The sequence below is a fragment of the Strix aluco genome, chromosome 1 (assembly GCF_031877795.1).
Source record: "Strix aluco isolate bStrAlu1 chromosome 1, bStrAlu1.hap1, whole genome shotgun sequence".
Taxonomy (NCBI): domain Eukaryota; kingdom Metazoa; phylum Chordata; class Aves; order Strigiformes; family Strigidae; genus Strix; species Strix aluco.
Window position 1 is genome coordinate 25,881,229 of NC_133931.1, and position 109,071 is coordinate 25,990,299.

The 109,071-nt window shown below is 43.0% G+C and overlaps 3 protein-coding genes across 8 annotated transcripts; 1 reads left to right on the plus strand and 2 right to left on the minus strand.

The window, feature by feature from the left end:
• Positions 1 to 5,083: 5,083 nt before the first annotated feature.
• On the plus strand, positions 5,084 to 18,478 carry CCNE2 (cyclin E2). 2 transcript variants are annotated; one of them, XM_074815678.1, is made up of 11 exons: positions 5,084 to 5,201; positions 5,295 to 5,403; positions 5,580 to 5,639; positions 7,587 to 7,738; positions 9,830 to 9,965; positions 12,402 to 12,548; positions 13,798 to 13,893; positions 14,642 to 14,776; positions 15,593 to 15,704; positions 16,510 to 16,664; positions 17,081 to 18,478. In XM_074815678.1, the coding sequence occupies exons 1-11, from the start codon at positions 5,188 to 5,190 to the stop codon at positions 17,180 to 17,182; spliced, it is 1,218 nt and encodes a 405-aa protein (XP_074671779.1). In that variant the 5' UTR covers positions 5,084 to 5,187; the 3' UTR covers positions 17,183 to 18,478. The 2 variants fall into 2 exon arrangements, with proteins under 2 accessions (XP_074671779.1, XP_074671788.1); XM_074815687.1 differs by having other exon boundaries at positions 5,583 to 5,639.
• On the minus strand, positions 18,425 to 45,374 carry INTS8 (integrator complex subunit 8). 5 transcript variants are annotated; one of them, XM_074815641.1, is made up of 27 exons: positions 45,148 to 45,374; positions 43,443 to 43,617; positions 40,962 to 41,102; positions 40,464 to 40,535; positions 39,276 to 39,327; positions 38,188 to 38,370; positions 37,555 to 37,662; positions 36,695 to 36,850; positions 36,102 to 36,202; positions 34,550 to 34,691; positions 33,279 to 33,349; positions 32,969 to 33,144; positions 31,989 to 32,122; positions 30,762 to 30,872; positions 29,884 to 30,085; positions 29,207 to 29,328; positions 27,972 to 28,156; positions 26,477 to 26,510; positions 25,728 to 25,784; positions 24,681 to 24,742; positions 23,391 to 23,509; positions 21,516 to 21,619; positions 19,857 to 19,907; positions 19,201 to 19,274; positions 19,062 to 19,126; positions 18,915 to 18,958; positions 18,425 to 18,628 (listed from the first exon to the last, which is right to left on the minus strand). In XM_074815641.1, the coding sequence occupies exons 1-27, from the start codon at positions 45,275 to 45,277 to the stop codon at positions 18,512 to 18,514; spliced, it is 2,988 nt and encodes a 995-aa protein (XP_074671742.1). In that variant the 5' UTR covers positions 45,278 to 45,374; the 3' UTR covers positions 18,425 to 18,511. The 5 variants fall into 5 exon arrangements, 4 of the variants coding, with proteins under 4 accessions (XP_074671742.1, XP_074671747.1, XP_074671764.1 ...); XM_074815646.1 differs by lacking the exon at positions 40,464 to 40,535; XR_012622057.1 differs by lacking the exons at positions 18,425 to 18,628; positions 18,915 to 18,958; positions 19,062 to 19,126 and adding an exon at positions 19,486 to 19,589.
• Positions 45,375 to 46,275: 901 nt separating this feature from the next.
• On the minus strand, positions 46,276 to 105,975 carry LOC141919671 (neural-cadherin-like). Its single transcript, XM_074815701.1, has 33 exons — positions 105,758 to 105,975; positions 90,057 to 90,251; positions 89,369 to 89,594; positions 87,842 to 88,046; positions 87,342 to 87,453; positions 83,371 to 83,620; positions 82,329 to 82,471; positions 81,814 to 81,986; positions 81,302 to 81,470; positions 79,984 to 80,154; positions 76,515 to 76,687; positions 76,222 to 76,389; positions 75,034 to 75,283; positions 72,260 to 72,387; positions 70,900 to 71,086; positions 70,597 to 70,740; positions 68,641 to 68,924; positions 66,040 to 67,657; positions 64,039 to 64,132; positions 63,076 to 63,260; positions 62,228 to 62,460; positions 60,962 to 61,239; positions 59,098 to 59,312; positions 58,678 to 58,805; positions 57,773 to 57,900; positions 57,503 to 57,635; positions 57,240 to 57,420; positions 54,228 to 54,394; positions 53,271 to 53,535; positions 52,318 to 52,498; positions 50,693 to 50,946; positions 49,623 to 49,777; positions 46,276 to 49,194 (listed from the first exon to the last, which is right to left on the minus strand). Exons 2-33 carry the CDS (start codon positions 90,184 to 90,186, stop codon positions 48,793 to 48,795), a joined length of 7,530 nt encoding a protein of 2,509 aa, XP_074671802.1. The 5' UTR covers positions 90,187 to 90,251; positions 105,758 to 105,975; the 3' UTR covers positions 46,276 to 48,792.
• Between the last annotated feature and the right edge of the window lie 3,096 nt (positions 105,976 to 109,071).

Consider the following 109,071-nt stretch of genomic DNA (forward strand, 5'->3'; position numbering starts at 1 on the left):
GCAGCACAAATGAATGACTATATTTGCTGCAACAAGGTAGGAATACAGGGGACAATATTCCATGTTATTTTGTGCCTGGATCACAGTGTAGCTGTGTGCAAATGTTTATAATTAAATACTGCTCCCTTCCTTGGGACCAACCAGGTGGATTCAGAAGCTCTGGGAGAAGAGCAGTACTAAGCACACTCAATAACTGGATTGATCCTCACAGCTTTTGATGTGTGTTTTATAGATCCCTGGTAGACTCTGGGCTCCTTCAAAGAGATCCATAAAAGGATAACCAAGAAAAGCAACCTCAGCTGTGTAAACTTGTAAGGAAGGCCCTGTAATTCCCACCTTTCCAATGGGGTTCACACCTTCTCTGGAACATATCTAGAAGTGGTAATTAGAGGAAAAAAAAAAAAAAAAAAGAAAACTGCTAGACTAATCGAAAAGGACTTCTTAGATCCCAGCACAAATACCACTTAGCAATTGTAGTGTATTTCTAGAGGCTTAAAAAAATCTTCTCTCTTTTACACTCATCCCCCCTAAGGAGGCATCCACATAATGAAGGAGGATGTACTGTGTGTTAACTCACTTGGAAATGTCCCAGTGTGGACTCAGTCAGTTTAGTTTTATTGCCACATCAAAAGGTCAGCACATTAGCTTACATTAAAATCATAATTTCATTGTCTGCAGCAGGATTTTATTACACACTAGCTTCTGGGGTTTTTTTCTGTACTGCTGAAAATTTATGGGAGAAGTTGCTGGCAGAGTGGAGAACGCTTATGGGACCTGATGCATTTTCCACTACTGAGGCAAAACCACAAATATAGTGGCACACAACCTGCAGTAACTCACATCAAAAGGTGTGAAAAAATAAGCTGTGTAGTCATTAAGGTCTTTCTGCTGAGACCTATTCATGGCAGACCTGATATATTCAATTTTTAGCTACTACTCACTTTCTAGCGTTCTCCTTTCACAATCTGCCGTAGGATTTATTCCTGATGCACCAAAACTGCTTTGCTGCTTGGGGGCTGGCTGCCACCAAGCCTTTATTTGACATCTGTGAGGAGTAGAGGTTTTTTAGGGAAAAAGATACTTTGTGTCCTCTCTCTTGCTAGCCCCTTCATGAAATGCCAGTTCTTTTTAACAAGTTAGCTATGGTAGGGTTTCAAATTCATCCAGTCAGTTAAAGGCCTGAGGTTAGAGTTAGGTCAAGTTTGCCCAGATTCAGAGACCATCTTCCTTCTGTAGTCGGAGGAGTAGGAGATGCATTTCCGGACAGCAGGATGTGTCTTGCTGGTTGTCTTCAGTGGAGATCAACTAACAAAGCTAACTGCACGTCTACTTTAGGCATCCCAAACTACAACATGAGTTAGATTTCTTGAAATGAGATGGTGCAGTATAGGCAGTTGACAAAGATTGTTTCTAAGTGCCAAAGGGATTGAGCAGATGACAATGGTTTGTGGGTTTTTTTGCATCCCTTTTGAACCACGACTAGCAGATTTTTGATGACTGGAATGGGCATTCTGAAGAGCTGAGGAAGCTGGGTGGCTGCAATGGCCATCTCATGCATGCTGCTTTACTTGAAGTTTACAGGAATCATTGTCCCCACTCCATCAGGTGCTGTAAGGACCCACAGTTGAGAGATGGCCCTTGCTACCCAAAACTTGTGACCTGTTAAACTGCTGTTAGCAACCCTACTGTACCATCCCCGCTTTTGGTGGGCTGTGCTGCCTTTCCTCTTGCCCTTTAAAATGGCAAATCTATGAGAAGGTAAGCACCAAAATCTGGCTATCGTGCTTAATTACTGTAATATGTATTTGGAGGTGAAAACTATGTTTACTCTTTAATAGCATTACACTTGGGAAAAGAAAAAGCAGAAGTGGAGAAAAAAGAGATGAGGTGGATTTATTTGAAGGCAGCTGCGGCTTCTCTTCGTGTTGTTCTGCAGCATGTGTGCTCTGCACTGCAAGAGAGGAGAGGGAAAGTACCCCCTGTTTTTCATCAGCAAAATGGCTGCAGGTGCCTTGTGTCAAGGTGAGGGCCTGCCTCCACGCACAGCCCCTGCCGTGGGTGTTTTAAAGAAAAGCGTGCACTCAAACCATCGACAAGTACATGGTACTGTGGAGTTTGGTTGCTTTTGGGGTAGTGTGGATTTTTTTTTTTTTTTTAGGATATTTATCAAGAAAACTCCATGCAACCCTTGAGTGATGTTACCAGTGACAGGGAGGCGTGCTTGGCAGTGAGGGTAAGCTTCAGCATCACCTCCTGACAGGGAGGGGGATTGCAGGGTGGGCACTGCTGCCCTGGGACTCAGCCGGACCCTGAGGGGCGGTGGCGGGCCTGGATGACGCGTGTGGGAAGCTACTGGGCAGGGGACAGGGCCGTCCGTGGGACACCATGGAGGCTGTGCTTGGGGGAGGCCTGTTTTCTACTGGGACGAATTTCTCTGTGGTTAAGCTTGCTGCAGAAATGGAGGGAGAGAGAAGGGCCCTCAGGGAAGGTTTCGGATACGAAGGCCCGGGCGGGCCCCTTGTGGCAGAGCCCAGGCCCCTCGCAGCAGAGCCGGGTGCCTTCATGGAGCACAGCTGGGTGAAGGCCGTTCTTGTCTGGTGAGATGTGTGACAGCCACCGGGCAGCGGGCTGACACCCTCCGCCCCGTGACGCGGGGTGTCGGGGGCCGGTCCCACAGCAGTGGGGTGTGGGTGGGTCAGGAGGCTGGTGCACAGGGAGCAACGGGGTGTCGCCGAGGGCTCCCCAGCCGCACGGGGGGCCGGTGGGACGCATCCCCGCTAACAGGGGCTGCCGGCGGCGACACCGGGCGGGCGGGCGGGCGGCTGCCCTCGGGGGGGCGGGAGGAGCCGCCCCGCCCTCAGGCCGCGGCGGGAGCGGGGCGGGGCGGTGCAGGGCGCGCGCGGCGGTGCCGTGTTTACATTCCGCCTCGCGCTGCACGTTGCCGCGGAGCGGCGGGCTCCCATTGGCGGGAGCGGGCGGCGGCTCCGCCCCGGGGCGGGCGGGCGGGCTGCGCTCTGCCGGGCGCGCGGCGTGCGCGGCGCGTGGGGGCCGCCGGCGGAGCCGCCGCGGCGGGGCGCGGACCCGGGGCTCAATGCAGCGGACGGGGGTGACGGTGCCCGGGGTGCCCCGCCAGCGGGGCCGGGGCAGCGGGCGGCTCTCCCCGCGGGGCGGCGGCGGCAGCAGCAGCGGCCGCCCTCCTCCCGGCACTGCCCGCCGCTCTCCCGGGACGCCTCCGCCAAGGGAGCCGTGGCGGGCAGGCGGGCGGGACTGTCCCGGCAGCGGCGGCGGGCGGGGGCGCCGCTGGGCCCGGGGCGGCCCCGCGGCGAAGGGGCGGTGCTGGGGCGAGCGGGGCGCGGGCGCCGGCGGAGGGAGGGCGGCGGGCGGGGGAGCTGTCTGCCGCCCTCGCACATGCGCAGCGCGGGCCCGGGCCGCGCTATATAGCGACTTGGCGCCGGCGCCAGCTGAGCAGCGCGGCCCGGGCGGCGGCGGCAGAGGTGAGCGGGGGGCGGCGGGAGGGGGTCCCGCCGGGGGGGATGGGGGGCGGCCGCCGTCGCGGCGGCGGCGGTGGCGGTGGTGGTAGCAGCGATGATGATGATGGTGATGATGATGGTAGTGGCGGGGGCGGCGGTTGCGATGGTGGTAGCGGCGGTGGCTGCGATGGTGATGGTGGCAGTGGTGGTGGCGGTGCGGACAGACCCGGTGCCGCTGTGAGGGGATGTGAGGGGCGCAGTGGCGGCGGGCGGCGGGGTGGCGCGGGGCGGCGGGCGGGAGCGGTGAGGCGGGCTGCCCGCCCGGGCACCGTTTTGGAGGGAGAGCGGCTGAGGAGAGCCGGGGGGGGGGGGGTGTCCGCGCGCGGCCCCATCCGCCCGGCCGTGCCCGCCCGCCCGGGCCAGGGAGCACTGCGGGGCGCCGCTGCGAGGGGCGATGGCCCGGGCGGGCACGGCCGGCGGGAGGCAGCGCGGCGGGCCGGGGTGTCGGCGGGAGCCCGCCATCGCCTCCCCCCACCTTCCCCCGCCACCTCGGGGCCGCCCGGCGGCGGAGAGCCCCGGGAGGGGGGCTGGGGGGCGGGCTGCCAGGTTTTGGAGGGAGACGGGCGCGGTGGGGGCGGGGAAGCCGGCCGAGCCGCTTGGCGGGCTGACCCCGATTGCCGGCCCGCGCCGCCCGCCCTCACCCCACCCCGGCGGGTCCCGGCTCCCCCCGCCCTGGCCCTCAGGACAGGGGCCTGGCGAGGACACCCACCCTCACAGCCCCCGATCCCTGCGGTGCCCCAGCCCGCGCTGGGGAGGGGGGATCCCCCGTCGTGGGGGTGTCACCCACTGAGGGAGGGTGTCTCCGTGTGCCAGGGTGCCGTCCCGGCAGCCCTTCCCCCCTTCCCCCTCAGGTTTTGGAGGGAGCCTCGCTCGCAGCAAGGCGGGAGCGCGGGGGAGGGGGGCCGCGGTCCTGCCCCGCTCCCTACCCCCTCAGCACCCCTCGGCCGTGACGGGGAGGGGGGCAGGCGGCGGCTCGGCCCCTTTCGGAGGGAGACCGAGCGCGGGCAGCGGCGGTGGCCCCCCGCCCCAGCCTGACCCCGCTGCGCCCCGGGGCTGGCCGAGGCGCCCCCCCGGCCCGGCGCGGCTCGGCGCGGCGCAGCGCAGGCCGCCGCCTCCCCGCTCTCTGCAAATTGGCGCGGAACCGGCGCGGCGGGAGCGCGGGCGGCCCGGCCCGGCCCATCCCGGCAGGTGTGGGGGGCCGGCGGCGAAATCGCTCCGGAGGGAGCCGCTGCACCGTCAAAACGCGTGTCGGTGTGGGTGCAGGGTGTAGAGGGAGATGGTGTGTGTGGGGGGGGGGGGGGGGGGGTGTTGGAACTCCCCACATCCTCTTGCATGGAATAGGTCCCTTTATAGCTTCCCCCCACCGCGGACTAGACGAGCCCAGCTAGCCTGAGCCAAACTGACCGCTGGCGTATGTGGGCATCCCTGTGTATCCTGCTTCAGCAGCAACCCCCAGCAGGAGCTGCGTGTGATATATACCTCAGGTGTTCCTCACACTGGTGAAATGCTTCTGCCCTTCAGCTGTGTAAACCATGCTGCTCTTTGTGATGTGCCTTATGATGAGAAGTGCGGAACTTGGTCCTAACTTCTTGAAGATATGGTAACTGATCTTATGTTATTCCTTTGATCCAGGTAGAGATCTTACAACCCAAAGAAGATGTCAAGACGCAGGTAAGCTGTTAGCATCGTAATACACCAAGCTTATCTGCATTCATCTAACAACTGCCGCTCTCCTAATATCTAATGTCTTTTTGCTCTTTGCAGTAGCCGTTTGCAAGCTAAGCAGCAGCAGCCGCTGTCATGTCAAGAAGAGTCTCCACAAGAACTGCAAGCACCGGAACATCTCCAGACCAGAAAAAGGAGAACAGCAGAGGTGACCAATTTGGGCAACTTGAAAAGTTTAATAATATTGAAAGTTCTCCAGTGCATTTGGAAGGGAGAATCTTTGTTGAGTTAGAAAGTGGGGCAGGAGTAGTAACAGTTTGCTTTAGCTTTAGAGGTGGGTGTGCTGGTCATTGTCAGTGTTTTGATGTGTGTCTCTTTTCCGAGCAGGAGATTAAGAAAAGAGAAGATGGGAAAATTGCTAAAAAACATCAATATGAGATTAAGGTAATTCAATCCTGAATACTGGTTCAAACTAGGTGAGGGAGTCCATCTGGTTTGTGTTGGTGGGTGTGAAGTTGTGCATTCCACACTAGAAAGTATTGAATAGGGAAAGTTTCTAACTTCAGATATTAAAAACTATGGAAGATCAGCACTTCAGCATCTTTTTATATGTTTTTGCTTTTTTACTCATGGCTTTGTTGCAGATAAAGGGTCCTTCAGTGTCGAAACCACTGCAGAGTAAGGTTAGGTGTAAAAATGAGAATAAAACCAGATATTTCAGAATAATTCCATATGCAGAGCAGGTAAAGCCTAGAGGCAAGTCTAAACAAGATCATTGCACTTGTTTTATCTTAAGGTGTGGTTTAGTTAAGAAGACTTATAACTATGCAGGCCCTCTTTACTTTCATTTAACAGTTCTTTTGATTATTTAAATCGATTTAGGAATCTGTTTTAACTAACATAGGCAGCCCCTAAACCAAGTTGTTTATTTTGAAGTGGATTAGTAAAATAATGTAACTTTCTCTTGCAAACAATCTTGTTTGCAGCTATTCTGTTTGTAAGGCAAAGGAGACTAACAGCTATGGTGAAGCAAAAACCTTTTGATTGTGAAGCTGTCTTTGCAAACTTTGTGTAGGGAAAAATGCTGTGTAACTACATCAGCTGTACTTGGAGTGAAACTGCGTGTCACAACTTACCTTTTCTGAAAGGGGGAAATCCTGCTCCCCTGTCTTTTCTTCCTTAATGCACTCTGTCCCCTGCCTTGCTCCATTTTGGGTTCTTTTTAAATGAAGCAGTACGCAGGTTCAACTTGCTAACTTGGCACTACAAAATAATGTTCTTCCAGGTTAGTGAGTTGAACCAACCCAACAGAGGGTCTGACAAGCATCAAAGCTGACAAAATGAGGAAGGGGTGAGACTTGGGCAGTGATGATCACAGGAGAGAAGGAGGAGCAGAATCTCTGTTTTCTTGTAGCTGTGTGCTGTTAAGATCAATACTGCTGGAATATGTAACTTCACTCTTAGGGTACTTCAGCCTGGCCACAAATAGGTTTAGATATACTAACGAAATCATATGTAGTTTGCCTTGCAAAATGTCTGTATAGGAAAAGTTTCTCTGTTCAGGGGCAGGTGTTGCTGCTATTTGTGAATGGGATCCCCCTCTAACTCCACAGAGCCATAATTAAAGTTTTGTGTCACCATTTTGAAGGCTGTCAGCCATTACAGCATTGCATGTGCTTCATGCATTTGATACCTCCTTACTTGTACTGGTTATGTACAACTAAGTATTAGTGAAACAAGTTACAGAGTTCACTAAAGTAGTCTAGAATTCCTTCTCTGAAGCTTTTTGCATGAATAAATTTGTGCTCTTCACCTTTTGAGTCGTTGCACCCCATATTTGGCATTGGCAAGCTGAGAGATAGTTCACAGCTGCTGCTTGCTCAGTGAGTATCTAGCTCTGGAGCCGAGATGGGTGGCTCCTCTCTGAAGTGCTTAATTGGAAGATAACAAGTTGCTGAATTTCCACTGAGAGACAGTAGAACCTCCACCCTCTCCTTTCTTTTCCCTCTGAGTAGATAAGTAGATAGGACCAGCAACCTAATGTCCTGTGTTTTAAAGCAATGAGTACCTTTGCCTTATGTACTGTAACCGAGTAGCTCGAGCAATGGATAGGTTACTTGTGGGTTCATAAACTAACGACAGTTGTCTTCCTCAAAGCTGAGTTTCCAAAATTTCTCGAATTTGTTTATACATGTTCTGTCTTGACTATGAAAGGCTTTGTTGACATTTAATCTCTTCCTTTGTCTTTCTTGGTGTCAGTACTTGAATTGACGCTGAGGTCCAAAAAGACTAACATACATTACATATATTGTTGTTACTGTAATCTACTTCTTGCCTTCCTTGCTCTCACAGTAAAATCGGCATTTAAAAGATACCTTGTTTATGTTGCAGAGTTGTTGGCCGCCCACAATAACAGGAGGCATCTCACCTTGCATAATTATTGAAACGCCTCACAAGGAATCAGTAACCACTGACTTCTCCAGATTCAAAAAGTACAGGTTCAGAAACGTCTTCATAAATCCATCACCTTTGCCAGAACTCAAGTAAGTTTACCAGATGCAGCAGTTTTTGATATTTTATCAAATATGCTGAACTGCTGCAGTTAAATCTGTTTCTGTATTATGTTTGTATAATAGTGGGCAGTACTCAACCCATACCTCTACTTGTCTCCTCATCCACAAACAATTCGATGTCCAAAAAAATAGACAGAAATTCTGGTGGTTTTTTTTTTTCCCCCGATCTTATGAACGCACCGGACAGATAATTTTTGCCTTTCAGAGCTGTCCTTTTATAACTTAACACTGGAGACTATAAGTGGTTAAGAGGCACATAATAGTTAAACTAAACTTCTTCCAGTGCTATTGGAACTGAGTGACCAAGAAATGCTAAGCAAAGTTTTCTTTAAGAACTCAAAAATGTACAAATATGCAAATAAACCTGTGGCAGTATTGCTGCACAGGTGGCTTGCTAATGCAATGCAGTACGCTTGGTGCAGTCACAGTTCTAGAAAGTTGTCCTTCTGCAGAGGGATAGATTAGCTGATTAAACTGGATTTTTCAATTTCTGAATTTTTTTGCCTGGTGTGTTAGATGAGTACCCTGATTGGTGTTTGTATCAGCCTGATGTTTAATGACAGTTCTTAAATTTACTGCAATGCATTAGGTGAATGAGAAGAGAAGCAGAACATGAAGCATTACTTTAAGAGAACCTTTCTAAATACACCATGTTTGTATTTGTTCTGGCCAAAATTTGATCAGAACATGCTGCATGGTGATGTTTTGCCTCAGTGCAAAACAACAGGTCTGTTACAGTCTCTTTCACTGAGTTTCAAACTCAGCTGCTCTTCTCCCTCAGTATTACTCCCAAGCCTGTAGAACTGTGCTTTAAAGAACAGTATGCTCTTCTCTATACCTAGCAAATCACATTTTTGTATGTGTTGAAAGTTTAGTGCAAAGTAGTTTTTTTTAAATAACAATAATAAAAAAAAGGATGGTGAATTTCATGCACTCCTTTAGCAAGGTGTTGGAAACTGCTGGATCCCAAAGATATGTTCAGATACAGAATTCCATGCAAGGAGTTTAATCCTTGATGTTCACCTGTCAGTAGGTTCACCTCTTTTCAATCTGGTAAAGCTGAGCTCCATCCTTTCTGATTAGCTGAATATGAGGATCATTTACTCTCTCCTGCCTTCTTCATGCTTTTCTAACTGCTGTAGGAAGGTCATAATAGATTTTTCAATGCCTGCCCACTTAAATGGGGAGACTTGTGCATTAAGCAAGCAAGTATCTCTCCAGCTTTTAACTTACAATGTCAGCAGAATGGAACTGATCTGGGGTAGAATTTGTAGGTGATAGCAGTGATCAGGTCTGTTTAATCTCTCTCTCTGCTTCTGCTTGAGGAAAGGTAAATATATAACTCCAAAAATTTCAGTAGGAAATCAGTATTGCATTGATTAACATGCTGTCCCTCTTAGTAACTGTAGGATGAGAAGCACATCTAAAAAAAAATAAAATCAATTCATAATAACTAACTACAAATGAAAAGCAAACCATATTAATGATATAGGCATCTTCTTCCCAAGTAGGCTTGAGTGCTAATAAATTGTAAGTTAGCAATAAACAAGAACTCAGTTTTTCTCACAGTAGCCTGTTTCTGAGTCTTACAGTAGGCTAGAAAGGGAAGGGATGGATGAGTGACTTTTAAGCACCATCTGTAAATGTTTTTCTCAAACTAAACCGGACAACTTTGTGTATGTTTTCTGTTTCTTGGGGAGTGGGGTGGGTGTGTTTTCTTTCTTATGGGAAGGGTTTGGTTTTTATCTTGCTCTCTGGGCAGCCACCTAACTAGGCAAAATAGGAAGCTCTGGCTGTATGTGCCACTTCGGGATACACACGTTCAGTTTTATCTGCTGTTCTATAAAACTGGACTTGCTGATGATTTTGGCAAGCTGTTGTTGTGGTGATGTAAAAAGTTCAAAGTATACCTGCAGTCTTCTAATTACCATAAGGATCTTTTAGCACGTGGAGTTTTTCTTTTTGTTCCTGAATATCTGTAAACAATAAATAATGTTTTTATAATCCTTTCGTAAAGGTGTATATATACTTAACAATGCTTTGTGTAATTTTATTTCGTAGCTGGGGAAATTCCAAAGACGTCTGGCTCAACATCCTGAAGAAGGAGAACAGATACGCTCATTGCAAACATTTCACATCACTACATTCTAGTTTGCAACCTCACATGAGATCGATACTGTTAGACTGGCTCTTAGAGGTGTGTTCTTTTAGTTACTTTGCCATGTGTTATGCCTGTGAAGTAGACAGATAAAAGCACAGCTTTTACATAAAGATCTAATAGCAAAATGTATGGCAATGATAAATGCCAAACTAGTTTGCAACAAAAGGGTTACAATGTACTGCTTTTGATCTTCTTGGTGAGCTGTGTTCAGCAGGAGATGCTGAACCTTGCACACAGGGCAGTGAGCAATAGTACTTAAATTTTGCTCTTTCCACACTACTTCCTGGAAAGGGGAGAAATCTAGTTTTGAGACACTTCTGAAATTGCTATAGACAGATTAATTATGAAGCTTTAATGTTACATCTTAGACTGCATCTAAGCCATGAGACAACTGCATCTGCACTGAGGACTCAAGTTATCATCCTGGCCTTGTCTACATCAAGCACTCTCAGATGTTAGCCCCTGACACTATTTTCTGATGTATTAGTGAATTTTTAATTCTATCCTATGAAGACAGCAGAAGAAAGTAGGGCATTAGTGGCTGACATCTTAAGGTTCTTGATATAGACAGGTTCTTATTTGAAAAGGATTACAGATAAATCATATCCATATTCCAGTCTAATTGCTTTACTTCAGACTATTCCAGTTGTCAAACAAAATGGAAGCTCTCAATCTTGGCAGCCTGTGTGAAGGAGTATTAGTGCTGTAAATAAAGAGCTATGTTATGGAGGCGTTTCCAAGAAATCTTATATAGAGCATACTCAATCACCACTGCCAAAAGCAACATTTGACTCATACAGTCCTTGCCCATCAGCAGAAGGGATCTTGCAGTTTTACCAATTCCGTAACAAGTACTCCAAGGAGCAGATGTTACAGTGGCACTCTTGCTGTCTTGTGGAACAGTGCAAATAGCAGGGGAATTTCAAGGGAAAGGAAAGGTTTGGTTTGTTTTTTTAAGAAACACAGTCTGAATATAAAAACTATTCCAGTTGTGTACTTTACTACTTCCTCTAATGTGTAATTTACATACCACCATTAAATTGTTTTGTTGCCTTTTTTTGAAAAATCTTGAACTCTTAGGAAATCATCCAATTTCCAAACAAAAATGTCAACAAGGGCCTTGTTGTCCAGCTCAGTGCTTCTATATGCCACGATGGATTAAAATCCCAGCAATGTAGAGAGTTCTCCAGTAGCTCCTAACATTGTCTTCTGAAACATCATAACTGAGATGCTATTTAACATGGCCAAGCATTATTATGTTCGGGCAATACACTTCTGTAGAAACTGTGCTGGTTTTGTCTGTACATGTTTAGTTCTGGATCGTGTTTGGAGCAGTAGTTAATCATATCAGAGTAGCACATGAATTGGCAAATATTAGATCAGGTCTAAAAGAATGAGATCTGGTGTTACTGCCAACCAGTTGCATTTTTGATGGTCAGGAACGGTTTTTAATTCGCAAGTGGGCTTTCAATCTTATTTTAGGAAATAGCTAGTAGTAGTGAGATTTTATTCTGACTTTGTATCCAGTGAAGCAGGGCAGGAAGCTTGGACTTGGGATTTATTTCTTGGGTATTCTTTCCTGTTGACAGTATGTAGATTATAAGTAATTTATAGATATCTAACTAGTTTCTGGTTGTGGAAGGGATACAGAGTTGCAGATAAACTGGAGTTGTGGTAGACCCACCCAAATTCATTTAGAAATTAGAGGAAAAAGTAGGCCCCTGCATAAGATCTGCAGTCCTGGGCAGTCTCCTTTCCTTTTTTTTGTTGAACTGGCATTTGAACCACTTTGATACAATGCAAGTATTAAAAGTTCTCCCTGCCAGGGAAACCCGCAACTGTATGGAGCAGATGGCCGTTCTTGTGGTTTTGTTCCTGCTTATCCAGGCTGTCGGTGTGCCTGAGGGGCTGCAGGCAGCGCTCCTGGCTTGCCAGCAGAGCCCCCTCGAGCAGGAGCTTCCAGGCTTATTTGCTGTAGAGGCAAAGACTTCAAGTTTTTTAGTGGTTCTGCCCTGGGACAGACCTAGTAGGAATACAGGGAGGATCTGCTCAGTGACTTCAACTTCAGGTTTGAGCCCAGAGTATTCTTAATTGAGTAAACTAGCAGGGTTTTTTGGCTGGTTTGTTGTGTGGGGTTTTTTTTTTTTTTTTCTCCCCTCAACGAGGCTGCCTTCTTTCAGTGGAAATTTGTTTGTACTCATTTTTAGGAAAACTGGATGCTATTTAGATTGGAAAAAGTGTGCTTTGGAAGTATGTTAGTGCATCATAGGTAATCCATGCTTAGGTGGGAGCATGGGAAATACTTTTTCCAGTCCCATACTAACAACTACATCCTAATACATCTAGGTATGTGATTGTGTGTGCAAAAGATAAAATTGTGCCTACTGTGGTTTAATGTTAAAGCATGAATACGCCAGTGAGTGTATGTAGTTTTATAACAAAAATCTGAATTTTTTTTTTTTCCTGCTGTAGGTATGTGAGGTGTATGCACTCCACAGGGAAACCTTTTACTTAGCTCAAGACTTTTTTGATAGATTCATGTTGACACAGAAGAACATTAACAAGAGCATGCTTCAGCTCATAGGAATTACCTCATTATTCATTGCCTCCAAACTTGAGGTAAGAAGCTCTGTTACAGGGAGGAGGATATTAAGTTTGGAATAACTAAAAAGACAGCAATAATATATTTATTACTTCTGTCTGAATCTTTTGAATTTGGTGGTGTACATACAACACTGAAGGTCAGAAGGGAAATTTTTTTTCTCTTCCTTCAGTTGTGCATGTGTCAATCTCTTGGAGTGTAGTCTTTGTCCTCTTTCCTTAGCAGCAGGGAAGGAGACCACGTAAACTTGAAAGGTATGCAGATGTGCTAGGAGCAGTTTTGTTTTGTTTTGTCTTTCTCCAAATATACAGGGGTTGGCAGACAGTCTCAGGAATGGATGTGGGACTTGAACAAAACCCAGCTGAAGTCTCACACTGCCTGCACATCATGCTGATATCCCTATAAATCTGTTTAGTGGAGTTTTTCTTTGAAAGTGCAGTGATGGTGATACATTACATTGTGCACTACATCTGTGAGCCAAGAGCGTATTTTTGTATAGTGCATAGCAGGCTAGGCTGAGAGGAAAATTTGGGATATTAAGTTTTTATACTTGGAAACCTCCCGATCTAGTTGTTCCTAAAGCTGAGGGAGTGCGCTGCGCGCAGTTGTCTATCCAAAGGAAGTGCATGGGGTATCAGACTGTGGAGCCAGCTGGCAGAAAAGCAGTTCTGCTGGCAAGTTCTCTGTTCCCAACACACCTAGCTATATGTGGGCCCAACTGGCATGACTGGGTTGGCAGATTTCTTTGACCATCTCTGCACCATGGATTTTGCCAGCTACAGTGGCTGTGGGATTTTCTCTCACCTTTTTCTAGTTTGTTTTTTTTTTTCTTTTTTCAATCTATGTGACTACATCAGCACTGACATTGCATGCAACTTGTATCAGCAAGCCATTTCTAACGCAGCAGTGTCCTGTATAAGAAGTAGAATGGCTTATGTTTTTACATCAAATGGAAGGGCTGAGTAGAAAGTGGTATAAATGAAAGGGTGTTTTGATTGCTTGGTCAGCATTTATTTCCCCAAAAGCTACAAGAGTTGCAATAAATCTACTGTGTTTTACAACAGATAACACATAACCTACTTGTTTTTAGTTTCTCCTCATCCTGTAAGTTTCAAGTCACTTTGTATAATGAGAAAAACACTGTTCTGGTCTAAGGAATGTTAATATTTCAATATGGACTGAAAAGTATTTGCCAGTATCCTCTCAAGCTTTCTTAGAACTGCAAGGAACTCTAATCTTCATTTTTCTCCCCCCCTCCCTTTAAAGGAAATCTACGCTCCTAAAATACAGGAATTTGCTTATGTCACTGATGGTGCTTGCAGCGAAGATGATATTGTAAGAATGGAACTTATTATGTTAAAGGTAATAACTTTGCTGTGTTTGTAAGTGCTGGCTGAAAGACTGTCCAGCTGAGCCTTGTATTTTAATGTCACTTACTTGCTTAGAGGAGAAACATGTTTAGTATGTCTCTGTTTCTGCAAAACAATGAACTTTCACTGTACGTGCAGTGCACCTCTGAAGGCCCTGGCTGGGGTGAAATTCCGGTCTGTTAGAAAAGGACAGGTTTCTCATGCTCGTAGGAAAGTAAAGGCTCTTAACAGGTACAGCCAGGCACGGGGCAGACAAGCAGTCTGTTGCTGTAACGTACTGGCTTGCTGGGGTCCTCTGCTGCCCAGGAACAGGGGCCTCTAGGAGAGCCAGGGGAAGAACTGACACTACTCAGTGCTCCTTGTGTTGGAGAGGATCCATCTTTACCATCACAGAGCTCCTTATACATTTATTCTTCCTTAATAGAGCTGAGCTGCAGGTCCCTGAAGGCCTGGGGAAATACTCTGATTTCCCAGCTTCTGAATGGGGAAGATACATAAGGTCCAGCTGCACAGGAACAGGGGTACATGTTTGTGCTGGTGGTAATACAGCCTGTTCAGGAAGTAGCGAGAAAGCAATCTAAAATGAATCTTTGTACTTGAAATTGTACGTATTCTTTAGTGTCTTCTGAGGATCTGTGCAGTAAGCTGAGCAAACTGGGAAGGGGAGGTATGGGAAGAGGGATCAGAGCATGAAACTATCCTTGCGAGGTTTAAGGCGCTTGACTGTTTAATATTTGCAGGCTTTAAAATGGGAACTCTGTCCAGTGACGATCGTCTCTTGGCTGAACCTCTATCTTCAAGTGGATGCTCTGAAGGATGTTCCCAAAGTGCTGCTACCTCAGTATTCTCAGGAAAAATTCATTCAGATAGCACAGGTAGGCAGTAAACTGTATCAGAAAATGTTCTTTTTGGAGTGATTGCAAACACAACTGAACATTGCACCCAAAAAGCCATTACAGAATGCTTGTTTCACCTCACCTGTTGCTTTGTTAAGGAGTGTGCAAGTTTGACTCCGCTTAGAGAACTTCATACTCAGTTTTGAGGACAAGCACCCATGTGTTTCTTGTCTTCTGCTCTCACATATTTTAAGACTTTTCTGCACACTGGAAGAATTAAAATCCATCTTGTTTTTTTAATCACTGTGCACTACAGCATTCTGTAAACAGTGGCAACAGCTCTGAGAGAAGGGTGGGTAATTTAAGATGCTCTGAACTGTTTTTACCTGTATTGTCTGTAACAGCATTTCTGTGTAGTTGCCTAGAAGGCAGTCTGAGGAGTGCTTTGATTATTTTGAAACTGCCGTGGTTCAACTTTTATGGGTATCTGTTGTGTCCTGCCTCAGACAGGCTTACTGAAGAGTAGACTGGTCTAAGTCACTGAGCTGCTAGGTTTTTATTTAAGAAAATACTTTCCTGGAGCTCTGCGAAGAGTTTAAAGGCGTACTTAAATCTGTGCAAGCTAAGTGTCTTGCATGTAAAAGTGCAAATTGGTTTGCATCATAACTCTGAGACACCCATTTCACCTGCAATTGGTGGCAAAAATAAATTAAGACACATGCAATTGATGCTACAAAGCTCAGCCGTGTTACCATGTTACAGAGGCTGTAGGAGGACTGCTGTACGCGTAGCAGTTTGAGGCAAGATTATACTAAAGTATCATCTTGTTAAAATTTGTAACTCTTACTTCCTCAGCTCTTAGACCTGTGTATCCTAGATGTGAATTCTTTGGACTTCCAGTATAGAACACTAGCTGCTGCAGCGCTCTGCCACTATACCTCAATCGAAGTAGTTAAGAAAGCTTCAGGTAAGAAGCCTTTGTACACCTTGATCTTGTTAGGCAGGGAATCCTGGAAGCTTTTGCATGCCTGAGGCTGCTAAGAGTGTACTGGTTTAATGGCTGCCAAAGAGCAAAAGCTATGTGGACACTAATAATTTGTTCTGTGCATTTGGTATTTTTCCCCTAATTTCACTTCCTTCCTACACTATTTCATGTTACAAAGACTCAGAAAAGGAGGAAACACTTTCAAAAGCATAGTCTTTGCTAAGGAAATGAAGCAGATTTATCTTTTTTGCTTTTGGGCTAATACTGCTCTATGACTTCCAGTTGTTTTGGGGATTGTTAGCTGCACATTATTTGGCTACTTTTTCTCCGAAAATGTAGTTATCACAGTCATCCTTGTCTGTCAGCAGCATTCAGTTAACCTTTGTGCTAATTCCTCCCAGCCTGTCCCTTAAAGTGGGGAAAAAAAAATATCACCTAAGCTCAGCACTTCTGTGTTGCCTGAGGTACCATAAAGAGAATAGCCTATGTTTTTATAATGTGACCCAAAATCTTGTGTTCAAGCTGAAAGAGTCACTTCAGCCTCCCCTGGTAAGCAACAGGAACGCTGGTGGCCAGAGCGCTCCTCTGCTCAGGAGGCCTGTGCTCCCCCCTCAGCCACAGCGCCTTTAAGTAACAACCACAAGGAAACGCTGGGAGTTTCTGGGAGGATGTTTCTGAATTGTTATCTGCAGTATTATTTATTGTTGCCTTTAAATTTATGACCATACTGGAACACTGTACAACTCCTCCATGATTTCTAAATACATTACTGTGTTCCACCCTCTAGGCTTAGACTGGGACAGCATTTCAGAGTGTGTAGAATGGATGGTTCCCTTTGTGAGCGTGGCAAAAAAAGTCCCTGTGAAGCTGAAGAACTTTAAGAAGGTTGCAGCAGAAGATCGACACAATATCCAAACACACACGAATTACTTGGACATGCTGGTAGGTGGTTTGTGGATTTGCAGTTCAGGCATTACACACCCCTTCTCCCGAGGCAGCCAAGGGTGGCCAGACACCACCTGATCACACCTGGCCTGGCTCACCACAACCACCGCGGGCGCTGGTGCTAACCTTTTGTTTCTGGCTCCTGCCTGATGATGTGATAAACAAAACATGTTTTACCATAACACTCATGCAGGCCCTAAGCAAAGACTTGGATTAGAAGTACTGGTGAAGTGTTTAAAAGATAATAATCTTTGCTTTGCCATGTAATGTCACCTTGGTTTTTTAGTCAGTATCCTAAATCTGGAGTACTTGGATTGTACTAGCCCTGTGAGGAAGTGCTGTTGAATAGCAGTGAAACAGAAAAGTAGAGCTTGTCCAAGGTATTAACTGTCTCCTTCCCCCCCAATATACAGGAAGAAGTTAACAATGGAGTAGCATCTACTGCCCCAGGTCAGTTATCACCTGTGTCAACAGGAGGAATAATAACCCCTCCCAAAAGTACGGAGAAGAAATGAAATCTGGACAACATCCATCATGGACAATTTCAGACACAGAACTTGGTGCTTCAGAACCAGACCCTACTAAAGGTGGCTCATGCTCTTTACTGCTATTCAAGACCTGGGCAGTAAAGGACACAGCAAACAGCAGCAGCTGGAAAGGGAGACCAGTGTCCTCCTACAGCCTTGATAAGAGTTAGACCGAGCACCCCTCCATGCTCCCACAGGAGCCAGGACTACTTTGGTCCATTCTCAGACACAACTTAGTTCAACTCTGACTGTTCTTAACTTATGAATTTCAAGAACTTTTTAAAAATGGCTGAGTGGCAAAGTTTGTCCACTCAACCTTGCTTTAACTTGGGCTTAGCCATACAGAACTTAATGACAGCTTGTACATATTACCTCTTCTTGACTTGTTTTTTTTCTTGTCTTGGTAAGGTCAGAGCTTAAGGCCTGTCAGTTAGTCACCCATGAGCTCAGGTGCAGTATTACAGAGGTCAGTGGGTACACAGTTTACTTTTCTGAAACCACTCTACCTTTGCAGTCCAGGGAAGCCAGCCCCCTATCCAATTCTAGCTCCACAGGAGGTGGCAGAATTCAGGGCGGCCCTTTAGGGCTGCCATAACCTTCAGTTCTGGTGTGTCGCTGACCTCAGGTAAGAGCAGATGCGCAGACCTGGCTGCTGAGGGTAGCCCTTGCTGGAAGAGGCGCAGGCCTGGAGGAAGGAGGGTGATGTTGTAAGACCCAGCCACCAGCTTCCAACAAGAACAAACATAATGAGAACTGGAGAGGGTTATGAAAAAAAGTGGGCTGCTGGGTACTCTACAACCACTCATGTCATAGGAACAGCATTTTAAACTAACTGTGGAGCTGTATTTTATCAGTGTTTATAAACAGCATTAACTACTGTGTTTTCCTTGGAATATTCACTACCTCTGAATCACTTCTGTGATGAAGGGACAGTACTGGGACAGGTGGGTATTGGTCCTCCTCCCTCTTTCAAGATGCTCCTACCTGTGCCCCACATCCAGGGACAGGTTTTACGTGACACTGAGCAGCCCCTGGAGCTGCACTAGAACACAAGTGCCTCCCCCATCCACATCAAACTCCCGCTAACTTAGCAGACTTGAATCCATGTCTTCAAACAAGCCATTGTGGAACTAGCTGAAGTTGCTGCCAGCCTTCTGTACAGTTTGTAAAAATAAGGGGTTTATTGTAAGATTTCATCTATTTCTAAAAAGAAAAATACCAGACTGTAAATGTTGTATAAAAATTTAAATGAATTTTAAAAATAAAAGTCTTAAGTTTTTCACTTCCACCCATTTTATGATATCTTCCACCATTAGCTTAGAAGTACAGTTTTGCCATTGCTTGAAGAAACTTCTTTTTTCTTCTCTGCGCAGCAAGCTGTAGGACCTCCTCGGGATTACTGGCATTCAGCTCCGTCTGCCCAATGGCTTTTATCTTGAAGCAAAAGCAGAGACAACCCTAGCGACAGTCCTTCGTGTAACGCTGCTTCACTGCAAGGCGCTTTCAGCACCACTGCAGGGGGTGGTTTATTTCTGTAACAGGCTCTGCCACCCCACCCCTAAACCAGCAACTTCCCATCAGCACCCAGACTAAGAACTAAGACATCGAGAACTACACAACAAAATTAGAACGGGAAGGGGCAATTCTTCTCAAAGATGGCTTCAGGGAGGCAAAGACACACTAAGGAAACCCCATAACCCCCAAGCACCCCCTAACTTACTGCTATCTGCCGCTTGTCGGTCTCGCCTCTTTTGTGATGGAGATCTGAGGGTGAGTCAAGAAAAGACACTTGGGTGGGAAAGGGACTTTTTCCAGCCATGACCATCCAGTATGAGCTTTCCATAGTGGTATTCTACTGAAAGGATACATGTCAGATACTCCAAGATGGTGACATCCCAGATGTACTCGTAGTAAGAATCCATGGCATCATGGCTGGAAGAGTACAGGTTAGGTTATCTAACACACTCACATACTGGGTATGCGTATTTATAAACTTTAACATTTACCTGTTTTGTTCCTGCAGTGCCTTAAATGCAGTTTTGTAGTCTACTTCTCTGAGGAACTGGCATAAAATCGCTACCTGTAAGGAAAGACTCACAGGTGGCTGACAGCCCTCACAAACTGAAATCTTCCACAGCACACCTCAGTAATCACACCCTAATCAAGTGCTCATTTCCATAGCAACCAAATCCTGAGCACCTCTGTTTAAGAGCATACACAACTCATTCCGAAATATCAACCGCAGCAGTCACTGAAAGGAAGAAAAAGGGACCTAACAGAAGCCTTATTACTTGGAGAATGAACAATCCCACTGAAGAACACTGGCCGCATGCAGTTTCAAAGGACAAGGCCAGGTTCCCAACACACCCCACAGATTCTGTACTCTTTCTCAATGCTAAAAAAAAAAAGAAAAAAAGTCTTAAGAGAAAAATGGGACAAAAAAACCCCAGTCTATTTCTACTTTTTACAACATTTCCAAGTGTATGTTTCAGTCCTTGTAGTGTCCTAAAGCAACAGTAACAACAAGATCTACTTTACTGCAGACTGCATTTACAACAGAAGTTGGATTCAGTTTTAGTTTCTAGAAGGTTCCCCACTCCCCTTTTAACATAAAAATATTTATAAAGGAATGTTTTACTTAATGCCATGCTTTACCTCTTACCTGGGTGTGGCAGTTGAGTAAAGAACAACACTTGATCATTCTTTTTATCACCTGCAGAATGGTTAAAACACAAATAACGAGTTTTGAAATGTTAGTACTGGGACACAAACAGCAGTTATTTTTTATTTTTTAAATACAAGGGACCAGCTAAGTAGCTATTGATATACACTGACAACCCCCAACAATTCCTGGGTTTTAGCACATCCACCGATCAGCTGAGCTTTCACTCAGGAGACTTCCCAAGGGCACGACACATGCTACAGAACAGAGCACAGTGTTCCTGTAAGAGCCAGGCCAGGGCCTGTTACAAAGCTTCACCGTTGTCTCCTGCTGCTCACAGAAAGGGCCGGACTCGGGTGAGAACAGCACCGCAAGTGGGCTCCCGCCCAAGAGCTCCCCAACCCAGGTGGACGCGTGCTGGCGAGTGACAGAGCTGCCGTGTGAGAACACAGGGGCCCAGTGGCACTCCCGCACCACTGGAGCCCAGCCCCAGGCACAGCTCAGAGTGGCCAGGAGTGTTCAGGATCCCAGTGTCCAAACCTCTTGCCTGGCCTATGAACGGGAACATGGAAGCAGCAGCAACCAGACACTGGACGTAAATAACCTCCTTTCCTGGGCCTAGACAGTTCCTTCCTATCGCCTGCTGAAATGCAGTCTACAAGTAACACAGCAGTCTCCTAATGAACAGGACAAATGCCCGGATAAAGGTTACAGTGACTGCAAGATGTCAGTGGAACATGCTGTGGCTGGGACCAAAGATTCCACCCCACACACACAGTTATTAAGAGGTTCTCACTCACGGCCCACTAACAAGTGACAAGCTACCTGTTACACCAACTTGTAAAGTATGGGGGTACAGCACCGTGCCTCCAGCAGGCTCGGGCAGCGCAGGTTACCACCCCACCCATCTCCACACAACCTCACACAGCACTGTGATGGAGCTCTGCTCACTGTCAGAGTCTGGGGAAAAAATGAGTGTGAGTGCGAGTTTTTGTTTGTTTAAAGGAATTAATCCTAACACAATCCATGCTCCCAACCTCAACCTGTGTTAGCTACAGAAGACAATATTTTAGAAGTGTTTAGACAACACACTTATGTTGGTCTGCACTATGGGTGGAAGCAAGCAGGCTCCACTCATGAGATACCAGCGCCAGAAGCACAGTGGGAGCCAGATGTTTCCACTGGCCAGAGGCTCAGACCCACGCTCCAGCACAGCCGGCAGGGCAGAGCAAGCGCGGCCGCACTGCCCTGAGCTGCCCTGCCCTGCGCAACACCGCGCGGCCCCACAGGGCCCAGCTGGGGATCGCCACGCCACACGGTGATGCCTGTGCTCTTGGCTCTTCCCTTTGCTCACTACCGTGCAGGAGCCCAGTACCAGTGCCGTCCCAGCTGGCAGCTCCACACCTTCACACTACAAACTAGTGGAAAAGCTGCCTGTGCTTCATCAAAGGAGAACCTTCAGATTTTCTACAGCCTTCAAGCAACAAGCAAAGAAAAATGGATCTACGAGGATTCATATCCCTAAATCCATCAAGATATAAAATCTCACAGGCTACAGGAATGTGTGCGTGTTGAACAGTTTTGTCTCTACATAGGATTAGGGAGCTGACTGAATCCAAAGAGATATTTTTGTTCGTCTTAATCCCATTTTAAACTCACCTGGTCTGTGTACACATCTGGTGGTACCATCTTATTAAAGAAGTCTGAGCATACAGCTCCTGCCTGTAGGTAATAGTGAAGGGCTGCTGAATACTGATTTGTTGCTGCAGTGGAAAAAAGCAAAATAAGGTCTTAAAAGTAAACACAGAAGCTATTTCTAAGACTCCTATCAATTGTTTATAGAATTATTCAGATACATGTATCTCACAGCTGAATTCTACTGGGAAAGTGACTTGCGTATCATTGCTTAAAAAGCACAGACACACAGAAGGTGGTAAAATAGTGATAGAAAACTACAGTCAGGAAGACTAGCAACACAGGCAAAGTTCTGCCTTTTGAGAATTACTGCTTACTTTTCAGATATTTGATCTTAAATCCATCAACCTTAGAGTGGAAAAGAAGTTTGCCTTCATTGAATTTAGCACGTGGGTGGTAGTGAAGGAGTGTAAGTTGGTGTGAGTTAGAGAGGGCCAGCTGATGGCCACCACACACACCTCAGGGTTCAGCACTAGTTCTACGCCCAGTAAGTTCTAATCGAAGCGATGTGAAGACAGCCTTCAGTGGCTCTGCAGTGACAGCAGTCTGCTTGTCCACACCGCTGCTGAAATACAGACCTGACGCAAGCCAGGAGTGCTCCAACCACTGCTCTTCCAGGTACCGGCTTCTGAGGATCCCTACATAAACGTCCTCCTGGGATGGTGTTCCACTTTGTACAAGCAGTAAATACTGCCAGTTTATAACCCTGAATCACTCTCCCATCTGTAAGGTGACAGTGCTAAATTAAGACTCCTCCCCTCACCCCAACGGTTATAAAGCGTCTTCTAGACAAATTTGTCTCCTTTGGAAGCAACAGGCTAGGATTTCTGCACTACATCTTACTGCACACCACAGACATCCTTCCAGTCCAAAGAAGAGATCTGGAAATGTGCACCTTGCCCTCCTGCCAAAGCACCAACAAGTAGATGGCAAGAGGCACAGCACATACCCTGTCTTATTGTCAGAAAAGAACCACCTGCCTCAAGTGCTAAATTTCACTAGAGTGGTCTCAACAGATAATTTGAGTGGAAGAAAAGCCCATCTACCTTTGGGGGTGGCTGTGGCCATGTCCTTCTCTAGCACACACATGAAGCAGTACCATACTTGTCCAGCTATCTTCCGAAAGTTCATTCTTCAGCACCTGCCTCTCCGCACTCTCTTTATTAACACTATAAAGCCTCAGGAACTGATTCTAGACTGGGGAGCTTAACAAAGCACAGTATCACATAGGCTGGGCAGGATTTCCCCATGCAAACACTGCCCTGGTACAGTCTGGGCGCATGTTATGGTACCCGCCCAGAATCAGGAACGCTTCATGTCCCAGTTCTGCTGCTTGCTCCCAGCTGCGGAGCAAGGACAAGTACTGGGGAACTGGGAGGTCAGGACAGAACGACAGGAAAGAGCTTCCCATCGCAACCAATACCAGATCAGGAGTTCATGCCTTCTCATTTACAAATCCTAGATACTTCCCTATATAAAATAGAGATCCTCTCCACTCTGCTCGTCTTCTGCTCCAGTGAAGCTGATCTCCACATTTAAAAGCAAGCACTATTCACACAACTTTCCATTCAACTTAAGAGACTCGAATGTTAGGGGTTTGGATAATTATAGCACTCACAGACCAACTGCACTAGAAGAGTGAAGTTAATGATGACTCTTAAGGTGAGGTTCCCCTTACCCTAAAAGCAAGTCTGCATGACCCATTGAAAGCTCAGTCTGTGGGCTTAGACAACTTCCCAGACAAATCAGAGGCAATACAAGGAGGGTTATGTCAAGCAAATCTCAGAGAAGCAAGGTACCCCTACACACATGCTAAAAACAGACATTGGTTTGACTTACCGAAATAAATATCTGCCTGAATAATTAACCAGAAGTGGTTGTTTGCGTTGATAGTCAATGCATAGCTGACTAGTTCTTTTACTGTAACAGCCACAGCTTCAAAGTCCACTGATTGAAGACTACAGGAAAAAAGAAAGAAAAATCATTCCTAAATGACTGGTTTTTGGTTGGGGTTTGGGTTTTTTTGTTGTGGGTTTTTTTTTGTTTTGGGTTTTTTTGTTTGTTTTTTATTTTTACACACTGATCTGATTTCCCATCTAGTTTAAGGCCAAAGCACCTTGCATTAAGTGTCAAGCAAAAATAACTCCAGGAAAGATTTAGTGCTGACTAAGACTACTGTTGAATTTTTCCAAAATACAGTACATCTGACAGAACAAATACACCCTTCACAGACTGGGACAAAGAAGTCAGAACTTTATCTGTGGCTGACTCCATAAAAGGGCTCTGTGCAAAAATATATGTTCTCAATTTCAAGAATTTTGAAGACAACACCTGAAACCACTACAAATTTATCACAGCATCTGCATGAATGGCCACAGACAGCAATCTCTGGAAACTTGTGGAACTAGCTTGGAAAGAAAGGCTGGGAATGGTTTGGCACATTGCTTGAGCAGCCTTTCCCAAAGTTCATGTGGAATCTCCATTTTTAAAACCATGTTTTTTCTCACCCTACTGCTAAATTCTGGTAACACTGAAAACTACTTTCTTCTGCTTGACCTTATAATATATGCTGAAGTCTACATCAGTAACAATGAGACTATTCTGCCAGACCAATTAGAGACAGATTAACCACACTAAGCATTACACACTCTCTCACGAGTCATCTCTCCCGGTGCATAAAAGGAATCTGAAACAGTGAGGTTCTAGCCTGACAGAGCCTCTAAACTTCATTGGACAAATACAGTTCAATCCAGCCAGAACAAATCAATACATACCATATGCCACTTAGTATTTTGGCAATTATTCAAACAGAACTCAAAAAATATTAGTTATTTCATATTAAAGTATTATGTAGTTCACATAGTTACATATAGCTCAGTAAAGTGCTTTACTAAAAACAGCTAAAAACCCCCTCAGTTTCTTGTAGCTGGATCTCCATCAGGACCATCAAATTAGGAACAAAAATCCCCATGCAATCCGACCAATCTGCCCACAAACACAACAGGGGTCAGTGATGCCCTTACGTGGCAGAAATCACACTAACACATGTTAACTAATACACAGTAACTGGAACCAAACCAATTACGTAAACGTGCATTTTGAAAATTCTATTTTTATTTATCATCTTACTTGGGGATGGATGAGGGCCAGATGGAAATGTGCTCCGCTGCAATATCATTCACAATATCTTCCTAAGAGAAGAAAGATGGTAAGAGAAATTACAAAGAGAAACATTTCAAGAAAATCACGTAAGATGCTTATCATAGACTGGTCTGGGTTGGAAGGGACCTTAAAGATCATCTAGTTCCAACCCCCCTGCCAGGGACACCTTCCACCAGACCAGGTTGCTCAAAGCCCCGTCCAACCTGGCCTTGAACACTGCCAGGGAGGGGGCAGCCACAGCTTCTCTGGGCAACCTGTTCCAGTGTCTCACCACCCTCACAGTAAAGAATTTCTTCCTTATGTCTAATCTAAATCCACCTTCTTTCAGTTTAAAACCATTACACCTCATCCTATCCCTACACGCCCTGATAAAGAGTCCCTCCCCATCTTTCCTGTAGCCCCCTTTAAGTACTGGAAGGCCACTAGAAGGTCTCCTTGGAGCCTTCTCTTCTCCAGGCTGAACAACCCCAGCTCTCTCAGCCTGTCCTCACATGGGAGCTGCTCCAGCCCCCTGATCATCTTTGTGGCCTCCTCTGGACTTGCTCCAACAGGTCCATGTCCTTATGTTGGGGGCCCCAGAGCTGGACACAGGACTGCAGGTGGGGTCTCATAAGAGCAGAGTAGAGGGGGAAAATGACCTCCCATGACTGCTGGCCACACTTCTCTTGATGCAGCTCAGGATATGGTTGGCTCTCTGGGCTGCTAGTGCACATTGCTGGCTCATAGTCAGTTTTTCATCCACCAACATTGCCAGGTCCTTCTCTGCAGGGCTGATCTCCATCCACTCATCACCCAGCCCGTTTGTGCATGGGATTCCCCTGACCCATGCGCAGGACCTTGCACTTGGCCTTGTTGAACTCCATGAGTTTTGCACAGGCCCACCTCTCCAGCCTGTCCAGGTACCTCCGGATGCCATCCCTTCCCTCCAGCACGTCAACTGCACCACACAGCTTGGTGTTGTCAGCAAACTTGCTGACGGTGCACTCAATCCCATGTATTATGATATATACTAACCCGAACATTATGAAGCTTGACAAACAGGGACAATATTGTTGTTAAAACCAATGGTTCCTGTAAGGAAAAAAAAGTATTCCCATGAACTAACAAAACTCCACTTTCTTCCCTAAGCTTTAAAGCTATGTAAGAAGTTCTGACATCATTATTTCCTATTGAAATAGGGCAATATTTTGTTAAGAATCCTGCAACACAAGGATACTGCGAGAAAGCTTCTGTAGGAAGTCTTTAACTACTTCAGATTTTTCTGAACAACTCCTTGGATGTAAGCTTTACCTAGGTTTTACACATCTTTATGGTGTTTCTGTGGCTACTGCCTAACTTTAAACTTAAGCTAGGTATACTACAACTTTCTATGCATTTACAAACCCATAAGCTATAAACAATTTCCCTTCCTCTTACTTCTGCTGCTTAGTTATGATGCAAGTAGCAGCTTCTATCTCTCTCCAAAAGGAATGCTTTGTTTCATGACAGCTGCAATAAAATACACTCCTAATGTTAACAGATCTCCACTGTCAGAATTCAGGATAGTTTTGTGTTTTGGTTTGGTTTTTTTTCTTTTTTTTCCACAAGCTATTCTACACTACTGTATGGCAGATATAGCAAATTCAGAAGTTCTTCAGCTATACAAAACACCTATATAGCTGTCAGATTTTCTGGAATTTAACAGTAAAAGTCCAGGAAAAAAAAAAATTACATCAAAAGGAAGTTGTGTTTGCAAACACATTCTCAAGACCACTATAACTTACCCGAAGCTTTTTGATGAAGGACAGCAACTCACTCCTAAATTAGGGACACAAGTACCCGTATGTAAGTAATCGTCCGCAACAAAGAATATATGCAAACTTAATACACTAGAAATGAGATTCAGTAAAGCAAATTCTTCACCTGCCAGAATAGCCCTTTCACCTCCAAGTTTACAAATGCAGGGTATGTAACTGAAAACGCTCAAGCAGGCTATTCACTTTTAATACAGTCACTAGCAAGTTTTACATTTAAAACAGTATAAATAAGAAGCATATTATTCTATCAAGCTGTAAAAGGCATGAAAAGCACTCTGTAGTAAGTCAAACATTGACTCTAAAAGGGAAAGCAACTGAACTGTACTGTAATTCTCCAAGCTAGGATTGCAACAATGACCTACAGGCTTACAGAAGAGGGTACACAGTGATCATTTATAATGTACATTGATTTCCTTGTCATGCCACATCAGAAATTGTCACCATAAAACAATCCAGACAAGGACAGCCTGTTTGGAAAAGATTTCACTGTTGCTTTTCCATAACAACAGGGTCACTGCCCTTTACTGTTTGAATCAGAGAGGTCAGAAAAGGTTCAGTATCCTAGAGTACACCTGTACCCATTCCTTTTCCTTGCCAGAGTATACAACTGAAACCTACAGCAAGCACGTACCCTCTTACACCCATCCCACAGCAGCATAAGCAAAAGCAGCTGGCTTTTAGGCACACATTAACCTGGTTAGTGCAAGGAAGGCAAAGAAAGAGTCAGCAGTCTGACTGGGGCACCTTTTCCATGTTTTTAGCTCCAAAAACTGTTCAATATAATCATACACTCCAGAAGTCACCATAACAGGCAACTTATAATCAGTCTTGGACTTAAGAACAGGCCGAAAACACTTACTAAGTGGACAAATCAGAGAGTCCTGAATCAGTCAGTCAGTCATGGCTAAGACTGGCAAGAGGTTAGGTAACTGACAACGAAATTACTCCGGTCAAGAGTAGTTTCTTCCTTTCCCCAGGAGCTCAACCGAACTAGAATTTCATTTCAAGACTGAGTAACATTTAGCCTTAGAGTCAGAAAGCTAAAGCTAAGTATAGACACCTATGCTGTGAGCGAGGTACTTAATACAGTTATAGAAGTACTGATACAGTCAACAGAGTCTGCAGAGCAATTCTATTTGATCTAAAGCAGACACCTCCAGCCGGTCAGCTAAACTGCCCTCTAGATGCCACTGACTTTACTGGAAGATCTACACTGATTGTAACGGGAGCACAAGCACATATGCTTCAGTGTCTGTATGTTGACCTGAAACACACATACTCCTTTTCTCTCTCTGAAAAGGAGAGTCAACAATACCCAACACCACCAGTGGGCAGATTGTTCACTCAGATCTTTAGCTGCTGCCACCAGGTGCTGACAGTAGAATCCAGACAATTTTTGAAGGGAACATGGTGTCAAATATACAATTCAAACCATCTTTAAAAATAATTTAAGAAAACACACCTGTACATAATGCCCAGTGTGGACTCCCTGTGTTTTATCAAACTCACTCTGCCATCATTCCCCCGCTTGTGCTGGTTGGACACACTGCAGATTTGTACAACGACTTCCCAAAGGTCTTTAGCTGTCCGTCTACTTTCTTTGGGACCTGGAAGTTCTTTGCATGTAGCAGCCAGCAACTGACCCAGCTATGCAAGAGAAAAAATACAGTAACTATGGCTTCTCTGAATATTGACTACAACAAAGGAATTATTGGCATTTAAAATGGCTAAGCAAGTGATTTTAAGTTACAGACTACAAAGCATTATGCCTAAATTTTGCAGCAGAGGACGCTGATGAGGAACCTGGAAGACAGGAATTAAACAACAGGATTTCTCCCTTTATTACTTTCCTTACGATATATTTCATTACTACAGGCTCCAGAAAACAAGCTTTACACTCTGCTTAAATATATTGCATAAAACCTAAAAGCCATTGAGTTTTAAAAAGACTGGCTCCCTAGAACTCCCTTAACTTTCATATAATAATTAATGTGGCCTGAAACTGGCATCCTCTGCTGTACAGAAAAAGCTGAACCTCAAAATGGAAATTAGGAAATACCACAGGTAAGCAGAGCAGGCCAAAAACGAATCTGTCCTGTAATATGATCGGCATTCAGCTCCACTGCCTGACTCTGAAGTAGAAACACTGGTGTAAAATAATTTTGAAAGCGAAGTTTAAAAAAAGGCAGTGTTTGAACATCTCCAGAAATTCAACACTGTTGGGTTAAAAAAATAGAACCATTACAGCTTATTTGGAGAACGAGTGTCTTAGGAACAGAAAAATCACCAGACATGAAGCCTGAGATCTATACACTTCTCATACCTCCTACTGAATCTAGGCTGAGTGCCAGCTGAGAGGAGAGTCCTTTATGGAAGTGCTTCAGGGGTTCAATCAGCTTATGGATCATAACCACACATGCCTGATGCTTCCGGAACCCACCTCGCTGGCAGTCAACAACGGCTAAGATGCAGTTTGTTTCATCTGTTTCTAAAGCACAGCCTCCATATCTTTTGTCAACTGTTAAACACACTTCCTGCTTAGCCCTGCTGTCTTCTACACCAAACTTAATTCATTATAGTCACAAAACCTGACATTCTTGAGACAGAAGGGTACATGCTTTTAACAGTACAAAAGACTTCAACAGGAAAAAAAATCAATTACAGCCTGACAAGGCTTTGAGACTGAGCACTCATTACCTTCACATACGGATTAGTTTGAACCAGAGGTAATGGAACTTGCATGGTCAAATACTCATTCTCACACCAGTTTAACAAGAAGGCAACACATTCCTCAGCTATAACTTGTCGAAGAGGAATATCTGGAAGAAAAGGGGTTCTTTGTTTAACTTTTTTTTTTTTTCTCCCCCCAAAAACAGTGTTCTATGAAAACAAGCAACACCCATTCCCTCTAGTTAGCTATTTCTGTTCCAAAGCTATCACAGAAAAACACAATGTTTAGCCCTACAAGAGACCTCACTTCTGGAAATGAGGAGAAACAACAGCTTCCTCTAATCACAACAGTACTACGTTAGTCCCTCAGTGTGAAACCATGTAGACTGCTTTAACAACCAGCAAAACTTCTCAGGTAAAAATGCAGACATTTATCCTGTTCAAGTCCTTTAAGTGGCACTAAACAGAAACTGTCAGTGTTTAGCAATATGTAAGCATCGTGGTGTTGCTGTTCTCATTTCCAGCTTCGAAAAACTAACCAAACTTCTAAAGACTCACTAAAAACCCATGTCAAACTTCACTATTGTTTTTCCAATTATACACCTAAAAGGTAAATCTACAATACAAAGTTGGATTTTTTTTTTCCTTTTCTCTCAAGCTTTGTGCTTTACTGCATCTCAAGAAAAAGACAGCAATGTACTTACCAGGTACTCTCATCTCCAAATATCCTCGGACTCTGCTTATAAGATCAGAAGGAGGACGTTCTCCAGAAAGACCAGCTCCAGCTTCATGAGTGTAAATGTCCAAAAGTAACATTTCATTCAGCATGACTTGACGGAGTTTTGGAGAAAACTCTGTCACGAGCTCCAAGCAAGCAGCAAAAAGCTGTTTTGCATGGACAAAATCCTGCAATAAAAAGGATATGCATTAATGACTCCTAATGGATTCATAAGGGAAACAACTAAGAGTTAAAGTGTTACTCAGCTCTGTCCTGGCTGAACCAGCCTTGGCAACCACTATCATTACCATTGCTCAAGAATCTCACAATTACTATTTACATTTTTGAGTCCTCTGGACTTGCTATTAAGTTTAACAGTGCCATCAGTTCCACATCTTTCAAACAAAACAAGAATTTTAAGCAAAAACATACCAGAAGTAACTACTGGCATATTTGGTAGAGTTTGGTTTTACTTTGTAGTTTAGCAAACTACAGTATTGTCAATTACAAGAAAAATAAAACAGCATTCCAATAAATTCCTTATGTAAAACACCCAGAGGAACAGCACTTCCTACCAGTAACTCAAATCACAGCTGCATTTAGATGCAACATGATTTAGTACCTCATAATCAAAACTTTGTTTGAATTAAATCATCTATTTCACTGGAATTATTTCACTAGAAAGCCATTATCGTTGCTCTACTGATGAAACTTTGCAAGACAGAAAAATTTAACCATTAGAGGACACACACCTCCCACTTTTTCAGTTCTTTTTTTCCTTAAAAAGGGCTTTCCATATTTTCAGTGTTGTTAAAATTCAACTGTTCAAAGTAACTCACCAGTAACTTCAGATGGCTTGCTCACCTTAATTGCACAACAGTGTAAGCCCTTTGCCATAAGGATGTAGACCAAATCCCTAGTCAGATTGTCTTTGATTCCTAAAATAACATTGCCGTAAACATTTGGTACTTCCCACTGGGAGAGAAATACATAGGACATTTGCACAGAAACAGGTTTTAGAATTCACATCACTGCTTAAAACATTATAAACAAAAAAATATTGAGAATGATTGACATGTAAGTGTCAACTCTTTCATTTTTACATCTAATCAGAAGTAATGTACTGCTTATATAGACCCCGCCTGCAGTACTGTGTCCAGCTCTGGGGCCCCCAACATAGAAAGGACATGGACCTGCTCGAGCGAGTCCAGAGGAGGCCACAAAAATGATCAGAGGGCTGGAGCACCTCCCCTATGAGGACAGGCTGAGAGAGTTGGGGTTGTTCAGCCTGGAGAAGAGAAGGCTCCAGGGAGACCTTCTAGTGGCCTTCCAGTACTTAAAGGGGGCTACAGGAAAGATGGGGAGGGACTCTTTATCAAGGTGTGTAGGGATAGGATGAGGGGGAACAGTTCTAAACTGAAAGAGGGTGGATTTAGATTAGATATAAGGAAGAAATTATCCACTGTGAGGGTGGTGAGACACTGGCACAGGTTGCCCAGAGAAGCTGTGGCTGCCCCCTCCCTGGCAGTGTTCAAGGTCAGGTTGGACGGGGCTTTGAGCAACCTGGTCTGGTGGAAGGTGTCCCTGCCCATGGCAGGGGGGTGGAACTAGATGATCTTTAAGGTCCCTTCCAACTCAAACCATTCTATGATTCTATAAGTACGATAAAAATGGCAAACTACCCTACTTTGTTCATACTCTGAATATGCAATAATTGGGAGGGGGAAAAAAAAAGACAAGAAATCCCTACTTAAAAAAAAAATCTTTCCATCTCTCTTGCTGACAGCTTTTAATGATGGAAATTTAAACTAAAATAGTACTGCTAACTGATCAGAACATTGAAAGCAAAAGCTACATAATCTTTTTTTCTCACAAGAAAAGCTTATGATACAGCCAGTAATTCCTTAAAACAAAGGTTATACATTTTGTTAGAGAATGTGAATTTAGGTATGTATCATCATTCTTATTAAGCCACCATTGTGCGGGGGGGGATCATATTGAGGATCTGACAAAAATGTTACTGTTCATTGCAGTATGATACCTAACCAGTCCTTGAATTACACTCTCTCATGACCACGTGAAATAAATTACCTTATTTGAAACTGTCCAGAATTGGCGTTCTGAAGTCATACCATGCAGCTCAATTAAGATCTGACGAATCCTCCAAGGATCTACTGACAATATGAGTTGATGTTCAAGCTGGCCAATATTGACACTTGCTGAAGCTAGAAGAAAAGCAAACAGGTGTCCAACGAATTCCTTCTTAACGTAGATGCTTACATTTCTTTAGTATGTAACATTTTAAACATAACACAGTAAGAACAGCAGATACATTAACGCTTTTCTAGGCCCCGTACATCCTTTCGTGCCCTTCCACAAACACCTTGTGCTAGCTTCCCAGCTACCCTGACCTAACAGGCTGCTTGCAATGCCCCCTTTTCTCACACTAGCACACAGTAAAGCAATAGGCTCATGATCTGCACAAGTGTTCTGTACTGCCTTAGTGAAAATACGAATTTTCAGAACTGGCTTAAGTCAATGCAAGACTGTATTAGAGCTGGAAAGGTAAGTTCTTTCCAGCTGGAGTCACCATCTGGCACCTCTTATGATAACTTTGATTTGTGCCGCTGCACAGCCAGCCAGCTAGCTATATCTGGGAAATGAACTGGCCGAAAAGATCTGTGTTTCACTTTGGTAGGTTTAAAACTTCATCCAGATGGTACTCCTGGTCCAGGTCACCACAGTCACATGAGCATTAGTGCTGGTATAAATACAGAGGCAGGGTGCCCTTTCTGGGAACAGCCGCTGCAGCCAGATTCGGTTCAAACCAACTACCACACCCCTCTTTCACTCAGTCAGCTAAGACACATGCATTTGAACATATCTATTACACTCAGCTGAGATACAAGCAAGTAACAGCCACCTTCTTGAATGAGTAGGACATTCACCAACTAAAAATGGGAAGTATTCTCTCTAAACTTTTTCTGAGAACAAATCTGCACATATTAACCTCAGGCATGGAAACATGTAACTGCCTACATGAAAGTTAATGGAAATGCTGTGAAAGTTACCTGGGATATCATAAAAAGAAGTCACAGGTTTTGTGCACAGGTTGATTCGAGGAGATCTCTTCCGCATTTGATCAATGAGCAGCTTCCGTTCATCATCCTTCAGCAGTTTTATGAACAGCTCATGCGATGAAATCATGAAGACAAGCTGAAGATCTTCCAAACCCAAACACAAGTTTCTAAACAAAAAAGTAAATACATGAACAAGAAGCTGCTGCTTATTTTTCCAGTTATAGGTTCTCGAAACATTTATTGTGCGTTATTACATTGTTTACACAGTGTAAAGTCATGTTATCTTAATATGGGTACATACTTGAGAAATGATGCCATTTTTCTCTTCAACGCTTCAGTAGTATTGTCCAAGTTTATTGATCTTGAACAGACCTGGAAAAGAGAGAGGAAAATAATTAAGCAGTTCCTTAGAACTCTTAAAATACTTAGTTACAGATCGAGTTACTGCCCAGTTTTCTGACTCTCAATTAGTATCAGCCAGTACCCCTCTCCGTCAAGGGAGGCAACAAAGTTATCTGATAAACACTGTAGCCATCACAGATGGGTCAGTTTCTTTCAACATATACCCAAGCCAGGCTGCTTCAGACAACTGTGATCTTCCCTCAGACACAATTCACATTCCTTTTTCCTATTCCTCTGACTTTTAGGTGTGCTGACACAGAGTATCACAGTATCAGTCACCCTCACAAGATCATTAACTACATAACAAAGCCCTTTCACATGAGTTTAAAAATGAACCACTTCCACGTGCAAAAACGTACGATTGACTAGGACTTTTTTTTTTTTTTAAAAAAAAGCAGCAGGATAACTTGACAGTTGAATTTAATTGCCAGCTTGCAAGAAATAAACATATTTCACAAAAAAAAAAATCATAGTATGAGCAACTGATGGAACAGCTTTTACTTGCTCTGAAGTACAGAATACTGTCAGTCAGTTTTTGCCACATGCTTGAAGAGACAAGCAAAAGACAAGGCTCAAATTAAGAAAAGAAAGTATGAAAATAACAGCAAAGCAGCAAAAGGATTAAGTTTAGTTTAGACAATAATAGTTTCCTTAAAAGCTTCACTAAGGGTAAGAATTTAGGTCTCTCACAGGATAACTGTGTGAGGTAGCTCAGGAGAGGTAGCTCAGGATCATTTCATGACATGCTAACTTTTACAACAAAGCTGGTAAAGGAAAGTGATCCTCTTCAACAGGTAACTTCTTTTTCTAGTATCTCTCTCTGTTTTGGAAAATTTTTTCTTTGTTCCTTGAAAACAAACGTTCAACAATATCTCTATATAATTTAATGATGTCAGGAATAGCAGCAATTTCAAATCCAAGCTGAAGTAACAGGTCAACACTGGTTCCTACCCAACAGATAGAAACAGAGATATAAGTATAGATGCAAGACTGATCACTAAGTCTAATTGTACTGACTGCAAAGAAGTTGAATAAAATTTGAGAAGTTACCTTACAAAGTATTTGTCTCTGCTTCAGAAATCTGAGCATTACTTGCAACAATAACACAGTTACATGGGGAGGTATCTCACTAAATAACATTTCCCCTTCTAATTTCAGATAATTTCTTACCTCAAGGAGAAAGTCTATCTTCTCTTTGCTGGGTTTCAGGAACAGCTGACAAAACTGAATATCAATTGTTCGACCCTGCAGTACATCGCAGACTGTGTTGCACACACAGACTTTGAAACAAACTTCATCCAGAGCATCGTTCCTGCATGAACACAAAACCGAAGACCACGGAATGTCTCTGACAAACACAGAGTTGGTATCACAGCAGAGCTCCAGGGGCCAGATCCCAAGACAAGTTTGGAGCACATGCCTCTGTCCAAGACTGCACTCAGAAAAACTCTACTCAGGATCTACTTCAGTTTACCCAGGACCTCACTTTCTTTAAAAGAAAATTCCCTCCCTGCCCATAGCTCTGTTTCACATGCAGATTTCATCATTGCTTCTGCCTGAGCGCCACTGGAACTCCGACTAGAGTGGCATGACTGACACAAAGATGCACTGCTTCTCAGCGAGCATGCCCTGAGCATGGCTGACAGCCCCAAAGACTTCAGAAATATTTATGCATCTCAGAATACACAATCATTGGACAAAAATCAAAGCAAATAACCAGAAATTATGGCTCCCTTTGACCAGATTGCAAATTCATGCTCCTCCATCGTTCCCTGTCTAGTACTCATCACTGAAGGCAGTTCATATCAGCCATATTAGAGATTAAAACATCCCTACACAGTGCTAAGCTACAGCCTCTAAGGTCCTCTTCTAAGAGATGTTTATTTGACTCTTCTCTGGCAGGAGTGAAAGCTGAATTCAGTAACTGCTAAGCTCTTAAACAAGAGGCTGTCACCATCGACAGCTCTTTTTCCTCACACACGTTTGTAAAACTGAGTCTCTCACTTCAACTGAAATACTTGTAGGCATCTTCCCTCCAGAGGCGGCTTATCACGACTATATGGAGATGCTTTCCATACAGCCCCGATTCAAGTGCCTAAGTTCCACAGAAGGTTGAATTTTGGATGCGGCCATGTACTCAGCATTTCTCATTTGGGAGCCATCCACAAGCTGCCCTTGTAGTGTGCCTAATTCTCTCTGCTTATTATAGATGTTTTCTTACTATAAATGTACCATACCAATCCTTCAGCCTTGGGCTAGGCCAGCAGTGCACAAGGCTCCTAATCACAGGTAACTAGACTGCCAGTGTTCCCAATGAAGCACAAGTCTACAACATTATTGCTTAGTATGGTTAGCCTGACTAGCTTTGACTTCAAGTTTTAGAAGACATTTAGAGGCATTAACTTAGTTATAATTTTTTTTATATATATACACACACACACACATGCGTGATTATGACATAAATAAAAAACTCAGTAAAGCGGTAAAAATAAGTGTTAATACTCATTACATTTTTCCCAGATGTGGCTACAGTGAGATACATCACAACATAGCTCCTTAGTTGGAGGATGCAGTTTAGACTATTGCTAACAGAAATAAAGGCTGAAGTTTCTTGGATGAAAGTAATTCATTGTTAGAAGATTCTGTATACTTTCCATGAAAAACGTAACTCATGAAAATTGCTTTTCATCACCGTTGAGCGGATCATTATTAAATGTCTCACCCTTGTTGAGCTTTTTGGAAGAGTTCTCTCAGCACCGATTGCCTGAACTGAACTGGTAAACTGAGGGTTAGATTATCTTCAAGAAATATCTTCACTAAGTCCTATAATACAAGCACAGTTGGAAAAGTCAATGAATAATGCAAAAGATACAGATAAAGTAATTTTCTATTTGGTAAAAATGATCAAACTAACAGAAGCAGCTTGCACCCGTATGTAATACTAAAATTCATTAAACAACCAGAAAGGGCCCAAGCGACAAAAAAGTTCTCTATCATCAGAGAATCAAAGAAAAAAAACCCCAAACTTGCATATCCCAGCAGCAACATTCCCTGAAACCCAAAGAATTAGATTCTACCTGAAAAATCCATACATCAGCTAGTAGGAATTATTTACATTGTATGGAATCCAAGATATTTTAATCTAGCATGTTTCAGATTATGCTGTATTCCTACATACATGTGTTCTAAACCAGTATGTTAATGGTTAACTGGAAGACTTAAATTTATTAAAATCCCTACCAGTTCAGGTAGAATCATCCATATGGAGTGACAGAAAAAACCTCAAATATATGTGGCTTTATTTAAGCACCCTACCTGATAGTTGCCAGATTTCATACAGCTATGGATTTGACTATAAGGAGTTGCCTGTTGAGATGCATCATCAGAAGATGAGGTAAGAACTCCACAGGCTTGACAGTACCCAGCCAACCGTTCTTCATCTATGGTAAAATGAAGTGACGACGAACCATTCTGAAAAGTAAGTCAATCAAATCTTAGTGGCCAAAATATTATGAAACATAAACTTACTTCAGAAACACAAAATGGAGACTCACGGTTCCCCCAAGTAGCAGCAAAGCAACAAAAGAATGTGCATGTACACACTTTTTTTAAAAGCATACTTTTGTATGTGCTCTTTACAACTTAGACCATGTTTTGTCTATTTAAATAAAAATCTCAGCTCTGCAGTTTTGTGAATATAAATATGAAGTAAAATAAAAAAGGAAGCATACCTTAATTGTAAATGAAAATGTTGGATTTTTTAAAAGGTCAGAACATGACAATCTGATTTCCAAAGGAAAGTTAGATTTAAAAAAAAAAGAATAGGAAGTGCTCTATGGCTACCTTACTCAAAAACCCATCACCACAATGGACACAGAATATACTGTTCAGTCAAGTTAATCTTAGTACCGCAAATGATAATCTTGCATTTCTTATGTCAGTACAATTTGTGTAAGAGAATATTCATTACAAAATGTAGAACAAAGCAGCAATATACTGCAGTCAATTAATAATTTCAAATAAGGCACAATGTGAAAAAAAATTGCTGTCAAAAATCCCATTAAGTTCCTTCAAAAACTATGCATACCATTAACAGTTAAGTTGCTAAAGAAGGAAGCAATAGACAAGGTTTTTTTAGAACAGTTGAAGATACATACTAATAAAATACTCATTACCTTTGCAATCAACTCCTTTGTTTTGAAAAACTTTTCTTTAGCATTTTCATGAACAGCTGCATTTGTAGCTCCTTGCTGAAAATAGATTGCACCCAAATCATAGCAAACCTGCAAAACAGCATTGATATAAACCACATTATCTTGGAAATTTATGTAACATATTAGGTCAAGATTAAGTAATTCAGCTCAAACCTTACAAGTACTTTAAACTATTCCTAGCTTTATCTAACGTACCAACATACACTGCATACCTTTCCCCACATATTACAATTGTTTCCTCGTCAACTGTGATCTCAGTATGAGTAATTCTACACAGGTATTACAACAAAATTACAGAATGATTTCCACATAATTAAGAACGATGCAATAAGCTGTCCTTGCCATACAATGGCTTACTTGGGGCGGGGGGGGGGGGGGGGGGGGGCAGTGAGGGCTTGGGGATGAGGGGAAGCAACAATATTTACAGTGTTGAAAAGGTTCTAATAATGCAAAAAGAACTCAGTAATATCTCACTGCATTAAAAAAGAGCACATTAAATATTAATAGAAAAATACTCCTATTTATCTCAAAAATATTAACACCATTGAAAGAAACAGATATAAACTGAAAGCTTTGGTATAGAATGTAAGCTACCTGGCACTGTATCTCTTCTGCACTGATTTTCAGTCCAGCTGTGGAACTCTCCGTTTCTCCATTCACCATGCCAGGCTCCATGGCTAATAAATCCAGAGTTCTTATAGTGTGGACATAAAGATCTTTGTTTAATTTAAGTGCTCCTTCAAGGACCAGGATGGAATCAGCAGCCTGCTCTTTCAACTGCAATAGTTCAAATGATGCATTGAAAAAAATTAACTTCTTGGTTTTGAGTTTAGGTCTGGGTTTAAATTAACACTAGAAATGTAACAGTACAGTAAAGGATAGTAAAAAAAAAAATAATTTCCTTATACACCTGTCTTATTGCTATGTAGAATCTGCTCCTGTATTTCTTGTACAACAGATGTGTGACTTCAGTTTCAGGTACTCGGAGAAACAGGATCAAACCCTTACTTCCAACTGAAACAAAACACTTTCTCTGTTTCACCTGTCCCTTTTTGGCCATTTTGGAGCATCAAATTATGCAACAGTCAGACTGTAAATGTTATTATTTCACAGCTGAAACAAAACCAGCTTCTATGGGAACAGCAAGGTTTTTTTTTCCAAAATTTTGATGAAGTGGTAAAACAGTTAAACATCATTCATGCTCATTTGAAAAAATGTGAGAGTAAAAAAATTGTAGAAAATGTATAATAGAAATTCATTAACTGATTCCAAGTAGCACAAGAGTAGGAAAATGAGATAGGCTACTTATGGAAGCATTCTGTTGAAAGCTACATACAGAAAACACTCAGCTACTAAGACCTTTAAAAAAAAAAAAATCATTTTAAGTGCTGAATTCTGCTGCCATATGATTTTGCAGCTCAAGCATGGTATGGCCTTAATTACTAATCACACACTGATTTTGTGGAGGCTTGCCCAATTCATACGGCTCCAAGGATCGGCTGATTAAAGAATACTTCTAAAAGTGCAGAGACAACACCGTCCAAAATGCACGCAGTGGAACTGTAGCAAATAACAAGGTAAATGTATCAAATCCAACAAAACTGTGATGCAACTGTTTATTTCCTGTCCATTTGTATTTACATGGAAATTCAAGAAAAAATAAGAGAGGAAAAAAGTCTCACCACTTTCAAAATATTTTCAGTTAGTTCCTTTTCTTGCTGCATCTGGTTCATCCTGGAAAATGGAGAGAAAAGGTCAGGATCTCAATTATAAAGCAAACTTGCATGCTATTTTACTTCACATTCTAAGACCATAGCAATTCATTCATATAAGTTTTGCTTAATTACGTTTTAAACATCATTATGCAGGACCACTGACTGACTGTTCTTACCTATCTACATACAGACTTATGTAACAAGATAGTTTTGGATGAGAATGTGGTTCAATAAAATGGAAGTTACTAAGTTTTTCATTGTGTTTTTCTTTAAAAATCAGATTGTTAATATTAGCAAAACTATCATGAAGAAATCATCTTCCACAGCCTCAAGTCTCTTGAAGCTTCACTATTTAAGTCTTCTCAAGCATGCATCAGTGGCAGAAGCGTGTTCATGTGTTTACGTAAAAATTAGAAGTATTTTGAAATTATCTCCCCATACAGAAGTTTTTGATTTAGGATTAGACTCTGATACGTATAGAATGATACAAGATTTATAGTAAAATGATTATTTTTAATCAACATACTTAAACTCTCTCAAACAAGTATGCCCTAATGCTAGAGTAGAAAATTAACATAAAACACAGGAAAAGCACCACTGAGATACTCCCACCTTTATTGGAAAAAATTATAACATAAGTCAATTCCAAGGACAGGTTGTAACTAAAGCTACACAACTTCAAGAATGCAAAATGATTACTGACTTTACATTACAAATTATTGCCTAAGGAAGCAAAGTAAAATACTTTGTTGTTCCTCAGGTTATCATACATAATGTGGTGAATTGTTATAATAAAACAACCATATTAAGCAAGCTACTGTAAGTTAAAACAAGAAAAGTACCCTGTCTAAACTAGAGAACAAGCATTCTGTCTAAGCAAATTGCCATCTCCCTTTCTCCCACGATTTTTCATGCCTCTATGAAATCACAGAGATTATAACATACTAAAAGAGTAGAATGACAGACAAGTACATACATGTATCAAGCATGTCTGACAGGAAAATAAGAACATACTTGAAATAAATGCAAAGTTTTCCATGCTACAACTAGCCATTTTAAACAACTGTATGTTATTAATACGATTTAATCCACTTAGAAATTAAATTTCTGATTACAAAATACACAAAAACCAAGTAAATTATACCTGTAACTTACACATTTAACTGAGGTGGACCAGGTTTTGCTTGTTTTACAGGAAAACTACTTTGAACAATGGTCCTTATGGCCCTACATAGGGGAGAAAATTAAGCAAATAACAGTAATTTGTCTCAGAAGTGTAATAAGCAGATTACATGCCTCTTAAAAGTATCAGTTTATCATTTCAGATACATTATACCATTGGAATACATCCTCTACTCAAGAGCACATCTAATATTTAAGAAATGCTCTTATGTCCATAAAAAGCTAAAAGACAGCAAGATTTTTATTTTTATAAGGTGACAGTTCAAACCACAACCTTGACTATGTTTTTAGGGAACAAAATCAGCTGTAGAATAGCTTTTCAGACTCAGTTCCACTCTGTAACCTACCTACAGGTCACAAAACAATTATTACTTTGAGATTCCTTCTCCTTCTATGTACAAATATATAGATAGAAGAGAACATGGCTTTGTTCTATCATAATTTTAAGATTATTGCCTTGAAGTAGTTTACCATCTGTTGTAGAGTAGTATTGCCATTGCAGTAGTTGGGGGTAAGCTGGACAGGTCTACATCCACATGTTTAGTTCCTGGGGGAACTTTGCTGATACACAGAAGTTCATTCAGTAGCATGTTCAATACAGGGACAGACAAGCTATTAAAAAAAAAAAAAAAAAAAAAGAGAGAATCAGATACTTCATATAGTAATCCTACTTCTGGAACATTTAAATAATATCGCTACTATTCAGTACTATATTATTACCTAACATCCCATGGAAGTAAGGGTAGTATGTTTATTTAGCATAATGAAATGCTCTGTATCAGATAGCACTCTAGATCAGGTATGTAAAGCAGTTACCAGTACTAGCAGTATAAGTTAAGCCCAAGTGGAAGGTTGCCCTGACAGCTGAACTACTACTATGCACCACTGTGTTAGTCCATACAGACATATCTCTAGAATGATCTAGTCACCTGTAACAGCAGATCTCAACTAGTAAATTCTTTTCAAAGTAGTCCCAGATCATACTTCCAGAAGGTAAACAACCACACTTCCAATGCAAATGGAATTTAACTCACATAAAGGGAACATTTCTCTGTTTGGTTTATCTCCCTTTCTGCAGCATCCACCAGCAAACAGGGACATTAAGACTAGGAACTAGAATAGAGTACTGTAAACACTGTAAGTTGTATTATGTAGAATATACATTAGCTGGGACAGAACCTTTCTTGATAAAATGACAAGGCAGGCAGGCTGGACTGCATCACTCCAAGCTTTTGAGGTGTAATTTAACACAACTGAAACACTATTACTAATTTCAACATTATTTAAAATTAGAAGTGGTCAGCTACTGCCGAAGTACCTTCGCTCTTGTGAAAAATTTGCATTCTTTGCAACCAGCATTGAAAACAATCAGAGAAACTACACTTTTAGCAACTAAAGCCAGAATTCATGTTTAACAAATTCTAGGTCTTGCGTTATATCAGACTCCAGGTCTGTTATCAAGCTATTATTTTAAACTAACAAACACTGTTTTACTATGGTCCAGGAATCTTGTTTTCATTGGCAGAAGTAGAACATCATTCAACTGTTTATAACAGCAGAAATTTTAGAAGAAAAACTTGGCTCAAGATGCTATTTTATTCCTTTTTGACTGAACCTTTGGTTATAATCAGTTAAAAACAAAACCATGTTTCTTAATTAAAAACAATCTTAGGCTTCATGAGCTAAACAGAACAAGAACTCTGAACTACTATATAGAAATGCTAAGTTAGTAGTTGAAATTACTTCAGATTGGTTCCCAAAAAGCACCACAGATGGACAAAACAATCCTATCAAAACCCAGAAACAGAACAGTAGTGTCATACAGTGGGGCTTATTTTTGAATCGGGATTATACCTGCATTTTAGGAAGTAAAGGTACTAATTGAGTTGCTGGAGCATGTCCAAAGAGCAACAAAGCTGGTGAAAGGTACAGAGCACAAGTCTTATGAGGAACGCCTGAGGGAACTGGGGTTGTTTAGCCTAGAAAAAAAGAGGCTCAGGGGAGACCTTATTGCTCTCTACTGCTACCTGAAAGAAAGTTGTAGCAAGGGGGGTGTGGGTCTCTTCTCCCAAGTAAGAAGAAATAGACAAGAGGAAATGGCCTCAAGTTACACCAGGGAAGGTTTAGATTGAATATGAGGAAAAATTTCTTCACCGAAAGTGCTGTCAAGCATTGGATCAGGCTGCCCAGGGAAGTGGTGGAGTCACCATCCCTGGAAGTATTTAAAAGACATGTAGATGTGGTGCTTAGGGACATGGTTTAGTGGTGGACTTGGCAGTGTTAGGTTAATGGTTGGACTCAACCATCTTAAAGGTCTTTTCCAACCTGAATGATTCTACGGTTCTATGCAAGTTACAACTGGGGCAAGTACTGCCCCACTAAGATTTTGCGCCACTGAAGTGCAGCTCCCTAATGTGCTGCCAGACTAAAGAAGTTCCCAACTATTCTACCTCACGAGACCATTCAGCAGCTGAATTTGGGTTAAGTAAATTCAAAGGAAAAATGCAAAGGTGGAGTCTGTTTCAACAGTCAGTTCAGTGATCTAGTTCATAGATGTATGGAGTTTTTTTACATTACAAAACTGGAGCAAACCCTTCAACTTCAAGCATGTCACAATAGGGAAACTTAAGCTAGTTTTGTCACTGAAGAAAATGTAACATAAAATTCATCTTTATGCAGTTAAGATGTGCACATCTTAATGTCTAAGACCCACTATTCTTCCTCTCTAAATTATAAACAGCATTGATTTGCTCACAGATTTTGCCTTTATCAAAACCTTTTTCTAACTCACAGATGATATCGAACTTGATTTTAGTTGTCACACCCAAGACTCTTCTTAACATAAGGAAGATACTGTCAGAAAAGGGAGCAAGACAGATTTCCATTCGTTAAAATACAGATATCAAGCCATTTCAGTTTAGTAATTTCAGCATGAAGTAGTACAGACTATACCTTTTCTCCAATACATCCAAATCCCACTTCAGATGAGCAGCAACTTTAAGAGCAAGAAGTTTTAAAATGCGGTTTCTTTTGTTATCAGGTGGTGGCTGGACTTGGTTCTGTTCATTCACTGATGGTTTTGAAGCTTGTTCCAAGAACTGGACAATCAGCTGTACAGGTGGTGGATCTGCAAAAAGCACAGCCACTCTTCAAATTCTTTGTAAGCCCAGAAATTAAGTTCTTGCTGCAGCTATGAACAAGGATCTTATCTCCTGTCATTTATAAGGCTGACAATGTCACCTAGCAGATTTTAATCCCAAAGGATATCTTGCTTATGCTGACTCAAATCAGACTGTTAACATTTTTTTTTAACCTTCAAGTTTACTTGACCATAGTAACCACACTCTTACATTTTCATTTATTTTCACTACTTTGTATTAGTTATGTTTTAGTACTTGCATCTACAGAAAATAAATGTCGCCTACTGAAAACACAAATTAGCTGTTATAAAAATATATATCTACTTGTAATTCTCTTCTGTATTTTAAAATATATTTACAAGCAACTGCTGGTACTTCTGAATACATTTAGAATATACTTTCAGACTGATCTAAAACAATGCACCCCCAAATCTCTCCCTTACAATAAGGCAGTCTCTCCAGTACCTTTGAGCTGCTTTGAAAAACTGAAGCCAAATCATAGCTATTACACTCTCACTGAACTTTGTGAAACATAAAACTAGCATTAATCATTATTTTAATTGCAAAATAGCAGCGTAAGATCTAAGCACAAAGATATAGCCTGACTATGCTTAAATTTACTTTTTTAGAGGCAACAACTGTCCCAGGTTTTCCTGTTCTCTCCACCTGTTTGTAGAATTTGGGTACTGAAAAACATGATTCCCACTTATGATTGTCAAAAGGTCAGTTACTTTTAAATATGGTCACTTTTGCATCGGACTAGGTTTCTATTCATTCCAGGTCTGAGAAGACAGCAATTTCAGCACCGAACCTTCAAGAGAACTCTAGTTCCTGGCGCTAGCAAGACTTCAATGGGAGAAAACTAGCTGCAAATCGTAATGATTTTTACAAACAACGCTTCACATTGTAAAAACAAACAACTTGTAACATTTCCACAGAAAGTTATTTACCACGCAGGGAAGATGAAGAAACTAAGTTATTAAATAGGAAAGTTAATGTAAACCGAGAAAAATACATTTCTACTCGCGTTAACTAACGCCGCAGAGGCGCGGCTGCACGCCCACTGGGCCTGACGTCCCTGTCCCACCCCCTGCACCGTGACTTCCCCCCTCTGCAGCCGCCAGTACCGCAGCGTACAAGCCCCCCAGCAGCAGACCCACCCCTTCGCCCCCAAGCCTGCCCTTCGGGCGGGGAATCGCTTGCCACTGCGTTACCAGCGCCAGGGAAGCAAAGCCCGGCGGCGCCTTCCCGGGGGGAAGCCAGAGGCAAGGGAGGGAGCAAGGGAGAGAAGGAGGGCGGGAGGCGGCGCCGATGCGCAGCCGGCAGCGCCAGCAGCAGGCCCCGGGAAGGCGGAGGCAGGGGCCGCGCTACAGGCCGCAGCAGCGAGGGAAGGGACCCGCAGGGAAACGAGCGAGCGCTTCTTCCCCGAGGCCCGTGAGAGGCCGAGGTGCGACACCAGGCCGCGCCCAAAGCCGAAGGGAGGTGGCCGCCACAGGGCCGGGCCGCGCCGCACGCACCGGGAGAGGGCTTCTGCAGGTGCTGCTCCAGCAACGCCTCCTCCAGCAGGAACTCGAACCAGGAGGTCTGCGGCGGCGTGCAAGGCCGGCTGGAGGTAGCGGCTTCCCGGTCCGCCGCTTCCGCGCTCATCGCGGCCGCCTGCCCCAAAGACACCCCGACAAACAACCGCACAAGCAGCGCCCACCCCCGGAGCGGGCGGCTGCGGCTACAAGATGGCCGCCCGCCACCGCCCACCTCGCGCAGACGGAGGGGCGGGGCTACGCGCAGCCCCGCCCCCAGCACGGCACCCCCAGCCGATAGGGCTGCGCGGGGGCGGGCCTGTGGTGGAGCCTCGCGCACCCCGCTGGGGCGGGGAAGATGGCGGCTGCGGGGACACGGAGGCGGCTGGGGCTCGGTCCCGTCACCTCGGCGCTCGAGGTGGGGGGGTCGCGGCTTGGCGCTGCCCACACCCCCAGGAGGGAACCTGGTGGAAGAACAGACTAGTCCCCTCCTGAAATCGGTGTGAGCGTGGGCTGGCGTCACCTCCACCGTGGCGCTGGCTCTTCTGTCACGTCCCAGCACCACCGCAGCCTTCCCTCCACCGGCTGTCCGCCGTGGCCGTCTCCCCATTGTAGCATCCCCTGTGAGAGGATGGGATGAGCCCTGAGGCCCAGCCCCACCAGAAGAGGTGGCTCTTGCCACCCACCCTCACGGCCACAGCCTTGTAAATCTTCCCTTGCCTTACCTTTCCCCCCCTTGCCTTCACCTGCTGCTGCTTAATTAATACTAAACACATTTTTTAATTTGTGGTGACTAGCAGTTATCTAGAGAAGAGAGCAAGAAGGGAGTGCTCAGAGCTGGGCCCTTCCAGTGGTCTGAGCAGACTCTCGCAGCTCAGCCTAAAGTAAAATGGCTAATCCACGCTCCTCCTGCCTGTGCACACCAAGACATTAAGACCTTGATCCATGAAGAAGGACAGATTCAAATCAAGTGGCAGAAGTAGCTACTTCCTTTCAGCAGTAACTTCCACCGTTATCAAGATGTCCACATTTACATAGTCCAGGTCTCTCTATGCTACTTTCTAAGGTACAACTAGCCAGGAGCTGTTTCTCAAGCTTTTCAGATGTCCCTGTACCCAGGATGTCAATGTCTGGGCAGCAAGCAGGATGACTAGCAGCAGCTTCTATTTCAGTCATTTAGCTGAATTTCTCAACTATTTTACCAAGAAAAGAGTTCACAAAGACTGCACAGCAAGTTTTCTATGTAGATATACAATACAAATCTCTTTTGCTCCAGTCATTGCTGTAAGCAACTAGGCTGTTTTTCCTTTACTATAGGACTGCTACTCATCTACTCAAAAGCCACAACTTCTGCAGCAAGCAAAACAGGGGTTACTGCATCAAACCAGTGCCCGGTGTGGCCCTTTCTCAGTCTCAGTCCATCTAACTACGTAGCTAGACAGTGGCCTGCCACCCATAAATATTCTGCATTTTGCTGTAAGTGACCCAAGGAGGTAGAATAACTTTCCTCTTTCTTGTCTTCCATGAGGACAGAAGTCCATTACATGTCATGACTACAATGTAATTTGTTATCCTCTGTCATGTATGTTACTTTGTGTCCTCAGTTATTTGAGGGGAAAAAATTAACTACTGCTTTAGCTTTCCTGAGTTATTGTTTAATGCATCCATATGTAAAATGTTCAGTTTCAGAATATGAATTACAAAATAATCCTCTGGGAGATCATAGTTAGCCTGTTAGCATTATTTGCAGCACATTGTTCAAATTAGTCTCTTCTGGAAGAGACAGTTTACCAATAATTATGCTAAACTTTATTTGATAACAAGTTCAGAAACAGCAACTTAATAAAGAGCAATAAAAATGTATATGCACTTCACGAAAATGTTCTAAGAGTTCAAGATTTGGAATGGTTGCCTTACTGAAGTTCTGGGGTTCAGCAGTTTTCATTTGCAGCAGCAACATATGCAATATCCCCAGATTTAAGAGATTTTGTAGTTTCTTACCACACCGTACATCTTTAGAAAAGAGGAAACATTTACATTAAGCAACATGTGGCTATATGTTAATATAGCTTCAATATTTACTTTTTATGAATTCGTAAGAACAATCAATGCCCAGCCATGTGAGACTTTGGCATGAAGGAGTGGCTCATACCAACTCTTTGCTTCAAATCAGTTTAACAAATATTGTTATTGTAGTATGATCGATATAAATAATTTTATGGAATGAATGCAGATTGTTTTATTGAGTTCACATGGTATTTTTGTTCAATCAGTTCTCAGTGTAAATTATACTTGTTCTAATAGTATCAAAATCTTCCTTCCAGGCACAAAACTAATTTACATTTGCATTTTTTATGTCAAGTAAAATGATGAACAGTGATGAAAGATCTAATTTTAAAACTATATTTATAAATCAAAGGAAGTGTCAAGACTTCAGTAAAAAACAAACAAGTATCATGTTGTACTGGTAATTAAAAAAAACTGAGTAGAAAACAATTTTAAAAACCTTAGCACTTCACAGAGCTTTCAAGCACTCTGTAAGCACCTATTAACATTCACACATCACCCCATGCATTGGGAGCTGCCCCTGTTTCAGAGAGGTAAGAGAGAAAGGGAAAGAACAAGGTGATTTACCCATGGTCACAGAGTTGAGTGTTCAAGTCAATGTTAGATTTCAGAAGCTTCTGACTCCCTTTCCATGCTCAAACCACAGTCCTTTTTTGGGGAGTGGAAGTAGGAAAAGGGGAACAGAGTAGGTTTCCCATGCTTTCTGTTTTGAGGATTCAAATTTTTACAATGCCTGTCCTGACTGAAAGAGTTCAGTTCCAACTGTTGCCTGGATGCCCTTCTAGTTTTTCTTCACACCTGCTATCAGCTCTTGTTTTCCAGCTGCAGACTTTGAAGAAGGGTTCCATGTGAAAAGCAAAGTTGGAAATAAAAGCTTACTGAATGGAAACTTTTCTCAGGTCTTACAAATTGTCACACCAGCAAAGTGCTATTCACAGCTAGGATCTTTCCACTCTTTTCCCCTCTTTACAGGTAATTAGAAAAAGGGTCAGACAGAAAAAGTCTCACACAGTTGAGCAGCCTGTAATACTGAGTGAGGGGGTGTGTGTGATGTCAAGGGAGATTACAGTTTAGGATAAGACAAAAGCTGACAAGAAAACCAGAAGTTTAAAATGGTTTATATGTAACATTTCTAAAAATTATTTCACAGTCTAAAATGAATGCAATTAAAAAAAAAAATGCCCTACCCATTGTTACTCACCTGATAGGATTCCTATTAATACTAGGGAGAAAATAATTCAAGTTCTTGCATCCAGGATAATTCTAGTAAGTCACTGTGGTCTACACAAATAAAAAGGGATATCATGATGCTATTCTATACAAACCCTACATTCCAAAGTTTTCAAGAAAATTCATGCTTTAAAAGTCTTTGCACTTCTACCATTCAATAACTGTTTGTACAGTGCATATAAAAAGACCATTCAGATTATCACTCCTGGGAAAAGTGAGTATATTGTACTAGTGTAATTAAACACTTGCATCAATTAAGTTACTTGATGTACCTCATATATAAAAAAGGGCATTTTTAGAAGTAGTGTCTATACATCATGACAGTGCGGCAAGTTCCTTTAACTCTGGTTACAAATGTTCATTTGAGACCTTATAGAGTTCTTTAAGTTTGTCAAACTTTGACCCCCACTCTTGGAGGCAATCATAATTTAAATCTTCATCACCACTAATGGAGTCTAAGGAACTAAGGCTCCCTGCTAGAGAGCATTGCCCCTCTAAGCAGTAAAAATGAATACTGTCAGATGGAAGATTCTGTAGATCGTTGTCTGCATCCCAGATGATTTGAGAAACATATTCCTTGAAGTCTGGGATGCTGTTAACAGCTGATGTTGATTGGTTTGGATGTGCATGTTTTGGGACTGAGTCTCTTTTTGGGCCAGTGGGTGTCCTGGAGTGTGGAGCAGCTGCCCTCAAGGAGAAGTGGGGAATAGTATGGAGAGGTTTCTTCAGTTCATCTATATTGTAAGCAATCTGGAAAAAAAAAGAATGCAAATATCAGAGAGAAACAACACAAAAGGAAATAAGTTCCAAAAAATGTTTTAAAACTCAAAGCAACACAAAACTGGATTCTGTGAGTTTTCTACAAGCTGAAGAAAAGAGAGGGCCTAGTTCAGAGAGGTAAGTTCAGATGATACCAAATCACTTTGCGTAATGATAGTGTTCAGCTAAATCAAGAATGCTGTGTCCAGAGCAGCCTCCTCAAAGGTGGCCACATATGACCAGCATTGTGATAGGCACAGATTGGGCTGAAATAGAAGCCTCCCACTCAAGAGTACTTCAGGTTAAAAAAAAAATAAAAAAAGCCAATTGGATATGGACAGTAAGTTAAATAAAAGGTCTGGGAAAGGAAGGTGAGGAGAGGTTAGATTTGCAAAGACTGGATTGAAGCTGCGTCATACCTGGTCACGTTCTCCACCTCCTTCTTCATTGTAATTGAAGACATTTTCTCTAATATCCTCCCAGCTTTCACGCTCTTCAGGAATGTGATAAATTCCTCCTTTCCGAAACCCTGAACTTCCCCATTGACTCCACACTGTGTAGGAGACCAAGAGTGCTGGAAGAAATAAAGACACATATTTATTATATGACATATGACAAAGTATGATGCATAATAAACAAGTAGTTATATGACTCCTGAGATATTAAATCAACTCTTAATTTGACAAGCAAATTCCCAGGTAAGAAATGTGTAATTGTTAATATACAAACAACTTATATTCAGGAATGTAAAGAATCATCTATGTATATTACGTCATAAACTTCATTAAAGGGTATTTTACTTACCTAAAGGAATCCATTTAAATAGAAGGCATTTTGGCCAATCTCTGGCCTTTCACCAATCCTGAGTAAATAAGATACCCAAAGTAAGTAAAACACTGTTTTAATGAAGGTTACAAGTGTAATATAATCATGGAGTCTTTACTATTCTGAGATGTGTATGCAGTTTATCAATATGAAAATAGTTTTATGGTGTTATTTTCAGCCAAAGTGTGCCTGAAACAGGACACACTGTGACCATCTCTTCCTGCCCCACACTCTTAATGAGGCTTGCCTTGTTAAGATCATAAACTTTCTAGAGGAAGATCTCTTCCTTCCTAATATGTGAATAGTAGGTACTAGCTGTAGGTCCTACCTATTACAAATGTAAGGGCTCAGGGCAGGTGGGAGTTTCAGATGGATGTGGCTGCACACAGATTCACACACATAGATGGAAAGCTCTTACTTAAGAAGGATTGAAAATCAGTGATTCTAAAGCGAGAAGTCCTAAATTTGCTTGAACTGGCTTCAAAGCAAGTAAACTGTAACTATGTGCTGGTGCCTGTCTCTTAGCATCCTCAGGTGAACTCCCAACTGATGATCTCCAGAAAAAGTGAAACACTGATCACAACATCCAAGGGTAAAGCAGACTTGATTCAACGGAGCAAGGTACAAGATTAAAAAGAAAGAAAAAAGGTACTTGCTTTCCTACCTAGGAAGACAAGGAGGCACATGCTGATTGCCAGAATAGAGCCAGAACTGAGTCCAATGGGTCTTCCAGCCTTCACCTGGCTAATTTCACACCATCTTCCCTTGTAACCTTCGGGGCAATGGCAGATAGTCTTGTCTTGGGATTGAGCCACACAGGTACCCCCATTCCTACAGGTCCAGTGTCCACAAGGTGATGAAGTACAGTGTCTGAGCCCTGTAAGGTTGTCAGTCACTTCTACCTTCCCAGCTGGACACCTGAACAACAAAAGCAGAAGACATCTTTTAGGCAAGCAAAGCACGTGGAGTTGTATGTTGTTTTGTGCAAAGTTAGTTAGTATTTCTTTAAAGCAAATAATTAAAGTATTTTCAATCAAACCACAAATCCACATTGATAGTATGAAATACATTTAAAGTCTAACATAGTGAGCTAGTAGGCTTATGAAAACATGAACATATGTTCTGCTTTCCCTATCCAGAAGGTATGCAGAAGAGCTTCACTCCTTCCTTGAAAAAAGGGATCCATCAGCTTCTGAACAGACTAGCTCTTTTTCTACAGATGTGTTTAAAACCCCTAGAAGGAAATGAATAGCTGAGATCAGTGGGAAAAGGGCTAGCAAGCACTTAGTATAAGCTTTGTAATGTTCATTTGGACCTTTGGGACGGATGTAATTGAACTCCTCAGAATGACCCATCTTGTCTTTTAGGACTGCAGAGAAAGTGATTTCTTCTGCTATGTAATTGAAGAGGCCATGGAGGAATACCCTGAGGGCACAGACCTGCTTTCTGCAGTCCAAAGAAGAAATGCTAGTGAGTAAATGGAAGAGCTTTCATATTGTTCTTCCACAAGTAAACTGAAGAAAGGAGTGTCCCAAGGCACACTTAAGACCATCTCACAGCCTCTTTTCATCAAGCCTCAGAAGTGCCAAATTTCAGCTAAATTGAAGGAATTCAAGTGGCTCCTCTCAGTTCTGCATGTATGTATGTTTGGGGTTTTTAACAGAAATGCCTGTATTTTGATTTGCATATTTTAGCATATATTTTGAAATTTTACTTTAAAGAGTGGATCGTCTCCAAGGAACTAACTGTGTAAGATACCAGCTGGTGGGCTTTCGTTCTGACCCTGGGCAGCCAATTTTAGAATCCAGTTTTGTGACAGTCTAATTTTGAAAGTCTCATTGATTCATACAAAGTATGATTAGTTCCAACTTCTTTACAGAAAATATATGTAAATATATATCTTGTATATGCAATATACATTTTATACATATATATACACACTATATATATATATGCTATATAAGAATATATATATTTTCACACAGAGGAGGAGAGTCCAAAGCTTTTGCAATCCACCTTTCATCAAAGAGCATTTCACTTCCTCACTGGCCTGTGATCTTCTCACCATGGAAAAAATGGTGGAGTAAATAGGTTCCATATCAGACTTGCAGGAAAAGGCCAGTTTGGTCCATGATGGGCGATGAGATGGAGAGAAGGATTTGTCCTTGGGATGCCCCTCTCTGGCCAGCAGCAGCAGGGAATTTCACTGCTAGAATCAAGCTGCCTGAACCAAGGTGGAAAGAAAGAGCTTCCCAACCACCCCTGGAGGAAAACAAAAGCTTAATGTACCGGCATTCATATTTTCTCCACAGGTCTACACAAAGGAAAGGGCTGTGACAGGGGTGGCTGCTGCAGGCACTGGAATGGCATCCCATCATGACACCTTGCCGCCTCAGAATTAAGCCAAACTCTGTGTTTTTGCCTTCCACGAGAAGTGGCTGACCATTCAGCTGGACATCACGCATACAACCTGCATCAAAGCAGGGGAGTGTACAGAGAAATACATTGAGTTAGCAACTTCCCCACCCCCAATACATATGCAGGAGACCTTAGAGCATTGTAGAAAACTTAAAACATTTTTAAGAAGATCCTTATACTGCTTATCAGTTTTATTTTAGAAGAGCTACATGTGCGTGTGTGGTCTGGCCGATCTACAGATCGGCAATGCCTCTCCCAGACAGCTTGGTTGTACCAATGCAATGATTTAGCAGAACTGTCCTATGAATCAGGACAGCTCCAGTAAATTAATCTAGATTTAAAGTATGAACTTAAAAGTGGGGCTGAATGAGAAGCAACAGAATGGAAAAAGCTGTCTTGTTGAACCACAATCTCAAAGTCCCAGTACCCCACTCCAGGAAATCAAGAGAGCACCATGAATTGCCTTGCAAGTCCTTCTCCTCCTACCAAGAGGTGTTGTGTCTGTTCCTTAAACCCTTCCAAGGCAAAAACGGAGTGAAGATTGCAGCTTGAATTCCCTGCTTGGGTCCTTTAGCATGGGAAATAAAAATCTGAAGTGCTATTTTTTGATATCTACAGGAAATGTCACATCTTCACTAGGACCAGATACAATGGCAAATAGAGTTGAACGTTGGCTCTGAATTCCCTAGTAGAGGAGGTGGGATTTCATGGGCATAGTAGTCTCCACGGGAATTCTTACTCAGGTTTTACACTCTCCAATGCACTCAAAGATGCCACTTTTAGGCTTTAACTCCCTCCTTTTAGGAACCCATCATATCACTTACCTTGGAAATCGCTCTCTGAATGATTGGGAAGGCGGTTTCCTAGCACGATGCTTGCCCAATCCATTTCAAACCATCTATTTGTACCCAAGACAGAGGTTACTTCTCGATCACCTCCACCACTATTAACACGCAGGGTAAATTCATTGTTGTAACGCTCCATGGTCAGAAGAACCCACTGGCCATTGTTTATACGTAATGTCCTCATTCTCAGAGAGTGATTTTTGTCCCCCATGCTGAAGTTAATGCTAAAGAAACCTTCAACCATCTAGAGGAAGATGATAAAGACCTTTAATAACAGAAATGCACTTCTAAATGTTATTACACAGTCCTGCCTCAAGAAATGGACCTGAGTTTTTAAAATTAAAATGGCACTCTTGTTTCTAAGTGCTTTATTCCCGAATAAAAATTACAAGAAAACTGCAGGTTTAGGAATTACTTTCTTAAATTATTTTCTTAAATTTTCTTAAAAAGAGTTATTCTTTACAGGCCACTCTTCTAACTGACATGAACCTTTTTATCAGTCTTCTCCCTATTGATGTCTACCTCTAAGTCTTCCCAGCTGACCCTTCTGTTACAGTTGCAATAATTAGCCTCTGTCTAGTTAATATAATCCAGACAGCTTTTTTCAACAGCAACACAAATGTAGAGACAAGCTGGAGACAGACAGAAGCAAAGGGAGAAGGCAAACAGGACAAAACAGTCTTCCCCATTCATGTGTATTAAATGTACTCACCCGTACATTTTGCAGGCAGTGAAACAACTAGAATCTATGCTATGAAAGGGTAATACTGAGAAGGACAACACAAATGGGAATAGTTACCCTCATGTGGAAAACTCTTGCTCTTTATTACATTACAGAATAGGTGTCTTTAATCAGAAACTGTATCTTCTTCTCTTACTAAGGTACTTCATGAAAAATCAAAAGCACTGAAACAGAATGGCTTTTGGACTGCTCACCTCCAGGTGGATGTATCCATTCCCATCTGCAGAGGCCAAGCTGAGAAGGGTGCTGTGCGAGATACGGGTACGCACCATCAGCTGGATCCGAGTGCTGTGAGTGCTGAGGATGCTTCTCAGCTCATAATGGATCCAACTGTCCCTTCCAAAAGCCCATTCTGGAAGAACTAAGCACAACACACACAAAAACAAAGTGAAAATCCCAGAAATTATGGCTCCCTCAGATCTCTACTGCTTGAGAATGAACCAGTTCTGAATGCCAAAGTTTTAGTTCTTAAGAAATTTTGTCAACACAATGAAGCATCATGAGGATGACATAATGATGAAAGTAATGAAGCACCCCGCCGCTGCCAAGGGAATTAAAAGAACAAATCAAGGATACAGAATTTAGGCAGGAAAGAGATAATTAGATACCATCTCTAACATTCTGCCTGTCACAAGCTACATGTTCTACCCAATCACTTCTACACTGAACCCAATAACTTTTTTTTTAAGATCTGAAATGTATCTTCCAGTAAAGTAGTTGGTGTTGATCTGAAGACCAAAAAAAAAAGAGACTCTAATGTTTCTTTCAGTAGTTTAGTCCTGTGGTTAATAACTGCCACTGTTAGAAAATATGCACTTTACTTCCCATTTCAGTTGGCACAAGAGAAAGCCTCAGGGCAGGCACAAAGTCAAAAGTCATGTGGTTTTTTTTTTTTTTATCAGAGATTAAGTCAGTGGTTATTATTTTAACTGGGGAAAATGCACTGAAATTAATTCTTTCCCCATTATCCTGGGGAATCCATCTGAGAGTCATCCAGCAGAGAGTTTGATGAAGATATACTATACACTTCTGTGGAAATCAAAAACCACAAAACCACCCAGACCCTGGTGTTCTTATGCAGCAGGCACCAATTTCAGTCTCACTGACAGCAATCCTAGATCTGCTTGTTCTGGTCACAGCCTAGTTGAAAAAAAAATTCTTCTTACCAAATAAAGACATAGTCCAAGTTAGACAGGAAGAATGTTGGATCACCAACAGCTAATCTGAGGTCAGTGTCATGCAAGTAAAAATCCAAAGAGTGCCCAGCTCATCCTGGGGCATTTAGTCTGGTTCTCAGGACATGAAATATCAAATGATCAAGAGATTTCATTTCTGTACTCTCTTTTCCTCTCACTGTTTCTCCTCTTTCTTTTCTTTCTTGAAGTGCGTTTTCTTTTCTCCTCTAGGTTATGCCCCTCATATTATTCTTCCTAACCCACTGCTCTCTCTTGTTCACTGTCTCTGCACCTACAGGCTCTAGCTGATGAGCAAAGATGGGTTTTCTTGAGGCACCACAGTGACTCCTGTCCTGAGCTGACTGATCCTTGCTGCGAGCATGGCTCGGCCATTCATAAAGCACCAGCTGAACACCAGCATTTCGCAGCCAAATATATTGGAAGAAGCTGGAACCAATCGATGTTTTCCTATTACATCAGGATATGGCTTATGGATTTTGAGTAATTACTTTCTGAGCGCTTGGTTTGACCCATAGTGGTAAGGGGTAGGAGCCAATACAGCAGTTGCGTTTGTGAACCAGCATCCCAAGTTAATACAAAAAAGAGTAAGATTTCAACCTAGGCAGATGTTTATAAACCAGTATCATCCGTCTGCAAAACATTAATACAAATAACTGAGCTATATTAACCATTTCTGTGGACATTATAAACACTTTAAACAGTGAAAACTCCAGGCCAATTATGATTCCAGTCCTCACCCCATTGAACAGACAGCTTCTGCTGAGTAATTTACTGTCACACCTTTTAAGTCTTGTGTGGCAGACGGAGAAAGGAAGAGAGGGTCTGGCTGCTTGCATAGGGTATTATTGTTCCATATACAAAAAGGAGAAGTAAGTGCATTGAGCTGAAAGGATATGTGTACTACACTACCAGCCCTGTCTACTAATCACAACACATTGATTCAACACTAGCTTGAATGTGCTTCTTTCCAGCTGCTCACTGCTGCTCATCCTCATCTGTAGCTCATTGAAACTACAGGACTGAGGGGGCTAATTCTCTTCCAACACTACACAAAGCCCCCAAAGTTATGGTGCTCATTATAGACTGTTATGATCAACCCCATTGTTTGCACCTTGTACCTAGACACGGCAGGTAAAATCCCAATAAACACCTGTAACTCACTTCTGATTTCTGCTTCAGAACAATGGCCAGTGAAGGTATAAGATAGGGAGGGCAGAGCCAACTTCAAGTGTGTGTCCCCTGTACCCTGAATATGGCTGTGGGCCACTAGGAGTTAAAGAATTTATTTTCTAAATTTTTGAATTGTGCTAAAATTTGCACTTTCTTACAATGTCTCTGAGGTTTTCATTATCCACCCTTGCATGCTTTTGTCCTCTGATACATATTTCATGCTGAATTTGTACAGGATAATGCATTTGCTGGAGCCAGCCTGATATGTCCTCACATGCACTCACTGCTGTGGTCTAGGGGCATTGCACAAGCTTCAATTCATTACAGTGACAGACACAAATGCAATTATCCCTGTTTTATAGATGGAAAATTGGGCCTGAGGATAACTTGAGGCCTATACCCCCAATTTGCACAGAGAGAACACACCAAGCTGGCAACCTTACCTCTCTTATAACCACTGTAAGGTAACAAATAGTACCATGTTCGTTAAACTACATTTTGTGATCAGTATGATCAGAGAAAGAATGCATGGTGCCGAATGTTTCATCTTTCACCACTGAGAAATAAGGTGCTGTGATGAAAAGGACAAAACTACTCATCTGACCACTTGCTCTCCCCTACAAAGTAAAGCAGGTCTCAACAAGACCCTCATCTGTGACATTATCTTTATTCAACAAGAGTTAGAAGGCTCTTTACATCATTACAGGTCTAAATCATTCCCAGAGTACAGCATGGTCTTATTATGCTACTCAGTTCAAAGTTGTGGCAAATTTAGAGTAGTATGTTTGAGGCAGTTCCCACAGATCCTCACCATGAATTTCTCCCTAGAGCTTGAAGTACCTTTTTCACATGCTGGTCCAGCATATCCTGGAGAACAGTCACAGCGAAAGAAACCCCAACCACCAACACACTTGCCGTGGGTGCCACAGGAGGCCATCCCACCGCTCTGACACATTTTATCCATAAGGACACAGCCGGGAGCGCTGTTCAAGGACTCTGCAGGGCGCTCTAAATCATAGACCTGGAAAAGGACAAAGAGAAGCATCACATCAGGTGTCTACAGTTAACAGCAGTAAACCCAACAGTGGTCTTAGTAGCCCTACCTTACTATCAACAATGACATTGCGTATGCAGCCAACAAACCCTCTGAAGTGCCTTTGTGAATCGTGGTAAGGCAAAGTCTTCTTAACTCCACCTAGCTGCAGGGGCTGATGTCCACTGAAGAGCTTACCCATGCTGAAGGGAAGTGAGGGAAAGAATCAGTGGCATGGAAAATACAGCAACTTGGCTGAATTTTTCCCTTCCTTTTTCCTTAGCTCTTTTGAGTAATCATGTTTCTAGTTCTTGTTGTTTGTTTTGCTGGGGTTTTTTACCTTTGAGATCCCACAGTCTCTTCAGAGGCTTCACAGGCAGCCAGATCCACTTGGGAGATCTTCTTAATGACACTGTCATTGTCTCTAACTGAGACATTTACGCAGTGGTCAAGAATCAGCTTCACTTTCTAGAGAAAGGCATTATTTAAAACATTTGCACCCGGAGACGTGCATACATTTTAATTACACATTTTCTTTCACTTAGCAGAGGGGTGAATAGTAACCAGTAGTTACAGCACAGGAAACTTTATTAAAATAATAAACCACTTCCACGTACTAATCTGGAAGGTGTATAACTAAGAAGCCACACAAAAGAAAGATCTGACTCTACCATGACCATGCCAAATCATCGACGCAGTAGAGGGAAGACGGGATTTTCTTGGCATTTTCTCAGAGCATACGGTCTGCCAGGTTTCCCATCCCATGTCCTGATATGCCCCCTCAGCTTGTCTTATGGAGGAGGGGAAGGGGGAGCCTAGCAGATGCCTCCACCAGTGTTATATCAGCAAGATGTTCAGAAAAGCAAGATATTCCCTTACACAAAAGCATATCTATCTCCTTTGTGCTGCATGTCTAAAGTCACTTGGTGGGGCAGAGTTTCCCACTCAGAGAAATTAAGCGTATTTCCCTCTATCAGTCCAGGAAGCATTTAGCCCCTGTATTATCACAACTCTGTGGTCAAAGCAATACATAGGATCATTAAACAGGATCGGACTTCTCCAGGCCTTGTTCTGCTTCATTGCCTTAAGACTAAGGAGATGTCTGAGCTGACAAACTTCAATCCCTGCTGTTGCAGACATGATGAAACACTGGTTGATGAAAGAGCTCTACAGAAGGGAGGAGGGATTTGGGAAGGGATAATTAGGTAGATGTGCTTCCACAGGATTGTCCATATTTACACTTGCCTTTCCATCATTTATAATTTTTATATTGTGCCAGCGGCGATCTGCAACATTAACCTTTTGTGACAGCTGCAGGAAAAGCTCACCAGAGCTGTGTCTTATGGTCAGCGACGGGACGCCACTGGAGAGCTCTGCAAAGAAAAGACTCATTGGATACGCACAAACCATGTTCCCACTCAAACCCAGCTGAACTGACTGTTATAGTTAGATTTTAGTTGGAGGAGTTCTTTAGCCAGTTCAAAAAAATCCAACTTCTAACACTGGATACAAACCAGACATGCTGGTAAATTGTTCTATATTCTCCTTTTTCTCCAGAACTATCTTTCTGAACCATTTATAAAAAAACTATCAACTAGTACTTTCAACGCGTAGAATCTAACCTTCACACAAACACAGAGAACAAACACTCTTTAAGTTGCTAACCTAATGCAATGAAATCTTGCCGTTCTCCAGGCTGTCCTCGTGCCACTGGTCCATGGTACAACAGAAGGCCATCAGCAACTTCAGTGATAAACTCTAAGGAGATGCGGCTCTCAAAGCAAGGCTTAAGGGGAGGGAACCAGGCATAACCGTGGCCTCTGAAGCTGTGTTTTGTCTGCTGGCAGTCTGGTCCATGGAAATTTGCAGAACATTTGCATCTATGAAAAAATAAATAAAAGCAAAATTCCACTATCCAAGCAGAAGTTATGAAGGGCTTTTCCCACAGCAGGACTGTCCACTTTAAACATAGGAGCCCATGTTGCCTAGGCCATAGCATAAGTTAAGCAGAAGGAAAACTCCCATCATAAAATGTTCGCTATTGACTTGTTTGTACAAACACAATTTAGCTTTAGCTCTAAATGATAATATGTGTATGTATAATATTCTGTAAATAAATGATGGAGCCATTGTCATATAAAAAGCATATGAAAACCTCTAATCTCTTCAACAAAAAAAAGAAACCCACTTTTCACTAGGCTTAGTTGTTTAAAGACTTTATAATGTTGACAGGGAAAGCAAAGGAATCATAGAATACCAGGTTGGAAGGGACCCTCAAGGATCATATGGTCCAACCTTTCTTGGCAAAAGCATGGTGTAGACAAGACGACCCAGCACCCTGTCCAGCTGGATCTTAAAAGTGTCCAATGTTGGGGAATCCACATTTCCCTGAGGGGATTATTCCAATGGCTGATTGTTCTCACTGTGAAAAATTTTCCTTTTGTGTCCAATCAGAATCTCCCCAGAAAGGGTGTGGGAAGGTAGTACTGCCCAGAAAAAGTGAGAAGAGGTGTGACAGTCATAGATCTTGTTATCTTCACTCTTATTGCAAGCTACTTGCTGGTTTATTTCCTTTACACTATCAAAAATAGATGCTTGGGGTTCTTTCCTTAATACTCTGGGGATTCTGTAGAAAAGAGTAATCACAGCATGACAATAACAAAACCTGTAACGCAGAAACCAAAGGAGCAACAGAAATAGGCAGGAGGACAGGGAGGGAGACCAGCTGGGCCCCTATTTCTTAGTTTCTGCTTCCCATAGATTGCTGGTACCTACTGAGAGCAGAATGACAGGGGTAGGATACAGGAAAAGATCACTCACAAAACTACTGAAAATAGAGCAGAAGCAAAGAAACCTCAGAATTGAGCAAATGCTAGATGGCAGAGCCTACCAAGTGTTTCTGTGCAGCAAAATTTCCCTGGTTGATTACATTTGAGCAGCAACATCAGACTCAGATCTTTACCATGACCAGTGCTTCTGCAGCTTCAGTTTGAGTCCTGTCACCCCTATCAAGGGTGCTCAGAAGAGGCTGGCCAGTTGTTTCTGCTTTCCTATGTTGAGATGACAATTTTTAAGCAGACATGCTTAAGGCTTTCCTTCTGCAAGGGGACCAGGCTCATTCTGAGGTAGTATAGTCCCATCATTTTTTTCATCTTTATACTATTTTATCTATGAGATGTCATTTTTGGAGAAAAATGAGGCAAGAAATGTGGGAAAGTGGTTGTTAAGCGATGTGATTAAAATGCTTAACAGCATTAAGGTAGGCTGCACAAAATAAGAGCATTTTGCAGGGTGGCATTAATGGAACCGGTGCAGCCTTTAAACTTCCCAAGGTTTTCCTGGAAACTATGACAGACCTAAGTGCCTGAAAATAGAGGTTTGTTTGCAAGACCTGTGTGTGAAGTATAACAAAACTCAGATCTGCCACAGCGAGAAGACACACAGTGTTGCCTTCTCAAGCTTCCAGTCATCCTTCTTACAGACTGAACTAGAAGCATTTTGTTTGCACACCAGACAAAGCTTTACCAACCTGTAGCCCAAATCAGTATCCACACATGTGCCGCCATTGAGACAAGGGTTTGTCTGGTATGAGGAGCAGGAGAGATGAGGACTCTCCCGAGCTGCACAGCCACACAGGGCACGACTCAGCACTGTTACAGACACCAGTGAAAAGCTTCCAGCTGTGGTTATTGTTGGCATATGACTCTGTTCATGCTTGCTGATGCATCCGCTGCTATGAGTGCAGTTTGCAGTCACACATTCATCAATGCCAATCTGGGTGGTATTTATATCCAAGATGTTTTCCAGCTGCGGAGAACAATTAGTTGCATTCATCTGACTTTTCCACATAAAGGAAACTCACAAATGACAGCAATGAAAAGCCCAACTCTTATTTATTTTCAAAATTAGTTGCTGTGCCACTTCCTTCCAACATCTACCTTACCCTATCCAGCCAAAGGCAGTTCAGCCTGGCATCTGTTAAGGCCAAAGCCTTGGTGTGAGTCAGTTATAGCATGAGTAAGCACTTAGAGGACAAAAACATTATCACATTCATCATAAACTGAGTGGATAAATTTTAATCACTGATGGTTCTGATGGATTATTTACATAGCATCTGAGCTGTATTTTTAATTTGAACTTCTGTCTTAAAAATACTGGGAAGAATAGACAGGCATTGCACACTGAAGAAATACCTTTTCTGGCAAGAGTGAGTTGGTACTGCAGCACTGATTCTAAACATAACTCTTATTTCAGCCTCTGTGTACCAACAGACACATTTCCAACAGAACAAGTCATTTAACTCTTATCAATACTCTTTTTGCAAAGAGGGGCAGGAACTTTACTAAATTGTCAATGCACATTTCCAGCATGTTTTTCCACTGGAGAGCAGTTATTTTACTGCTTTGCCCTCTTAACTCAGAAAGTTGGAACTTTTGACTGGTTTGTGAGTTTCAGCTACAGAACATTTCTGTGTAGAGGATTAAAAATCAAAACATCAAGACACCATGCAGTTTTACAGTCTTTTCAATAGGAAAAACATGTTCAGATTCCTAAAAGCCCATTGTGTTTAGGGGACTTGATGTGTATTTATAGGCTGGCTTTTAAAGCATTCATATTTGAAACTTTTAATGTAAGTGCTAAAGGAGTATACGACTTTACTGATTAAAACTACCCATTTTTCTTACACATTGCTCCCTTAGTCATTCTAAGTATGCGCATTCACTAGGCAATGGTTATTATCTGAATAGACACAATGACAAGATGCTGTGGTTTCATATGTAGCATGGATACTTACCCACACTCTGGAGGCCGCTACATTGCCATTAAGTTTTTCTGCTTTATAATAAGGTGGACCATAAACTGCAAACCAAACATCAATCCCTCGGGTTTGACTTGGACTATTTAATACACTGAAAATGTGAACGTTTTCTAGTTGGACTGATATAATTTCTGAAAGCAGCTTCTTCATCTGGTAGTATTTACTCTGGTTTTCAGGGGACTGGGATATGAACTCCTCTGGAGTGATATCTGCGATAGAATTTAAAAAGCTGACAAACACATATCTTGCAACTGTTGTAGCAATAAAAGAGAGAAGCACTACAGAATAAATATTAAGGTTACAGAAAATGAACTCAACTGCAAATTCAGAAGTATTTTCATTTTTAGGCTCTGAAATTTTCCATGCTGGCTTCTGCTCAGGGTTTGTGTTCTGAAGCTTTTTCACTCTTATTAATTTCTTTTTTTATTATTATTATTCTTTTAAATCAGAAACATGTTTAAGAAGATTTTACTTTTCTACAAATACTGAAACAATTTGGTGAATTTCAGGAAGACGCTTGTTCAAATAAAGGATTTTTCTGAAATATAAATTGCTGTTTTGTTAAAAACTGGGTGTAGGAACCTTTAATCTTTGTCTTCTGCATCAGACAAGCATTTCTTGCTGTCTTTTTTCTCCACAGATGCTTCTTCACACGCAGTGTCAGAGGACCGTGCAAACAAAGATGCATTTTCAAACCCTTACCCAGAAAACTATTAATTCTCATTACATGTCTAAGACCATTAGAATTCTAAATAGCACAGCAGTAACATTAAGGAGGTAGATTTCAGTATTATGATCCTAATGTACTTCATCACACTGCTTACCTTTTATTCGTACAGAACCAGCATTATGGAGGGCATCATCTTTGATTTCCTTCACTGTAACCTTTACAGTTGAGACAACATCTGGCCAGACTCCATCAATGACTCTAACTCTTATGTTGTATGTTCCTGGTGGGGTTCCTTCTTTAATAGTCAGCAAACCTGAGTTATCATTAAGGATAAAGTACCTGTAATAAGAGTTAAGCCAAGGAACAAGCTATGAGAAGTTCAAAAGCTAAATAGTAATTATCATCACTGATGGTTTTTCTGATCTACTTTATTTTGAGAAAGCTATCAAAAAAAGCAGATGTGTTCCCTCATGAAAGGACAGAGCAGAACAGAACTTTTTTACATCGCCTTCTGTTGGTTCCTAATAACTCTTTGCCAGTATATCAAGAAGGTTTCTTCCTCTTTTATGCCATATTAACTGTGTAGGAAGATTCAGACTACTATAGCCATAACTTTGGAAACAGTGCAAACTCTTAGTTTAGATAGATTCATTGAGAGTGACACCTCTGTCAAAACTGCCAAATGACACATGTACCTCTCAACCCTGGTCACAATCCAGACACTTTGGTGTGAATACATCAAATACAAATAAGGTCTTAAAACCAGTAGTGACACAGAAACACCAGCTGGAGCTTGGATGAAGGACGATGGAAATTAATGGGTATTTTTTCTGTAGTGGCTCACTGATACTGATTATGGGTATGACTGTGAACAGGAATTTAGAATGGTGTTCTAGCCCATCAAGCAATGGGAAGCAAACTAGTTTAGCATGCAGTGTTATTTGCTGCAGCCTCATACTCAGAAGGGCTTTTGGACAGCTACACACAAGCATCTAACCAACAAAATGCTTTCGCACACTTGTTTTCAAAAAAAGGCAGTTTAAATACTTTTTACAGTTCTATGTGTGGGCAAGTTTTCCATACATTTCACTCAACTCCCATTTTTATCTCCAAATACCTTGATGATTTCCCTTCAAATTGGTAGATTTTGTGATCCCAGTCATCATCATCAGGGGCACGGACCTGGCCCAGTACAGTCGTGGGGAGGATGCCTAAAACAACATAGCATATAAGTGGCATAGTCGGACTTCTCACATGTACACAAACAGGTTGTCCATTCAAGCTTTATTGGTTTGTCTTAAGTCTAAAACCTCTACAAAAATAGTTGTGATAGTTCCCAAGAGAAGATGTGCACCAGACTGCAAACACCACATGGTGTCCTGCTTATTGGGTGTTTGGTGCATGGCTACATAGATTTAATTCAACAGGTGGCTGCAATGAAAAGCAACAGGAAGGAAAAAAGAAAAGCCATATCTGAGGAAAGATGTAAAAGATATTCAGAATTACTCATTTTCACTATTTTGGCTGCGGTATCCAACCAAATTACAGAGTGGTTTAGACAGGGCTTGCGTTTTGGCAGGATAAAAAACAAAAATGCTGACTGGGTTATAAAGAGCAAAAAACAATAGCAAATTGGAGGAAATTACAGCAAGATAGAGAGGATGTCAAAAACATGGTAACCAGACTTATTTTGAGTAGATGCTGAGACTTTTGGGTGAGATGGAAAGTAGCATGTGTTCTGCTGGTTTTGCATCCTCTCAGCAAGGCTCACAAATTAGTATTTTGTTGTTTTACAAATGCTGTTTCTGAAGGAAAGGTCCACAGGTATCTGAATTCATAGATCTACTGGGTAAAGAATCGAGGATACACAAAGAAGAGGAAAAAATGTGGGACTTCACCCTATGAAAGGGAACAGCACAAACCCTGACAACTGAGGGACTGCATGCAAAAAGGAGAGAACACTGTCCCTCTCCTGCAACTGTGGCAACATTCATTGGATATTTTACAGGAGACAGTATACAGGATGCCCTGGTGTTTGACTTCCACATTATATGAATGTAACTTACAACATGATAGTAGCCTTCTGATTCTGTCTCTCCTTAAAAGTTTAAATAACCAAAGATCTGAAGACTTGAATAGTCCCTCCCAGAAATTAACAGTACAGATGAGTTTAACCTTTAAAGATGCAACTGAAAGGGAATTCAGGCTTAATGAAAAGATCTGGTACTTAGGCTACAAGCAGAGTTTCTCAGCAAACAGCAACCAGACTTGGTTTCAACTTTAAAATAAGCTGAACTTAAGAGTGAGCACACAACAGGCAGAACAATGTTTCAGTACAAATATCAACAGCATCTACACAGTAGTTTCTAGTGCGCCCACAATCGACAATCTATTTAATGTGCTATCGAACCACTGATACATAGCAAAGTAGAAGAGGAAGAAATCACCTGAGCATCCCAAAATCTTTTTACCAGTGTGGTTTATTTTGCTGTTGTGTTTATTATGTGGGGACACTGGATCACAAGAGAACTGCTAGCTAATTGCCAAAGCAAGAGGGGAAAGGAGGCTTCTCTCACACTGCCTGCAGCCAACATTCACAGAAAATTCCCCCTTAACAGCATTTGTCAGCTGAAGGCCTGTGTGAATGTCTCAGGCAGTTTACACATGAGTTCAGCTTAAGTGGGTTGACTAAAAGTGAATTCAGTCTGGAGGAGGAAAAAGGTTTAAGGAGGAGGAAGAAGGTTCTCAGCATTCAGACTCATCACTTCTCAGCAACATTATGAATTTTTTAATTTTTTTCTCCCTGAAATGTTAATGCTGATGGAGAACTGCATCTCCAAACATGAGACCATTACTCAAGTTTGATAGAAACATGCACAGAATAGCAGCCAGCTATGCTCATCCTTCAAGGATGGCTCAGTTTTTTCCACAAACCAAGTGGCTCAGAGTCCTGTGCCCCACACACCTACTGCTCTCTGGTGAGGCTTGAGCAAACTTCAGTAGCACCTCTACTAAGATCTTAGCTTATGTGGAACAGGACAGACTTCTCCTGTGAATCTCACAGCTGCTCCTTTGACCTTACTGTCACACTTGGAAGCAAGCATTAAGAGTGATTTACCATCATAGCTGTAAATGAGACATTCCATGTAGCCAGCAGAATGTGGGTGGTCATTTTGGTCCCCGATATTCACTGTCAGTGTGTTGGTGGAGCTCATTGGCGGGATCCCGCTGTCTGTGATCAGGATGGGCAGGTAGAACACCTTGTGCACTTCCCTGTCAAAGGTACGCAGTGCAGTGAGCAAGGCACTTCCATTGTGGAAGTCCTGCAAGTTGAAGTTAGTCAGACTATCAAAATCACTGAGAAGGTGAAAGGAGAAAGGTGCTCCATTAGCAGCAGTGTCTCGGTCCTTAGCGTACAGCAACGTAGAGGTTTCATTCATTTGGATGACCTGTGGAGAAGCTGTGTTTTCCCAGACCACAGGGTTATAATGAGCCTCAAACTCTGGCCCGTTGTCATTTACATCCTGCAGAGTCACTAAAACAGTGGCACTGCCAGTCAGAGGGGGCTGCCCCATATCAGTGGCAATGACAACCAGTTGGTACCGTGTCACTGTCTCATGATCCAGCAGTCTTGCAACTGTCACCCACCCATCACTAGCCACAGAGAACTGGCCACCTGGGTCAGACTTGTTCAGCAGGTGGAAAGAAAACCTTCCGTTCAGGCCAGAATCCAAGTCTACAGCAGAAACCTGAATAACTTTGGTGCCAATTGGCACATCTTCCCCCAGTGCAGCCACGTCATAGAAGTGGGGGTAGAAGAAAGGAGCATGGTCATTGGAGTCCTCCACATAGATCACGCAGTGAGCAATGCTGAAGAAATCCATGTCCTCAGCTTTCAGAGTCAAATTGAACACCCTCTCATGAGGCTTCTCAAAGTCAATTCGCTTTCGTAGCCGGATAAACCCACAGTTGTTGACTTCATCTGTTTCTATGGAGAACTTGCGGTCGTTGTCCCCATCAAGGATGCTGAATGTCACCATGGCATTTTCTCCCTCATCTCTGTCCACAGCACACACCACTGCCACCTCAGTGTTAATACTCGCATTCTCAGAGACAAATGCCGTGTAGATCCTTTGCAGAAAGACTGGAGCATGATCATTTACATCGGTCACCAAAATAGTGGCAGTGCCTGTCCCAGTGAGCCCTCCTCCATCTCTGGCCTCAACCACTACTAGGTACTTGTCCTCCTTCTCCCGATCCAGCGACCCAAGCACTGTATAGATGGTGCCACTAACTGAGTCAATTGAGAACAAGTTCAGATTAATTTCATTTTGCACATTCTGAATGATGCTGTATGTTAGTACAGCATTCATACCAGCCTTTGGGTCATCAAGGTCCACTGCTGTCATTTCCATGACAGCAGTGTCTGCCGGAGAATCCTCAGGGATGTGGCCCGTGAAACAGCCATCCAACACACAGAGGAAAAGGGGTGCGTTGTCATTCACATCTGTCACTTCTATGATCACATCTGCAAAGCCAGTCAGTCCCTCTCCACTCTCATCCGTTGCAAGAACAAGAAAGCGCCACGTTGATCGCTTCTCACGGTCTAACCTTTTATTTGCGCTGATCTCACCTGTGTTCTCATTGATGCTGAATTCGCTACTGGCCCCCTGCCCGTGCAAGGAATAATTAATGGCATTTTGATCAGCCGCTTGGTCGGGGTCTGTTGCAGAAACCTGGAACAAGCCACACCAGGTAAGTGTATATGTAAAAAAAAAGGGGAAATCACTGTTCTTTTATTGATAGCAGGGGGTATTGTGCAGCAAAATAAATACCATGCATTTTAACAGCAGATATCTATTGGTTTGAGACATTCAGGTCAAGTACTCTTTCAATAAACATCATGCATGGCCTAGAGAAACCATTTAAACAGAGATCATGTTTAGACAGACTATTATATTCTACTTCCCAGTATGTTCTGGAAAGAGATAATAAGTGCAGGAAGAACCAAGTGAAAGTAATAGCAGATCTGCTGAGCAAATGTTTCTTGTGAAATTCTTTGGAGCTGGAATACAAAGGCAAATGGGGACTGTTTCTCTCTGAGTGAACAGAAGGCTGCAAAATCAGGGTGACCATACACCCAAAGATGATTATCAGCACAGGCCAGAGAGAACTCCCAACTTCTGATTTGCATCCAGGGATTGTTTGGGAGACTGCTAGTTGGGCCAACCAAGCAGTCCTCATGCCAGGGACTGCTCTAACAACAAAACAATGAAGATGATCGAGTTCCAGAGTCAAAGAACAATCCCTGGTAAAGTTTATTTGGTAGTATAAATGTAGCCAGAGTCCGTGACTTGGATGCATGAGGTACATGTGACAACCCCACTAAGTTTTACAGTTACTCAAAATATGTGAACTCCACTTTGTAAAGGAAAGCCATCACATTTTTCAATGTTTAGAATCATAGAATCATTTAGGTTGGAAAAGACCCTTAAGATCATTGAGTCCAACCATTATTTATGCTGGTCAAGGGAACAAGTCCACCATGCAAATTCAACCAGGCTTTCTTTATTTTCTTCTTTACAGAAAGTTGCTAGCTAAATCTTAATGTCAGGGCTCACCCACCCTAAAGAAACTATCTTTTTGGATTTGTGTGAATGGATGGGATTGAGGTGAACAAAAAGCCAGGTTTTGCCCTACTTTGTGTAAACTGTTTTACCTTTAAGACTAGTACAGGCAGATCTGTGAGCTCCTCCAAGACACCTCCCTGGTATTCATTTTGAGTGAAGATTGGTGCTTCGTCATTCTTATTGACAACATTGATGATGATAAGAGTGTGGTTTTCCCATTTTCCATCAGAAGCTACAAGCCGGAGCTCATAACGTTGTTCTTGTTCATAATCCAGAGGCTGAGTAATGAAGACAGTTCCAACCTCAGGTTCCACATCAAAAACTCCTTTCACATTTCCTGATGTGATCTGATACCTTAGTCTGGCATTTGCACCTACAATAGAAAGCAGACGACCACTGTCTGTCCACTCTCTGAATGCTCAATCCAGCTATACACAGTGGACATGTATCCAAGAGAAACCTTATTTGCCCAGACTTTACAATGTGCCTGTGAGATAAAACATAGACACAGCCACAAACAATGATCCATGTATGTAATTTGAAGGGTTTGTGTATGGTAGATCGGGGGTTAGGTCTGTATTTATATTTCCAAATATAATTTGCAGTCACAGAGAAGCACCTGTCTATTGATAATGAAGGAATTGTGTGCCTCTAATTTACTGTGTATTGATTTGCCAATAACAAAAAAATAAAGTACTATTAAAATACTAGAAGCTATTTTTGCTCAATGTTTCCTAAGCCTCCCATTTCAAATGTCAATATTCCTTAACTTTTTTTTTTTTTTTTAAACCACTGGATGGTGCTAAAATATAAAAGAAATCTCTTTTCATCTCAGAAGAACATTTGACCTGTACAACAGCAGTTGTTTGCTGCAAAACATTTAGGAACAAAAAAAAATGGTTTGGTGCTTCATGTTTACTTATTTGAAAAGGAAAAAAATACATGACATTGCATTCCAGGATAGAAAGTAATTTCCCAAATTAAATAGGTGAACTGCCAGGAGTAGAAAGAATATTCCCATTTTAAGTTGTGAGTCAACTGTGGATGAGAAGACTAGAGCAACATGGATAGCAAAAAAGTGAAAAGCATGTGCCCAACATTAGTGCTTGTAAGGGCTTGGCTGCCTTTGCAGCATGAGTCTGAGCATCACTTGCTAGTTGCTTTTTCCAAATTCTCTCAAGTGCAGAGCTGGTTTTAAATGGCCTCTTTACTTTTCCATCATGGGCACTAAGAGGCACAGGCATCACAGCACTGCCACCGAAAGGAATGGTCAGCTCCCACCTCCTCCCAGCAACACGTTCCTCTGGTGCTCATTTGGGCTCTGTCACCAACGCACCAGCTTGCCTTCTTTTTTTCAATGGGTTTGTTTTTCTCCAGCAAGTTGAGCTGGACCAGCTCATGAAAGGAGCAAAAAAGCCACAGCAGAAGCAAAGACAGGAACTGCCTGGTGGTGCATGCTGTTGGACTGGCTCAACCCATCTGGTGTCACCACACTGTAGGGGCAGTTTCACACCATCAGAGTTGATGTAAGTGTGAGCCCAAAAAGAGGTCTGGCTTTCCCTTTTTTCCTGCCTTCTCCCTGCCTTAATTTCTGGTCATGTCATCCCACATTTTTCACTGTTGTCAGATTCTTGCACAAGCATATTCAACCCACTAACTCACCAAAAAGCATACAGGTTTGGTTTTCTTGCAATAGTAATAAGTAAAACTGACTCTCAGGGAGATCTGGAAAGCACAGAGTCAACACAAAGCAAGCACGTTCTCAGAAGTGAGTGAGTTTTTATGTTACTCTTGTGAAGTCACAGCAGGGTTGTGACTCCAGGTGATTTCATTCTGCCCCAGAGAGACTGCCAGTTAGCTTTACCTTCGCACTGTGAACCTTAGCACCTCATAAAAGAAGATGATCCCATGTGTCCAGAACTTCTCTCCTCACTTTTACAAATGCTTGAAATGCTTAATCACCTCCTGAATTCAGATTGTCTATGAAGGAAGTAGCCCTACACAAAACACACACTAATACAGAAGGACATGCAGGGTCCACTCACCCTCATCTTTATCACTTGCTGTTGCTGTCACAATAGGACTTCCAACATCTCTGTCCTCATCTATGCTGACCTCATACACTGACCGAGGAAATGCTGGAGCGTTGTCATTCACATCACTGACAAAAATCCTTACATAGGCTGTGTCTAAGAAGGAGATGCAAGAGGAACATGCAGACTAGAAATGACAGAGGTGGAATACCTTGTCATATTCCAGACAGCTCACATACCCCCCAAGTCTAGAAAAGTTAAGGAACCCAATCTCTGGTATCTTTTACCCAATATATAATTTCTTACTAGTTTTACCTGTGTTGGGTTGCCCATGAACACCAGGTCTAGCAGATTCTGAAGAGTCCTGAGACTGAACTTCAATCAAGTAAGAGGCTCTTTTCTCTCTGTCAAAAGATGCATGGGTGGAAATAATTCCTGTCTCAGGTTCAATGGTGAAAAATTGGTAATCCTCACTAGCATCTTTCAAAATTAAGTAGTGAACCTGAAAAGGAAATAGTTAAGAGAGGTTGCATGTTTCACTTTCATTTGTACGTCCAAGTGCTGTGACCTCCCCCTTCCCTAGTAGACTCCTGGGTCTGTCTACAAAGTAGCAACATTCTGAGGAAAGAGTTCATCTGGACATAATTTTTCTAAGTCTTTTTCCTATTTTGATACAAAAAAAACAGATTTCTCAAACAGAAGAACATCTGTACTAGTGATATCAAGGCCCATCAAGCCCAGTATTTAATCTCCAACAGTGGCCAGTAGGAGTAGTTAAGAAGGATCATGAACAACAGGACAGAGAATGTATGGAATAATATCTTCCCTGGTGTTTCCCCAGCTCCTAGCAACCCACTGTGCTTCTGATTTAAAAAATAAAAATGGGGCTAACTGAGAGTTTGGGTCCCATTCAACAGCACTGAACAAATGAAAACCTCCACTGATGAAAGCTATCCATATTTTTCCTTTAACAGAGGTTTGGCTTCCTCCTCTGAAAAAAAAAATTTCCACCCCCAAGTCAAGCCCAGAGCACCACCAGACAGGTTGCTCTTCGGAAGATGCAAAATGACAGTTACAGAACAGCAGATCTCCACTAGCCAGAGTTGCCTCTCAGAAGAGCTAGTGGGATTTTTTGAAAATGCTCAGGAAGAAGCACAGAAAATGAGCAGTTTCCTTCATAACACTGCTTTTTCCTAGGGTTGGGTCATTATGACAGTGATGGTCATACGTTGTTTTGACCAACCATTTGACCAGTGATGATGAAATTAAATGTTATTTAATTGACCATATTTAAATGGCCATGTTTAACTGACCATAATCACTGATGGTCAGGTAAATAATGAGCTGAAGAGTCAAGAGTTAGGAAACATGTTCTACAGACACCTCCACTTGTCTTGTCATGGAAGCAAACCTGTGAATCACGCAGCAGTGCTTTGTCACGGTTGCTGGATCAGGATAAGCTGTTATGATGCAGGATCCCAAGACTGTGAACAGCATCTTCTCTGCCTGCATCCCATATTATGCACATCAGACATATGCTAGACAAATGCTTGAGAAGTGTTGTAAGAAGTGTTTGTGGCTCATTACCCTTGTCATCTGCTGTCTGTGCACTCTCACTAGTTACAATAGTAAAACTTGCCTATTGGGAAGAAAAGAATTGGATGTAAGGTCAAACCTCTCCATGTAGGCCAGAATCCAAGTCCGTAGCTAACACCTGAATCACAGATGTGCCAACGTCAGCTCCTTCTGGCACAGACACCTCATAGTTAGAAGACACGAAGAATGGAACATTATCATTGACATCTGCAAAAGGAGGTGATGGGGACCACAGTAAGAAAATGTTTAAAGACTTATTTTTTTACTGTATCTTTTACCAGTCATAATTTTGCTTGGAAAAAGAACTCACATTGTTCATACTAAGAAGCAATCCTGCTTTGGGTCTTCCCATTTTCATGGCAGCTATCAGAAGTCATTTTATAGACATTGAGCAGTTTCTGGGAGACAGTGGCCTAATCTCAGCTAAGATGCTAGCTAGTGATTTGACCAGTGATCTTCTTATAGGAAGTCCATGAATGCCAGGACCAGGAGGCCTTTCATCCACAGTCTGTAAAGAGCTGGTTATCTACAGCAGTAGTTAATTTCAGCATTTTATTAAGGGCTGATTAACACACAATGGAAATTAAAATTGCAGAGTCTACAGAGCTGACAAAGAATGTGTGTAAAACAGTCTTTCCTGGCCTTTGCAGGGCAGTATAGCCAGACTTATGTTAGGCTGTAGGACCTAATGATTATTTAGGATACAGTTGAACATTAGCCTTCCCTCATCTAACTACTGGCCAATAGCCAAAGGAAGCATGCTTATGTTCCCACTCTTGTCATCCTGCTCTAAGCCATGGGAGCCCCCTTTCCACGAGCTGGATCACGTGGCCCCGTGTCAGCAGTGCTCATCTTGTTGCTCTGAGAGAGACTAAATTTCTGGAGAGAAAAGGTATATCTGTGATCTGACATGCTCTGCAGCTTGTGTAATCACCAGATCCAACACAAGACACACAGTGGGATTGTGCAGGTGAAGGAAAGGAAGGGCTGCCCCAGTGCTGGCCATCTGCAGTCAGCTCAGATAAGGCACAAGGCAAAGCCATGTTAAGCTTACATCAGTGCTGGCCTTGCTTGTCTTCCTTGCTTCCTGCAAAAGGTATGTACAGTGTTTTGAAGGGCCAGTTGCTGACACATTTTCTCCCTAAAACTGCTGTGTAGTACCAGGTGAGCACAAGGGACAGGCAGGAGAACTATGGCAGCACTGACTCGGATCCTTTAAACTGCTCTGGAATCAGGTCCTCCTGCTCAACCCATGACAAATCAGTTTGGGTTCCTCTTTGTCTGTAAGTCGAGTAAACTCAGAAATGCTACATCTTTTTGCATGTTTCACAGTTTAACAGCCACATTTTAAGAAAGTCATTTTCCTGTGTCGTGGCACAGTGCCAAAACAGAGGAGCTGTAATGACGGTTCCTCAGATCCATCTGTTTTTATGAAGAGCAGACAAAATTCTTAATATCTCATTCTGCAAACTCTTAAGCACACATTTAATTTAACTACTGCTACACGACTCCATTGATTCTGACACACAACTATTTGCAGGACCGATGTCTTAAATTACTTTTTTTTTTTAAGTTGTCAGTGTGAGCTCCTGTAAATCCCAGTTTTCCTTCTCTCTTATATGCATAATCATCTGTGAAATCTTCTTTTCTAACAGGCTCTTTTTTTCATATTTTATTGAAGAGAATATGTCTTGTTAGAGATAAGTTTCAGCAAGTTCACTGAGCAAGGTAAGGAAAATAAGATGCTATAAAAGACTTCCTTTTCTGTGTGCTTGTGCGTAAATTCTGCATATAAAACTTTCTGGTAGTTATTTCTCTCTTAGAGGTGTTTAACTTGCTTTTTTCTTCCACTAATGCATACACATGTGTGTAAACCTTTTTTCATATGAAATACTAAGTTATCAAAAAAGGATTTTTGCTTGTGAGCAAAATGAGCAAATTCTGATACCAATAACCTCACTACAGGAAAAATCTTTTGGGACAGAGTCCATAATCTACAACGATGCTCAGACCCTGACTTGGAGCACTCTTGCTCTACAAAGCTGAAGGGTTTTTGCATTGGTAGACTGTGGAAGACAGGACAATTCTGTAATAAAGTAAATTAGGGAAGTTGGATTCCCATTCAGATTAGCACTTAGCACTCATTTCCATGGTGGTGAGCAAGAAAAATATTTGTGCTGGAGACTTCACTTATCCATATTTTCATCTAAATGTCTACATATCAAAAGTAATTCCACTAATGCTTCAAAAAGCAGGGATTAAAATCGGATTTATAGTTTTATGTGGATCTACAGGAGTAGAGCCTTACGAAAAGATCCTACTACAAGGAGGGTTGGATCAAATTTTTTTAAATTGCGCCTATTGTAAGGACACTTCCATTTTCATTTCTAGAGTTTTAATCTCAAGTGTTCAATAGAAAATTCTGAACATAACAAAAACCCCTAAACAGATATCAAACACAAACCCAATCTATCTGGGCTGTTTCTCTTTCTATAGCACAGAATATTTCCAGTAATACTTGTCTCCTTTCAATAGCTTGGGGACATTTGCTAGATTTCTCCTCCTATCAAAAGAAAATCTTTCCAATTACATTTATAAAAGCAGGCACTAGTGTTGTGTCAACATTCAGACAGCTCATTTTTGCACTATCACATTTCCACATTTGATAGTTGTACTTAGAAATCATCTCAAATAGACCTTTTTAATGACTGCATGACTTTTACAGTATAGAAACGTACAAAGTGTTCTTAGGTGGCTTGGCATTTCATGGATGTTAACTTAATTCGTGGTGTTATACTAAAAATAACAAGAATATTGTTCTGAATGACCTGTTCTAACATCAGCAAAGCTTACCTGTTATGTTCACACAAACAGTGGTAAAGGAAGCTAAAGGAGTCATTGCTACGTTTTGTGCCCGGACTGTCAGGGTGAAAAACTTAGTTGTCTCAAAGTCAAGTGGTTCAGCGACTAGAAGAGAAGCAGATCCATCAGCTCTGTTTGGCTTCAGATAGAAACGAACTGGCATGTTAGTCTCTGGAACTTGACCCTCTTCCAGATTATACGTAACCCTGGGATCATCAAGGGGGGATGTGGCTTTGATGGTCTGAAAAAGTAAAGAGCCACCACATATGTTCATGAAGCACAGGGTTGCAAGTGCTAAATGTTCAGTTTGACGGCAAGAACATACATGTATCTATGTTCTCCAAGAACATACATGCCTGTATGACTTGGATAACAGACAAAAGAGAAACAGTTTACAGAGCTGAGTTTCATTTTATGACATTTAGACTTGATGCAGGTTTTTAATCAACAGTAAATTTACCTGTCTGTAAATGTGCCAAGCAAGAACTGCATCACTGGCTAAAGGAAATAACTCCTCTTTCCTCCTTCCTAAACAAAAGCAATCCAAAAGGAGACTGTTTCTCCACTGAGTTGTACATTTTACCAGGCAAGATACAGACAAAACCTAAGTTGTTTGCAAGTGCGTGGATATTGCATGCAGGAGGAGGAAGGCAGGAATTATCTCGCAATTTATGGAAGAGACCTTAAAAAATAAGTCTGTACAGGTTAAAAAGGAATTGGTTTGGGTTAGAAGAGCCCAAAGCAAACTACAGCTGTTCCATTCTGCAGTGCTAAACTGAGAAAAGCTGTAGGAAAGATGCAGGCAGGCAGCGCGGTCCACTGAGGATGGAGTGAGGAGCTGCCCCTTGCTGGGAACACTCAAGGATTTCCCACTCAGGCAGGGCACGGTTCTTGCTTCTCAGTCAAAGCTGCTGCCTGCAGGAGCACACCCTGAGCGCTGTTGGTGTAAGAAGTCACTGGGAAAACTTCTGTTAGCTGAAACTCCAGCCTATTCTGCAACAGGTAATCCTGACAAACACTAACTGGGTACGCAGCTGTGAAGGCTGTTAAGGAAACAGCACAACCCAGTAAGGTTGCAGAGTGGGCATCCATGCACTCTTAACATGGATCCAAAGCACAACAGAGGAAGAAGCTGAAATGAAAAGAAAATGGAAGGAAGTATTTGCACTTTTAACATACCACTATCTTGGTGTCACGAATGGTGTTTTCGGGGATGGTTACCCAGTATCTGCTCTGCTCCCACCGGGGTGGCTGGCTGAGTGCATTAGTGACAGTTACCGTCAGCTCCACCGTGCTGCTTCTGTTCCCTCCATCTGTCGCTACAATATAGTTATTAACGGGCGTTGTCTGTGAAATGAAGAAGATCAAGGCTATTTGCAAACCATTTTGTACAAATCAAGAGATTGCAATTAACCCTCTGCAATGGGTTTGAGGGGCTGGAGGTTATTCTGTTCCAAACAGAGTCACATTACCTGGGATAGCAGGCGGTTCACATATACCCAGCCCGTGCTGGGGTTGATCTGGAAGTATTCCAGTTGGTGCTCTAACATTGAGTATGTGACAGCAGCATTCACACCTTGGTCACTATCATGAGCTGCAACATGGAGGAAACTCGTCCCCACTGGAGTGTCTTCGCTGAGGAAGTCTTTGAAAAGACAGAAGTATTGTCAGCAGGTCTTTCTCTGATTTACCAGGCTGCATGTAACAGAAATACTGTAAAAAAAAAAAAAATCTCTTCATGTGAGATTAAATGTTTCTGTAACGAGGCAGGTTAGAAGATATCGTCACTAACAGAGTGTCTACCATCCCCTTTTAGTTTCCCCTTCCCTTTCCCCTAACACGCTGGGCTGTGAAGCCAGCTGCCAGTGAAGCAGGTTTACTGCCTCTCCACGTAGCGCTGGCAATCCCCGCAGCCATCCGCCACCCGCTGCCTCGGATCACAGCCCAGGCTGCTGGGCTCAGCTGCTGATAAAAGCAGGTTGGCTGGCGTCAAAAGGAATTTTGTGTGAATTGAATGAATCCTGAATGCGAGTGGCAGCAGCAGCATCGCCAGTGGGAGGCAGTAGGTAACCATGAAGCGGGAAGACTCAGGTCATAGAAAGATCCCCCCAACACCCCAGCGTCTTGGAGAAGCTGCCCAGGGCAAGGTGCAATGAGCATTTTATATGCGCCCCTTTCCTTAGGTTTCACTCCCTGTTCCCAGCAATCCACCTGAGACAGAAGCTGTGCCTTTGTGTCCATAGTCCTAGACAGACCAGTCCTTCTCTGAACCTGCTTTCATAAACATGATCTAAAAATCTGGTGACAAAGAGTTGCACAGTCGCAAAGTACCGATTGCACAGAAAGGTAATTCATTTTGTCTTCCTAAAGCCTCATTCTTAGCAGGGACACCAACAAAATGATGGGAAATCATGAGCAGTCATTTCCTACTCCCCTCCTTTCCACAACGCATAATTTTATTTAAAGCTATTACATCCCTGCTGGCTGCCTCTTTTCCACACCCCAGTCTTTAGATTGCTCTGATCTGACTTTGGTCATGCTCTTCCCTCCATCCTCAGCCATCCAGCCCCAATTCCTCCTTCAAATATCTATGAGTGCTTGCCTGATTAGGTTTTTGAGCCATTTCCATGCACTAAGGCTCCATCAGCTCAGTGTATTGAAACGGCCCTGGCAGTGGGGAGGCTGTCACAGTCAGATTTAGACAACCCAGTCAGTCTAGTTAATCACTTGATCAGAAACTGTTTCACACCTTTGTTCTCCCTTGTATGTGCCTCCTTTAGCATTTTTGAGGTGGGACAATCAGATTTGCACACTATTTATGATGTGGAGTGGCCATGTTTTCTGTTTTGGTTTTCTTCCTTAATATCTACAGTCTGTGGCAGTGGGGCAGTAAAATCTTAAACCACTACCACAGCTTGCTCCATGAACACAAATCTGAGCTTTAATTAGCTTCCCTTGTCCCCCAGGACATTTAGTTGGCCTAGGATTCATGTTCCTGGTATGTCAGTAACAGCCAAAGCTACTCTCAGAAGAGATTTACTGGCACTAAAATAGATTAATGAAAATTGAATTTATTGCTAAGAAACACTGTAAAATATCTTTTTTGTGTTTAAATTTATGCCTTTATAGTCAAATCTTGTTAAATAGCATTGTAAGAAAAAATACAAAATTACTTGGAAGGGCTATACTCTCTCATTTCATGTACTTCTGCTTGCTGCTGGCATAAGTCTTAGACTTACTACATAGAGTTAAGCATTTCTTTAATTTCTGTTTTGCAGACAGATGATAAAATGCATGGCTTAAATCAGGGATTTGACCAACACCCTAGTGCAGAGGAATAAAGAACCAGCAGTTTCCAGGAAGAATAGAAATGTATGACTAATGGCATTTGATCTTGTTAGAGAAGAAGCTATTTTTAATTCTGTGACGTGCAAACATTGATTACTTATGTATAGCTGCTGGAAAAGTGCTATGCATAAAATGACCTCGTTATCTGCTGTTTCCCCATCCCAGAGGACTACCTTTGTTTCAGGATCTTTGCTGGTTCTCTGTGTTCATAAAAAAAGAATAAAATCTGCCCATTCCTTAGAAGTGCTGAAGTCACCATAATTACCAAATGTGACCTCTCAGCTTCACTACTTTTGAAAAAAATAATCCCAGGCAGTTTAATCTGAAAGACATGTTTGAAGGTAGAGTAGAAAGGTTCATCTTTGCACAAGCATTACCTTTACCTCAAGCACTTCTCTGCTCTGTCTGAAAATATTTCTCTGCAGAACATCACTCCCACCTGACTTCTCAGAGCTGCTTTGGCCAGGTTTGCAGAAACCACTGGTAGAAATGCAGAAATAGCTATTCCTAATCTGCACGTTTTAACCCGTTTCGTACTTGGAGTTAGTCACTACTCCATAAAGGAGTAACTCCAAATACTCTAAAAGGTGCAACACAATTTTCTTTCTGTCCTTGTGCGTAACTCTGAAATGTGGATGTATATTCAGACTATTTCCTAGCAGGTCACTTCTTGTAAAAATCCTGTCATGCAAGCATCCAACCTCTTTTTGAATCCTGCTAAAATGCTGGCCTCTGTGATACTAAAGATGACTGACTTCTGAGCCATCTTCAGCTTAATAAGGCATGGGTAACTTTGCCCTACATGACATTTCCATAGAACTGGCAAAACATGTCCAAAATGGAGTTGTTGCCATGTGCATCATCAATCATTTTTTGCCATTTTGAGGCAGTTATGCTAGGAAGGGCCTGTTCCAGTCCAGCAATGAGGGAGTACACTCATCACTTGTGGGTGACATCAAGTGTAGAGGGTCCAAGTGTACTGAAGTGCAGGATTTTACTGGAGAAGCATCAAGCAAAATTAAATGGAAGACTGATGAAAAGCACATCATGTGGGGATGAAAAAGGGAATGGCACCAGGACAAATGGGAAGAGCTATCTCAGCAGCACAGTTACAGGAGGCATCAGGGTTCACAGCCAATCGCAGTCTAGAAGCCAAGGATTTTGGGTTGTTTGACAAGAGATAAATACCACTCCAGCCTATTCAAACAGAGGTGCTGTGTCAAAGAGACACAGATGACAATTGCTCTTCTAGTTGGGGCTGACGACTTCTCAGCTAGGATGTCATGTTGTGTTTTGGGCCATTGCATAAAAATTCAGTTTGCAGAAAAATTAGGCAGGGAAAAGCTGCAAAGGGAAGGGTTAAGATCTGTCTGATCTGTAGGAGTGAAGACTGTCAATGTTTTTAAGAGTATTGCAATGAATAAAGAGGACAGTGATCAATTCTGCATATTTACACTGACGATGGATTAAGCTTTAACTGGCTTAGCTAGCAGCAAAGGAAGACTGGTCACCTGAAAAACTGACCACTGTTATAAGGAACTACTAACCAGGTTCATGTTGTGGTACTGGAACAGGTAGTTAAGAAAAACTCACACTGATAGCGACTGTTCTGAAACTTGGGATCATTGTCATTGACGTCAGCAATAAGGATGGTGATCTGACACACGCCGATCAGCGGTTCCTGTGCCTGGTCGGTAGCGGTAACAGACAGCGTATACTCCCTCTGCTTCTCCCGGTCAAAACTCTGTGTGGTTGTGATGACTCCTGGGAACACAGACACCTCCTGTTCTGCGTGTCACAGCCTTGGGACTGAACTTGCAGAAAGGGACCAGCACTTCTCCCACACAGGAGGAAGCTCTGACTGCATGCAGCACAACCATCAAACTTAATCCACACCAACTGCACAGCGTGTGTCTTGGACAATACCAACTCCAATTCTCCTGTCTCTCCTCTCCTCACATGCCACATACTGCCAGAAATCAACAGCTTTCTCTCCTACTGCCTGATAAGGAGCTTCAGTCTCAGTACCTTGTTACCTCACTCCTCATGGAGCACAGAAGGACTTTCTCTTCCTCATCAAGAGGCATCTCTTAGGTTTACTCCAGTGATAGTCCAAGTTACTGAATATTTCAAAGACAGATCGTTATTACTCTGGGGAAGAGTCACAGCACAGAAGGCACGAGTGGTGTGACCAGTCACCTCTACTATGGGAGCTGGAGCCTGCTTCATTGAACAGATTAAAACAGGGTAGAATCATATAGCTCAGTTAATAAATTGAACAATTTTCTCCCAGTATACAGCTTTTCCTCCCCACTGACCAGGTCTCTCTCTGTCTCAGATCTTTTCTTCTGTTTGGGGGACTTTAAACTGGCCTTCTGGAGGCCACTTCCAGACCTATGTACATACTATGCTAGGGACCAGGATTCTGCTCCTTCATCTAAAATCCTTCGAGACTGTCTGTCACTGCCCTGTTCTGGTATGAGGGTTTTGCCTCTATACGCACTGCACTGGACCTCCTATTTGTGCAGGAGATGAGAAATAAACCATGGCCACACTGAAGGGATGAACAAACTCAAGCTGTCAGTCACACATTCTGCTCTGCATTTTTATGGCTACACTTGATCCAATAGTAAGATAACTGATACAGAATAGCTTTTAATCTTCCTATTTATCTGGGGTTTGTTTCCCTACTTAATTTGTCATTTAAATCTCTATCATCTTAATTTAATCTGTGTGCATGGCTATCCATATACTCTGAATATTTTTCAGTGTTTATCCACAAGCTGTTACAGCTAACCCTGCAGTTACACCATTAAAGCATGAGTCCAGCTGGACACACTCATACAGTGGCATTCTCATTACAATATAACGCCATTTTCATTTTTTTTTCAGGAACCTGAAAGAAACTAACCTGTGTCTGGGTCAATGCTGAAGCCCAGGGAAGCTCCGTCTTGGTGCATGAGCCCATACTTCACCTCTCCGTTAACGCCAAGGTCTGCATCATAGGCTTCTACCTGTAGTACATATGTGCCTGGAGGCTGATTCTCCAGAACCCATGTGCTGTCACTGTAGTAAGCGCACTAAAAATACACCCAAACATCCAATGCTATATATTACACAGAGCCACATTAATTTGCTGCACAGTGTTGATATTTTTTCCAGCATATCTGAGAAGAACGCTGAAGAAAATCACTTCTATTACTTATACTCACAAAGAAATCAAGCTCTAAGGCAGATGAAGGAAAAAGGAGAATGAAAACTTTACACTTTAAGTATGAAGAAAGCTGGCTGTGTGTTCACTTACAGATTCATTCTGCTCTGCACACACAGTCCCTTCAGCCCGTTGGCAATCTCCAGTAGCCAAGGAAAGTCTATAACCCCAATTATGGGTGGGAAAAGAATATCTACAGAAAGACATCTTACCTCTCTGAAGACAGGCTTGTTGTTATTAATGTCATTAACTCCTACAATAACCTCAGCAAAACTGCTGAGAGGGGTGGGTCCCCCTGAGGCATTGTCATCTATCGCAGTGATGTTCAGTGTGTATTGTGGCCCTTTCAGGTTGGGTGGTGGGTTTCTGCGGAGTTTAATGATACCTAAATTTGGAAGCATAAAGTGTCATTTTATTTTACCATGTAAACAAACAAACGAAATCAAGTGAGCATCACACTTCTCTGCTGCTGTATTGTTGGTTCAGTTTGTACTTTGGTTGCATTCATTCATCTTAAACTGCACAGCCCTTGGACCAGGACATGAAATTTTGGTTGATATTTGGAGAAAAAGCATCATATCAAAGAGCTAATTCTCACTGATATGAAGCATCCCCATTTGCAGATTATATAAATAGGGTGCTTTCTTATGATTTTTGACACACAGGTGAAGCAGACTCAATACATATTAGACAGTAAATAACAGTGTTCTAAAACCTCTTTCCTTACCTTTCTGACTATCCAGTTCAAAGTTGCCCTCCTCATTGCCTCCCATAATCAGATATAGCAGCCCATCTCCATCAGGGTCCTTTGCCCGAACAGTAGCCACTAAGGTGCTGGGACCAGCATCTTCCGAAAGGAAAGTTCTGTAACTGATGGACATAAGGGAGCAGTGGCAGCACATTCAGTATCAGAATAACCATCACCATGTTAACCATCAGCCAAAGGTTAGAAATTCACTATGAATGTAATTTTTTTTAAGCTTTGGGCATGCAATCATGCAGTCTTTAATCAGCTTAAGACAAGACTTCAAGCATCTTTGTCTGGCATACAATTTGTATTTTAGGATTGCAATCCTGCATTTTTCGTATATGTGATTTCCAAGGATCTTTTGGAAGATATCAATATGCCCCGTACTACATTACATTGCAGACCAGGATCACTTATCTCCTAAAGATGAGAAACAGGACTAATATCTGTCATGCAGTGTTTCCTATGTCCCTATCTACTAATGGAAAGCATCAGATACTACAGAGATGATGTAAACCAGTATAATTTTGTAAGTTAATGTACTTATGGTTTGTATTTAAAACATATCCATACTTTAAACTTATGCCGAAAAGTAGAAATTGTATTCATTCAGGAAACAGGGCCTCATGAAGTTAGCTTATAACACAATCTGATGATGATAAAATTATGTTTTAATGTTTGCTAACTACCATCTTTATCTGTCAAATATTTATACATGGACAATCATTTTGAGACCCAGAAGTCAACACAGTCAAAATGATTCCCTATAGAGTTAGGTCTTTTATTCATTCTGTTCTCTATATATAAATATAAAGTCAATATGCTGGTATCACAACTGGTGTATTTTTTTTATACAATCTAGAAATGAAGGGCCAACTTCTAAAGCCTTTCTTCATACAAATTACCCCTTGATTTCACTGGTAGTTACAATTGCACTAAACACTGTTTAGCCATGTGTTATTAAGATTACACGTATGAACAGCATCTATAAAAACCAAAGCAGGTGTTAAAGCTGGCTTACATGGACTGGGAGAAGACAGGAGCCTCGTCATTCACATTGGCCATTCGAATGCGCACAGTCGCTGTCCCTGTCCGAGGGGGATGTCCTTTATCAACAGCTATCACCACAAACTCATACATATGGTTTGCTCGCTCAAAGTTCAGCCTCTGGTTAGAATTGACGACCCCGTGACGTGTGATGGAAAAATCAGTGCTCTGGATGAAGTAAGTGATCTCAGAGTTGGAGCCAGAGTCGCAGTCTGTTGCAAGAACTATTGGAGAACACATTTAACAGGACAGTCATGCTGCAGAAGAGGTTTGGTTATGCTATTTCCTATCAAGTCAGCTTCAGATACCTTTGGTTTTTTGAGAACAGACATCACCCAAATCTGTTTTATTTGTAAAAGCCTTACTTTTGTGGCAAGAGTCTGGGAACTCCGCAGGAGGCTGGGAGTGAAAAAGCAAAACAACTCCTCCCCTCCTCCAACCCAGGCTGAGCGATCGCAGCAAGGCGGGCTTGCAAGAGAGCTGTGATCCCAATACTACACAACAAGCTTTGTACAAATAGCAGTCAACACTGGTAATTACCACACAATCAATATGCATGTTGGTAGAACATTATCAGTCATAAACTGTGTCCTCACTCTCTCTGGGGATGCCGTTCAAATTTAATTAGCTCCCAGCTATGTTATAGCTAAAGTACTTTTTAATTACCTGGCGCTTCAAGGTACAAAGAGTGATTAAACATTCCTCCCCAGCAAGTGTTTATTCAGTATGTTGGGTGTCCCATCTGCTCAGAAGCAGCAAATTAGCAGAACAAAGAGCTAGAGCTCACAATGTATTATCAAAAGTGATTTTTAAGAGCAGGAGATCACCTCTTTAATTACCCTGCCATTTTTCTAGCCAAACAATGAGGCTTCAACTCATACCCACACTGGTATTAAACAAACTCCTTATTCTAGCAGGAGGACACAGATGCAGCCATTGCAGTAGCACACAGCCTTTCGGAAGTGGATCAGTGATTGCAGTACACGGACACCCTTGCAGACAGCTACAGCATCATCCAAAACTGAGATGAAGAAACGACGACCCATCACCATCAGAACATTAACTCAAAAAGGGTAGGGGAAGAGAAAGTTTTGAAAAAGCACACTGAAATGCTGTGCTACTTAGTTGCAAAAAAACCTCAACTACCTCTACCTGTGGAAAATTACTCATCTCAGTTTAAAAGGACATTTAGGGTGGTTGTAACATTTTGTTTAACATCTCTCAAAATCCTGCTGTGAATAAATGTTTGGGTGTGTTACATACTACAAAAGCAAGGATTTTAGAGTTAATCACTCCTCTCTTGCTGTACTGAAAGACAAAATATATCAGAACTCAAGAAAGACTGAAAGTGACTTAAAATTGTTAAATTTAGTGGTTCAGTATTGTTTTTAGAATGACATGCAGAAAGTGAAAAACATATTTGATTTGAAAAGTTCTGATTTAATCTGGGGTCACTACTGAGACATTGTGACCATTCACAAAAATACATTTTATGTGCTAAGGATCATACTTTTTTCCCCCCAGATGTTTTCTGGCAAATAGGGAATGTGACATTTGTACATGATAAAAACATGGCCTTACTTTCCAATAGCAACTGGGAATTCCATTCCCCTTCCATTTCATTCCATCCTGCAAAATGATCTGCATTGCAAAGGTATTTCGAGGATCATACAGCAACCACAAGCATGTCTGTGCTGGTTCTGCCCATGCTCTGAGCTAGCTTAGTGCAAGCTAACTCCAGCTCAAAGCCTAGTATGTCAGCACAAAGTTGCCAGCTTCAACTCTAAGCCTTGCTCTGCCAGCACAGTGGTGCAGCTGAAGCAGTACGTTAATCCCTGCTGAGAGCATACCTTCTTGTTTTTTAGATCATAGCTTGTTTTCATCCAGACGTCTTACATGTAGTGAGCATATATCTGCCTGTAATGACTAAGTAGACAGACTGGCTCAGCTAGTGTAGCATCAGCACTACAAACATGATACAAGCCAGACTTCAAGTGTGTCGAAATAAAAATGGTTGACAACTAAAATCTACATTTACATCATCAACAGTTTTAACAAATGGCATATATCCTGGTATATTTTTCATTCACTGATAGCAACCAATCAGCCACAGAATGGCAAAGGCGGCCTTGAATTTGCATTTCTTTTTGTTTGTGGGACATCCTGATCTTGCAACATCCCACCCCTCAAGGAACTATAGTCAGGGTAAGAGCTGCTTTTTCTGAGATGGTACTTGCTTTGGCAGTCAGAGTTAGTGGCACAGTACTCATTCAGCACAGGTTACAGGTGACTGCATGTACCACTTCCTTGCAGCCGCTACCAACACTGATCTGCCTTTCAACATCAAGTGAGCATTCACCCACCCATTTTTACTGAGCGGGATGTGACACTGTCACTATACTTCCACCCCACATCTTCTTTTTTAAGAAGCCTCTTTCTCTTGAAATGTACCCTGTGTGGCAAGACAACCAAACGGAATGCAATTGCAAACCATACTGCACAGTTTGCCATTCTGTTTGCTTTGGACATGGGGCATACTTTTCTTCCCCACGACTGGGTGAATTTTGATCAGCTTTACAAGTCTCCTGGAGAGAAGAGCATTCATCTTTTTAACAAAAATCACATGCTTAGGGATTTTTAGGAGTTGATTGTTCCAATCAACTTATTTCTTCCCAAGAGCCATTAAACCGAAAAATGAGCCACAGTAAGCTCTGAACTCTCCTGGTAAGTGTTCAGAGAAAGCAGTCCCTGCAGCCGTGTTATCAGCATGTCACTATGCAAGGGAAGCTAAGCTTCTTATCACCACTGTGACCTGCATGTGTTCAGCTTCAAATTCAGGAAATTTACATTGTCGTCTTCAAAAGACATGTCTTAGACATGTAAATTTTTGCTAAGTCTTGCCTTGGCACTAACCCATTTCTCACATGGTTCATAAACCCCCTGAGGTCTCAGCCCATGTTCTTGTTACCTACCCCAGTATCTGTCCCTACTTCCAGTTTGAATACTGACAGCGAGCCTGTAAGCATTCTCCCAGTTTTAGGCAGAACACATCTGTGGCATGTACCACATCATAACAGACTACTTCAGATCTCAAGACATCTTTGAAGGCATTTAATTGACACCAGTAAAACAGGTTGGAGAATGGACTTTTGTTCCTTGTCTGTTGGACTCTGAAGACTGAGACAAAAGGTGCAGTATCATCCAAGTTCAGTCTTTATTTATGCAGCCACAGTATTTTGAGAGTGACCTTGAAGTTTTGGTTGGAACTTGAGGCTTAAAATGATTTCCAACAGCTCTAATCTTTCAGTAGGATTCTAGCATCTAAATATGTTGTCTGTGACCTCAGAGTTTATGCGCAAGTGATATGTGGCCATCTTAAACCCAACAAACTTGGAATGATGACTGGTAAGCCACAACCATAAATATAAAACTTCACAGGCTTTCCAAAGGTTTCTCCTTTAACACTTTGTAAGTCAATTATACAGCATTAATACCTATTTGATAAAACTAGCTGCCCATTTAGAAACTTCTTTTTTTTTCCTTAACATATTAAGAAAACAAAAACTACTTGCAGCTGCTTCCAGGACACAAAAAGATGAGCAAGTTGACTTAATGGACAGCCACCAGATTTAAAGGAAACAAGCTATGGCAATCCAGTGACTTACTGGATTGGCACCTGTCAGCTGCCTCAACTGCTCTTGAAATACCACAAAATTCCTCCTTGGGCACAGCACAGTGGTCCTCACCTGAAGACACTCACGACTCTACTTCCAGGGTACCTAAAAGCCATCTACAGACCTCCAGGAAAGCTACTATCCACATCTTACAAAGGCAGTGCCTGCTGTGGAAGAGACAGCACCTCCTCACGGTGAGAACATGAACATGTAACACAAACTAGAAGGTCTGTGGCAAGACTGAAACAAAAGGTACGGGGGTGGTCCTCACCTTGCAGTAGAGATGTGCCGACAGGAATGGTTTCGGGAATGTTGTCTCTGCTGTAAATGGAGTGCTGGAATTCTGGAGAACAGTCATTTTCATCGGTGATATGGACCATGACCTGAGATAAAAGGACGTGCTGAGAGGGGATTTTATTTTCTACAGTTAGGAAAATGGGCGCCTCATCCTGGACACTGCCTGGGCAATCATTGTTTTTGCTGCTGTCCTGTCCTTACACCTTTGATGCTAAACTTTTTCTTGCACTACTCCTGTAACACAGAGGAGTATTATCTCCTCCACTTTTAAGTAGATGGGAGGCAAAGCCAAAGGGGAAGAGCAAGAGGTATTTTGCAGAGCCTAGATCTGAACCCAGCTCAGAGCCCAGCCTTCTGCCAGGACCATAAGGCCTCCTCCCTCCTGAGCATCTTCACTGTGTGTGTAACTGGTCCTGCTAACAAGGTAACAAAGATTGCAGAGACAGTGGGTAGGAAGTGAAGTGATCCATGTACCTCAGCCACGCTGCTAAGAGTGCTCTCAACTTCCATGGCTTTCAGTAAGAGGTGATAGAGGTGGTGCTCACTCTCGTAGTCCACAGGGTGGGTCAGGCTGACCTCTCCACTCTCCTGCCTCACCCTGAAGAGTCCGCTGGGGTTCGTCAGCAGAGTGTACGAAAGAGGCTGGCTCTGGAAAGAAACAGCCTCAACAACTGCTATTCTGTAAAGAATGAGAGAATAACCTTTGCTTCAAAACAACAACAACAAAACGTGTCTCCTGAGCACCTAGAAGAGGAAGATGAGGATGAGGAAAGGTGAATTGCTCATTCTCTGTCAATGGTGGGCTCAGCTTTGTATTCAGACTGGAAATCCCCATACTACAGGGAGCCCACCCACCCTCTTCTCTCACCAAACTGATCCCCTGACATAGCAGGGCTGGGGTAACAACCCATTCCAACCCCCATTAACATGAAAACACTTTTTTCTTCCTGACTGTACCCTTCCAAATACTTGACAGCAGTTACTGGTTTAGCTTCAGTTAGAGATAAATGAGCTACTACAGTTTTGACTTTCTTTGAAGTTGTATATTCAGAAAAGGAGCAGGTTCAGAGATGGATGGGAAACCAACAAAGCACAGGGCCTTTCCAGATCCTGCTGTCCACCTTGCCAGGACATGAAATGAACATTTTACCTCCCTACCATGACTTATGTTTTGAAGCTCTATCTCACACCAGTCTCTGGCCGGTGTGACAATACACTTTAAGCTTGTCTCAGTGAAAGCTCCAGGGAAGGAGAAAAATTTCCTCCTCCTCCTCATTCAGTCTCTTTTAAGGAGTAAGTGGCACATCTCCAGCAATTTTTCCTACTTCATCAGCTTATTTTGAGGTTTCCTGCTCCTTAAAGGCCCTATGGCACTGCTCCACCTGCTACTTGGAGCCTTAAAAGCCCATGCTGCTCTCAAACAGCTGAACAGTGACAATAAAACCAGAGCCAGCTCGGCAGCATCTCCCCGCTGTGGCTTGGCTTAGCTACCCTTCACGCAACAGCAGAGCTCCTTGGAGACTTAGCTGTATCTATTTGCACTTCACACGGGTGTTGTTATCTCAAGAGTCTGGCAATGACTTGCCGTTCTAAAAATTTAAATACAAGTCAAACAGGATACAAACAACTCCAAATCTGGTTAATTAAAACACAGTATTTTTCCAGCACTCATTTATATCTGAAGTGCTCCAGGAGATGCGTAGCCAGGAGTTTGGTTGTTTTAATTCATGATGCAATGCAGTAAGACCCCAAGAGCATTAAAATAATAATTTCAGCAGAATTCCAGTATCCCAGACTACGCCATGTGCCACACTGGAGACTCTCAAACACCAGAAAAGGCATCATTTCTTTTAGAAAACACAACACTATTTTGAAAGTGTAAGAGGCAAACAGTTATGCATAGGCCTGAGAAGCAACAACACAAAAATGTCACTTTATTGTGCTCTGCGAAGTTCCTCTCAGACTGCAGGCAGGGAGCTCACCTAACAAAGTACAACTTACTTTTCTCCTGCTGGAGTATTTTCAGGGACAGACACACTGTAGGACATGTTAGTGAACTGTGGAGGTCGGGAGCCTGCCAGGATGGAAACGGAGGCGTAGGGGGTTTTGTTGCCATATTCATCGGTGGCTTCCACAGTAACCACGTACTCCTTGTTCCACGTCAAAGGCAAGCCAGTCGTCATGATAACGCCAGTATCCTTATCTACTCGGAATCGTTCTTCACCACCTATCAATATGTGCACAAAGCTGGTCTGAAAAATTCCCCACAGCGAGAACATTTGCATCTTCACTATTTTAAGGTAAGTTATCCTCAAATCATCTACCTATGTCCTTGCATGCACTTCTTTTTTCCTCTCTAGTTGTGCACCTTATCTTTCACTCACACCATGCTCTGTTGACCGGTGCAGTGTAAAAGAGACAAGAATGGATGAGAAATGGAGCCTTAAGCTAACGGTAAGGCTGCAATCGATTTCAAAATAGAAGTAAAGCAAAGAAAGTGGCAGCGAGAAGGATTCCCACCCACATAACCGTTTTATTTAAAGCACCTCCAGTCTCTTCTTGCTGTACCCACTGTATCTTTAAGGATTTCCCAAGGGAAAAATCTATCAATGAAATGATAAAATGGGAGATTGTTAAGAAAAATCTGCAACTTAACAGAATTTTATCATGTTTTTCCGAATAGACCTACCTGCAATGAGTGTGTAAGTTATCCCAGCACTGGTGTTCTCATTGTTACCGTAATATGCGACAAGCTGGTAGATGAGAGTGCCTTTTCGGGCATCTGGATCGACACGTGCCAGGTAGGGGTATGGGTACATGCCCCAGGACAGAAGTTCCTCTTCTGGGGCAAGGAGTGTCACGTGGCAGAGGTACCAGTCATTATCTGCAAAAGATGCACAGATTTCTAGACAGCTTGTTCATAAACTTTAATCAGGAATGTTTAAGATCTTATCCATTATTATTTGTAAACAAACTGAATTGCCCATCACATTCATCCTCTCACATGCACAAAAAATTCAGTATAGATACAGACTTTGGCAGCTCGATGTGGATTAAATGCAGTTAACAACTAATTAAAAATACTTTCAATAATAGCTTTTAATTAGTTAGATATGCATATTAAATACTATGTCAGTTATACCACTTGCTGTGACACTGTTTTAAGTGCATACTTATCCAGACTCGGGTGAAATTCGGTCTTTTTGTTTTCAACAAATTCGGTGTAAATGGTGCCAGTTTTACCAAATCAGGTTTAGGGCTTTGTACTGGGTCTGGCCACCACAGGCTTATTAAAATATTTCTCTTAAAAATCAGTGGAAGTGGTAAGCAATCAAAACTCCCTAAAATTCTTCCAGCTCAAACACGAATTTGGTTAATTTTCTCAAACCACTGGATATTCAAGGAAAGTGGGGGAGTAGAAAAGTACATATGAGAAACACATGTTGTCTGCCTCATAAAATGATTGCATACTTGAACAAACAGCGCTGAGGTTTCAGGTCTGTTAAGGGCTACACCACTATCAAAAGAAACACCCACCGGGTGTACGTATGTCTCATACAGGAAACCCCTGATCTCTGCCTTCAGGAAGGCCACATTTCACATAGGATGGAAGAGGACAGCATCACACGGAAAAAATCAGCACCAAAAGCAAGAAGTAAGCTAGAAATTCCAAACATTTTTTAACTGTGGTCCTCAGGGATCCGATACTAAAGAAAAGACTACCCACAGATAGAGACATCCACTGACACACAAGACCTGTATTTACGAGCAGCCTTACCCCACAGTAAAAGTATGTGCTGGACAAATTGCCAGAGGTAATCATTCCCAGGAGGGAAAAGACTTCATTTAAATTTTGTGGGTTTTTAAAAGTATTTAAAATAATATGACACATGGTTTCTTTAGCTAGCAGAAGTTCTTAGATTACATGGTCTCTGGATTTCTAATGTACTGGCATTGCACACATGGAAACATTTGTTAACCACGCTCCTCTAAGAATTTTTTTCTCTGTATTGCTTGCTGTAGCACAAGGCATAGCCCTCAGCACGAGCTAGTGGCCCACAAGAGCAGCTGTAGCAGTCGGTATTTTATCCATAGACAAGAGGGAGGGCTGAGAAACACACGTCTTAATTAGCCCAGCTATAGACAATGTCATTTTGCTAGGGTCAAGTACAGAATGAAAACTTGTAGGCACGCAGCTAATAAAACATATTTTTGTTCACACATTGTTCCAATTCAGGCAATTCTATTTTCTGCAGAGTCAAGCATTTTTCCCATTCTCATTCCCTTTCCCAAACTAGAGGATGATTTCAAAGAACTGTAATTTTACAGATTATTCCTTAATATTATCCCATGTAGGCGATGCAAGTGTTAAATCAATCAATAACAAAGTCCTAATCCTACTGTAAGAATTGTAAAAACCACCACCATCTCAAAATGTCAGCCCTAAACCAGAGCTTTATGCTTTAAAAAAGACAGACAAGGGAATAAATTTCACTGACTTCAGGACACCATATCAGGGGAAATATTTGTGTTGTTCAAATTAATGATAATTTTCTGAACTTCTACAAAAACTTCACCTCCTCCCTCTCTGAAATGTGTATTTAAATAGACTCACAGAATCATAGAATCACTTAGGTTGAAAAAGACCCTTAGGACCATTGAGTCCAACCATTAACCTAACACCTCCAAGTCCACCACTAAACCATGTCCCTAAGCACCACATCTACATGTCTTTTAAATACCTCCAGGGATGGGGACTCCACCACTTCCCTGGGCAGCCTGTTCCAGTGCTTGACAACACTTTCAGTGAAGATATTTTTCCTCATATCCAATCTAAACCTCCACTGGCACAACTCGAGGCTGTCCCCTGAGCCTCCTTTTCTCCAGGCTAAACAATCCCAGTTACCTCAGGTGCTCCTCATAAGATTTGTGCTCTAGACCCTTCACCAGCTTCGTTGCCCTTCTCTGGATACTCCAGCACCTCAACGTCCTGCTTGTAGTGAGGGGCCCAAAACTGAACACATTATTCGAGGTGTGGCCTCACCAGTGCTGAGCACAGCAGGATGATCACTTCCTTAGTCCTGCTGGCCACATTATTTCTGATACAAGCCAGGATACTATTGGTCTTCTTGGCCACCTGGGCACACTGCAGGTTCATACTCAACCCTCACTGAACCTTGGTAAAATTGTAACACTAGCAAAGCCTCAGATCATAGACCCATGGGATGGCTGAGCTTGGCAGGGACCTCTGGAGGTCATCTGGTCCAACCCCCCTGCTCAAGCAGGGCTATCTAGAGCCGGTTGCTCCGGACCATGCCCACATGGCTTTTGAATATCTCCAAGAAGGGAGACTCCATAACCTCCCTAGGTAACCTGTTCCAGTGAACTAAAGTTCTGGGGACTGGATTTCAAGAAAAATGTGGACCAGCTGTAAGCGTGCAGAGAGGAGCAAAGAACACAACCAGAAAACATGGTCTGTCAGAAAAGGTGCCAAGACCTGGAGATTTTCAGGAGACTGCGAGGGACATGGTAACAGTGCTTTAAGATGATGAAGGACTGATGTATGAAGCCAGTCAGATGTTCCCTAACCCATGAAACAAAAAGTAACAAACCCTCATTCCCAAGGAAAACCTTTGCGTTAGATGGAGGGCTGGGCAGAGGGAATCCCCCAGCAATTTTTGAAATATAAGGAGCACTTGATAGCAGCTGGAGAGGTGAGAGATCATCCATCAGTGAGATCTTTAAGACCTGACTAGACAAATATCTGCCAGCAAACACTTTGTTATACCAAAGCCTGCCTCTAGGCAGGGGCACAGTACCAGCAAGACTGTTAAATCCTTTCCATCACACTTTAATTCCCCTGCCCTTCAGCTTTTGCATTTCATTGATTTCTGAAGCTTACATGTTCACATGTCACTCATTCCCCAGCAGCCTGAGGGAATTTCTAGCACAGATATTCTTTGGACCTTGTGCTTTTCTTTACTGTTCACTTAAAGGTAAGAAGTGAGAGAAGGAGTGAACGCCACTCTAGAAACAGACAGTGCCACACATGAAAGGAAAAACAGAGGATGAGCCCAAACCTGTAGGGCTGTGGCACAGCAGCAGTTGGTAATAAACTTCAGCTATCAGGTGGAACATCTTTCTGCAGATGAGAAGTGGCTCACTTTTTCAGCCTCTCGGCATTTATGTCTGCTTTTAAGGCTTGAAGGAGCAGAGCTGTTCTCTCTGTGCAAGTAAACAAAACTTAAACTAAAGCAACCTGCAAGCATGCTGACAAAACAGTCCATGCATACAGATATCAGAGCTCTAATTCTGGCAGGGAGAGAATGGAAGTAGTGAGGTGGGTGTCAATCTCTTTTCCCAAGTAACAAGTGACAGGATGAGAAGAAACAGCCTCAAGTTGTGCCAGGAGAGGTTTAGATTGGATATTATGAAAAATTTCTTCACCAAAAGGGTTGTCAAGTGCTGGAACAGGCTGCCCAGGGAAGTGGTGGAGTCACCATCCTGGAGGTATTTAAAAGACACATAGATGTGGCGCTTAGAGACACAGTTTAGTGATGGACTTTGCGGTGCTACGTTAACAGTTGGACTCTATGATCTTAATGGTCTTTTCCAATCTAAACAATTCTATAATTCCGTGAAGAAGAGATTGTTATAAAGGTCAGGTCTAAGTTGGAGCGAGTCCCAAAGTCTAAAAAAATCAGTGTTGAACATGCAACAGAGACTAACCAGAGGCCAATCAAACAGCACTATTCTGCCCTATCATTCAGAAAAAGCTGTTCAGAAGCAGCACTTTAAGCCTTCACTACTCAGGAACACAAACATTTCTGTTCTGGTAGCTGTCTCCTCCTTGCACAGACACCAGACGTGAGAAACTCAAGGATTTTAAGGTGTTAAAGACACATGGCAATCAAATACTATGGAAAATTATTGCTTTGACTTGAAACAAGTCAGTGAAACAAAAACAGTCTTGATAAAGCAGGGTTTTTTCCAGCAATGCATTGTTTTTTCAACTGTTGTAACTGCAAAGGCATTAACAGATCAAGCCTCTGAAATCAATAGTGTTTTATTTTGTTCCACTGACACAACCGCAGCATCCTATTAAATCAAAATGCAACATCACACAGTGATGTTACAGCTCACCCATTTTGTCAATATGAATCAACCACTGAAAAGGAGGAAATAATCAGGAAATCAGGCTCTATATCCTGTAAAACAAGACTATCAACAGTATAAAACACCTGGCCTCTGCACCACAGATTTGAAAGAGTCTTGGTATGATCAATCTAGAAAAGAATATTAAGGGACTGGTTTTACTTGATACAAGTAAATTCCCAAGGCTTCAGCTCTACCACTTGTTTACATATAAGAAAGGTAGGTCAGGGATGGCATGAAAAGAATGTCAACCAACCACCAGCCAAGAGGAACCAAAGTAAAAGGGTTAGGACGTAGCAAGTGCAAGGGTGAGGGAACTCACCACATGACCATCCATACTAACTTTCTGTCTTTGAGGGCAAAAGACACTTCACCAGATCAGAGCAGATAGACCTGCACCATCCTGGGACAAGAGCATGAAAGCAAAGAAAGAACTGGAAAAGGATTTTAAACTGCAAGTGGCTATTCTTGCAAGCTTGTATCAATTTTGTGTTCCTTTAATCATTTCTTTTCCTCCCTTAACAGAAGGAAGAAATGTGATAGAGTAATTTTCTTTTCCCGAGATGAGGATTATAGCTGCACTGACTGATGTGGGTTTGACGAGACTAATGTTGGGAAGCTGAGAAGTAAAAAATGTACATAAAAAATGTTAGTTTATGTTTTGCTTATATTCCCTCCGGCAAAATGAATCATTTGAATGTAAAAGAGACAGCATGGTATGCAAAGATGTTTCTGAAGTACCCAGCTTGAAACAAGACATCAAGGCGGGATGCCTACACAGCCCCTCATTATGCTGTCAGTCCACACTGTTATCCCTCAGTGGCAGGGCAAGACAACAGGAGCTTTGCCTCGCTATTGAACCCTCACCTCTACTCCACTCTCGTGAGACCCCACCTGCAGTCCTGTGTCCAGCTCTGGGGACCTCAACATAAGAAGGACATGGACCTGCTCAAGCGAGTCCAGAGGAGGCCACAGGGATGATCAGGGGGCTGGAGCACCTCCCTTACGAGGACAGGCTGAGAGAGTCGGGGTTGTTCAGCCTGGAGAAGAGAAGGCTCTGGGGAGACCTTATAGCGGCCTTCCAGTACTTAAAGGGGACCTACAAGAGAGCTGGAGAGGGACTTTTTCCAAGGGCATGTAGTGATAGAACAAGGGATGATGGCTTTAAACTGAGAGAGTGTAGATTTAGATTAGACATAAGGAAGAAAATCTTTACTGTGAGGGCGGTGAGACACTGGAACAGGTTGCCCAAGGAAGCTGTGACTGCCCCCTCCCTGGCAGTGTTCAAGGCCAGGTTGGACGGGGCTTTGAGCAACCTGATCTAGTGGAAGGTGTCCCTGCCCATGGCAGGGGGGTGGAACTAGATGATATTTAAGGTTCTTTCCAACCCAAACCATTCTGTGAAATCCACACCTGAGAAATGACCATCACAGCTAAGAAACTCTTGTCATCTTCAGGACTGAAACACAAAATTAGTTTCAAATGACCTGTATTTCCTCAAATTAAAAATAATGTAATTGCCAGAAAACATCTGACATACTGAATAAGTTAATAAACTTCTATCTCAAATATCATTAAAAAATGATATTTGAGATAGAAAATATCTTGTGCATATATATATATATAAATGTAACTTGTCCTAGAAGTCCTATAAATGCTTGTTCTATAAATTTGCAATTTTCCTTAAAAATTACAATTTTCAAGAGTAATTTTTTAAAAATGTAATTGGATATATTGAACAATATGAAAAGATCAGTGTGTTTCGGTAGAATAAAAAAGGGAAAAAAAAGGACTCATTTATCTAGGCTTACATTGCCTTCAGGCTCCAGAGCCCACTGCAGACAGGGCAGGCAGGGAGGCAGCTGGGTAAAATGCTTCACAAGCAGCAGCTGGACAGCAGGCAGCGGCCAATGAACACCACCGACATGATGTGTTCCCATGTTAACACAGCACTTCAGCGTGAAGCTGGAGGAACCATCACCTATTTTTGAGATCTATAGCAGAGATCAGAGACTCTGCTTGCCACAAGAACAGTTTTTATTTTCTTTTTGGTTTTTAACATTACAGTCATCAGGGGTTACAATGTGCAGCTCATGCTCCAGTCTCCCAAATGTATGACAGATCTGAGGAGCCTCAGGAAAGATCAAGAGAAGGAAAACAAAGGGGATTTGTGCAGGAAGATGAGAGAAAACACAAGACTAATTGGAAACTGTAATCCTTAGAGTTTAAAGATACTACAAACCCCTCCCCAACACAGAGTGATTTAAAGATAAGCTGCTGACAATGATGAATACTTCCCTTCCCTTAGCTATCAGTCCCATCCCCTTGATGAGGCTCCAGTGGAGAGGACAGGGAGACAAGGCCTCCTACTCTTCTGGGGGAGCAGAAAAGAAGCCCCGGCTGTCATCGCTGACATCAGTGCAAGTCAACAGGGCTAGAACTGGGGTGAAAACCCCCATTGGAGTTACTTAAACCACAGGCATGATGGATGGCTGAAGCACAGAGAAACAGCATCTATGCCCCTCAAAAGCTGTAGACAAACAATTCCCCCTACTGTCATCTAATACTAGCATGATATTCAATGAGAATGTCTCTTCGTTACGGTTGATTTTTCTTGGGTTTTTGGTTTTGTTTTCTTTTTTTCTTTCAAGCACTGTTCACTCTCACTGAGATTTTGTGAGATAGCTTTGCATAAACCACCTCGCAAATTCTAAATGCCAGTTCATCAGCCTTTTTCATAGCTAGATGCTCTATGGTTGTGAGACATACTGGTGCCTCAGTTTCTAAGCATTATCCTTGACTAACAACAGATATTTCTAAAATTCAAGCTGGTTTTGAAGATTCCAGTCTTTATTTTGTAGTTCTGGTCAGTCACATACTCCAGTACTACCTGAAGATCAGACAAGATTGGGTCACTGTTAAGTGTCTTGTAAACTAACTCTAAAACATCCCTGTCCCCAAAGCACCTGAAATCAAGTCGTCATCCACTGTGCAGCATCCTACAAACACTGAAGTATTGAATCTGAAAAAAAATGAAAATACATATGGACATGCCTCATGAAAACTCGTCCATGTGTATTTTTGTGCCTTTCAGAAATTTCACCAAAACTAAAGCATATGTAGGAATAATCCACTTAAGAGTATTTAAACTTGCAACAAAATTTCTTATAGCAGTAATTAACCTTTAACCAGAGTTCATCATCACTTTTAGAAACATCTTTTAGCCTAAAGAAGTGCTATTTACACAGTCATGCCGTCCACTGTGCCCCTTCTCTTCTGCCCAAGGGGCTTTTGAATCTAGTGGCCAGTTTCCCCTACAAGCTTTATGAAAGTCAGCAGTTGGCCAGAAGATGGGGTTTCCCAAATAAGGGTGCCCACTGAGGGAAAGGAAAAGGGAAAGCAGCTCTTGCTTGGTCTCGATGAGCCGACTGGTCAGCAATGCCTACAATGCTCATGTGTTTGCACCAGCTACCCCATGTGCTGTCACCCCTCCTGGGAGTAGCGCTGGGGCGAGGAGGAACTCTCACAGTGGGGAGAGCCTTCATGGCACAGGTCTCCCCTCCAGAACTAAAGCCTGAATTTTGTGAATTTCTTTTCTCCAACTCCCTTAAGAAAAGTTGTACAGGGCAGTTTTAGTACAGCTAGTCTGCTGTCATGAAAATGATGGGTCAGCTCCACCCCAAACACCGATAAGATATTCCTGAGGGTGAAATTTCTGTTAATTAACAGATTCTGTTTCTCAAAAATACTCCTGAAGTTTGGATACAATGCTCAGGGGTATCACATCCCCTTGTAACACAGTAGTGTACCAATTGGACTCTAAGCAGAGAGCACCATGTCTTGAAGGCAGGGTAATATCCTCACTATCCCAGTTTCAGAAACAGGTCTCTCTACTCCCTTCAAAGCCCACAAACCACTACATTAGCTTGTGGATTAACAGCCCACAGCCACGGAACAGCTGGGCAATGCGACTAGACTGACTGCCTCATCTAAAACTATATCAAGTGGGTTTCAGTTTTCCCTCCTTGGTTAACCACAGCCAGCAAGCTTGACAGAGCAGCCTGCAGAGATCACTTTGCATTGTTTTCATGATACATTTCTTAATATAGACCAGCACTTTGATATGTTTTCTACTCATACACCACCTTTCCAATTTAGGAGGCAAGGTCTTTCTTACCTCAATACTACCTGTAGACTTAGTCAGTGGGTCCATCAGAGCTAAAAGGCAATTGCAAGTGCTACTGCACACATGCGCAGCAAAGACAAATCTTCAGCCAATTTTTCACTTTTTATGGGAATGCAAAATTACAGCAGGTACCTCCATCACACTGGGTATCTGAGACACCTACGGCATTTTTGGAGCAGCAAAGACATCTCCGCAGGCAGATGTCCATACATCACAGCTTCAGGCAGATGCAGGAACAGGACTGCAAAATCCATTGTATCTTTTCTGCTATCACATCATCTTGCCCTAGCCTTTAAAGCTTGACTGTGGTGTCATCCTCTAGTTTTTAAAATGTTTCAATCTTTTTGTTTCCAGAGGAAGGCTCTGAAGCACTGTCAGACTTGTGATTACAGAAGCAGCATCTTTGCCTCAACTCTTAAATCTACCATATCTCCCAGCAGCTGCCCATTACAACCCAACCACGAGGACTAGGAACCCTTCACAGCACTGCTGAGAAGGTGGGAAGTACAATCATTTACAGAATCTCAAAAGCTTCCAGATGACAGGATTCTTCATAAAAAAAGTTTTTTACTACAGCTTGCATGTTAACAGCCTACTAATCACCATTAGAAGATGCTATTAAATACTATACAATCCATAATTATTTGCAGGCATGTCAGTTGGTAAGGAAGTCAGACCATGCTGACATAGTATGAATAGTTGAGGAGTCAGCAGCACAGAGGACATTTGGGGGCTTTTTTAATCTTTTTTTTTTTTTAAAGAAGGAAAGTGCTGCAAAACGCAGCTGCAATCCTAGCATTTAAAAGTTGCTTCTCTTTGCAGATCATTCAGCTTTTACTGTTGGTAAGAAGGAGAGACATGGTCTTTAGGTTTGTTTCCATTCCTCACAACTTCATCTTTCACTCTCTGGTCAAAATTTCACAAAGCAGGTGAAACAATACAGACAAAATAGACATTTATGTGGTACAGCACACTTGAAGACTGTACTTATGTCACTGAAGTAAAATTATGTGCAAGGTCTTTTGTCTGCCAACAAAACATATAGCCACAAATTCTAGGAAGATTCCTAAACAATTTTTATAAGGGCAGCATCATTAAAGAAACAATATCCTTTGAGGAACCTATGACTGCACAAGCTCCCAATCGCTACTTCTGCCCTCCTGTCATCCCATGCAACACAGCCCCTACTCTTCCTCATTAAAGTGGCACTTTTTAAGTTTAAAGTAGCTTGTCTGGGGTATAAAAGATCCTGAGAGGCAGAATCTGATTGCTGCATTGGTTAGGAATCACTTTGTTTCCAGTCCCAGGCTTTCTGCAGAAAAGCTACAGGCATTTATTTTTGTGTCGGCATTGCTCTTTAACATGTCTCTTCTTGAGGTTTGTTCAAACGGTTTTAAAATAAAAAGTTGCTTGCTGAGCAATAAGAGCTGTTCCTGTGACCATATTTTGAGTGTATTAACTTCTTTCCTAACACTTAAAAAGTTATCATCACCAGCAAAATACCAGTACTTTTATTCAGCAGCAATAGTGTGTTTTCAATGTACAAAGAAATGCCAAAAAAAGCTGTGGCAATATTTCTTGTTAACACCATTGGATGCAACAGTAAGAGATGCACTCAAACCCAGCAGCATGTGCACCTTTGGTAAAAGCGGACAGCAGCATTTAGTGTTTGGATTAACCAGAGCAGCAGCCTCCAAAGGAGCAGTGTGCTTGTTCCTGTGCTGTGTCCTAAGAAATGAAAAGGTAGAGTCAATAGACTTACCTTTCAGTTCTCCTCATATACTGAATTTCTAAACAGATCCTCTTCCCCTCCCACACATGTATCCCTCACCACTTTGCTACTTCTTTCTCACGAAGCAGATGCTTATTCCATATGTGTAGTGTTTGTTTACTCTCTCAAAAGCACAGCCAACCTATCTGATGTAAAGCAAGTGCATCCATAGTCGTATGCACAAACCGCTCCTTACTCTGCTCTAAGGACCAGGTGCTGCTTTTAGGTCCTTCTATCAGCAACATGAAAGACAAGGAAGAGCATACAGTCACAGGAGCAGAACCCCAAGTTCAATTCATCAGCCTGCTTCCTCAGGTCAAGTTTTTAGAGGCTTTTCTTAAACTTTCTGCTTTACCTTGTCTTAAATCTTGGACAGTTTTCACTAGCATGCCAACCTCACTGCTCAGGCTAAAACTCCAGTACTGTTGAGTTACGCACTAGCCAGGTTCTGACTGGTTTAGCAAGGGAACACTAACACCTGCACCGAAGGGCCTGCCAAGAAGCCACCACCACTCTCCAGCGAGGACAGATTTCAAAGGCCATCGGAGACGCATGAACAGAAAGAAGTCCAATTCCACTTCAGAGCTGTATTCCCAAATGAGAAGGCTACATGGACATCTCCTAGGGATGCTTATATGAACAAACTGCTTGTGCAAACACAGTATATGTGAATTTTGGGCCTCTCATGTGTAATGCAGGTCTGAAAAGGCAGACGCAGATCAGCCAGGTCCTGCCTGTACACAAAAATTAAACTCTGCCACGCACCGCACGGTGCTCTTGGAGCGTGAGACATCACTGAGAGCACGCAGGGATATTTCTGGCATGGTGCAGCTTTGATCTGGGTCTAAACCAGATTTTTAAATGCTTTCCTGCTGTTGTAATGTAAACTCAGAAACATGAAATCACAGGCTGTATAAAAGGATTTAAGATGTTAACATTAAAGGGCTGAATATTCCATTTTGAAGGTCTCCTATTGCTTTTCTTTTTAACTTGTTATGATAAAGGCTTACTCATCAGTTAAATAGCTTATGTACCTAATTAAGAATACTTGTAACATAAACTTTGTATTTACTTCTTCAGTTTTTAAGCTTTTTGTTGGTATCTCAGCTATATACTTCATCAGACATTCTTACCACTTATTTATTGCTTCTGGGTCATCATATATTTTTACATCAATTTTTTTTACAGTGAGATTCTTTCAAAGACACATACAGACAGGGTAACACAATAACCTTCATCCTGGGGCTTACTGTTTTGTCTAATGATGCCTGGCCATTAAAATGGTTTCACGGTTTAAGTGGAGCAAGCTTTTCCTCTGTCGGCACCTGAATTTGAAGGCATAGCAATGGTATCCACAGATGGTTTTAATCAGTCTGATACCAGGAGGGAAAAAAAAAAAAAAGCAGCGTATAGTATGACCTCCAAACCTGATTGCCAGGTCAGATTTCTGTTTCTGGAGTCAGATTTATTTTGTTCTAAAAATGTCAGGGGCTGCCAGGAAGTAATGGGCCATTTCTGGCTCCATAAAATAAAAAACCCTAAGCTGTATCTTGATTTGAAATCATAGCCAGCATCATATATGGATTACTTGTTAGTTTTTATAGGAGCTCTATTATGTGGATTGAAAGGCTTTCCCTTCCCAGCAGGTATCCTGTGGAAGTTTCTTAAGAAAGTGCAAGGGACTCAAACTACGTCATCTTTCCATGTGCAGTCTAGGCTGTATTTTCAGGAATTTCAAGATTGGACAGATGGCTTTTTAAGAAGTAGTTTGCTTCCAGTGAGTCATAAGGGTTCAATACTGCCCATATTCTACCATAAGACACTACCCCTGAGGAACAGCACTATGCTACAGACTCCTCAGTCAGATTTCAGATCTACCTCACTGAAATTCAGTTACAGTAAACAGTTGTTATCCCATCTGAAAGAGAACAGGGGATGAGAGATCCATCTCACCTCCAAAACATGAAAATACTAAACAGCCTTGCAACTGTTTTATTCATTTCAGCCATAAACTAACTGCTGGTGTTTACCTGGCTTTGATGTCTGGAGGCATCCCAGATTTAAAGGGTTGCTAGCCTCAGGCTTATTCTTAAGAGCACTGCAGACATACAGGAGGGGAAGAGATTTGTCTTGCTGTGCTTTCTTTGAGTCTCTCTTGTCGTTAAAGAAAAATAACCTTTGTAGATTATGGAGCAACTTCTTACCATGGCTGTTTTCAGTTTGATAGCATGTGAGCTGTATCTGTGGTGTCGGTGTGTGCAGGAGCAGGGAAATCACCTAGTGGGTCACACTATTCCAAGTCAACGCAGCGTGTGCTCGATAAACCCTTTGTGGCAGGCTCTTAAGATTAAAGAAAACAAAAACAGCTGAAAGTCTGCTAGAGTTGAAGAACAGGGGTAAGAAATTGTGTTCCTTCACTTTTTGAAACATGATAGACAAAGTCCTAGACGTAAAGCTTCTTCTACACAGCATGCACCAGTACGTACCGCCAGCATCAGAAAGGACAGCTGTGGCTGGAGGAAGAGGAAGCAGTTGTGTAACTCTATATGTCCCACCCTGTCTAAGCCAGTAACAAGTATGAGAACCTGCATGGGTGCTTGCAGGTGTGCGTGAACACAGGCAGACTTGGGGGGGAAAGAGAGCTATGGCCCTTTCAACCTTTGCCCATCACCCCCCACCCTTCCACGCTCAGGCAGGGTGCTGTTCTGATGGTGTGGTCAGTGTTTCCAGGACGTTAAATGTCCCAGAAGAAAATCTGGATGAGGAAATGACAGGTTTGTAGCTCATATCTTCGTATAAGAGTCTTGCCTGAACTCCAGGTCCCAATCCCACAACTATGCTCACACAGAGCCCAGAAAAACAAGGCTTTGAGAGACGGAGACAACCTGCCAGATTCCTAAAGAAGATGCTAACTGCTCTGTGTGCAAATAAGACAATTCACAGAAGTTGTGCAAACCTCTTTGTGATGCACAGTCCACCTACCAAGTGTATATTCAATGGGAGAAGAACTGTATTTTCACAGTGCCAGCTACAGTGCCCTCACAAAACAGAGAGCAGACTCATACACATCACTGCTACAAGTACAACTGAGCAACAGGTGGGATTCAGAAGGTTATCACACTCTACACTTGGTTTATTTCAGTATTTCAACCATGTACACGAATACCTTGTCTTCCTAGGACTACAGGTGCAAGAAACAGTGCTCCAAGTAACTATCTGACCTCTTTTTTTTTTAAGTGCCAAAAAAGCTTTGCTTTTCTTAAAAAAACCCAAAACCCCAAGACGCACACTTCACTGGAGAAGCAGTGTTTGTGAAACACCTACTTCCATTCACTTCTTTTACATAAGAGATGGCAATTAATAAGGGTCCAATAGTTTTGTTTTTCAATTAATGAGAGGATTAAAAGTTTGGCACATGTTCCATAATATTGATTACTACATGACCCACTGTTAATTATACTTAGTAAGAGGCATGAGGAGAAATGAGGAGCAGATCAAAGTTAATTCTGTTCAGCTTTAACTAGTTCACTAGGTTTCTTCAGATAAAAAATGGATGCTCAAAACCTCCCACCGCTTCATCATCTCCCTGTAAAATAAGCAGCCAGAAAAAGATCCCAAGTTCATTACTGTACAAAGTTATGAGATGATAGGTTTGATTTTCAAAGCAGCTTAAAAGAGTGTCTAAATGACCTTGTCCCAACTGATCATCGAATTCCTTTCTCCCCGAGGCTCATCTCTTGTCAGTACATTATCAGTGCATAGACTGTGGTAGAAACATGCTGTACAGCACCAGATTGACAACATGATTAATCATTTGTACAACGCTGCTCACAAGGTTATTTGCTTTCATTATAAGCAAGCAAGATGGTCAAGCGATATGCCACCTTTCCAACTTCATCTTTAGCTTAAATGAGAAGTTCTACTTTCAACGTCGGGTGATTTGTTTAAAGTTAGTACCTAGAAATACTGTGCAGCGTTTTTATTATGCTAAATGTTTCTCATTTGCACAGCACAGGCCTTTTCTGCAAGAATAAATTTCTCAGGCAGGTGGCTCTGGGACTCTCAGACTACACACAGTGCACAATAGTAAAGATCACAGCCCCCAGCATGCTTCAACACATTTGTTTTCCTCCCAGCTGTATGTCTCACATTTCCTGAGCATTAAGCTGTAAAACCATTTACAGAAAACTGTAAATATTCCCTCTATAGTGAAGTTGTAAACATCTAGGAAAAAAACAAAAAACAAACCCCAAGCAAATGATAATGAGCAACGTTAGCGGAGACCTGAGCTACAGTTACAAACACACTATAACACTTACTCTGAGTAAGATGAAAGTAACACGTGGAAAGGATGGCTCTTGTAGCCATAACGCACTTCAAGCTTAACGTGGTTTAAGAAGTTTAAGGAGTCTAGCCATTCCCTTTGCTGTGTTATTAGGAGAACCACATACAGTATACAAGCTGTTGATGTACACAGTGGTATAACCATATCTCCATTTAGCTCTCTACACCAACTCCTAGGATTCCAGATTCAGGTCTTTTTTTTTTTCTCCACTTGTCCTAAGCTCATTGACATCTATTTTGCAACGGCTTCTTCGCCTTCCCACGCACGGCTCTGCCACTGCCGTAGCTGACTTCAAGCACCGTTTCAGCGCGGTTCAGCGAACAGTCCCAGAAGGATCTCCAAGCGCCGTGGGCTGCAGCTGCAGGTCTGGAAGCACGCACTGCCAGGGCAGTGTCACCTCTCCCTTCCCAGGTCACGGAGGGCCACAGAGAACAGAAGAGGCTCTTCGATAACTTCCCCCGCTATAAGACAAGCTGTCTGCTGTGGTGTGCTCCCCCATTTAACTGCTTGTTAACCCGTGAGCAGACCCCTCCGGTCTCACAGAAGTGAACCTGCCGCCACAGGAATTCCTTACAACACCACAGCAGCCAAAAAAACCCACCATTACCCACATGTTTCATCTGTTCCCTCAAAGACGGGAGGCGAAAGCTCCGCAGGCGGTACCAGAGAAGAGCCGGCACATCCCCACGCCACCAAACCCAGCCTGGGGGGCAGCTCCCACCGCCGCCCGCGACTCCCCGCACCCCACGGAGAGCGGCCGCGTCCCTCGAGTGACAAGTGCCCGGCACGGCCGTGCCCGCTCAGCGTCCCCCCTCCCTCGGGGCCACCCTCCGTCCCCACCCGGCGACTTCGCGGCTGTCCCGCCCCACCCGGGGCAGCGCCGCGGGGAGATGCGCGCCCATCCCCGCCGCCCGCCCCGGCCCAGCCCCCTACCTCGTCCTCCGCCGCGGTGCACCTTGACCAGCACCTCCGCCCGGTCGCCCGCCCGCAGCTCCCGCCGCAGGTAGAGCCGCCCCGACGCCCTGTCGACCGCCACGGGGGTGGCGCCGGGAGACGCCAGCTCGAACCAGCCGCCCGCCGCTCGCTCGCGGCTCCGCGGGACGGTGAAGACGGTGTCGCCCACCCGCGCCGCGGGGGGCAGGCGGGCCGTGTAGCGCCGGGAGCCGGACCCCGGCGGCCGCTCGGGCGGCGGCAGCGAGCCCGCCCGCCGCCGCCGCCGCCTCCCGCCGCCGAGCGCCGGGTCCCGCCGCCGCCGGCCGCGCACGGCCAGGCGCAGGCACCGCGCGGGGCTGCGCAGCGGCCGCGGCCGGCCGTGGTCGTGAGCCGCGACGCAGAGGCGGAGGCGGCGCAGCCCCAGCAGCGAGCCCACGGTCAGCACCTGCCCGCTGCGGGGCACCACGAAGAGCCGGCGGCTGCCGGCGCCCGGCGGCCAGCGGCGGTAGGTGAGGTGCGCGTTGGCGCCCTCGTCGCCGTCCGAGGCGCGGAGCCGGGCCACCTCCGTGCCCAGCGGGGCCAGCTCGTCCACCTCCAGCGGCCGCGCCGGCGGCAGCCGCGGCCGGTGGTCGTTGCGGTCCAGGACGCGGATCCGCAGCAGCGCCTGCCGCGGGGACCGGCCCGCCCGCCGCCCCAGCAGGAGCGCGTACTCGGGCTGCGCCTCCCGGTCCAGGCGCTCGGCCGTGCGGAGCAGAAGCAGCCCCCGCCCGCCGCCCGCTCGCCGCTGGAGGGAGAAGCGGGAGGCGCCCTCGCCGCCCAGCGCCCACTCCCCGGCCGGCTCCCCGGGGCCCAGCAGCCGCCGCAGCGGCACCCTCAAGCCTCGCACCCGCGTCCCCGCCGGGCTGTTCTCGGGCACCTGCCCGGAGAAGCGGAGCAGGCGGGGAGCGCCGCCGCGCCCCAGCCCCAGCCCCGCCGCCCCGCCGAGCACCGGCAGCAGCAGCAGCAGGACCGGGAGCCGCCCGCAGCCGCCCCGTCGCGCCGGGCCCATCGCGCCGAGCCAAGCCGAGCGCCCCGCGGAGCGACACTGCCCCGCGCTGCCCCGCGCACACCCACGCCACGTGGAGACCCGGCCAGTCACAGCCGAGCCCGCCCACGGGTGGGCGACGGGGGCGCCCCGCCTGTGGCGAAGCGTTCAGCGGCCCCGGGCGAGTTCCGCCCCTTCCCCGATCCCAGGGCTTTCTGCTCCTGCGTCCCGGCGCTGCCGCCCGCCCCCCCTCAAGCGGAGCGGACCCGACCCAGCCCGGGGAGCAGCACTCCCCGGGGGCGGCTTCGGGGAAAACAGGAAACCGCCTGCTTTCCTGAGCGTGTATGAAAAAGTCAGTCAGAGAGGGACCTGGGGGTGTTGATTGACAGCCGGCTGAACATGAGCCAGCAGTGTGCCCAGGTGGCCAAGAAGGCCAATGCCATCCTGGCTTGTATCAGAAATAGCGTGGCCAGCAGGGACAGGGAAGTGATCTTACCCCTGTACTCGGCACTGGTGAGGCCGCACCTCGATTCCTGTGTTCAGTTTTGGGCCCCTCACTACAAAAAGGACATTGAATTACTCGAGCGTGTCCAGAGAAGGGCAACGAAGCTGGTGAAGGGTCTGGAGCACATGTCGTACGAGGAGCGGCTGAGGGAACTGGGGTTGTTTAGTCTGGAGAAGAGGAGGCTGAGGGGAGACCTCATCGCCCTCTACAACTACCTGAAAGGAGGTTGCAGAGAGCTGGGGATGAGTCTCTTTAACCAAGTAACAAGCCATAGGACAAGAGGTAATGGCCTCAAGTTGCACCAGGGCAGGTTTAGACTGGATATTAGGAAGCATTTCTTTACAGAACGGGTTGTTAGGTGTTGGAATGGGCTGCCCAGGGAGGTGGTGGAGTCCCCATCCCTGGAGGTGTTTAAGAATCGGGTTGACATAGCACTTAGGGATATGGTGTAGTTGGGAACGGTCAGTGTTAGGTTAATGGTTGGACTGGATGATCTTCAAGGTCCTTTCCAACCTAGATGATTCTCTGATCGATGGAAGCGTGAATCCCAGCCAGACCGCTCAAACCAAACATTACTCATTTTCTCATCGTTCCAAGCACAAGTCCCAGCAGCATTAATAAACAAAACCAACATCTCACCTTGCATAGTGATGGAACTTAGCTTAGGAACAGCCTTTTCCTGAGCCTCTGCATCCAGCTCGTCAAACTGTGTTAACATTTTTCTATCAGAAATGCTCCCTCTTGCTGTTTTGAACACAAGTTTGCTAGTTTTACTAGCAGGCTGTTAGAAAGGCAGGGGTGTTTGTTGCCAGCTGTGTGTAACTTCATTGATGACATATCTAGGCTGGAAGTGAAACTTTGCTCAAGAAAGCCAGAAGCCATTTCAATCAGCTTTAGTTAAATATTACAGGCAATAGTCAAAGATGACAACCAACTGCTAGATCTGCACCTCTGCCACCCGGGGAATTACCAGCTTTAAGGAGAGGTGATCGCTGGGAGATCACATCACATTACTACAAGCTGTCAGCCTTTATTTTTACCCTAGCAAGGTGAAGAGATGATTGGTTCTAAAAATCAGCAGATTTTTGAGATCTCAGACTGGGAAGGCAAAAAGTAAGCCCACATATTTTTAAGGAATTGTCTACTCGTAACAACAGGAAAGTAACCATCAAGATCCATCCATGGTTAACCCCTGTAGCAAGCTTTGAGTGTGTTATCTTTACTCTTTGTGTCCTACTGAACAATAAAATGTGAATAATTCCCTGCCTCACAAAGGCACTAGAAAGCTCATTAACTTATGACACTTAATGAGCCTGCCAGATCACCTGAACAAATGTTCAGTTCAGGACAAGTTTAGATCAGTACTGAGATACAGAGCAACATACCCTCTTCTGAAATGCGACGCATCCTGCTGGCCTTACACAAATTCTCAACAAGCAAATGAAACCCTCTCAAAATCCAAGTGCCCAATTGTAGCCTATGTTACAACACGTGCTACCCTGTCTATTCTCTTATACTCACGCATTTAGAAACGTACAGTTTTGTCTACAACCTGTCAAGATATAAGCTGGATTTTGTTCACAGTACTCCCTCACACATATGAACCGATGCATTGTTAATACACTCCCTAACACATCATTCTGGTGATGTAAATTTAGGCTTCTGCTGCACATCACCCCACTGACAGAATTTAGGATGCACCTTACAGCGCACAACCAGCGACAACCTTGCTGCTACGGATACTTACTAGGACAACTATGTTATTTTCAATATCCAATTGCACAA

Bases quoted from the DNA above. Each gene is read 5' to 3' on its own strand.
- CCNE2 (XM_074815678.1), top strand. The intron at 12,549-13,797 runs GTAAGAAGCTCT...CTCCCTTTAAAG, and splicing joins TCATTGCCTCCAAACTTGAG to GAAATCTACGCTCCTAAAAT. The intron at 14,777-15,592 runs GTAGGCAGTAAA...TTACTTCCTCAG, and splicing joins AATTCATTCAGATAGCACAG to CTCTTAGACCTGTGTATCCT.
- INTS8 (XM_074815641.1), bottom strand. From the start codon at position 45,277: ATGAGCGCGGAAGCGGCGGACCGGGAAGCCGCTACCTCCAGCCGGCCT. The intron at 36,851-37,554 runs GTAATGAGTATT...CTTACTTTTCAG, and splicing joins CAAAGGAGTTGATTGCAAAG to AATGGTTCGTCGTCACTTCA. The intron at 19,275-19,856 runs GTAAGAGGTAAA...CTTTCCTTACAG, and splicing joins TACTCAACTGCCACACCCAG to GTAGCGATTTTATGCCAGTT.
- LOC141919671 (XM_074815701.1), bottom strand. From the start codon at position 90,186: ATGTACCCATACCCCTACCTGGCACGTGTCGATCCAGATGCCCGAAAA. The intron at 63,261-64,038 runs GTATTTGGAGAT...CTCTTATTACAG, and splicing joins TTTGAAGGGAAATCATCAAG to GTACTTTATCCTTAATGATA. The intron at 49,778-50,692 runs GTAGGAAAGCAA...TATTTCTTCCAG, and splicing joins GTGCCTCCTTGTCTTCCTAG to CACTCTTGGTCTCCTACACA.